This window comes from Thamnophis sirtalis, unplaced genomic scaffold (assembly GCF_051295495.1).
Source record: "Thamnophis sirtalis isolate CommonGarterSnake01/CBP01778 unplaced genomic scaffold, rThaSir2_p1.2 scaffold_6, whole genome shotgun sequence".
NCBI lineage: Eukaryota > Metazoa > Chordata > Lepidosauria > Squamata > Natricidae > Thamnophis > Thamnophis sirtalis.
In genome coordinates, this window is record NW_028261386.1 from 73,136,694 (window position 1) to 73,241,208 (window position 104,515).

The 104,515-nt window shown below is 38.8% G+C and overlaps 3 protein-coding genes across 6 annotated transcripts; 1 reads left to right on the top strand and 2 right to left on the bottom strand.

The window, feature by feature from the left end:
- Positions 1 to 12,117: 12,117 nt before the first annotated feature.
- On the bottom strand, positions 12,118 to 28,953 carry LOC148045021 (monocarboxylate transporter 10-like). The gene is made up of 10 exons (XM_087719008.1): positions 28,722 to 28,953; positions 28,269 to 28,484; positions 26,108 to 26,317; positions 22,886 to 23,040; positions 21,633 to 21,783; positions 21,584 to 21,598; positions 20,269 to 20,469; positions 18,021 to 18,223; positions 16,240 to 16,634; positions 12,118 to 12,358 (listed from the first exon to the last, which is right to left on the bottom strand). Exons 1-10 carry the CDS (start codon positions 28,951 to 28,953, stop codon positions 12,118 to 12,120), a joined length of 2,019 nt encoding a protein of 672 aa, XP_087575134.1.
- A 13,232-nt stretch (positions 28,954 to 42,185) lies between these two features.
- On the bottom strand, positions 42,186 to 71,053 carry CEP43 (centrosomal protein 43). Of its 3 annotated transcripts, XM_087718190.1 has the most exons (13): positions 70,893 to 71,053; positions 66,541 to 66,594; positions 65,208 to 65,262; positions 62,947 to 63,035; positions 61,293 to 61,430; positions 60,792 to 60,875; positions 54,771 to 54,827; positions 50,973 to 51,187; positions 49,478 to 49,587; positions 47,697 to 47,759; positions 46,787 to 46,820; positions 45,658 to 45,751; positions 42,186 to 43,033 (listed from the first exon to the last, which is right to left on the bottom strand). In XM_087718190.1, exons 1-13 carry the CDS (start codon positions 70,980 to 70,982, stop codon positions 42,959 to 42,961), a joined length of 1,158 nt encoding a protein of 385 aa, XP_087574316.1. In that variant the 5' UTR covers positions 70,983 to 71,053; the 3' UTR covers positions 42,186 to 42,958. The 3 variants fall into 3 exon arrangements, with proteins under 3 accessions (XP_087574316.1, XP_087574314.1, XP_087574315.1); XM_087718188.1 differs by lacking the exon at positions 54,771 to 54,827 and having other exon boundaries at positions 70,893 to 71,042; XM_087718189.1 differs by lacking the exon at positions 46,787 to 46,820 and having other exon boundaries at positions 70,893 to 71,042.
- Positions 71,054 to 74,994: 3,941 nt separating this feature from the next.
- On the top strand, positions 74,995 to 99,720 carry RNASET2 (ribonuclease T2). Of its 2 annotated transcripts, none has more exons than XM_087718191.1 (10): positions 74,995 to 75,129; positions 82,391 to 82,496; positions 84,556 to 84,616; positions 91,499 to 91,554; positions 92,118 to 92,175; positions 92,767 to 92,831; positions 96,146 to 96,259; positions 97,641 to 97,686; positions 98,042 to 98,116; positions 99,310 to 99,720. In XM_087718191.1, the coding sequence occupies exons 2-10, from the start codon at positions 82,408 to 82,410 to the stop codon at positions 99,520 to 99,522; spliced, it is 777 nt and encodes a 258-aa protein (XP_087574317.1). In that variant the 5' UTR covers positions 74,995 to 75,129; positions 82,391 to 82,407; the 3' UTR covers positions 99,523 to 99,720. The 2 variants fall into 2 exon arrangements, with proteins under 2 accessions (XP_087574317.1, XP_087574318.1); XM_087718192.1 differs by lacking the exon at positions 74,995 to 75,129 and adding an exon at positions 75,177 to 75,478.
- Positions 99,721 to 104,515: the final 4,795 nt, after the last annotated feature.

The window sequence follows — 104,515 nt, forward strand, 5'->3', positions numbered from 1 at the left end:
GGATGGCTGAGAATCACCATAGACAGTTGAATTATAGATATTTCTTTACTTCTTTCATTGTCTCCTGTCTCTAACCCAACTACTTTGGTCACCACATTACAAAAAAGATGTTGAGACTTGGGGGGGGGGGGGGCAGTGCAAACGAGCAACTGATGATTATGATCCTGGAGATAAAAACATATGAAGAACAATTGCAGGATTTGGGTTTGGCTAATCTAAAGAAAAGAAGGTCTCCTACTTGAGTGGGGGGGTTGGACTAGATGACCTCTAAGGTCTCTTCCAGCTCTATTCTGATTGGTTGTGATATGCTAATATTCAGATCCATTCTGTTATATCATATAAGCTAACATTCACTGCAGACCATTTCAGTTCTTAGGCAACAAACTGGCATCATCTGAACACATCGATGCCACAAATACATCATTATCAAAAGCATTATTGACGCATATATCCAAAAATACAGAATATTAAATGAAGGGATAGTATACTCTTCAAAGTATATTCCATTAATTCCTGTACATGTCTTATTTCCCTCATTTACTCTTACAGTATTAACAGCCAACAATTCAGTTTTATAATTGTCAAAAATGATCAATTTGAATCCATTAACATTTATGTGTTTTCCTAAATTAAGAAAGATGAATTAACTTTTTCAATGATCAGTAAAAAAAAAAAAATCCCCAGTCTGTATAATCTCTGCCTAACATAAAGCCAAGTCCGCTTCCCAATGTTACTCATTGTCACCTCTTATTCCCTTTCATTCAGAATTGCCTCCCCCAGTACTTTTTGAATCCCGTATTTAATAGGATGGATACATTCTTCCAATCATCAGGAATGCTCTATACATTAAAAAGTTGCTCTCTCACTCCATAAGCAAACCACATCCATCAGTAACATTTCTCCAACTACACTGGCTACATGTGCAGCCTTAACATTTTTCAACATTTTCACAGCATGTAGAACTTTTCATCTCCCCCCCCCCCCAATATTTCTTCATTTCAATTGTATTCTATGATATATCATTTGTTTCCTTGACTACTCAATCCCATGTTCCATCATCTCAGCTTCATCCTTAATCTTTTCATCCTTTATTGATTTCAGTTACTCTGCTGCAGCCTCATCATTTAGCCTTTTATCCCTTCCAAAATAATTTTATTTTAATCAAAATGGCTGTTTTTATCTTTTCCTCTTTTGTTAATGTTCTTTGCTTCTTTTAATACAATTCTTTTCAATTAATTTTCTTTTAATCTGCATGTTATACTCTCCGTCCCTCCCTCTCCTCCACTCTCCAATATTCTTTTGTTGTTTCCCCTCATCCGCAACTTCTTCCATTTCATAATTCCACCAAATGTTCCTCATTCTTATTAGCAGAACTTCATGCACTTCAGTGATCCTTTTCAGCACAATTAACTCACCCTTTATTCTCTTCCAGACAGCTTCTACATCCTTTTTTAAACATCTACTTTCCATGCATTTGTTAGGAACTAATGTGTTGAGCACGGGAAAATCAGGAGATTGAGCTCTCTACAAGAATCTGGGCTACTAAAGGGCCAAGAGAAATTCACAAGAGATAAGAATAGAAAGGAATTCAAGGTGGGCTGGGTTTATATTTCTTGTGGATGCACAGGAACTCATGACTGACTATGTGTTTGCCCCCTCCCTTGGGTTCAGCCTTGTCAACTCTTACACAATCTTTTTAATACTTTTGCAAATAAAATTCATGCTTTCCCTTTCTGTAATCATTCTGCTTTCACCTTGTGTTTTGCATCTGTATTTCTTCTCCCAACACCCATTCTTGACTGCTGAAAAATAGACTATCCCACATTCAAAAGCTTTTGCTATTTATTAATTTGTACCCCATCTTTATTATAAGAAATTTAGGCAGTGGATACACCTAATACTCTTTCCCTCTCCTCTTTTTCCCTACAACCATGTGAGGTCAGTTTTTATGAGAGTGTCTGGCTTTCATGCTTAAAGCAGGACTAGAACGCAGTGTCTTGGTTGCTATCCAGCACCTTAGCCATTACATCAAACTGGTACACCTTCAATATTTCTAACATTCATTATAATCAAACCATTCAGGTCTTTAGTTTCATTTTTCTACCACAAATACTTAATGCTCATATTTGAAATAATCTGATGTATTTCCAAGCAGATGCTCATTATGCTCATTCTGTTTCCAAAGTGCCCAGTCCTTTTTTCTATATTCATCTCATTCCCATCTTACCTGTTCATATAATCTAACAGAGTAATTTTTACTTCTAGACTGCATTCACAAAAGCCCCACCACCCACCTCCTCTACATACGGGATCCCAAAGCAATATTCAATAGAATTGCATTTAAAAGTAAAGATATTTGAATGACATGATCTGTATATAAAGCTAATATCAGAACCCATATATTTTTTCTAGTTCCTTCCAGGATATATATGCTATTTCTACACTACACTTGATCTTAGCCAAAAGGCCAAGAAGCGATATATTCTCCCCTTATTAGAGAGATTGCCAGGGAGGGCAGACAATTTTTATCTAGGCTTTCTCCTCCAGGACACTAACCCGGCTACCACGTATGCAGTGGCAAAGTTCTGTGCTGCTGCAATGTCCATAAGAAAAAAATTGGCTACAGTATAGTACCATCTTGTACCAATTATCTGGACATACCTTTAACAATCTTTGGACCATAATGTTATTATCCACTTTTAATGTAAATACTTTTAATTATATTTTAATGTTAGTATTTTTAATATAGTGTAAAGACAAATGTATATTGCTGGTCTTTGACCGTAATAAAGATCTTACTTACTTACTATATGCTATTTCTATCGTGTGTCTGTACACATACACACATTGGACAGAAATAGCAATATTTTATTTATTTCCACAACCACTTTCTTAAGATAACCTTGTTAGTAATCAAATTTAATAGACAGGAAACAAATGACTAGTTCGCATTAGAAACGATCACATATAGGACTCAATATTTTAAGACCTTTCTCAAACATTTTAAAGAACCCTTTATGAGAAGTATTATATTTCAGAATATTATCAAAATATGAGATCAGCAGTCACAATTAAAGCTTTCCATAGCTTGGTCACTTGCCATAGCAGCTTTTATTGCAAAAATAATAACTAGATTGAGAACTTTCTCCAACTCTGTGGTTCATGGGAACAGAAAAAGATAGTGACCCCAAATTTGCCAATTCTCATCAAGAACAAAAGCATCTAACAGTAGAACAGAGATCAAGATTAGAATTGGAAGGGACTTTGGAGCTCTTCTAGTCCAATCCCCTGCCTATGGCAGGAGATCCTGTACCACTCCGGATAAAGGGCTGCCCAGTTTCTTCTTTAAAACCTCAAGTGACAGAGTTTGAAAATCACACATGTACCTCATTGAAGTGAATAGATCTTTTCAGAATAGACACAGTTTATTAGTGGTAAAAGGGAAATATTGGTAAATGTTATTAGACTATGTTAAGGTTTTGATATTTCCCTTCCTTCTCTTAAATCATGTCCAATACTAAAGAGCCTGCCTTTTAGTCTTATAATCCCTGCAGTTTTCTTAGCAAGGTTTATCACAAGTGGTTTGTCCTTGCCTCCTTCCTAGGACTGATAGAAAGTGACTAGTCGAAGGCAGGGCTTTTTTTTTTTTAAGTAATCTTATTAATTATACATTTTTTAAAGAGTAAAGCAAATACAAATACAAATACAAATACAATTTTAAACATACAACCCCCCCCCCCCCGTGGTGACGGTCATTCACAGCCCAACTTTTTTTTCCTTCCTCATTGTTAGGTCTCTAAGCCACATCTTCTCATTATAAAGTTCAGGGATCTATTACAATACCCATGTTCACTTTTAACTTTCCCCGTTTTAAGTCCCTGCTGTTCTCCTTGTCGCCCACATATACCATAAGTTCCAGCTAAGGTAATGTTCCGTTTCTCCTTTGTCCCTCAGCCAACCCGTCATTCTGTCCATTTCTGCACATTCATAGATCTTTTTAATTATAGCATCTTCCGACGGTATGGTAGTGGATTTCCAAAATTGTGCATAAGTTATTCTTGTGGCCACAATTATATGTAGGCTCAAATGCCATATTGAATTGGTCATGTTTTCTGGTTTAATGCTTAGTAGAAGGTTCTCGGGTCTCCATTCCATGCATGCCCCGGTAACCTCTTTTAGCCATTTTTTAATCCTTCTCCAATATTTCGTGACCTCAGTACAGGACCACCAAATATGGTAGAATGTGCCATCCTTTCTTCCACATTTCCAACACAGTGGAGATAACCCAGGAAACATTTTGGCTAACCTCATTGGGGGGAAGTGCCACCTATAAACCATCTTGTATATGTTTTCTTTGAATGCTGTAGATATTGTAAGTTTAATGGTCTTACTCCATAGCTCCCACCATTTCCCCATTTCAATCTCATAGCCAAAGTTTCTCTCCCATGCTATTAGAAGGCTTTTATCCATCTCTTCATTAGCATCTTGGCAGGTCAAAAATTGATAAATCTTCGATAACATTTTCTTGTCTCTGCCAAACAAAATCTTATCTAGCCCCTGAGGGTTTGGGTAGATCCCAAACCGTACCTTATTGCTTTTAAACCTGTTTCTAACCTGTAAATATTCCCACCATTCCAGATTCCTGCCCTGCTGCTCTAATTCCATCTTTGTTTTCATGTTGCCATCTTCTGTCATAATGTCTTTATATGTTATGTTTCTTGTCCAATTAAATACACTGGGATGCGTTAAGGCCTCTAACGGTGCCAACCAGCACGGAACCCTAAGATAGTATTTTTTCCTCATCTTTTCCCAGACCCCCATCAAAATCTTCCGAATAGAATGTCCCATGAAGTACCTATGGGGGGTGTCTCTTTCTTGCCAGAGGGAGGCATGCCATCCCTGAGGTCATGTCCCTCTATAGCCAATAGGCGCCTTCTACTCAACATCACCCAATCCTTCACCCATGTCATAATTGCTGCATTATAATATGCTTCCCAGTTGGGTACTCCGAAGCCTCCCAGTTCTCTACGTTTTTGCAATATTTGGGCTTTAATTCGTGCTTTCTTGCCTTGCCATATAAATCGAGCCACTATTGTCTCCAAAGAGGGCGGGCTTGACGTCGCTATGACACGACGTGCAATCTCCAGGATTGCTGTCGATATCTCTGCTGCTGGACAATCCTTTTTAGAGCCAAACTGTTCTGAAGGAACTGTGATAGAGAAGGGCATGTCCTGCTGATCTCAGGGGTATCACAAAGCCTCTGATTGATCCAGGAAAAAGTTTTTTACCAACTACAAGAGAAGCAGCCATGGCTGCAGAAGGTTGGGACAAGCCCCTGAAATGGAAGCAGTACAGGAGAGACAGTGTGTCGAAATGATGAGAAAAATCTTTATTATTAGAGAAGAAAAAACCCAAAAGACTTAGAGTTAAAATAAAATTGAAGACAGGAGGAAGTAAGTGGCAAATTAATCCTGGTTTAAAACTACCGTGTTATCTTTTCCACTTTAATTTTGTTTGTTCTCTATGGATGGACTTTTTACAAATGCCTTTTACTTTTAAATTGGACTGGTCTTTTTTTCCTTCTTCTTCTATACTTTTCCCATTTTTTTGTGGATTAAAAGACTCTTTCCTCGCAAGGCTTGGTTGGATCGTAATCTATAAACAATTCTTTTCCTCACTTATGGAGTTCAGAGCTTAGAAAGAGAGGCAAAAACAGAGGGAAAAGAGGTAACACTGCCATCTAGAGGCTAGAGGCTTGGCAACATCTGATACAAAACTATTGGCTTTGTTTACTGAAAGGGTCAGGGGAAAACATTCTGTTTATACAGGTGTTCCTTTGAAGGAAAGAGAAAGATTTGAACTGAAAAACTTCACTGAATTTGTTTGAAACCTAGCAAAAGCCTTGGATGTTTTAGTGGCAGTGTTTATAACCTGGAAAATGGCACGCTATGAAGAAGAAAAGGAATTAACATTGCAAAGAACTATTCTAGAAATTCAAAAAGTCTTAATAATCACAGAGAAAATTGAAAATAGACTTGAAATTATAGATCAAAATACAGAAAGTACAGAGGGAAGAGTTGAGAATACTTATAAAACAATGATGAAATTTGAGGACAGAATTCAAAAATCCACAAAGATATATGAAAGTGATAAGAAAATTGTTGACATTGACAGCAAATAGTGTGTGGAGGGAAATGATAAGTGCGAAATACGGAAAGGAGAGATCGATGAACTGGAACTCTATCTCAGATGTCAAAACATAGATGAAGAAAGGGAAGAAAATTTGGCAGCAATAATGAGAGTAATCTCGGCAGAAGCACCAGTGATAACAAAAGTCAAGGTGTTGAAAGGAAGAGATGGAGGGTTTCGAATCTTTATAAGATATGCAATGAACAACAAGTTGTAAGAGAAGTCCACATAAGACTTATCAAGAAAACACTTAGAATACAGATTCTACAAATGGCAAGAGATATTGGACTGCACTATTTCTGGAAGGATACAGGATGATGAAATGAAATGTCACAATAAAATTTAGTTAAATGTAGTTAAATTTTGAGTACTATGTATAAGACAAAGTAATAATAGATATAAATGATAATAATGATAATAAAGCATTTATATATACTAGATTGATAATATGAAATGTTATACAAACACTTGCAGGTGAGGATGATGGAGATGATGTTGAAAAGCCTTTTTATAAATGATAAATAATTCCATATAGAAGAGAATATAAAGATGTAATATCATGGGATGATTTCAGGATGATGTAATGAAACGCCATAATATAAATTTACTTCAAATTTAATATGCCTTATATAAAAAGGATGTAATAATAGTTATGCTTAATGGATGTTTAACAATTATAACAATTTGTATACATGTATATTAGATTGATGATACTAATAATGGGAAAAGCATGGAATTGAAAATTATTAGTGTTATCAATGCTAAAATAGAATGATTTAGAATAGGATATAAAAAAATTCTTTATTATTAGATATATAGAAGATATAATGAATTATTATAATATGAATGGATACATATTTAGAATACCTTGTTTAAAATGGAGAAACAATAGTGATAATCAAACAAATGAAGTATAATAATAAATACAAAGATATTTGATTGATAATATGCAATTTTTGATAAAGCTGGAAAGGATGCAGAAAGATCTTGTGACCAATCGACACACTGTATGCAGTTGAAGAGGTTTTTATGTTGTATGTTTTGTGCGTTTGTGCTTGTTTGAAAATAAAAAAATTATTTAAAAAAAGAAAAAAAGTGACGAATCCAAGGTCACCTAGATGGCTAGGTGCTTAAGGTGGGACTAAAACTCACACTCTAGCCTGTTTCTAGCCTGATGCCTTAACCACCACATGAAACTGGTTCTCAAAGGTTTTGAATACAATAGTATTAAAATGGCTCAATGGTTAGTGCCACATGTTTGTCAAACCCCTTGAATTAAAGCTGAAAACCTTCAGTTTGCTCACTTCTTGAGTGGTTTATTTCAAATTCAATGTGGTGGTGTGCAAAGACCAAATGCCCCCCAAAATTATCATTGTCAACAATATTTATTAACCTGACTGTATGTATATTTTCAGGTGGTTAATCAAATGAACCAGATTAGAAAAATATACAGAATTCTAAATAGTATTCTGCTATGCATTACTATTTTACTACTCTTTACATTGCTCTTTCCCTATATTGATCATGAAAACAATAAAATATTGGATTATCTAATTTCTCAGCATTAAGAACAGTTAGTTTAAGGTGACCAGATTTTCAGATTGGTAAAGAGGGACACCATTGACCGGGGGGATCGGGGGGCTTGATTAAAAAATGTATATTTTGTCAAAAGCTCACAAAAGGCGATTAATGACCCCAGGACTGAAACCATCATAAATACGAATCTGTTGCCAAACAAAATTTAGATCACATGACCATGAGGATGCTGTAATGGTCGCTAAGTGTGCAAAAATGGTCGCAACGGTCGCTAAGGGTGAAAAATGGTCATCAGTCACTTTTTTCAATGCCATTGTAACTTTGGTCACTAAACATTTTCCCCATCCTCGAGACACCTCACTTCTTCCTTCCTTCATTCCTCTTGCTTATCTACCTTCACCTTATCCGTCTTCTGCTCTTTCCCTCTCTTCCTTCCTTTCTCCTTCCATCCTCTCTTTCCTCACTCACTCCCTTCCTCTTTTTCTCTTCCTTCCTCCTTCCATTCTTTCATCTTCCTTTCTTTTGCCTATCTACCTTCTCTGTCTTTCTGCTCTTTCTATCTCTCTCTTCCCCTTCGCTTCTGTTCCTTCCTCCTTCCATCCTTTCTCCTTCCCTCCTTCCTATTTATTCCTTCTTCCTTCCTTCTGCCTATCTACCTTCACCTTCTCTGTCTTTCTGCTCTTTCCCTGTCTTCCCCTTTCCTCCCTCCCTTCTTTCCTTTCTAGTTCCATCTTTTCTTCTTTCCTCTCTCTCCCTTTTTCTTTCTTCCTTCCTTCCTCCTTCCTCTTGCCTCTCTCTCCCTTTTTCTTTCTTCCTTCCTTCCTTCATCCTTCCTCTTGCCTATCAACTTCATTCTCTTTACCTTTCTGCTCTTTCCCTCTTCCCCTTCTCTTCCTACCTCCTTCCCTCTTTTCTCTCTCCCTTCTTCTTTTTCTTCCTTCCTTTCTTCTTCCATCTTCCTCCTTCTCCTTCCTCCTTCTATTCTTTCTCCTTCCTTCCATATTTTCTCCTTCCATCTTCTCCCCCCCTCCCTTCTTCTTTTCCTTCCCCCCTCCCTCCTTCCTTCCTCTCCTTCCCACTCTCTCCTTGGGAGGGGACAAAACCCAAGGGCTAAGGGGGTGGGGTGGGGGGCAGCAGAGACCAAATAAAGTCAGTAGATCTTATTAAAACTTTCCTATTTGTTGGATCGCATTGCTGCGAACTATAAACCAAATCAGGGGAACATTTTGCAACCGAGGGTGCTGCAAGGAAAGTGGGGAGGGAGGCAGCTCTGCCATTTTGCAAGGAATGAGAAACGGTGCTTTAATCCGAAGGAACTGCAATCGGAACCACAGACAGAGAAAGAAAGAAAGATCCTTGTAGCACAAAACCCACCTTTGCATAGTTGTGAGAACATAGGTAAAACAAAACAAAAAAGCACAGCGCCCCTCCACCCTCTGAATGGGACTCAGCATGACTCTGATTTGAATAGAAGGACACGGGCGGGGAGATAAACACCTTCATTTGCATTCTCTGCGACCATGATGCTTTGCGAGGAACAATCCCAGGGGCTACCTGTGACTTTTTGCAGATTTTTCCTTTTTTTGCTAAAAAAAAAAAACAGGACTTTTTAAAAACGCCACAGAATGAGCTGTCCTCCTCCTCCATCACTAACAGCTGGGGGCTCAGAAATCAGAGCGAAAAGCCAATCTTCCATCTCTTCCTTCTTCTTGGATTCACTCTGAAGTTTCTTAAAACCCCCCCCTCTCTCTCTGTATCTGTTTCTCTCTCACTCTGTGTGGCTCTTTGTCTCTATCTCCCTCCGTCTCTCTCTCTCTCTCTCTGTCATTCTCTCTGTGTATCTGTCTCTCTGTGTCTCTCTCTCTCTCTGTGTCTCTCCTCCCTCCCGCCCTGTGTGTGTGTGTGTGTGTTTCCCACTCTGTGTGTGTGTCGCGCCTGTCATCCTGGATCAGGCTGAGCTGCCTGTCTTTCTTCAGCACCTCCCAGGGGTGCACATCCATCGTAAAATCCATAGGGTCGTCCAAAGTTGCGGGGCTCAGCAGGACCTTGGCTGAATGTGTGCAAATGCTCAAGTCCACTGCTCACCACTCCTTAGCTAGTTGCAAAGTTCTCTCCAGAGATTCTGGCAGGCGGAGGCAGCGCTTGCCTCTCGAGCTTTGGCAAAGGGGATTTTCTCTGCGGGATGGAGCCTGGGCAGCAGGGAATTTCCCCACCGAAATAGAAGGCGAGGCTTTCAAACTAGTCTGATCCTGCTTGAAAAGGTTGCTGTGGCGGAGCAAAGGGTGCCCTGGCTGAAGATTCCCTCTTTCAGTCGGTCTCTGGAATTTCCCCCTCTTTTCTTTTCTACAGAAGGAAAGGGTTTTTTGACTGGGCAGCTCGACATGATTAAGGCCGTTCTGCTCCTCCTTTGCGCTGCCCTCCTCTCTCTGATAGCCACCTGGTTAAAAAGGAGGAGGAGCCCATCGAGGAAGATGAGGAATGCGAGGGGGATCCCTGCCCCCGCAGATGTGCTCTGGACTAGCGGAGCCTCCTCTTCCTCCTTTTTAACCAGGTGATCTTTGGCTGCTGCATAAGCCCATGGGCACAAGCTGCCCTCTTCTCTCTGATAGCCGCCTGGTTAAAAAGGAGGAGGAGGCTCCGCTGGTCTAGAGCCCATCTGCGGGGGGAGGGATCCCCCTTGCATTCCTCATCTTCCTGGATGGGCTCCAACCCAGCAGAGTTGCCTCCTCCTTTTTAACCAGGTGGCTATCAGAGAGAAGAGGATAGGGCGTGCCCGTGGTCTTGTGCAGCACCCGAATTCTTGCCTCCTGTTCTTCGGCTGTGGCACAATCCCAAGGGCACGCGCTGCCCAGTTTGCTGAATCCAGCATGGCTTCAGAGAAAGAAGGCATGCGAGAAAGCCCCCCCCTCATCCCCGCTCCTGAACATTTGAATGAAGGAGGCTGCAGGCTCCTTTGTTCTCGGCTATGCTATTTTCTTTCATTTTCTGCTGCCTGAACAAGTGAATGAGGCAGAGGGAGAATGAAAGGAGATTGCGTCCCTTCTGTCTCCCCGTTGCTCAGAAAAGCAACTCTGGGAAGGTCCTTTGGTGGCTGCAGGCATTCTAGAACCTGCCTGCTAGCAAAGGACCTTCCCGAAGTTGCTTTTCTGAGAAACGGGGAAAGAGAAGGAACAAAATACCAGCCGGCTGGGATGGGTATACAGGGCTGGGGGCGGGGCAGGCTTACTTCCGGGTCCGGTCACAAAAATCGGGGAGTTTTTAAGAATGTCCCGGGACGCGGGACAAATTGGGCAAAAGCGTGATTGTCCCGTGAAAATCGGGACGTCTGGTCACTTTAAATTAGCTGAATATGTGCACCATATGATGAACAAAATTTGACACTTAGAATAGTCCTATTGCGCAGTAGCAAAAAATGAAGATAAAGGTTAGAGCTACATATTTCGTCTTGCATAGGAAGATGGTCTCAACTCAATTTAGCTACAAAGCATAAATAATTTAAACGCTTGTTTATTTTCCAAAAATAGGCAAATGACAAAATGGTTTTAATATCTGCTGGGAATTCAGTTCTTTTCAAATTGTTTGTATATCTAAGTTATAAAATAATGAAAAATAAACAATTATTTTAGAAACAATTATTTGTAAAAGCTAGGTAAACAAGCATGAAAAAGTATACAGAATAACACAAAGAAATTGCTACTAGGAAGTCATGCAGATGTGCTAGATCAAATGCTGTTAATACTACTACTAATAATAATGTTAATAATGCTAATAATGCTAAAACTGTTGTTTTTTTGTTTTGTTTTTTTGTTGTTGTTTTTTTTTGTTTTGTTTTTTGTTTTCCCCCCCCTATATTTTCCTATATTGATCATGAAAACAATAAAATATTGGATTATCTAATTTCTCAGCATTAAGAAGAGTTAGCTGAATATGTGCACCATATGATGAACAAAATTTGACACTTAGAATAGTCCTATTGTGCAGTAGCAAAAAATGAAGATAAAGGTTAGAGCTACATATTTCGTCTTGCATAGGAAGATGGTCTCAACTCAATTTAGCTACAAAGCATAAATAATTTAAAATTCAGTTCTTTTCAAATTGTTTGTACATCTAAGTTATAAAATAATGAAAAATAAACAATTATTTCAGAAACATTTGTAAAAGCTAGGTAAACAAGCATGAAAAAGTATACAGAATAACACAAAGAAATTGCTACTAGGAAGTCATGCAGATGTGCTAGATCAAATGCTGTTAATACTACTACTAATAATAATGTTAATAATGCTAATGCTAATAATGCTAATGTTACTTAATCCTAAATACTAATAGTACTACTATTGCTATTTCCTCTCTTATGACGGTAAATTCCTAACTTCATCTTTAGCAAATACCACATCATTGCTCTTTCTGTGGGGAAGTCTTTCCAGAGTCTTTCAATGATGTAGAAGTTTTATTTTCTTCAGTTGGATTCAGTGTAGCTGTGCTCTTAAGCTGCTCTTGATAATCATAAGGGTCATCCTCTATATCCTCCACCACCAACTCATCTTCTTTTTTGTGAGAGGCAGAAGGCACATATCTCAACTGCTCTTCCTCATCACCAATAAAGTCATCTAAAAAAGCCACGCCATCTTCTTTTCTATGAGGAAAACGCTCCAACTGTTTAGAGTCTGACCTTTCCCTTTTCATGAATAGTTTTGGCACAGTTAGCTCTTGTCCAGGCTTTACCCCAGTTGCAAGTTCAGCTTCTTCTTCATCTCCTTCATACTCATCTAAGAAAGCCACCCCATCTTGTTTTCTGTGAGGAAAACACTCCAATTGTTTAGAGTCTGACCTTTCCCTTTTCATGAATAATTTTGGCACGGTTAGCTCTTGTCCAGGCTTTACCCCAGTTGCAATTTCAGCTTCTTCTTCATCTCCTTCATACTCATCTAAGAAAGCCACCCCATCTTGTTTTCTATGAGGAAAACGCTCCAACTGTTTAGAGTCTGACCTTTCCCTTTTCATGAATAGTTTTGGCACAGTTAGCTCTTGTCCAGGCTTTACCCCAGTTGCAAGTTCAGCTTCTTCTTCATCTTCTTCATACTCATCTAAGAAAACCACCCCATCTTGTTTATCATTTTATCATTTTTTATCATTTTATTGAGATTTATAGGCCGCCCTTCTCCCTGAGGGGACTCAGGGCAGCTTACAATCACAAGGGGAGGGGGTGCAGTACCAAGAGACAAACAATAGTGAACAAAATAAAATGGTAAACCACAACATGCATTCAACAGTCAACACTCGGGCGGGTAAATTGGAAACCTATCCCCAGGCCTGCTGGGAGAGCCAGGTCTTGAGGGCTGTGCGGAAGGTCTGGATGGTGGTGAGGGTACGAATCTCAACGGGGAGCTCGTTCCACAGGGTCGGAGCTGCAACAGAAAAGGCTCTCCTCCGTGTAGTCGCCAGTCGACATTGACTGGCGGATGGAATTCGGAGGAGGCCCAGCCTGTGCGATCTAATCGGTCGGAGGGAGGTGATCGGCAGAAGGCGGTCTCTCAAATATCCAGATCCACTACCATGGAGTGCTTTAAAGGTGGTCATCAATACCCTGAAGCGCACCCGGAGACCGACAGGTAGCCAGTGCAGCTCGCGGAGGATGGGTATAATGTGGGCGAACCGCGGTCGCCCACTATCACTCGCGCGGCTGCATTCTGGACTAACTGCAGTCGCCGGATGCTCTTCAAGGGCAACCCCATGTAGAGCCCATTGCAGTATTCCAGCCTAGAGATCACAAGGGCTCGAGTGACTGTTGCGAGAGCCTCCCGGTTCAGGTAGGGCCGTAACTGGCGGACCAGGCGAACCTGGGCAAATGCCCCCCTGGTCACAGCCAACAGCTGATGGTCGAAAGTCATCTGTGAATCCAGGAGGACTCCTAAGTTACGGACCCTGTCTGAGGGGTATAAAATTTGACCCCCCAGCCTGAGTGTTGGAATGTCAGCCAAATTATTGGGAGGGAAGCACAACAGCCACTCGGTCTTGTCCGGGTTGAGTACCAGTTTGTTAGCGCTCATCCAGTTCTTAACGGCCTCAAGACCCTGGCTCATCACGTCCACCGCTTCATTGAGTTGGCACGGGGCGGACAGATACAATTGTGTATCGTCCGCATATTGGTGGTATTTTATCCCGTGCCTCCGAATGATCTCGCCCAGCGGTTTCATGTATATGTTAAAAAGTAGGGGGGATAAGACCGAACCCTGCGGCACCCCACATGTTAGGGGCCTCAGGGACGATCTCTGCCCCCCGACCAACACCAACTGCGACCTGTCCGAGAGGTAAGAGGAGAACCACTGCAAAACAGTGCCTCCCACCCCCACCTCCCGCAGTCGTCGCAGAAGGATACCATGGTCGATGGTATCGAAAGCCGCTGAGAGGTCAAGGAGAACCAGGATGGACGCATGGCCTCCATCTCTGGCCCTCCAGAGATCATCGGTCAATGCGACCAAAGCGGTTTCTGTGCTGTAACCAGGTCTGAAGCCGGACTGGAAGGGGTCAAGATAACTAGCTTCCTCCAAGGTCCATTGAAGCTGAAAGGCCACCACCTTCTCAACAACCTTCCCAATAAAGGGGAGGTTGGAGACAGGACGATAGTTGTTTAAAATGGCTGGATCCAAAGATGGTTTCTTCAGGAGGGGTCTCACCACCGCCGCTTTAAGTGTGGCAGGGAAGTGCCCCTCCCGAAGGGAGGCGGTCACGACCGCCTGGATCCAGCCATGTGTCACCTCACTGCTGTTGGCAACCAGCCAGGAGGGACACGGGTCCAAAATACAGGTGGAGGCACTTACAGCTCGAATGGCCTTGTCCACATCCCCGGAGGCAACATCCTGGAACTCAACCCAGAGATGGCTTGCCAAGTAATCCCCCTGTGTCTCGGCTGGATCTACTGTGGTGGAGTCCAAGTCCGACCGAAACCGAGCAACTTTGTCCGCCAAGAACTGGGCATAGTCCTCAGCCCTACCCTGCAAGGGATCTCCCAGATCCCTCCTATTAAGGAGGGAACGGGTGATCCTAAACAGGGCGGCTGGGCGTGACTCGGCGGACGCAACCAAGGCAGAGATATGCGTTCTTTTGGCATCTCTTAATGCCCGGATGTAGTCTTTGGTGCAGGTGGTCAGAAGTGCTCGATTCGCCTCGGACTTATCGGACCTCCACAGGTGCTCTAGGCGTCTCCTCCGGCGCTTCTTCTCCCGGAGTTCCTCGGTAAACCAAGGAGGTCTCCGGGATCCACTGGCCCGGAGGGGGCGTAGTGGCGCAAACCGGTCAAGAGACCCCGATGCCGCCGAATACCAGGCGGCAACCAGAGCCTCCACCGAACTGTGGGCGAGAGCGTCAGGAATTACCCCAAGCTCCGTCTGGAACCTCAAAGGGTCCATGAGTCGCCTGGGGCGGAACCACCTGGTCGGTTCCTCCTCCCTACGGTGGGGTTTTGGCCTCCGGAAGTCAAGCCTCAGTAGGCAGTGGTCTGACCACGACAGGGGTATGATCTCATTACCCCTCAGACCAAGATCACACATCCACTGCTCCGAGAGAAATACGAGGTCGAGCATGTGACCCGCTGTATGGGTTGGGCCTCGAATTACCTGGGTCAAGCCCATGGCTGTCATGGAAGCCATGAACTCCTGAGCCCCATCAGAGCATTCACCGAGCGATGGCAAGTTAAAGTCCCCCAGAACTATAAGCCTGGGGAGCTCAACTGCCAGCTCGGCTACTGACTCGAGGAGCGAGGGGAGGGATGCTGCAACGCAGTTGGGAGGCAGGTACGTTAGCAGCAAACCCACTTGACCCCTGAAGTCCAACTTTATCAGCAGGGACTCACACCCGACAAGCTCCGGAGCAGGGACCCTACGAGGTAACAGAGACTCCCGGATAACAATAGCCACACCGCCACCCCTTCCCTGGGCTCTCGGCTGATGAAGCACCTGAAATCCCTCTGGGCACATCTCTACAAGGGGGACTCCTCCTTCTGTGCCCAGCCAGGTTTCAGTAATACATGCCAGGTCTGCCCTCTCGTCAACAATTAAGTCCCGGACGAGGGGAGCCTTGTGAATAACAGACCTGGCATTTAGCAACAGCAGTTTTCTGTGAGGAAAACGCTCCAATTGTTTAGAGTCTGACCTTTCCCTTTTCATGAATAGTTTTGGCACGGTTAGCTCTTGTCCAGGCTTTACCCCAGTTGCAAGTTCAGCTTCTTCTTCATCTCCTTCATACTCATCTAAGAAAGCCACCCCATCTTGTTTTCTGTGAGGAAAACACTCCAATTGTTTAGAGTCTGACCTTTCCCTTTTCATGAATAGTTTTGGCACGGTTAGCTCTTGTCCAGGCTTTACCCCAGTTGCAAGTTCAGCTTCTTCTTCATCTCCTTCATACTCATCTAAGAAAACCACCCCATCTTGTTTTCTGTGAGGAAAACGCTCCAATTGTTTAGAGTCTGACCTTTCCCTTTTCATGAATAGTTTTGGCACGGTTAGCTCTTGTCCATACCTTTCCTTTTTCATGAGTTGTTCTGGCACGGTTAACTCCTGTCCAGGCCTTACCCCAATTGTAATTTCAGCTTCCTCGTCACCCTCATACTCATGCAAGACCACTACATCTTCTGTTTTACAAGGTATGGGTAGGTCCTGGGTCATGGAGATTGAAGTTTGACTTTGAACAGATGCTAATTCTGATTTCCCCTCAGCTGTATCGTTCTCTTGATCCGGGAAAGCCTTCATATATTCCATAGTACCCATAGAGGTCCTAGGTTCTGACGTCATCTTAACAGATGTTGTATCTGACTTTAGTATGCTTTGAAAGTATTTCATGCTGAGTCCTTCTGAATGGAGTGAGGTACTTGCTGCAGGAGGTATCATAGATATTGTGAATGAGGAAGTAATACTCTGTAACAAAAAATGTATTATGAAAGACAGTATTAATGATGGCAGTTCAACAGCATTCTTCCATTTCCTCTCATAATCTGAATACACACTATGTATCTTAGATAAAGACAGTGTACATCTGATTTTAAAAGTCTTATCATCTATTATCATGATCACTCATATTCCTTTTGAAATCTATAATTTAAATAATCTTTGGATTCATTAGCTATAAACCATCCTTCCACATAGCCTTCAAACTCTGCTTTGGGACAATTTTAAAATATATAGAGAGATTATTATAATTCCCAACATCCTAAATCAGCTTGTAAGAATTGTGATCCCAAACCAAAACTCAAGCCTTACTGTCTTGTAATCACTTCCTCTCTAAAGATTGTAAATATCTAAAGCATCTGTTCATTTCCTCCTCCTAATTATTGCAGCATGAAGACAAGCATTCCAGAGGGCACTGGAGTGAGGGAAAGGGACTATAAGATCCAACCTTTTACCCAGCTTCCTCAAGTATCAAATTTGGGGACCTTCCCAACCATACAACTGGAGTTGTATTCTTCTGATACTGTAAGCAGGAAGGCTCAAGTAAAATCATATGCAAAAACCGTCACATAATTCTCCATTTAGCAACTACTTCACTTAATGCCTGAGTTGCTGGTCCTAACTGTGGTCACTAAACAAGAACTAAGTATACAGTTTTTGAGACAGATGGGGACTGAGGCCTCAATCTAGACATTCAGCTGCTATGGGTTCAACAGCTTTAGTACTGTATCCAATGAATTTCTGACAGAAAGAGTAATTATATCAGGTCTCCTTTATGAACATCTGATATTTTTTAACAGCCTGTGTAATGCAGCCTTTTCCCAGACAAAAGGGGTATAAGGTATTTCAGAGTGGGTTACTCCCTACTATTGGAATTTATTAAAAGGGCCTTAAGTATCTTAAAGGCAAACGGCAATGAAACTGTACTTTTTATACTTTGCATTTGTCTAGGAATGAATGAAATGAAGAAAATAACAGAATTGGGGGGGGAATCTCCAGAGAAATTAGCCAAATATGTTGCTTGTGATGCATTTTTTCTAAAAAATAGCTGGAACCACACAAAGGACAAGGGTTCATGCCAAAACCTCTAAACTCTGAGAGTTTTAAATGAGTCTTCATGTAGCTGGCACATCCTGTTTGAGCAAATCACGAAGACCGTGATGAAGATTCTATATTAATTTCTCTACCACCTGTCAATAGAAATGCTAATAACTGAAAGGGTCATTGTGATAAAATGCCTATCAAAGATCAGGTTAGTACAGAACACATACTACCAAAGGAGGAGGAGGAGGAAGAAAAAGAAGACGAAAGAAATTTTCTTGTTTAGAGAAAGAAATGTCATCAAATACTCCTTACCCCTAATGAAATACTTGGAGATTGCCAAGGCACGATGGTATTGGTTATTACACGTACAGAAGCATTAATGTAGTTTTTTGTTGCCTGGACTGATGATGTTTGCAAGAAGGGTATTAAAGCAAGTATGAGAACTGCTCCAATATTGCAAACCCCAGTTACTAGCAAGGCAATGGTATAATTGCCATATGCATCATACATTACACCTGAAACAAAAATATGTTGTTTACTTTTGTGCTTCCTTTCCCAAAACAGAATTTTCTTTCAAATGATACCATACATTCCAGTATCAAAAAGATTTAAGTAATCACAGCATATACCTTCCTGATCCCAAAAGCTATTCAGCTGGTCCTTGCTTAACTGCTAATTGGAATTGAAAACGCCATAATTTAGCAACATAGTTTTATATAAAAAAATAGCGACCATACCACTTAGCTGCAACAGTTCTTGCAATCCCCAGTTACCAATGTTAAGTGAGAACTGTGCAGTTCGTTAAGCGAGAACCTCTTATGAGCATAGCTTCTGACTTCCTGCTGGCTTCCCCACTGACTTTGTGAGCAGCCAGCCAGAGAAATTCTTATCACATGACTGCAAGATGCTACAATGGTTGTAGGTACGAAGTCCCATTGTAACTACCCTTGTTCAGTGCTGTCATAAGTTCAAATGGTTGCTAAATGAGTAGTCATTAAACAAGGAGTACCTATATAGGCATACATAGAAAAGAAAGAGGAAAAAAGACCTAACTAGTGGTGGTAAGTATGGCAAAGCATCATTAAGTCTCTGTTCTTATTATGTGCAGACCTTATTGTGTCCTGCCACTCTGTTCTGGGTGGGCATGTGTCCTTCTGGGCTCCTGAGCAGCTAAGAGGAGTTAAGAGGGGCTCAGAGAACCAAGTGGACGCTGGCCTTGTTGCAGAACCAGTGGAAATAGCTAGCAAGGAATATTGCCGTTATCTGAACAGGAATGGACCTGTCTGACCAGAGGAAACGGACAGGGTCTTTGGGGCTGTAAGCTCAGCCCCGTTCTTTAGATCCATGTCCCTCTTTGCTGATTAAACTGGTTCATGGGATTATGTGAGTAGGTTTTAGCGATGGTCAGTTTGCCTCACCTGCTCCTCAAGAAGCCAGGCAAGCGTGAGATGGGGGTGAGGCATCCATCCTTGCCCTGTTTGACCTCTCTGCAGTTTTTGATACCATTGACCATGGAGTCCTTCTGGATTGAGTTTGATTGAGGGTGAGCGATAAGAGTGCTGCTCCAGTTCACTTCCTTTCTCTGGGGCTGATTCCAGGTGAGAGTAGTTGGGGAAGAGAGATCTGAGGGACTGCTTCTTCCTCATTATATGTGCTTGTCCTAGCAGAGAAAGCAGGCTGCATGTCCCAACTATTAGGGAATTAAACTTGGGTCTCAGAAGGCAGACTGTCTTTGGTGTGGCCCTCCCATTTTGAGATATTTTACCCCCAGAAGTGAGGCAAAGTCCATCCTGTTCAATATTCAAGTCCCTCAGGACCTGGCTGTACCATCAGACCTGGGGGTCCTAGCAGACTGGGGAAATCCTGTGATGCTATTGTCAGGCCTGCAGCCGATTCCTTTTAGGATCTTTGGCCTGCCACACTAATATTCTTTTCTACTATGCTGTTTCATTAGTAGGGAATTGGGAGGGGGAATAGTTAGAAGTAGAATGTATTGTTATCAAAATAAAATTCCTTTCTAGGAAGCCAAGGTCATCTTTTGTTCTCTACCTCTCTGAGCCTGACCGGAACTGGATGGGTGAAACTGCCAGCATGGCAGTGGAATATTGGACCATGTGATGGACTTGTGGGTGTGGAGGCAAGATTGTGAACTTTCAACTGGGTGCGGAAACCCAGGAAGCTTTCAGATTCAGGTTTCTACATATGTGCCAACATGTCTCTCTTAATAAATTGGAACTTTGAGGAATATTCTGCCTTGGACTCTGATTTAATTTTGGATGATATTTGGAACGCTGACAGCTATCTTACTGTGGCTCATATCATTCCCCTTGCTTGGGTGCCATTTTATTGTTTTGAAACATGACTGTTTTTAAATATTTATTGGTTTTTCTTTTTAATTCACTGCTGTATGCCATATTTGTGAGATTTGCAGGCATACAAATATAATAAGCAAATAAATACTCAGGCAGGCCTTGGGAAGAGTCAGTTCTTGGACACATTAGCAGTATAGTTTTCTCCAGGCTCAGTGTTTTTTACAGACAAATCGCATTAACTGGTTTACCTGCAAAGAGTGGACCAAAACAGCTAATTGCATTGACAGCCATCATAAATCCCCATGCAACAGGCATTCTTTTTCCCACCAAATCAAATGTAAGGATAGGTAGGAGAACATAGTTTCCTGCGTCGAAAAATCCCAAAAAGGAGCAAATGGCTACAAGATGTGTAAAAGATGTGCAATGAGGAATAATAAAGTAGGCCACACCTGAAAAATAAAACATGAAGGACACAGATTTCAATATGAACCAAATGTATTTATTTACTCTATAATGTAAACTAAGATAAAACAGCACTCATCAGGCTTTGCCACTGCTAATTTCCAATATTTTAGTTCTGCTTACCAAAAATTTTGTTTCTCAAGTATGATAGTAATGCATCTTCTGTGCCTCATATTAAGGAACCTATGCATTGGCTCCAAGTGCCCAAGTGTCTTCTGCTAGAGTGCCATAAAGAAATTACTGTATTTTTCAGAGTATAAGACGCACCAAAGTATAAGACGCACCAAGGTTTTGAAGAGGCAAATTTTAAAAAAAAGTTTTTGCACTCTGCAAACCTCCCAAAAATGGCCCATTTTTCACAAAAACAGGCCTGTTTTTTAAAAAAAGGTCATGAATAGCCCTTATGAGGCTTGTAGAGTGTTCCTGGGGAGTGGGTCGGGGGCAAAAAATGAGCAAAAAACAGCCCATTTCTTGTGAAAACAGGCCCTTTTTGTCAAAAAAAGGGCATTAGAAAGCTTATAGAGTGCTCCTGGGGGCTGGGAGGACAAAAATGAGCATAAAATGGCTCATTTTTTGCTCATTTCTGCCTTCCCCAGCCCTCAGGAGCTCTCTGAAAGCCTCCTACAAGCTATACACGACCATTTTGGTGAAAGGGGTGGGGTTTCAGGTGGCAAAAAATGCTGTATTCAGTGTATAAGACACACCCAGATTTTCAGCCTCTTTTTTGAGGGAAAAGGGTGCATCTTATACTCCAAAAAATACAGTAGGTTCTCCCATGAGAACCCACCTCATGTGTCAGATTCCATTCTCCTAATTCCTAATTTCTACTCATCATGTTCCAGTGAGAACTGGAATTCAAGCCATCACACGAATGGCCTCAAGAAGATTTGGCAATAATTAACTTAAGGCACAGTGTTAACTTGTAGTTGTGCTGATATAACTCATATGTGCAAGAAATGACACTCTAGATGTTTCTAGGTCTAAAACCATAATTTCTCAGGCAAAAAACATTCAGAAGCTTACTGTGAAACTTACCAACACATGATAGGTAAGTGGTCACTGAGAACAAGTGTACATTTATTTCAATAGTGTCAGATACACCAACTGCAGTCTTGACTGTACTAACTTTCAAAACTTTCAAAAGTATGACTGAATTTGCGGCTAACAAAAAGTCGGTCGACACTTTTAATATCACAAATTTTTACAAACAGAAGACAACCAATCATGCTGCTTACTCCAAGTCCCACCATAATGTAGGATGCTTTTTCCACAGGAATACCCAAATCATCTGCAAGTTTTATCTGCAAAAAAGAAAATGAAGCATAATTTTTAACATGTCAGGTTTAAAGTATTCTGTTTAGTGAACACTAGTCATAATTAAGCTAACCTAGTAATTAAATATAGCCGCAAATTCAGTCATACTTGTTTAAAGATTTATGCAAATAGTTAGCAAAAAAAAAATAGATGTAACTGACTGACAATTCAAACATTTCATACTCCTCTCCTGATAAGTCTATCTTCATTGGATACATTAGTGTTCTCCAATTTGGTGCCTCCATAATGCATTGCCAAAAATCAAACTGACAGAGGACTATGGGATTTAATCCAATATATGAAGGCGGCACCAAATTTAGATCCTTTGGCAATGACACGATGTTTTCTTCAAAAATTATTCCTCAAAAGTAATTGACCAAGTATTATTCAAGTTTTGAAAGTTAGTACAGTCAAGACTGCCGTTGGTGTATCTGACACTATTGAAATAAATGTACACTTGTTCTCAGTGACCACTTACCTATTATGGACAAACGACAATCTTACAGCTACTAAAAATAAATCAACTTGGCCCAAATTGATGTAGCCCTTCTCCAAAATTGAGTTAAGGATTAAAACTGGTAAAAATTGAATGTTTAGCCACATGTCTTAAAATAGTTAGAATTAGCTGATAAATCGGGGTAGTCTGGGTATGGATTTATCCCAATCCTGTATTGGAGGGAGCCCCTTGTGGAGTACTGTGAAGCCATTACCATGGCAACTCCACTGTGCTGTACAGTAGAAGCCATTTTAAGGCACAACATCTTTACAGAACTTGAATCCAAAAGGCATACATTCACTGTCAAAAGTACTGTGACTTGACACTATAGATATAATATAACACACTCCATTTGTGCAAGTACCATGCACACATACCTACTGCTCATTTAAAGGGAGCGTGTGTATGTGCTTGGCTGGTGCTCATGCAAGTGAAGATATGCATGGACACACACACACACGAGCCGGCCATTACCATGGCCTGGTTGCAAAACCCTCAAAGCCCACTAGTGGGTCATGGCCCACAGGTTGGGGACTCTCGTTCCAAGCTATAACAGAAAAGCCAAAAAAAAAAAAAAGATAATGGCAACTTACCATATGCACAAAAGGTATGTAGAATCCAAATTTTGCTAATCCAAGAGAACCGACCCATATCTCAAAAATGCGATCTTTCCATAAATCTAAATCGACTATAAACCCTCTTAGAGGCGATGTGTTAAATTTTTCAACTACACTTGGATGAGTTCTATCTGTAAAATACAAAGTAAAAAAAAAAGAGAAATTATTACTGTGTACGCAATACTGATTAATTTCACCAGAAAGCAATAAATACAACAGTTATGTGCAACCCGGATAACATAAAAAGTGCATCACAAATGAGCACAGGACGGATTTGTGTGATGTTTAAGCAATTATTTTGAGGATGATTACAAAAAATGATTTTATATACCACAAGAACCTCTGTTAACATGTCTTGCTGGACACAGCTGGAGCAGGTATAGGCATTAGAGAGAATGAGTTCCTTGTACACAAAAAGTTTACTTTTATCATGAATAGGAATCACACTGGGATTTTTTTTCCTACCCTGGTGCCTACAATTTCCGAAATGCAGCCAGTATGTTCGGTGGGAAAGGCATAAGGGAATGGCCTAGAAAAACATGAGGAAAAGCCATTACCAAGGCAACCATCAAACAAGCGTGGCTTAAGTCCATTCCAAGAAACTAATTTCAGTAATCATCTCAGACACATCCCTCTCTACGTCACACAAAGATAAAATGAGAGCAAAACGAAGAATATTGGGAATTGCAAGAATTTTTTACTATAGCTCTTTGAATAAAAGTAATTTTAGACCTAAAGTATGTGGCATTGATTTCTAAGTCTAGTCTACTTGGCAAGGCTGACTGGATAACAGGAGCTGCAATTTACCGTATTTTTCAGAGTATAAGACGCATCGGAGTACAAGACACATCAGGTAAATTTTAAAAAAAGTTTTTGCACTCTGAAGACCTCCCAAACCTCCTGCATGCCTCATTTGTGAAAAACGGGGCATGCAGAGAGCTTCAGAGGCCTGCAAAATGCTCCTGGGGGCTGGGGGGGATGAGGAAAAAGTGGTCTGTATTTCGCCAAAAGAAAGGGCATGCATAGCCTTTAGGTACTCCTGGGGTCTGGTGGGGTGTAACAAGCAAAAAAGGGCTGTTTTTTTCCAAAACAGGCCCTTTTGCCACAAAAAGGGCACACATAGCCTTTAGGAGGCCTGCAAAGTGTTCTTGGGGGCTGGGGGGGGATGAGCAAAAAACAGTCTGTTTTTTGCTCATTTTTGCCCACCCCAGCCTCCATTAGCACTTTGCAGGCCTCCCAAACCCTCTGCACGTCCATTTTTGTGAAGGGGCGGGGTTTCAGAGGCCAAAAATGCTGTATTCAGTGTATAAGACACACCCAGATTTTCCCCTTTTTTCGGGGGGGGGGGGGAGGGAAGGTGCATCTTATATTCTGAAAAATACGGTAACTCAATTTTCCCTAGGTTAAGGAAATTTGTTCTAGATACTTGACACAACTACTTAGTTGCTTTCATTTGCAATTTGCATTCCTGGAAGCAAACAGCATGGGTGATTTAAGAAATGAATTGAGTTGCTTTAGTGCAGTCCTATGCCTCAAGTTCTGGGGTGTTAAACTGAAAACAGTCTTTTTTCCAAGCATGTGTTTACCCAAATCTTAACAGGTTTTACTGAAATGAAAAAGACAAGAAACATGAATTTCAGGAATTAAACTATAATATTTCCCAGAAGAACGGATTTGTCTTTTCCTATAAGGCATACTGATAGGGTCTCTCCTAATTAATATGTCCCAGCTTTTCTGTTCCCCAAAGCTGCCCTATAAATTTATTAAATAAAATAAGCAGTCAGTGACAGGTCTCTTTACTGACAATAACTGAGCTAGCCCTTTCCTGAATTCTTATCATCTGAAAACCCAAATTAGATTGGAGACAGAATGATAAATGAGAGGGATGATAAAAGTAATTTTGGACGAATAGAAGTTAACAAAAAATCTACAGTGGAATACCTGAGATCTGGGGGTAGGGGTGGGATAAGGATCAAACACGCTGACTTCCTTAAGTTCTAGCTATTGCCAGGCCATCTGGGTCTGATCTTGCAGTTATATTCAGCTTCTTCAAATAGCTTTATCCTAAAGGAAATCAACCCTGACTGTCCTTTAGAAGGACAGATACTGAAGCTGAACCATAAATATTTTAGCCATCAAATAAGAAGAGAGGACCCTGATGCTGGGAAAGACTGAAGGCAAGAGAGAAGGAGACGGCAGAGGATGAGTGTCATTGATGCAGTGGGCATGGTTAGACTCTGGGAGACAGTGGAGAACAGGGGAAGACAGGGAGGTGCGAAATAATCTCTGATAGACAAATGTCACTACAATCATTAATAACCAGAATCTGAATTTAATAAATACATGGGTGTGAAACTTACTTTTACAGAACACTTAAGATGTGTCAAGTTCTTATCTACTCACATGTCCAATGAATTTATGACTTACAAGACATACATTTTCTGCTCTGTTCCATATTATTAGCTGCTACATCACATCCACATCCAGATGCAGAAAATTTGAATTAGATATTACAAGACGAGGGAAACTAAACGTATAAACTACCTTTTCAAAACAGTCCTAGGATGCATTTGTAATCCATCCTTCCGAGGTTGGTAAAATGAAGACCCAGATTGCTGGGGGGCAATATGCTGACTCTGCCAACCGCTAAGAGAGGCTTTTAAAGCACTGTGAAGAGGTATATAAGCCTGGGTGCTAGTGCTATGATTCCATCTATAGTCAATGGTTACATATTACCTTATTAAAGACTTGCCCCAATTTAAATAAAATTAGAAAGGGTCTTTGGAAAACAGTCCATGAAAGGAAGCTGAGATAATGGAGGGTCACGTTTTAATTTAAGCAATGCACCATTTGTTGTACCACTCATATAATTTCCATTTGCTGTATGACACTGTCCATTGGGGCATTCAGTCTACAACCTGCATCCCAGATTGAGGTCAAATTGCAAACATGGTTGCAATAGTTGTTCTAAATGTTGGATTTACTTTCTTTTTATTCCCGTGTTGCTACTTATTTATTGGGGGGGGCAGGGATGTATAGTTGTGTTTTGTCTGAGTAATTGTGTAGGAAAATTCAGAAACCTGAAAAGAACTCTTTGTGTTACTTTGTATCCTTATTTTACCCAATATGGATTCTCTTCCCCCCCACACACAGGAAAAAGGAGATATTTAATTTAAAATGCCCAAAGCAGATACATACGTTTTTGAAGGGGCCTGTAGGCAAATCCAGCAAAAACACATATGCTTAGAATTGCACTATAATAACGCAAACTATCTCTCCATCCCAAATTCTGAATAAGAAAATACTGAAGTCTATTCTGTACGAAAGTTCCTGCAGCCCCTCCAGCCATCACCAATCCAGTGGCAAATGAACGCTTTGTAGTGAAATAAAGGCTAACCATTATCAGACCTATCAAGAAACAAACAGAAATTTAAAGTAGTTGTTTTATATTGAAGTCCAGTCACATCACCCTCTGTTTTATTTAACATGAAAAAGGTATCTGGGAAAGGAGAAAGCTTAAACATTGCTTTTCATCTGACACAATTAAAAACCATGCTACTATTTCTAATGAGTTTTGTTAGGAATTTAATCTAACAGTTGGGTTGGCAATATATAAATCATGTAGCAATGTTGTAATTGTTTCTTTAAATCATACGGTAAAATGTGATTGGTTGCTGTTTTTCCTCAATCGGCCATACGAGAGAGCCAGAATGACTGCTAGCTCTCTGTTTGTTAGATGCTGGGCTGATCTGATCTGAGTGTCGTGAGCTATTGTAAGTTTTGCAACAGTTAGCAAACGGACTGTTTGAATGATTATGGACTATGTTATTTGGATTATCCCTTAACTGAAAGACATTGATGACGGACTGTCTTATCTGTTTATGACTTGGACTGTTTGATGGACTCTGATACCTCTATTTCCACGAAAGGAAAAGCCTATTTAAACTGCAGCGTGTCTGTATCAGGGGTGGGTTCCTACCGGTCCTTGCGGACCAGTTGGTCGGTGAACCTGGAAGCAATTAACTTCCGGGAACACCCCCTCTAAGGTGCGGCTAGAACTGGCCACCCGCAAAGGACCTCCCCAGACTTGTTTTGTTGAGCACTGGGCGACTGACGGTAGTTTGCGTCGGCCGCTCAAACTAGCACCAGTCGCCCCGTTTTCAGCAAAGCAAGCCCGGGGAGGTCCTTTGTGGGCGGCCAGTCCTAGCCGCTTGCGCCCAGCACTGCAGCTGAGGTGAAGCCCCAAAGCCCCCGCTGCCACCAGAATATCTTCTGCCGCCACCTCCTCCTCCTCCAACAGCACTGCCAGATTTGCCGTCCGACACTGCGGCTGAGGTGAAGCTGCCAAAGCTCCCGCCACCACCCCTGCCCATGGCAGTGACACATCCCCCTCCGCTCGGAACACCTGAACTGGGCACTGCGTTATCCCTCTCCCCTCCTCCTTCGCCGTGCTTTTGAGGAGCCATGAGGCTGCGGGAGCCAGTAAGAAGGCGGCGGAGGTGGTGGGAGCAGGAAAAAAAGGCCTCATGGCTTCTCAAAAGCACGGTGGAGGAGGAGGAGGCGGCAGCAGGGGTAACGCGGGGCCCAGCTCAGGTGCTCCAAGTAGAGGGGGAGGCGTCGCTGCCACAGGTGGGGGTGCTGGCAGGAGCTTTGGCGGCTTCACCTCAGCCACAGCATCGGGCGGCAAATCTGGCAGTGCTGTTGGAGGAGGAGGAGGAGGCGGCAGCAGATATTCTGGTGGTGGCGGGGGCTTTGGGGCTTCACTTCAACCGCAGCACCGGGCGCAAGCGGCTAGGAATGGCCACCCACAAAAGGGGCTTACCAAGTTTACCCACCTTCTCCATGAAACAACTACATTTCTCTCTTTCTTTATCCCCTACGTTACTTCTTTTTCAGTTTGTACATGTTCCTGGGTGGTGTCTTTTTGCCCACTTCTACTTAAGGATGGAAGTCCTCCCTAGGAAAATGATTGCACCTGACATACTATCTCTTCTTAGTTGGTTAGTTGAAACCCACCACTGCTCTGTATGCTGGTTTGTGTGTTCTGCAACACAACTCTCACAATGCTTCGCTGAACGTACTCGCTCTCCCAATGGAAAGCTTACCTAACAAGTTTTCTCATGAAAAAGTGCTGCAAAGCAAAGCAAAGCAAAGCAAAGCAAAGCAAAGCAAAGCAAAGCAAAGCAAAGCAAAGCAAAGCAAAGCAAAGCAAAGCAAAGCAAAAGCAAAGCAAAAGCAAAAGCAAAAGCAAAAACAAAAACAAAAGCAAAAACAAAAGCAAAAACAAAAGAAAGCAAAAATATGTTTTCAAAAACAGAAGAAATGTGTGACAAAATTTGATTTTAATGTAAAGCATTACCTGGAGTGTAGGCCAGACTTGATCCCACACCAACAACGATTCCATGTGTGAAAAACAGCATTTTAAACTTTTCAGTATATGATGACCACACTAGACCACCTATGGTCACTAGATCTCCAACTACTGCCACTTTTATAGCTCCATACTTCACCAGAAGTTTTCCAGAAACAGGACCAAACATCATAATGAAAGCATAGCTGATAGATCCAATCCAAGCTTAAAAAGACAAATGCATTTAATTAAACATATAAAAAAATATCATAAAAATATTATCAACTCACTTGTATGTTTTACTGATGTAAATGACACTAATTCGTGTGGATTTCAAGAGCACTGACATATAGTTTAAACCATTTGCTTAAAGACTGTTAATAAGCAAGACATAATTATAAACAAAACTGCAGTACAATATATCAAAGCTATGCTGGAAACCTTAATGTAACAATGACCTACCTATCTGCCAGTTACTTGATTCAAAAGTATCAAGAAGGGGCAGCATGTAAACACCAAAGGCACTGTGAAATCCACCGACAAGCAGGCAGTGTGTAGCAGCCGCTGCCACTACAACCCAGCCCCAACCTCCATCCGGAGGGGGTTGTAAAAAAGAGGCATCCAAGCTGATATCCTCCAAAGTACATGTTCTTCTTAATCTCCGTTTATTGACGAAATCACGGACTTTCTTCATGACTGGGAACCAAGAATTGTAGAGAAGAAAAAAAGGCATTATTAATCTCTCCAATAGAAAAGATTCAGCACACCTGTCCAATAATCAGAATTTTCTTACTAAAGCAGCAGGCACATAGGAGCAGTGTTTGCATTACACCATGTCAGCAAACATTTCAAACTTGTGGCAGTGCTCAACAAGGGGCACTTGCAATTGGTCTGCAGAGTTCTGGCCATCGCACCGTCTCTGCAGTTACACAATTGAGATCTGGGTTCTTGGCACTTGGTTTGCAATTGCAATGTTGCAGCAAGCTGCTATGGTGCTAGTGCAATTTCTGAAGCTTCCTGCTGACTTTCCAATAGGAAAGTCAATGGGGAAGCGAGCAGGAAGTTGGAAGTCACTGTCATGTAAGGTCGGTGTTTAATGATCCACACAATGGTCTCTTAATGATGAAAACTGGGATCGCCATCCCTAAGCAGCACAGTCACAGGAAAATGCACCACTGCATTGCTTACCAATGGCAATTCCAGTCCCAATTGTCTTTATAACCCGAAAAACTACCTGTACTGCCTGCTGGCAAAGCTGACTTGACAATTTATTTACAACTTTTCATAAGTTATCTAAAAGATGTTACAAGTGTCAATTCCTAGAAGCATAATTTCACAATTAATTTTATAAGACTATAAAAGCTATTATATTCATCAGTGAACATTTCACTATCAGAGAAATGCTAGGTATAAGAGGATTTTTTTTAACACATGCCTTGTTTTTGCTGATATGGTCAAGTGGAAATCAAGACATTCAGAAAGTTCACACGAGTAATAAAGATTTATTGCAAGCTTAAGCTCTCTACAAATCTGACCCACTAACAGTCAAGGGAAATGAGTAGAAGAGAAGCATTCCAGGTGGGCTGGACTTGCATGTCTTGTGAACATGCAGGGACTCGTAACTTATAACGCATTTGACCCTTCCCTCGGGCTCAGCCTGGTTATCTCCTGCAAATATTTCTGATACCAGACAAATGTTCTTAAATCATCCATCGAATCTAACTAAAATATCTTCTACTTCAATTTGCTAACTTTAAATATTTTTAAACTGTAAATTGGTTTTTGATAAAAATAGAGAATATAGTTCTGAGAGAAATCTGTCCCTTAAGAAATCTTCTTTCTGATATTTTTCCCCTGAAACTATGGATCAATATACTTTTAAATATTTTGTACACATATACTCAAGTTAAAGACTGTTGGTTTACCTGAACGGTCGTTCTCAGGGCGCTGCGAGGAGAGTCCAAATGTGGGTTAACACAGACTATCTGCTCTAGGACTGAGTGAGTTTTTTCTCTTGGCCACGCCTCCCTTTGCCTCCATTATTCAGTTTAAAAAACGAGGAACCACCGAGCAGGAAGCCCGTACAGTCATGTCCAGTCATCACCCTCGCATCCGCAAAGACCAGGAGTGGGATTGGACTCTCCTCACAGCGCCCTGAGAATGACCATTCAGATAAGCCAACAGTCTTTCTTCAGTGTGCTGCTTGGAGAGTCCAAGTGTAGGACATGCCCAAGCTATAGTGTCCCCGGGTGGGAAGAAACTTGAGTCTCCGGAACATCCATAACCTTCTGTAGAACTCTTCGCCCAAAGGAGGCTTTGGCTGAGGCAAAGGTGTCAATCTTATAGTTCCTGATAAATGCAGTGGGAGAAGCCCACATGGCCGCTCTGCATACGTCAAGAATGGATGCCTGGGTTGCCCAAGCCGCAGAAGTGGCAGCGCTCCTCATCGAACGCGCAGTCACCCGGCTAAGCACAGACCTGCCCTGATGTTCGTAGGCAAGCTTGATGCAGGCCTGCAACCAACGCCCAATGGTGTGGGAAGATGCTTTGTGACCAAGTGACCCCAGATGAATGGCAGGTCCCAGGACGGGTAACGGTGAACAGCTCGGGGGCAGATGTTTGTCGCTTCCTTCAGGAAACTCTTGACCTGCGGGTGTTGGCTCAAGGGCCAGGAGGACCCCTTGATCAGGATGGTAGAAAGGGCCACAACCTGATGCTGGAGAGTGCTGGGGGCCAGACCCCTGTCCAAACCCTCCTGCAGAAAGTCCAGCAGCTGGGGAACAGACACGGACACATCCCTTATGCCTTGTTTCTGGCACCAGGAAGAAAACGCAACCCAGGTCAGCTTGTATATCCTGGTGGTCAAAGGCCTCCTGGAAGCCTGGATAGTGTGAATGACCATGTCCAAGATCTTCTGTCTCCTCAGGAGCTTCCCCTCAAGTGCCAGACGGCTAGTTGCAGCCACTGGGGATCCAGGTGGCGAACCGCCCCCTGGCAGAGGGAGATCTGCTCCTGAGGAATCCTCCACAGTCTCTGCATCGAGAGACCCACTAGATCCGAATACCAAGACCTCCTGGGCCAATGGGGGGTGACCAGGAGGATCTCCGCACCTTCTGCAATGAGCTTGGATACCATGTGCGGAATGAGAGGTAGAGGAGGGAATGCGTACAATAGTCCTGGAGGCCACTTGCACTTCAGTGCATCTGTCCCCTCCATCCACTGAGAACGGTATTGGGAGAAGAATCATGGCAGATGTGTGTTGGCATGTGTGGCAAAGAGGTCCACTTGTGGTTTGCCGAATCTCCTCACAATCTGTTGGAACAGGTCTGGATGCAGCTGCCATTCGGAGTGGTCTATCTGCTGCCTGCTCAACCAATCTGCCTCCTGATTGCTGGACCCTGAGATGTGGTCCGCTCTGATGTATGCCAGGTGGTGCTCTGCCCACCTGCCCAGAGATTCCACCTCTGACATGAGCTTTTTGGAGTGGGTACTGCCCTGCCTGTTTATGTGAGCCTTTGTGGCCATGTTGTCCATCAGCAAGAGTACATGGTGCCCTGCAACCAGGCTCGAGAACTGCCTTAGGGCGAGGCTGGCGGCCCTCAGCTCCAACCAGTTTATGCTTTGGGAGGCTTCCCTCTGGGTCCACAGTCCTTGTGTGAGTTGGCCCTGACAGTGAGCCCCCCACCCGAGGAGGCTGGCGTCGGAAGTCACCACAATCCACTTGGGTTCCTTGAAGAGGCACCCCTTCTCGACCATTGCCATCCTCCACCAGGCAAGGGACCAGATCACCTTGGGGGAAGGCATCACCCATCTTGAAGAGTTGCTGGTCTTGGCTCTCTGCATCAGCAGGAGAAACCATTGCCGCTCCCTGGCATGGAGATGTGCCCAGGGAACCACCTTCAAACAGGAGATCATGATCCTGAGGAGCTGTGACAGCATGACAATCGGCACCAACTTGGATCTCCGACACTGCTGTACTCTGTGTCTGAGGTTCTGCAGGTAGTCTGGAGTGAGAAATACCTGACAGGTGAGAGAATCTATGACCGTGCCTAGATTTTGGATGCGCGTGGTCGGCTCCAGCTGGCTTTTGGCCAGATTCACTGAGAAGCCATGTAGACGCAACGTGCGAATGGTCAGCTGGACGTCTCGCCTGGCCTGCTCCCAACTTGCGGAGTGAATGATGATGTCATCCAGGTAGCATTCTAGATGAATCGAGTGGTTCCTGAGTTGAGCCGCCACCACCGCTAGGATCTTTGTGAAGGTCCTGGGCATGGACGAGAGGCCGAACAGCAAGGCCCGGTTCTGGTAGTGCCTCCCATTGTAGAAGAACCTCAGGAACTGTCTGTGAGTTGCGTGTATTGGTATGTGCAGGTAGGGCTCCTTTAGATCTATTGACGTGAGAAGATCTCCCCGCCTGACGCAGTCCAGGATGGAGTGGAGTGACTGCATCTTGAACCTCTTGTACGCCAGATGCTGATTTAGGTGTTTTAGATGCAAGATGGCTCTCCACCACTGTTCCCTCTAAGGTGCGTGGCTGCGCGGCCACGCACGTGGCAAGAAAACCCCGCACAGTTGTTTTAACTGCCGCGCAGTGATTTCTGCCAAAGCAAACGTGGGGAAATCCTTTGCGGGCAGCTAGAACTGGCCGTTCGCAAAGGACCTCCACAGACTTGTTTTGATGAGCACGGAGCGACTGATGGTAGTTTGTGCTGGCCGTGGCCGCTCAAACTAGCATCAGTCGCCCCTGTGTTCAGCAAAGCAAGCCCGGGGAGGTCCTTTGTGGGCCACTAATCCTAGCTGCTTGTGCCCGCGCTGCGGCTGAAGTAACCCCTCAAAGCCCCTGCCGCCACCAGAATATCTGCTGCCTCCTCCTCCTCCTCTAACAGCACCGGATTTGCCACCCAACGCCGCGGCTGAGATGAAGCCGCCAAAGCTCCCGTCAGCAGCACCCCCGCCTCCCCCTCCACGCGGAGCACCTGAGCTGGCCCGCACGTTATCCCTCCCCCTTCTTCCTCTGCCGTGCTTTTGAGGAGCCATGAGACCACGGGAGTTAGTAGAAAGGCAACGGAGGGGGTGGAAGCAGGAAAAAAGGCCTCCTGGCTTCTGAAAAGCACTGTGGAGGTGGAGGCGGCGGCAGGGGTAACCCAGAGCCCAGCTGAGGTGCTCCGAGCAGAGGGGGAGGCACCGCCATCGCTGCCATGGGCAGGGGCGCCTGCGGGAGCTTTGGAGGCTTCACCTCGGCTGCAGCACCGGGCAGCAAATGTGGTGGTCCTCTTGGAGGAGGAGGGGGAGGCAGCAGCAGTTATTCTGGTGGTGGTGGGGCTCGTTGGCATCTTCAGCGGCAGCCCTGCCCCCTGTGAAAAAAAACCGAAGATGGAGCAGATCCACGCAGATGACATCGCCGCAACATGACTGGAGGAGGAATTCTGGGAATTGAAGTCCACAAGTCTTAAGCTGTCAGGTTTGAAGATCCCTGTGTTTTTTTTCCCTAAAGGGTTATGGGTGCAAGGATCTTGTAACTTGACAGCTTTAAGACTTGCATGCTTCACTGCCAGAGTTTCTGAGCCAACATGACTGGAGGAGGAATTCTGGGAGTTGAAGACCACAAATCTTAAAGCTGTCAGGTTTGAAGACCCCTGGGTTTTTTTTTCTAAAGGGCTAGGGGTGTGAGGGTGTTGTAACAACAGCTTTAAGATTTGCGTGCTTCAAAAGCCAGACTTTCTGAGCCAACATTTTGGTTGCTAAGCAGTAGCGTTGTTAAGTGATACTGATATTATATAACACTTTTAATTAAGCGGGTGCCTTGAATAAACATAACTTTGAGTTTCAAATAATACTGATTTCGTTGTTGTCTTAGGTGACATCTGTTAAAAAAATTCAGGTGCTCAGGCATGAAAATATGCCGCTCAAACACTATACTTTTCTGCTCACACTGAAAAAAAATTAGAGGGAACATTGCTCTCCACCCCCCTGAGCTCTTGGGGACTAAGAACAGTATGGAATAGAACCCCTGCCTCTCCTGTTCTTGGGGAACGGGTTCTATGGCCCTGATCTGGAGAAGATGAGCAATTTCCTCCTGCATAAGGGACCTCTTCAGGGGAAACTTTGGGGTCGGGCACCGGATGAATGTCCTTTGTGGAAAAGAGAGAAATTCTAACACCAGGCCCTTCCTGATCGTGTTGAGGACCCAAGAGTCTGTGGTGATCTCCTCCCACATATCGGCGTATAACTGTAGCCTACCCCCTATGCGAGGACCCCTGTGATGGTCACTTGCCCTTACGGAACTGGCGGGAGTTGTTCCCACCACAGTACGGCTTCCGAAAGGAATGTTGCTGCTGCTGCCTGCCGTGTGACCCAAAGGAACCCCTGTTCTGATTCCTATCCCCACCCTGGGAATAGGGTCTCTGGTAGGTGGAAGAAGTGGACGGCTGGTTGGCGTCTGGAGCCCGAAAGGACTGCTTCCGAAGGGAACCAGAACCCTTGCGCTCGCCCTTCTTCAAGGTGGCCGGGAGAATCTTACATTTGTCTTTCGTCTCGATGACAAACTTCTCCAGGAGCTTCCCAAAAAGCAAGCTTCCATTTGGCCTTCATGTCGGCTTGCCAGTGACGAAGCCACAGCAGCCGCCGTGAAGTGACATTGATGCCAATGCTCTAGAGGCAAATTTTGTGGTGTTCAATGAGGCATCTGCCGAGTATTCCACAGCCGTAATGATCTTGCTGAGGTCATGCTTCCACCGGGATCCCCCGGCGGGAGGCCTAGCCCTCAGCTGTCTGAGCCAAAGAAGGGACGCCATGATGAAGAAAGAGGCCGAGGTGGATGCCCTGATAGTCCAGGTGGCCGCCTGGCGCGTCTTATGGCAGGCCTTCTCAGAACATTTATCCTCCGCCTTTAGACCTTCCAGGAGGTCTGCTGGCAGGTTCAGTTTCAGCACATCCTCCATTTTACCCTCCATGGAATAAAGGGATTTATCCGCTCCACTAGGATTGGTCAAGGTACCAGGCTGAAGCCACTGTCTCTGGACTATGTCCCAAAACAGATCTGGAACTGGAATTAGCTCCTGAGTGGGAGCAGTCTCCTTGAACAGACCTTCTTTGGGATCCTTGGTAGAGGAGGATGCAGCAGCTGTAACCTTAGGGGTAGAACCTAAGTCAGTAGCCGCCTTGGCCTTATGCAATATGGACCTAAACAATGTTGGTTTGAACAATCCTGTAAAGGTTGGCTTGTCAGGAGGCAAATCATCATCCTCAAATTCAAAACTTCCAGCCTCCCCCCATCCTAAGACTGACTCCTCTGTGGCGACCGAAGTGCCCGGAGAGGCTGGAGCCTGAGCCTGAGCGGAACTCGAGGTTCACTTAGACCTGGGGGTCCCAGATGCCCCCATTTCCCTGTGCTTAATGCCTTCAACGATCCCTTGGGATATGGCAATGGAGATGACCTCCTTCATCTCTGCAGACAAGGCCGAACCTTTGTCCTCCCTAGGCCGAGGCCTAGCTGGACCAGGCCCGCCATGATGCCTCTCTGAGCTGGACCTCTCCTCAGCAGGGAGGAGACCTTGTAAGGGCCCCAGCTCCTCCCTGACATAGGAGCTAGGGGAATCGGGGTAACCCCAGGATGCCTCTGGGTAATCACCCCCAGATCTTTCATTTATCAGGGAAGGGACCTGCTGCCCTGGAAGGAGTGGGAGTCCTGCATTTCCCCATGCCACGTGGGCGAGCCCACCTCGTGGCTCATGTTCACCAGAGACCCTTGTGGTTATGGGGCCTTAACCTCAACAGCCCCCTCCCTGGTTGGGAACCTTCCCTGGCCCTGTCACCAGTCCCAGAAGTCCCCAGGGAGGCTTCTCTCCTTTACTTCCTACAGGCGCCCTTCCCTCCTTTACTTCCCTTGGTTTGAGGGGATAGCTTGCTGCGTTTAGCGGAGGGCCCTGCCTGCACCTCCTGTGCCTCCTTGCCATCGTCTGCCATGATGTTCTACACAGACAGGAACTTTCACTGCAGCAGCTGGGCACTGGGCACCCTGCCAGCCGGCAAAGGTGTGCCCGCAGACCAAACGGGGAGGATAGGGCCACCCAAAGGCCGGATTCTCTCCTCCTGCCTCCCTCGGAGACTCGGAGCAGTGGGGAACAGGAAGGCAGGCCTGGCCGGTGCCCTGGACAAGGCCCGCTTTCCTGGTGGTGGTCTGCAGCTGAGGGGCTTAACAAGGTCCTCTTCCTTGGTCCGACGGCACACAACTGCTCCCTCCGTCCACGAAGCTCAACCAAAATGGCGGCCGATATGTGCGTAGCCGCAAGCAAAAGCATGCAAACTACAAAAATGGCCGCCGCCTTTCCCAGGCAAGAGGAACACCGCCGCTCTCGCCGGAGTGCTCAAGCTCACTGTGCGAGCTCACGAAGGCCCAGTGGGGATCAGCGCCATTCAGGAAGCTTCCCAATGTCCCCTTGCTGACCAGCCCTCGCCGGACAAGCGACCTCTTGTTCCTGCCTGCGTGCGACCAGCAGGTGAAGAAACGGCCCGGAGCCCTCTCAGCACATAAACTACCTGTAAGTCAATCTTCCGATCCTCATAGAACACCTGAAACAAAAAACTAAAGCAAAACTTTAATCTCAACTAAATGCAACCAATTTAGACTATATAGCTAACGTGGGGAGTCCAGTTATCTGTTCTAGGACTGGAGCGCTCCCCAGAACAGTCCAAACGGGCGGACTGAGTTTCTTAAACTGAATAATGGAGGCAAAGGGAGGCATGGCCAAGAGCAAAAACTCACTCAGTCCTAGGGCAGATAGACTGTGTTAACCCATGCTTGGACTCTCCAAGCAGCGCACTGGAGAAAAAATAGGGTTATTGTTTTAGTATATCAAGGCACTTACCTGGCTCAGCTTATTTACATAAAAAAATATTTAACTATTTTATATAGAAAATCTGTACAAGGTGGAAAAATACAAAAATTATGAAATCATTCTAGTGTAAATATTGGTTCCTGCTTTTTCTTAAAATTCTTCTTGCCTAAAAGCAGATATGAAAAATTATTGAGGGAATAGATTTTATTAAAAACACACAAACACATTCATTATCATGTTGTCTTACAATTTAGAAAGATGCAGCAATTTTATGCCCATTTAAAGTGGAAAAAGTATGACTGTGCAGGCTTCTGAAAATAAAGAAATTTTCTAGAATAAATATGCCAAGGATTAAAGGGGCACTAATGCTGCATTGGTTTGCAAGTCCTTAAAACAGCTACACTTTATTCTGGAATCAATCATACAGCTTCTGCACAAAAATGCATTTCATTTGAAGAAGTGCAGAGTTGCCTGCCTTCAAAAATCTGCGTAGTATTTTTAAAAGAAACATTGTAGCAGTTTGCTGTTTATTTAAAACCAAAATGGGCAACCATCTGAACATAAACTACATTTAACACGTGGTCTAATTTTATACAACCCCCAACATGTGTTATTTTCCTTTCTCTCCTTTTCCAAGGGATTCATGGAAAACAAAGAGTACCAGCAGGTTGAAACTAGGATGCCTGTCACAGATTGTGGTGTTTATATTGTTCACTGTTTCATGTCCTGCACAGCTTAGTCTTTCCAAAGAGGTATTCAAATTCTTTTCTCTACCCATATTCCTCACCCACACAATATTCATAATTTCAGGCATGTCCCTATACAAGCCTGCAAGCAATCATTATTACTAAAAAGCAAATTGACAGTCCTACCACCTTTACACCAAAGTTAGCATTTGAATTTTTGAACATTCCAACTGCTGTTGAACAATAAAATCATAGTCACATTCTCTGATTTAATACATAGAATAATAAGGTTGGAAACGACCTTGAATATCTTTTAGCCCAACCTCCCGTTCAAGGCAGAACTTAATTTACCTAATTAATACATTTTGTAGGTGCTCAAAAGCATCTTGTTTCAGTTTTTTGAATATGCTACCAGTTTAAAAGTATCATGGAAATCATCAATTGAACCAATTTCTTTCCCTTTCTAATCAAAGTGTAGAAATATCTAATAATCGTTAACAATGTTAACAAACCGAAGGTCCTTTTACAAAAGGCATTTGGACTTCGCTTTTCATATCTCATCCAAGAGGCTTCTTCAGTTCGGACCATGGATGAGAAGCGAAAGATCTTCAAGGGAAAAACCAAATGCAGCTGCCTTTTGAAAAAGCCCCTTTGGGCTAACCATGACCTGGATGGCCGAGAATCTCCAAAGCCATTAAGCGTTAACAACAGGATTTCTTAAATAACACATGCTTAAATAATGCCAAAAGTTCTGTGGCCAATCAGTTCAAAGTTGAGTTTCTCAATAAATGTGCTTCGGCAGGATGAATCCAGTGGTCGTACGAAGTCCAATTCAGTTCAGTTCCTGTTCCTGTTCCCATATATCTATTGTGTGCCTATCTTAATACCTCTTTCTTTTCGTTATACCCTACGATAACACCACCGCTAGTCTCCTCCTTTTGCGCTATTCCATATCTCTCCTTGTCCCAACAGTTAGGCTAGACGACGGAAGGTGTCCCCGTTATTGTGGGATACACAGCCCTCCAGCGCCTCCTTTGAAGAAGCTCGGGTCTCCCACCGTTCAATTTTACACTCCCTTCTCCGAGCCCAGCCTTCAAATGCCGCAGCGGAGGACGCTTAAGAAAAAAACAAAACCACGGCTCCTGTTTTTATTCAAAAGCAACTTTTAGAACGCTCGCTAGAAAAGTTGGTTGGAGGGGCGGGGGCGGAGGGCAGGAGAGCGTTGAACTTAAGCCGCGCCGCAGTTCCATAACGGAGGCGGAAAGAAGAAAAAACGACCACCGTCCATAACAGTATTTCTCAACCGTGGCAACTTGAAGATGTCTGGACTTTAACTCCCAGAATTCCCCAGCCAGCCAGCTGATGGTGTAGACAGCTGGCTGGCTGGGGAATTCTGGGAGTTAAAGTCCAGACATCTTCAAGTTGCCAAGGTTGGGAAACACAGATCTATATGGAGATTCTCAGTCATGGTTGTCCCAAAGGAGCTTTTTTTCAACTGGATTTTCTGGGGTTTTTTTCTCCTTTCCTTTGAAGACTTTCACTTCTCATCCAAGAAATGAGCTGAAGGAACTTCTTGGATGAGAATCAAAATGTCTTCAAAGAAAATAACAACAACCAGAAAGTCCAGTTGCCTCTTGAAAAGCAGCCACCATTCTCCAATGAGGGTTTTGGGGAGGCAGCTTATAATTCACTAGCTTGGCTTCAGTGGCATCCCAGGCGTGAAAAGCTGTTGGAAGGGCGAAATAACTGTGAATGGGAAATAGCCGGAGGTTTTGAAAGCTGCCTTTCAATGTTGAGCCTGAGTGAAATTGCAAGGTCGGAGTGAACTCGGTTGTAAAATCCATCTTTCTAGGCGTTGCTGCTGCTAGTACCATATCAAGCCTGTCATAAGAATGATGGTGTAGACACCCAGGCGGAGGGTAGCACGAACCTGACAAATGGTCAAAGTGGGAGATAAAATAAAGTTCTTACTAGCAATAATATTCCACAAGAGTAATTTTTAGTTCCATTTCTGGAGAGCCACCAAGATATTTAAAGTCATAAACAGTCATCAACTACTATTTCTCAGTCTCCCCCACATTTCTATTCTTGCAGTGGGGATAATCATGAACTATATTGCAAAGCTGTGGGTAAACTGTTTACTTTTATCTGGAGCTTTTTGGGACGATAGAAATAGACGACAAAGCAATTTCTTAAGTGCACACACTGCCTTTATAAAAAGCCCAACAAAATCTTTTTGAGAGGCTGCTTTGTACAGTCACAGTTGTGCTGAATGCCTCTTTCCCTTTCACCACCATGTAAGCAGTCAAATGCTGCAGGTATACAGACGGTTCTCAACTTACAACAGTTCATTTAGTGACCGAAGTTACAGTGGCATGCAAAAAAGTGACATGACCATTTTCCACACTTACGACTTGCAGCATCAACATGGTCATTTGATTTACATAGATACTTGACAGCTGGTTCAGATTTATGACAGTTGCTGTGTCCCAGCATCATGCGATCCATCCTTTTGCGACCTTCTGACAAGCAAAATCAATGGGGAAGCCAGCTTCACTTAACAACCATGTTACTAATTTAACAACTGCAGTGATTTACTGCAGGAAAAGTAGTAAAATCAGGCAAAACTCACTTAACAGATTTTTCACTTCACAAACACAGTTGAGCCCCGAATTTATGTTGCTAAGTTTAGGGTTACCTATACATGTGTAGCCAAGAAGCCCCCTCTGTAGATAATCAGCTTGTCAATTGAGAAATATGTCCTAATTACGTGCAAGTATTTGGTAGCACTTGTGGCAGATTGGCCGAAATGTGCTCAAACTGATCCAATCTTATCATTTACAGAAAACACTGCATGTGACATGGTGGGCAGGGTGGACTCAATTCTACATTTTCTCTGTATTACTGAAAAGGTGTTATGTGAGTGTCTTTGTTCACCAAAGCCATGATGGGCAACTGAGATCAATATCTGTAGGCCCAACTGTGATATACAATATGGGATGTAGAAAGAGTAAATGATAAATGGCATGGATTAACATATGGAATGGAAAAAAGAAGGGGGAAGGGTGTAATGTTTCTGATTGAAAGTGGTCTGATCTTGTGGAGCAGAGTTGATGTGGTGGCATGGTGGTTAGAATGCAGTATTTGCAGGCTCTACTTCTGCTGATTGCCGGCTGCCAACAGTTCGGCAGTTTGATCCTGACCGGCTCAAGGTTGACTCAGCCTTCCATCCTTCCGTGGTCAGTAAAATGAGGACCCAGATTGTTGGGGGCAATATGCTGACTCTGTAAAGTGCTTAGAGAGGGCTGTAAAGCATTGTATATAAGTCTAAACGCTATTGCTATTATTAAACTGATTCCCTGACAGCTTACAGAATGCGGTAATAATTTAACAACAGTTAAAGCATCTACAGTAACCTATAATCCATACACTTGAAAATTCTAATGAAGATATAGACTTAATATATAAAAGTGTGTGCTTTGCGCAAAAGTAACCAATGATGATCTTTATACTACAGGTGTCAAACTTGCAGCATCACATGGTCATCATGTGACATTTTGCGATGTTTCCCTCTTCTTGGAGCTGGGTGGGCGTGGCCTGTGTGTGATGCATCTGTCCTGCAGGCCGCCAGTTTGACACCCATCTTATACATATATGTAGTTGCATTATAAGTCACATTGTCTCATACTCGAGATGCAATCCTGTGTTGTGTGCAGTACTCAAAATATGTCCCACTGAACTAAGTAGGACATTTTATCAGGTGAATTGATATAATACAACTTTAGTATTCCCTAGGAATATAACTTAATATAACTAAATCACAGATAATATATTGCTGAGTATCAATTAAAACTCTTGTACAAAGCTTATTAGTAAACACTGTATTTCTATATGTATTTAAACATAAGCATAGCCATATATGATATACAGACCACTTAGGTTTTATAACTTAAGGTGTCTAGAAGCAGGCTAAAGAAGGTTCATACTCAGCATTAAAAGACAAGGATGTATGTGTTCCTTGTGCATTGATTTTACATCCTTTTTCGAGCCAGTTATACCACCTATTCCATATCTTGTGGTACTGTTTCCTCTCTATCTCTTAGTTCCATCGTAAACATAATGAAAAGAGATGGCATATACTTAGAAAGCAATAGAAATGGAAATATTGTATATAGATGTATATATTGTAAAAATGAGAAAGTATGAAACAAAGAATATGTATAAGATAATAGAATGGAAAATGGTAAACCCGAAATCAGAAAAAAGAAATACCGATAACGGAAAGCTGTAAAAGTATAATTGTGATTTTAATGTTTAGAAAATGTCAAATAATACTTAAAAAAAAATAAAAGACAAGGATCACAAAGAGAATTATTTTAAATAAAGGATTGTTATCACAGAACTTTTAAGTTTTTTGGAAATATTTTTATTTTGCATTCACCTGTGTTTCAAAGAAAAAAAACATGCTAATAATCATTTATAATTTTCATTAAATTAAACAAAATGGTAACAATGTTTTAATATATATAAAAATAGGTTTAAAGTTAAGGCTCATATTTCAGCGGCAATATTCAGAAGTACTTAGCAATCTTGGCCACAAAACTAAACACTTAAAGCTGCAAAAAAGGTCAACTTGCTAGAAATCCTGAGGGATTCATAATTCAGAACATGTAATATACCTCAAGTTAGGTATTCTATTGCCATTTTGAGAATTTTGAAAATTATGCCCTGTCAACTAAAATAACTTCAGTAGCTAAAAGATAAATTATACTGAAAACTGAGTCAACAAAATAGCAACCTTGCTGAATTTTCTTACTTTGTTCAGCTAAAAAAACCTAGATAGTTGCCATAACATCAAACCATGTCTGCCATTCTTCATATACTTTATGGATTTCTTCCCTTATGAATGTTTATAAATCAAATGGTGGTGTGTCTGTCACCTGCAACAGACATCTCTCTGGGACCTAACTACTACCTTAGTTGAACTACTCAGCAGTATTGAACTCCATTCTTTGCGAGCTTAAAATCTTTCCCCTCTCCAGCTTTGTTGGGTTGTTTTATTTTTTCTCTTGAAACAAAAGGCACGATTTGTGAGGGGTATTTCAGAAGATTGATTGTCTTAAAATACAGTCTACAAAGGTCGACAGTCCCACCATTTAAGATTTCTGCTCTCTACTCATGCAACATCCTCTAGGTAATCTGCTTCAATGCTTAACTGAGAAACAGTGAAGTCTTGTGTGAGGTCTTCAAGCTAGAAAGAAAAAAAATAGGGAAATATTACTAATATTAAAATTTAGATTAATGTATGTTGTCTGTTAAATACATTATTTTTGTTTAAAAAAGGCTGTATCAGAGACTTTAGGAAACATACAGTGCAATATATATATATGCAATAATACAATAGCAGAGTTGGAAGGGACCTTGGAGGTCTTCTAGTCCAACCCTCTGCCTAGGCAGGAAACCTTATACCATTTCAGACAAATGGCTATCCAACATCTTCTTAAAGACTTCCAGAATAGGGGCATTCACAACTTCTGGAGGCAAGCTGTTCCACTCATTAATTGTTCTAACTTGTTAGGAAATTTTTCCTCGGTTCTAAATTGCTTCTCTCCTTGATTACTTTCCACCCATTGCTTCTTGTTCTACACTCAGGCGCCCTGGAGAACAGCTTGACTCCCTCTTCTTTGCGGCAACCCTTGAGATATTGTAACACTGGTATCTGTTATTAAAGAAAGGTCCCGTTCAGAATGTGGCATAATCCAATCTTGATTCAAAGTTTCAGATTAGCTTCAATTTTGCTTTCGAATTGGCAGCGAGAAATAAACTAAACTAAAAGGCTCATACCTATTAGCATCCATGGTGGTGCAATGGTCAGAGTGCAGTATTGCAAGCTAATTCTGCCCACATTCTGGTTTTGATCCTGACCGGCTCAGGTTGACTCATCCTTCCATCCCCCCCGAGGTTGGTAAAATGAGGCCCAGATTGTTGGGACAATATGCTGACTCTGTGAACTGCTTAGAGAGGGCTGTAAAGCACTGTAAAGCAGTATATAAGTCTAAGCGTTATTGTTATTCTTCAGGTAAGATTATCGTACCCTGCATATCTTGAATATCTGGCCATCAACCACTTCAAATATTGTATTCTGGGACTGGGTTAACTAAATGAAATTCTGTCACTTGTAGCCAGGTTTTTCGGTGCAGGTTTTTCCTACTTTGTCAATGGAAGAAGTATGACTAGATTTTGTATTTGTCCCCCATTTTGCCATGCCTTCTAAAGCAGCAGGGCTTCTTTTTCAAGCACAATATTAGAGCCGTGATGGTGAACACGGGTGGCACATGGAGCCATTTGTCAGGGCACACAAGTCATTGCCCTGTCAGCTGGCCAGCCTTCTTTTGAGGCCATTTTTCGCCCTCCGGAGCATGCGAAAACTGGCCCTACGGGCAAACCAGAAATCACTTCCAGTTTGCTCGTAGGGCCGTTTTTCGCCCTCCGGAGCCTTCAGGGAAGCCTCCTGAAAGCTCCTGAAGCCTCCGGAGGGTGAAAAACGGACCTATGGGGAACCCGAAGTTCGACTTCCAGGGCCTTCAGGCTTCTCTGAAGGCTCCGGAGGGCAAAAACGGGCCCTATGAGCAAACCAGAATGACTTCTGGTTTGTCCGTAGGTCCATTTTTTGCTCAAGGAAGCCTCCTGAAGATTCAGGAGGTCGAAAATCGCTTCTACGGACAAATCGGAAGTCACCATTCCCAAACTTCCGGGTTCCCTGTAGGTCCATTTTTTGCCCCCCGGAGCCTTCAGGGAAGCTCCTGAGGCCTCCAGAGGGCGTTGGGGAGAAAGCTGTTTTCACCCTCCCCAGGCTCCTAGAAAGCCTCAGGAACCTGGGAAGTCCAAAAAAGTCATGGCAAATGTGGGGTGGGGGTGTTGCTGGTCGTGCACATGTGTGCAGGTGGTGGGGGTGTTGCACGCATAGCATTATGGGTGTGGCACGCCGGCGCACGACCCCCCTTGTGCTCCCCCCACTTTTGGCACGGCAGCCAAAAAAGGTTCGCTATCACTGTATTAGAGTATACAGATGATACTTTCGTGGTCATTGTTCTCATTAGTTTTCCCCCTATTGCTCATTTTGTTATTTGTGAGCTTTATTAAAAGCTGCAATCGTATAGATGACTGCAAAAAACAGTGCATGCATTGTGTTCCCTTTTTCTCTAGCTCTTCCCATTCATGCCAACAGTTATACTAATCAAAGATGAAAAACATATGGTGGTGTTCAAACTGGAGTTTATTACATTTAAGATCCTAAATGAGGATTTGCTTTTTGCTTATAAATTGTGGACTGAAAGAAGTAAAATCAGCTAGGATCTTAGACCTGTGCATCATATTAATATTTGAGTTTCTGATCATTTAGCACTGCTTACACTAATGCAAAAAGCCACACAGAAGCAAACAAATGCAGTCCATATGCATTTGTAACAATTAGTATTTCTGCAATTCCTCCTTTATATTTTTGTACAAACTGGGGACCTGCACAAACAAGTATGGGAACTGCTCACTTATCTTGGAGTAATATTCTCAATTCAGCTACAAAAATATCATCTTCCTTCCCTTTTCTTTACCATATGATTGTCTCAAACCTTTGTTGTTTTAAAACAATATCCTATATTGAAATCTGCTAATATTCAATAGCCACCTCATTTATATTTTATTGGGAACAGTTCTGGATCAAAAGCAATATATTGACTCTGTGTGTGTGTGTGTGTGTGTGTGTGTGTGTATCAATTTGTAATATTAATTCCTTTGCAAGTAATGGTTTATTTTGCTATATACTACATAGATATATCATCAACCCCAATTAGAGTGTTAAATTAAAGCAAATCATACCTTTTCACTAGTAATGAAGTCTTCTATTTCCATAGAAATATCATCTATTTCTTCACCAATGCTGACTTCACTTTTCTCTGACCGATGACTGGTGCTATAAAAAAAAGTTAAAATATGAAAATTAAATGATCATATTACATAAATATTACTGCACTGAAATTTGTCTTGAAACAGTACAATATATGATTTATAACATTACAATAAACATGGAGGCAAAGAACATTTAATCCCATTTATTCTTTTTTGAAACCTCTACAAGAAAAATCTGAAATCCAGAGATATAAGAAGCCAGAAGCATTTATTACACAATAACATAATTCCTGATTTCCTTTTGAAATGATTTAGTACTTGTGCAATGAAATTTATTATAAAGGATTTATTCCTACATATAATATTGTGCATATAAAATGATACATAGACTACTTCAAACAAAGTTCATAACTTGGCATCAAATCCAATTTGATATTGATTTACAAATAATTTGCTCCTAAAAACTCATCTAAGCATTTAATCAGATGCAATGTCAACTGACTTTACAGTTAATGACATATGAATTGCCAGGTATCAAAGAATTTATAAAATTAACCAAACTTAAAATTTTATAAAATGTTTAAAATATTAAATATAAAACAAATTTTCAAGCCCCGCTTTTTAAAGCACTTGAGTAAATTAAATAGTGCTACTGCAGAAAACAATTATAACAATGAAGAGATTTAGGTGAGTTTTCCTGAAAAAAATGATCTCCATTTTGTATTCCTGTGCATAGCATGGCCAAGCAAGATTAGATTTCTAAAAGCAAGCTTTTCCTCCAGCTGCTTCTCTTAATTAGCTATTTCCCCATCCAATTTATCTCAAGTGTTATCTCTCTCCTTTGGAAATACTCAATCATAGCAGGCCTGAAAGGACCAGATAGGTAAAAGGTACTGTTTCACATAACATTTTTGATCATTTCTAGGGAGGAAAATATAAACAATGTAAGCTTAATTAGAAATATGTGAAATTATAAATAGAGTATATCTACTATAGCGTATAAGCTGGGAAAGTCCTCCTAGGAGTGACCTATCCTTGAATGATGCTATTTATATCCATCTTCCTGAAAATTAATAGTTTTAAATATTTTTCCTCTTACCTGTTGAAATCATCAATATATTCATTTTCCTCTCCTGTTTGTAAACAATTGAATGAAGAATTAGAAGACTTGAAATTGAATCTTTCAATATACATTGATATTTGACATCAATAGTTAAGTGTGATTGGAAGATATGGCTCTTTGTCCAGGCTTTGGCTGAGGAACACCCCTGTCTACTTTTTCCTTGTTCCTCTGCGGGATTTTTGTTCTTTTTTTATGTTGCTGCAGTTTGTATTGTTCTGTTTTAAAATGTTTTTAACAATTGTGAATCGCCCATAGTCATGGAGAGTCAGGCAGCATATAAATGTAATATTTTAATATATATTATTATAAAATACAAGTATTTTTTGAGAAAAATAATGAAGTTTGAGAATAACATGTTTAATGTATAACGCTTACAGGTAATCCTTGATTTATAACCAGTTGCTTAGCAACCATTAAAAGTTAGGATAGACTCCCAGAAGGCATTTATAACCTAATTTTAAAGTTCCAATGGCTGGCTCTCAGTCATGTGGTTGCACCAGCCTGCATTTACAATCATCTGCAGTATCTCATGACATCTATGACATTTTTGCCAAAATCTTACATTTATTTCCAGTTTTTGGCAAAAATGCTCCATAGAAAATAATGGGTTTGCTTAACACCTGCAGCATTTCCTTAACACCTGCAGAATCAGTTAACAACTATGATTATTTGCTTAATAACCACCTCAAAAAAGGTAATAAAATCAAGTCTGCCACACGGTGACCCATTTTATGAACATCATTATTTAACAACCATAATGAGCAGTATCCATTACATCTGTTAATCGAGGACTATCTGTAAGGGCAAACCATACTAATTCCTAGAAAAAACATTCTGCAACTACATATATAAATGTTAACTGTACTTCTGCAGACAAGCTACTTGCCTAGTTCAAGTGATACGAGTTTAGAATTCACCATCTTTACATCTTTCAAAACTGAATTTGCATCTGAAAAATAAAAATTAGATTAAAATGATGCTTGCATTTTACGTAAACCTGTTAATCAAAGTAAGAGTTTGAAAACATTATTAATATTAAATCCTATTTTAGGTTAATATATTGCTATTATGACTGGTAATGGGAACAGAAATCAATCTTTTACTTCCCTTTTCTCTACATTTGTAAAAATCTATTCCAGAAGGGGTTTGTGAATCTTTTTAAACAATGGGAATTGTTCAAACTGGACAGTGATCTTTGCTTGCTCTTTACCACCTGCACTGTTTGGGTGTGGAGAGCTGTAGTGATAGAAAAAGAGAACCTACAAAAGGACTTTTCAAACATTTCAGGCTGCACAATGTGTTAAATCAAAAATAATAATCCTGGAACCTTTAATCTAGGCAAAGCGCTAATGACAGAGCTGCATGAACTTTTTTCCTCTTTAAGTTTATCACAGAATCCTATCAAGTTCTCATGGAACCCTAAGGTTCTGCAGAACGCAATCTGAAAAACCTGGCCTAGAAAAGGGACTTTTTATGCGTACAAAGACTTGTGAAAAAGAGTTTATATGTGAATGGAAATTGGAGAATTGGCACCAGAGAAACAGAAGGGAAATTATATTGGATGAACTTTTACCCATTGGGATTTCTTTTCTGACTGGTGGTATAAGGCGTCAAACCTGCTTGCTTAGGACTATCCATTCCTGCTTTTGGAAGGGAAGTATGCAGTGGGAATGGGAAAGAAGAAGGAATCCTAATGCATAAGTCAAAATCCACTCATGTCTTTGGGTACATCTAAAGGACAAATAGTACATTTTTGCTATCCCATTTTTAACACTTAACTTGGCTTTTGGAGGAAAGCTACTGTATTTTTCGGAGTATAAGATGCTCCAAAGTATAAGACGCACCTAGATTTTGGGGAGGAAAACAAGGGAAAAATATCTGCCTCTCAGCAATTTGCCTGCTTGCAACAAACAGTACAGACAATATACACTGTTTGTAGTGTTATATTTCAGACTATACTTGTACAGATGCTGTTAAAATAGTTATTCTCTGCTATTTAAAAGAATAGCACTTTTTAAAACAATAGCATGGGGCCTCTTCAGATCAAGCATTTATTTTGTTAAGTTGTGTAGAATAATAATAAATCAGTCTTTAAAAATAAGTCTAATAATTTGAACATTCTATAAGCATTTATAGTTGTTGACTTACCTCCTTGCAGCAAACAACCTGATAAGCACAAGAAAAAAAATCTGCTGTGGAGCAAACAGCAAGTTTCACTTTCAATTTCTCCCGATCATCAGCTGTTACAGGCTGCAGGGATTGCTATAGCTTATTCAAACCTCCGCAAGCCCGTTTGCTACAGAGGTAAATTGGAGGCAGAGACCAAAGGGTTGGGGCCAGTGAGTGGGGCTACATTCAGTGTATAAGACACACCCAAATTTTCACCCTCTTTTAGGGGGCGGGGAAGGTGCGTCTTATACTCTGAAAAATAGGGTACTTCAGTTCATCAATGAAACAATACATCTTGTTGCCAGCTATCAGTTCTGTATTTTTGGAATGCATTAGCTATCACAGGTCATGTGTATCCCATTCTCTCACTTTTCTTATAAAATAGGAATGACAAATGGTTTAACATCTGATCATGTAACACAAGCTAACCATGAAACTTAGGCCAATTCTGATTGTATTGTGTTTAGTACAGCCAAGATATCTATGTAAAATACTTACTTTCAGACTCCTTTAATGGAGGTACTTCACTCAAAGAATTCAGACCACTCTTTATGGGTAATGAATCAGAAAGAGATGCAACATTTGCTGCTTTGTTGTAATCATTTTTCCTTTAATAAAAAGAGATGGCGAATGCAATCATCAGCCAACTACTTCAGCATTCACTTACTAATACAATATGACAACTAGCAAAATGAATAATGATTTTTGCTACAAAGTGAGGAATGCAAAGTTCTGTATTTATTTCTTACTTAATCTCAGAAGATTCTTTAAAACAGTTATGTTACAGAATTATTGATCACCAATATCAATAATTCTATGAAAAAAGAAATTATATTGTAATATAATCTGCATACAACTAAGCTAGAATTCTGGATTGATTTAGTTAAACATTTTCTTAACACAAAAGGCAATTCTGAGGGAACATAGTTTATGTTAATTCTCTGAACTTGTAAAAAGTTTTCATTAACAGCATTTTGACTGTTTCAATCTTTAGCTGAAATTGAAAAAACTGCATATACAAAATGGAATCACCACAATAAAACTACAAAATGAGAGGGCAATTTAGTGTATTTAAAGGTTTAAGTATGTTTCATGGCGTATCATTCTGAACATATATTTTACCCCGTGTACACAGCTGTTCCTAGTGCCAAACCAAATTTCTAGAAAAGTTTAAATAGTCAGGTTTATATAGAGGTAGTCCTTCACTTACAACTGCAATTTTATCTGACAAATTCATTGTTAAGCTGTGCGGTCATTAAGCAAGAAATCACGTGACTTTGTTTTATGACCTTTCCTGCCAGCTTTCCTCTTTACTTGTCAGAAGCCAGCTGTGAAGTTTGGAAATGGTGATCATGTGACTTCAGGATGCTACAAGTATTATAAGTGTGAGCCAGTTGCCAAGAGTCTGGATCATGAGCATGTGACCATGAATACTCTGACTGTCTTAACTGTAAGGACTGATCATAAGTAGCTTTTTTCAGTACCATTATAACTTTGTAAAATCACTAAATAAATCATCCTAAATCAAAGACAATCTATATAACATATTCTGAAGATGCCTTACAAATATACAGCTTATTACAGGATCCTCCAAGCTGGAATACTAATGTGGCATCTTTTGTAGCCATATGTATGAAGAAATCATAGCTTCACTATGATCAAATGTATTTCCACATATAATGTAAATATTTCCAAGTCAAAAGATTTTACTGCAAATAGAAAATAAATTTTCTATTCCTTTAAAAAATGGGTTCAGTACTTTATTCAGGCAGGAAAACACTAGAAAGGTTTTAGCAGTATAACCTATAGGTTGGTTAATTTAAGAAAAGATTTTGCAGTGCAAAATAGGCAGTAGAACAAGCTACTCATCATTTGTTTTGGGCAGAAGAAAAGGTTCTAAAAAGCCTATCCTTTATTTACTGTAAAAGTAAATTCAGTATCTTTCAAATAAAAATATTCTAATAAATACATTAGATCAGTATATTTAACTTACCAACTATATGACTGTTCTGGTTTTGGTAATGGATCGTCAAAGAAAGAATCACCCTCTGCATCCTCTTCTGTTGCTAGATTATTTTTTTCTTTGGTATCTATTTCTTTGTTTGGTTCAGAAATTATTTTTATTTCATTTGGTAGGAAGTGAATGCTGCCTTTGCTCTTTGCTTCTCCAGACAAGATGCTTGTATCACTATGACTGGTTTCAATAACCTTAAAGAAATTACGCATTCTCTTAAATAATGCCACATAATGTGTTTCCTTTGAATTGTTTACAATTTTTGATAATAGAATAACACAGATGTAACAATAGATCAATAATTTATATAGTTATTAGGACTATGGTGTCATATTAATTTAGATAGATAGATAGATAGATAGATAGATAGATAGAGATAGAGATATAGAGGAGATAATTTTTTGCTGATAAATAAATGAAGGGAGACTAGTATAGATCTATTTCAAGCTATTTAACTCTCATCAGCTAGCCATACCCTTACTGGTATTTGAACTTGGGCTATTTTACATGTTAGGCAGTTATAATAACCTCTACGCCACAAGCTCTCCTCCCCTATCAGCTGAATCAGGGAAATGATTAGATGTTTTGTCAAGGTACCTGGTATGCCCCAAATATGGGAAGGAGCATGCTTCCCTCCAATATTTGGGGTATACCAGGTGCCTTGACAAAACATCTAATAATTTCCCTGACTCAGCTGATAAGGAAGGAGAGCTTGTATATGTGTGTGTGTGTGTACACACACACACATGCACACATATACATACATACAACACACACACACACACACACACACACACACACACTCAATACATTGCAGGTGTAAGAAGTGATCCCAATTCCAGAGTCTTAAAAATAGTTTTCTACTTATTGCTATTATTAAGGTATCCAATACTGCCACAATGAATATAAACAATAATTTGTAATACTAAACAAATTGACATGTAAAATAAAAAACCAAATTAGAAGTACGAGAATAAAAAGTAGAAGAGATTAAGCATTCTTTCCCACTCCCTTGTTAATTTTTCTCCACTATGATGATACTTCAATGGTAAACATAATGTCTTAAAATGTACAATTCTGCTTTACTAGCAAATAGAAAAAACTATTTCTAGATAAGGGGAAAAACCAACCACTGAGCACCCATTGCTACATAATCACTTCATAAATAACCTTAAAAAGATCTAAATTTCCAAAAAAAACCTTCAAAAAAGTTAGTCTTACTTTTTCTTTGAAAAGGGTATTATAAATTAGAAATATATTGCTTGAATATATTCCCTATTTTTGCTCAAGAATACCAAAGACATAAAATTATTGTTGACTATAATCAGGCTTAGCAGCACTAAACACCATGTTCAATTATTTCTACAAGTTCTCACATCTTCATTGTTAAATTAAATTCAGCAAATATGTAATTTGCTCCAAGGAAAAAAGGAGGACAATATTAATTTTATATACCACCAAGAATTGTGTGAGAGTGAGATGATTACAATATGGAAAATGTAAATAAATAATAAAGATTAGAAATCTCTCCTTCAAATTACAAGTTCAATGATAAAAGGTATTTATTTTATATAATATGGAGTATAAAAATGAAAAAAAAATATTACTGTTAAGACATTCTTATCATATATAATGATGCATATCCACCATAACTGAGATTCTTCAACTATTGGTAGCCCTTTACTTTCAGCCACAATTGGAACTGGAATTTTCATTGCTAGGCAAGTGGGTTGTTAAATGAATAATCAATTTTAACACTTTTGCTGAGGTTGTTAAGCAAATCACTGTGGTCATTAAGTGAATCACATGGTTGTTAAGTGAATCAGGCTTCCTCCATTAATTTGCTTGTTGGAAGCTTGTTGGAAGGTCACCAATGACAATCATGTGACCCCAGGACTCTGAAATTGTCATAAATCTATACTAATTGCCAAGTGTCCAAAGTTTGAATATGTGGCTGTGGGTACGCCGCAATGGTCATAAGTGTGAGGACCAACTGTAAGTCATTTTTTTCAGTGACATTATAACTTCAAACAGCCACTAAACAAATGATCCTAAGTCAAGGACTTTCACTTGTTGTGAAAAATGGTCAGTGAAAATATTCAGGTTCATTAGCTGGATGGATGTTTTAGTTCCATCCAGTCACCCTGACTCTACTCCAAATTAAGGGATTACAGGATGATAAATAGGGAGTAAAAATTCAGTTTTAACATCTGAGAACAAGAACAGCATGAAGTTCAGTTAACCATCTGTGTTCATTTCTTCAGGTTATTACATCTAGATTCAAGGAATTGATTGGATAAATAAGAAAGTAAGATTTGTTTTATGGTCTTAAGGAGATGGTATTATAAGTATTTTTGATTAAATGTCTTTTGGGAAGAAGCAAAAATTAGAACAGGTTAATTGCCCACATTCTCTTCTTGAGCTTGCGTAGCCTCTCACTGTAGGAAAAAGTTTGTATTACAGGTTCATTCCTTCAAGAGATAAGCCTGGTTTTGATACTACATTTCATCTTTGTTATTGGTAAGATCAAGTAACGCTTAACCGTACTTTCCCAGGTTGATGAACTAAGAAGGAAACAATCCTGATACACAATCCCTGATAGCTACTACCTGCAAAAATGTCTGAGGCTACATTTTGCATATTGGCTATTTGAGCAATTTTTGAAATATCAGAGGATACAATACAATTTAAAAACACCCACACAACAGAAGAAAAACAACCCAAATTGCATGCCAGATCTTTCTGGGTGAGTGTTATCCCATCCAGAGTCAGAGATAGCAACTGTCTTGACACTAGGGAGCCAAAAACTCATAAGCAATCCATCTTGATAGAGTTGAAACACAGTCAGTTTTCCCCATCCAGGCTTTTTCAGCTTCTGGGCACAGAGCCAGCAACTGAACAGCACTATTTGTCCAACATGGATTAAAGATGTGTAACTGGTAAAATCAGGGTACTGAGGATCTCCCCTAGCAACTTTGATGTTAAACATGGAGGGACAGAACCTTGATCTCTGAGGTACCCTTGGTAACCTAGGGGTGCATATCACTTCCCACATCACAACTGACTGGTACAAGCCACAGAGAAAGGAGAATCACCACAAAATAGTGCCTCCCAATTTGCAAAGCCAGTCCAAAAAGTTATCATGGTCAGTGATATCAGAAGCTGCCAAGAGCCTCAGGACAGACACACAACCTCTATCCCAGGTTTTCCAAAGGTTACTGACAAGGGCAACCAATGCTGTCCCACTACTATAGCTGCTTTATTCAAGGCCCTTCGCAATTTGGAGCTTTCCTATCTCATTTCTAAGCCAACCTGCAAACAAGATTGGGAAGGTATATCAAGCTTTTCCAGGTTTCTCTGCATTTGTTCATAGTAAACTTCATACATGAATTAGTTTACAAAAATCAAGACCTGATATTATCCCTAAACAATATCAATTAAATTATATAAATATAGGTGTATGTTAAGGATTCAGATGTTAAACGGAACCTGAAGCACCAGCATGTGGAAACACTTAACTTATTAAGTTATTAGGGAGCCAGACAAATGGGCACTTCGTAAGTATTTGTCACCCTAATTTAATTATAGACATTTCATTAAATTTTATATAATTGTGATTATTGTGTGTTTCAAAGTACATGTTACACCTGAATATATATGGAGTTAGTTTACCAGAATGCAATTGAGCCAGTTGCATTTACTTTTTAGTGCAAGCTGCTCTTTTATTCAAGTTAGAAATAGAGACACTTGCCAGGTTCTTCTGCTCATGCATTTTACCTGCTCAGTTGTGTTCAAGCACCTTTTCTGTTTACGATGTCCTTTATACCTTGGTATCTGAACATAAGAATAAAATAATGGCATAAAAATGAAAATAAATTGTATCTGGGGTATATCATGTAAAACTAAATACTAATATAACAAAATTATATTGTGTTTACTAAGAAAAACCTTTAAAATCCATGTATTAAAAATATTGTGGGTTTTGTGGAATAGCACATGAACTTTAAATGAAAAGTGCCATTTCCAATTCTCTTTCACTTGCAAAAACAATTGACTTCTTTAGTTTCAGTTTATTAGATATGGAATGAAACACGCATTCTGTTTGGGCTGGTGAATAGTCTCTTATCTAGTCAAATTTCTAATTTATTTTACTGTCCATAGCACTTCAGTATTCTATTAGACAGTGTCATGTTTATCTAGGATGTCCTTCTGTAAGCAAAAATGAAGTTAAATCCAGTATTACTAAAAGATAATTGACCATTCCCCATTTCTTTTTACATTTCATTATGGTATGCTGCTCAGAGTCAGTTTATATGAGATGGATGGCCATATAAATTTGATTAATAAAGTAAATAAAATAAAATAAATCCATTATTCAAGCTGGATCTTACTTTTAATTAAATATTTTAAAAATGATATTGATAATTTATCTTCTATATAAAGTAGAATGTCACTCTGATCTCTACTCTTTTATTACCCCAAACCTTTATAATATTGCTGCCATTTCTGGAAAAACACTATAACACTAGTTTGAGAGGGTTTTAAATATATGATGTTTTGTTAGGGATTTTTTAACTGTTTAAAATATTGTCCTGGGTCCACCACTTTTTTATCTGACTTTACTTTTCTACCCTGACTGTACCCTTTTTTGAATAGAATTTTCAATGTGCAACTCTATAATAAACTTGAGGAGAAAAGTTTCAACCCTGAAATAGAGAATATTGTAATTTTTCTGCCACAAAAAACATACTGCTTCATGTTGCATTATATTAAATGTCTTTGATTATACAGCTTCTATTACAATTTACGAAGTTATCCTTAAAATTAACATAACCTATACAACTGAGTTGAAAATTCAAACAGAACATCCCTGCTAATCAAACATGATTTGAATAAAACTTATTCATAATTCATTATGTAATGATACTGTACATACATTAAAAGCACCATTTATCTGCTTAAGGTAAGCATAGGTAAGGTTAGCTTAATTTAGCTGTGTTATAGTTATATTTCTTAAATACAAACATCCTTGATCATCACTGATTGTTTAGATCAGTTCAAGTAGACGTCATTTTTAAAGTGTTCACTATCTTTCAATAAGTTATCAACCAAAGAAAGTAGGAAAAACTGAGTCACAAAATCTGAAATCCAAAGCTCCCTGTCAACCAGCATTGCGAATGTTGCTGTCACCAAGCATTTTATATGTAGAAAAAACATTACAACCAAGCTAGGCAATACAAGTGTCGCTACATAACTCTTCAATCAATGAAACAGACTTCTGCATTATGAAAACATTTCACATTAAAATATATAGATCTTCTTGAAAACTGAAACAAGCGGCTGATAAAAAAAATCTGGCTGAATTTCATGATGCAATTTTATAGTGTATAAGTGCCATCTTGCTTTCTTCTCTGCCAACATTTGGCTGATTGGAAAATGGAAACAGGTACTATCATTTTTAACTGATTCTGATTGCTCAAGGCTTCTTTGCAGAAAATATGTTTTTCATGTAGACTGAAGGAATAAAAAAAATATCTCCAATGAATTTCTCTTTCCTTTCTGCGTTACAGAAAAGTGCTTAAAACTACGAGTTAAGTCTGGGAAATGAGGAAAATATAAAAAAGAAACTCAAATTGGCTCCATCTTAAGTATTTGGAATGTAAGTTGGAGGGAAGGGAATACACATTCAGGCTGTCATGTAGTATTAGGGTTTCTTTCCTTTTTATTCCATGCTACAGAGTATTGTTGGATTTGCAATTACAGGTAGTTTTTGACTTACAATCACAATTGCGCCCAGAATTTTCAGTTGTTAGTTGCAGTTCTTGCAGTTGTAACTTGAGTCACCACATGACCAAATTCATTTTTATGACTATTTTTATGGTGATTATAAAGCAAGTTATCATGGTTGTTAAGCGAATCGAGTAAATATAAATCCAACTTACTCAATGGACATTTTTTCCCGAAACATTAAAAAAAAAAAACCTAGCTGGTTGATAAATGCCCAAAATGCAATCAAATGACTATATGTGGTAAAAGGCTGGTTCAGCAGTTGTAATTTCAAGGACAAGTAGCATTTTTCAACTCTACCATAACTTCAAACAGTCTTTAAGTGACTAGTTGTAAGTCAGGGACTACCTATATACAGCTCAATCATACTTAACATATTAGTGGCAAATTCTGATCTATGATATTGATTCTAAACAGTCACTGGGATCTATGTTCTCCATTCCCAAGCAAAAACAAGGAATATTTGTTACCCCTTCTCTCTTCAGAGATTATCTCTGTTTTACATACAGAAAAATGCTTCTTGTGTATCCATCAAACAATGAAAGTTCAGTTATCTGCAATGAGATTCCTTGTGTCGAATTTAAGTTTCTCTATAGATTCATAGTAAGTCCCTCAGATAAAAAGGCCCTAAACCATTTTTATGCATGGAATAAAATCAACAGCTTGAACAGCAACTAAATCTGGTCCTTCAGTACAAGCATGACTTCTGTTATTATGCACTACTAGTGAGCAGCTCAGCTATCATATACTGCACTAACTGAAGCTTCAAGGTACTCTTATATACAGCCCATTGGATTAGTCTGATATAACCAAGTTTATATAACTGTCAACAGCTGGAAATATTCCTGGTCTGCTTTTCTAGGAGGAATGCAATCCCACATGTAAAACTATTTGTGACTATTTATCTCTTGTCAAGATTTCATTCGAACTTATTTTCTCTTATATACATCATCCCTGAACATGACAATAGTGATTACATCCTTAGAGCCAGATGGTAAACATTAGTAAACCTAACTGTTAGTTATACACTTGTATTTTATTTTGTGTGTGTGTGTGTGTGTATTTTTGAAAAAAACCCTGTATTTTCTATATTCTTTTAAACCTATATTTGAATCAACATTAGGTTCCCCCCCCTTTTTTTCCCTTTAATATAAATAAAGAATGACTTGTTGTCAAGTTCTTTTATTCTAGATCATTTCACTTTGCAATTTAAGCAGATACAGTACAAGGGCAAGATAAAATCTTGCAGGATACTAAAGGCCAATATATACATAAAACAGCAGGCTCACAGCAGCCACCATCGTATGAATATGGCCTGACCTAGAAAACTACACCTCAAAATAATATTCTCAAATTTCAGAAAATATTATCAAAACCCCCAAATACATACAGTCGTTTAGCTAACAAAATTGTGACCAGCAATTCGGTCATTAAGGGAAGTGGTACCGAAGTAGGAAATCACATGACAGAGACTGTGCTTTCCTTTTCCTTACTACCCACCCTTTGGAGCTAGCAGCACTGGGATAGCTGGCTCAAATCTGACAAAACTAATCAGTCTGACACTTCGACTTTTGTTTGCCTTGTAACTACTCCTTGTCATTTAGAATGTTCCCCTGCACTGTGATAATGAACAAGAATTGGATTAATGTTTGTATTTACATTTATTGGAAAGGAAGCCGGCATACAATGTAGAATCATTTGTTTTTGCTAGTACAGTTTTCAAAATGTATTCTCCATTATGTGCCTGCTTACAACAGGTCAAGCCCAGGGCAACAAGCAACGAGTACAATGGTGATCATGTTTCTGTGAGATGCTGCAAGGGTCACAACTGTGAGCATTAGTCATAAAGTTATTTTTTTCAGCACCATTGTAACCTCAAATGGTTGCTGAATAAGGCAGTTAATAAGCAAGGACTGACTATACTGAAGAAAATTAAAAGATAGACTTCCTCTCATATAGATTCTGGTATATATCCCCCACCAAGGCAACCAAAACAAACTCAATCCAATATCCTGGCTAAAAGGCAGACTGCAATGGATTCAGATACTGGTAGTCAGTATCTTCTAAATACTATACATCTGGGCTTGTAACTCTTTTTTTTAAACACTGTAACTAGAATTGTACACTTGAGAAAGCAACCTCTTCATGATTAAAAGAAGGGTTATTTAAAAAATAAATTCCAACCCAATAGAATCATGGAAAATGAAATTACATGAACAAGGTTGGAATTTTTCTGTCTTGTGTGTCTATCTATACTCTAGCAGTATAGGTTTCTGAAAATAAAACAGAATGGGGCAAACATTTGGTGGGAAAAACTGTGAAAAGAAAGATTGAGCTTTAAATAGCCCAAATTGGATGGGGGTTGTGGAAAAAGCATTCCAGAAAAAAAACTCTTCCATACATCCCTATGGAACGAACAGAAAACTTCAAAAGAATTCCAGGAGCCTCATCTTCACATTTGCCCCATCTTCCTTTAACAGTTTCACTGCTTTTTATTTAAAGGGAAGCATTAATTATCTCTTAATCATATAATTAAGTATCCATAGCTAATTTAATATTTATTCAATATTTATTTTATTTTAATGTTATACATTACTGGCATATTTTCCCTTTGAAAATCCTGTACTTGTTTTTTTAGTAAACCCAGTAAACATATAACACCATTAATTACTTGCACAGACATCACTATCAAAATCTGCCCCACTAAGTTTCTATGTATAATGCAAAACAGTATGCCCTAGAACTTCATCTGTATAATTAAACAGTTTCTGAATATGAGCATTGGAAATTAAAAAAAGGTCAAGAATGGTTCAACAAGAATTAAATTGGAGAGAAATTTGAAATACAGGTAGTCTTCGACTTACAGCCACAATTTAACCTACAAGTTACTAAACGAGATATTTGTTAAGTGAATTTTGCTCCATTTTATGACCTTTCTTGCCACAGTTAAGTGAATCACTGCACTTGTTAGATTAATAACACAGCTGTTTAGTGAATCTGGATTCCCAATTGACTTTGCTTGTCAGAAGTTATAAAAGGTGAGAAATATGTGTCAGTTGCCTAGCATCTGCACTTTGATCATGTAAGCATAGGGATGCTGCAATGGTTGTAAGTGTGACAATCAGTCACTTTTTTCGGTACCATCACAATATGAATTGTTGTAAGTCAAGGACTACCTGTAGAGTGAACTTGGATTGTTAAGACAATAAAATTACTGAACAATTCTTCCAATAACATGGTACTTGAGAATCAGAAATAATTCTAAATTAGGGTATTTTTATTCATGGTTTATTGAACAATCCATATCTGTTTGGTTCAGATTTAATAGGAAGCTGTAATAGGTGCTTTCTACCATCAGTTCTAATATTTGATTGTATAAAAACCCATTCATATGTTTTTTGTTAACTATACATTAGTTTGTTTTGCTTTAAAATAACAAGTTGACCCAGAAATATTTTCCAAATCAAACCCATTAAGCAATTTCTGGCAAAACTGTCTTACAACTTCATCCTTAAAAGAAATGTACAGAACCAAAAGCTTTAGGCAGAATAATTTTAACTTTTTAGAAGAATCAACCAGGATAGTTTCTGATTAAGATGGGTAGGAGGTATTCAAGAAAAGACGGAGCTGCAATTACAACTATGAAAATCTCTATAAGCTGCCAGTGATTAGGCCTCAAAACATCTTTAAGCAGTAGGGTAGTTCAAATAATTTAAAAATAAAGATTTGCTAGGCTAAAAAGCCTCGCAAAGCCCTTCTCATCTCCAATTTTGGCAACCACAAGTTGCCAAAAACAGTGAAAGATCCACCAACAATTGCTCTATATGTGCATATATAAAGTTCCATAATTATTTCTATAAAACCATGTTTCTAGCTTTAATATATGTATATATTTGTGGTATTGCTATTATGGTAATATATATTTTCCCATTACAAAGAATGCGTAGACTAGCATTAGATTCTAGAAATATCACTTTTAAAGATATGCTTTATTTTACTATTCCAGCTTACCTTACTTGGCACTGAAAGTATGTTAGACCTTTCATCTGATGATTTTGGAGGTGAATGTACATTTTCAGATATTACTGGAGCTACCTAAATAGAAATGTAGAAAACAAGTCAATATAAAATATGATTTTATTAGAATACAATTAAGCAGTAGTCTAATGGCCAGTATAGTCTAATGGTTAAGATGTGTAAACAGGACTAAGGAAATCGAGTCCTGCCAGATAGGCAATTTGGAGCCAGTCATTCTTAGCCCTAGGAAGAAGGCAAAGGCAAATCACTTCTGAAAATGTTGTCAAGAAAACTTAAGGAACTTGTTTGCTTAATCAATAGGAATCAAGATTGACTTGGACATGCACACAAAAACGGTACTGACATACTCTCTCCAAAGGAAACACTACAAAACATTTTAAATCAACATCACTAGTTCAACAATAATTTGCTCTTCAAAGTACCTACATCAAAATGAAGAATTCATTAACATGGTTAGGATGTTAACAGTCTTACGTCTCCACTGTTAGAAAAGCCTTTTTTCTGCTGACATCTTCTGACCACTTCCAGTAGCAAGGGCCCATCTACTGGAGCTTTAGGTTCTAAAATGCCCAAGTCTTGAGCTAAACTTTCTCGAGGTTCAAGTCCATTTGACTGCAAAAACACAACAAAGATACACACATACATACAACTCTAAGCCAAAAGGTAATTCAATAGTTCTCTTATTTTTTTATAGCAAACTAAATATAAAACATTTTCATGTCAAAATTCATGGCCATATATTCCTTTTTACAATATGCAGGTGTGTGCCACAAATATCCTCTTTTTCTTTTAGCTTCCCCATTTTTCATTGGTCTTGTAAAATTATTTAATTCTATAGCTTTATATACAAATAAACTTTACATATAACAGGGATTATGTTCTTTCACCTTCCAAGTTCTTCTCCATCTTAAGTTTTAAGCTAAGTAAATGAGCTCTCTACCAGATACTACAAACCAAATTCATTATATGAACTAATATAGAGATATCAACATAGCCAACCACGGTTGGACTGGAAAAAAATTTCATTTGTGCTGTGACTTTATTGTGGTTATTGTGGCAACTTCCAATTATAGTAAGTAAATAAACATACTGTATTATATTTTATATTTTACTACACTACACGTTATGTTACCTAGAACCATTCAAAAGTGGACTAAATATATATTTGTAAAATACATATATAAATAAAAGGTTTTAGTTTTAATGTATGGAGACTTCCATAATTAAGGTTAAAATTTATTTTAATATTAAAATTATGGAAGAAAATAATTGAGAAACTAACCCAGAGGTAGAGAAACTTTTGATAAACTTAAACATGGAAGATGTAAATGTTCAGGGGAACTGGAGGTTCTTCATGTTTCACATAGTTAAGCCATCAAATATACAAGTGGTTTGGTCAATATCAAGGCATAAAACCTATTTTTTATCCTATATAAAGTTGCTTGTAAGCTAAATCTATTTTAAATTCTTTGCTTCAGAAGTATAAAACTAAGTTTTGAATGCATACAGAAAATAAAAGCAAGATCCATTCAGTGTTGTTATTCAATTATTAAACCAATTAAGCCATCCCAAATCTGAAATTCTATCATGCATATTAGCAAATAATACAAATGACAAAAAGGTATCCATAGTAAATATGATGTTGGTCTTTCTACAACAACCCTAAATGATACCGAAAATCTAAATTGTTTTCTAAACCTAAATGCTTGTTTTTGAATTATCCAATGTTGTCAAGTTTAAAGATATGTTATGATTTAAATCTTGTGTTAAATCTTGGGACTCTGTGGCCACAAAAGATATATCAAGGGGGTCCATAGTGAAGAAAACACTGAGAACCACTGTGTTATAGGTTGAATATTCTTTACTTGTATCCTGGTCTAAGTGAAATAAGCAAAAACTCAGAAAATTGTAATTTAATAATATCATTCCAGCATAAATAAGACACTGGAATATTAGATTAAACATCTCCTGCATTTAATCTGTAGTGAGCATGACTATATTCCCGTTCAGGGTATGCCAGTATAGCAATACAAAGCATACTAATTTTGTTTAAAAATAAATTCAGGTTCCATTAAACCAGAACAATGTCAGAGTATAATGTTGAAATAAAAATATTTAAAATGCTTACTGTGCTTGATTCAGGTTGAAACACAGCTAAAGTAAAATCAAGATTGAAGAACTGAAGAAATTCAGCAACAAGATTAGCCACCAATCGGCCTTTTAAAGAAATCATATTAAATATCTTTTAATTACAATTGTTAACTATTAAGACACATAATTTAACCTAACAAATTCATTTTGGAATAAAAAACAAAAGATTTTAAATTCAAAAGTTACTTGGGATTTTTAATATAAAAGAAAAGCATTTTGAATTTCAGTAATGCTCTACAGTACAGATAGAAGTGGATTGGAATTTTGAGAATACAAATATGGGCATGTTCATCAAATGACTGCCTTGGGACACTTGCCTATTTGACATGATGGGGCATGGGCATTAAAAATTACCCATTTAAACTCCATGATATAATTCCAATGGAAATTAGGTGGGGTGGGGGTTCTAGGCATTCCAATAAATATGATGCAACAGCCTAGAATTTTGCTTTATAACAGGGGTGGGGAGTGATGACCCTTTTATGAATGTGTCAGCCATTCTGGGAGTTGAAGTCCACATGTTTTAAAGGAGCCATTGTTCCTCACCTCTGCTTTATAATGACATCTTCCTAATTAATTTTTAATTAAATCTATTTTAAAAAGTCAGGATGGGAAATATAATAAGCACCAATAGTGGATCCCTCGGGCACCCTGGTGCCTAGTCTGATCTAGATCTAAGTATCTCCAAGATGCATTAAGTAATAAATACTTAATTCAAAGTTATTATTTGCAAAGCCCTGCATTTGCATACTGCCAGATTATTTGCATGACTGCATTTTCTTAACATTTTCTATCCATTTACATGCTCCAAATGAGATGATGCTCTGGGTCCCATTTTTGAAACAATGTTACCTTGAGAGGCCCAGGAAGTGTTCCTTCTTGGAGATGGCTTTTAGCCTTTGGAACAACCTCCTGCTATATGCTGAGTTTAAAAAAGAAATTGAGACCTGGCTCTTTCCCCTGGAACCTGGGTTGAGATGAGATGAGTTCCCATTTTGTGGGGTACAACAAATCTTAGTTTCTGATCACCAGTTAACTGTTTTGTTTTAGGCTCATGTTCCATTTTACTTTTTTATTTTGGTGAGAGATTTTTGTAAGCTACACAAAGTCATTTATTGCTTGAGTTAAGCATTGTTTATTACATATACATGTTCTAAATAAATAAATAACTTTGCAAGGCTACATTTTCTTATTGACCTAGGTATTCTTAAACTGATGCATCTTAGCATTTAAGAGAATGATTTCACAATTCCAACTGAACTCAATGGCTATTATTTGGCAAGTGGAAAAAGACTGTAGCCTAAATTTTGAAGTAGGAGTTCTCACTTTGAATGTCACTTTATCATGAACTATAGTATGTTATATATTCCCTTGGATGATTCAGGTAAACTTGATTTCCTTTTTCAGCAATAGCACACGCGCGCGCGCGCGCGCGCACACACACACACACACACACACACACACACACACACACACACACACACACATATATATATATATATATATATATATATATATATTGATTTTCATATCTTCATTAAACTCCTTTCTTCCCAAATTGTTTTTCAATGATAAAGCCTATAAAGATTACCAGCAGACTTGTTTTTGGAAATTGATTTTTAATACCAAGTATTGGCATTTCAAGTTTAAATTAAATTAAATTAAATTAAAACTATTAGTTGTTTATGAAAAAAATCTTCTCAAATAATAACATTATATACATTATTACAATGACCCACATGGTTTCTACTGAATATCTATGGATATATTATAATTTTCATTTGCCATGTGGAAGGAATGTAAATAATAGCTTTTTCAAGGAGCCATAAAAGGTTAATTTCTTTTTTGAGCTCATACAAGAAAAAATGAAATAATTCTGCTAAGTCAGTACAACAGTAATTCATTCATAAACATTCATTCAATCCATGTCAGTTCCACTATATAAACCACACCAGAAATATATTCTGCAGAAAGGCAAAAGCATCTTTACCTGAGATTGCCTATAACAGAATTCCGCTTCTCATATTCCAGTGAATTAGAGAAGGAACCTGAATTCTTTTCAATTGCTATCTAATTTTTCTAGACTTCAAAAAATGTTTCAGCTCTTTTTGCCTAGAAAATGGTTGCTGCAATATTTTGTCAATGTTGTTTCTTTGTTAGTTACAGTCTCCCTTTCGTCACATGATCATTATTTGTAAAGCACATATTGTAACTTTAATGAACAGAAAAGAGGCTTACCATCTTTTGTGCTTAAAAACTTTTTCAAACTTTCATTAACCAGAGGAGTTTTATTCTGCTCAAAAAAAGTAAAAAGAAAACAGTTTAGGTGATTTTCCTAGACTGCAAAATAATCAGTACTTCAAAGCAATATAATAAAAGCAGTAAAGTCCTCAGAGTTGCTTTATCAATGAGATAGACAGCATATGAATTTAATAAATATGTAATGATGGGATTTATGCTGAAGAGACACATAACAGGTATTGATATTTCTGTTAACTTAAATGAACCTCTTTTTGGTCCATCATCAGAATCAGAGAGCAGCAGTCAATGGTTTAGTAGAAATACTAAGCTGATCTAAGTGTTCAATAACCATTAGAAATAGATAAATAATAGTGAATACTATACAGATAGTCCTCAACTTATAACTTAGAAAGCATTCGAAGTTACAACAGATCACTCCCCCAAAGGTAGTTGAAATCTAATTATGATGCTCCTACAGCTACTTAATTACAATGTAATTATGATGCTCTCTGTGGTCATGTGAATACAATTCAGGCCCTTGACAATTGGCCCACAAGCATTTGCAATGTCCTTTGGTCACATGACTGTGATTTGCATTTTTTGTTGCCAAAAACTGCCATTTACTTAGTGATTTTTGGCAAACATGCCTTATTAATGAACAATTAGTTTATTTAATGATCATGGCATTCACTTATTGACTGTGGATTCATTTAATGACCATGATGATTTGCTGATGACTGCTGAAAAAAGTCATAAAATTGGGTCAATCATGTAACGATTCACTTTACAATTATCTCAACATGACTATAATGGGCTGGCTCCATTAAGGTTGTAAGTTGAGGATGACCTGTATATGGTGGAATTGCCAGCTAAAGAGAGGGGAGTAAAAAGGCATTCTGGCATGGAGTTGCTATAAAAGGTACTGTAACATCCTTAAAGATAAAACCAGCGCAAGTTTTATTTCTGCAATGATGGTCCCACAGCAAATGCAGGTGGGGTTAATATTGCTGACATCCTGGGACCCCCCCCCTCCCTTTACGAGTTAGCTGAGGACTTTCCTGTTTTTCTTGAAGACGTTTCGCTTCTCATCCAAGAAGCAAAACATCTTCAAAGAAAAACAAGGACGTCCAGTTGCCTCTTGAAAAAAGCACCTTTGGGGGAACCATGACCTGGATGACTCAGAATCTCCATAGACATTATCTGAGGATCAGAAATAGCTAAAGTTAAGCATACTCAAACAGCTAAGGTTCCTTTACTTAAAAGTGTCAACAAAGAGAGATAATGTATACCATTAAAACTAATTTAAACATTTATGACTTTGGTGCCTTACCTCAACTTTTTCTTGCTCTTCAAGTGCTAAAAATACAGCTGCCCGCAATTCTGCCTGTAATAAAAGTTTTGTGTAAGATGATGTATTGTACATTAAGTATATTAAGAAAATTAGTTAATAAACAAGCCACATGTGAAGTGACAGAGGGACAAAAAAGTTGGATTTCCACCTGCTCGTTCACAATTCAGTTGCTCATGGTTTATGTTCAACTATAATCATTAGTTTCTCCACTGCATGTCCTAATCTATTGTCATCTCAACTACTTGAGATATGAAGTGAAACTTTAAGAACTAACATATTTCCACTAGCTTTTTATGCCTTACTTTGTGAAATTATAAGCCTATGGGCAGGAATGAGCCTGCTAATCTTACTTATAAAGTGTCCAAGAAACCCTTTGGCTGAAGAATAAAATTAAATGTTTTAAACACATACAGGTCTCACCTAAACAAAAGTATCATACCAGTGGTGGGTTCTGAATCCCGGTGCAACCAGTACGGTGCAACGGGCCCGGCGCCCACCACATGAACATGTGCAGTGTGCGCATGCACACTTACCGCCCATGATGCTCCAGCTGCTCAGCGGAGTGTTGCACAGGTGCCGTACGCATGCATGGAAGCCCCCAAAACCTCAAATGCCAATAAGGAGTGCGGGTGGGCAGGCCCTCCAAGGCACCAGACCGGAACAGTATCTGGTGCTCCTGGCAGGCACCAGTATCATATTATACAAAGTATAGCTCTCTGGAGAAAGTTCTAATGCTAGGAAAGGTGGAATGAAAGAGAAGAAAAGGATCACCAGCAGCAAGGTGGGAGGCCTAAATTGTGGTACATATGGATGCATCATTGGAAGACCTGAAGGATCAGGATAGGGACAGATCATCATGGAAAGTCTATGCCAGTGATAGCGACCCTTTTCAGCACTGAGTGCCCAAACCAGAACGCGGGTGCATGTGCGTATGCTGGAGCGCCGGAAACCTGAAGACCAGCTGGCCAGCATGTGCATACCTGGTTTTTGGCCGGTTTTTTGGGCTGCAACTGTCAGGCCATTTTCCGGTGTTCTGGCACCCACGAAGACCAGCTGGCTGGCATACATGTCAGAAATCAGAAGAGCAACTGGTGACAGCCCATGTGCCTACAGAAAGGGCTCTACATGCCACCTCTGACATGTGTGCCATAGGTTCGCCATCATGGGTCTATGTTGTCACTCAGAGTTGAAGCCAACTTAATACTACACAATCAATCAACTTTGAGCAAGAAGTCAAATAATTACAACTCCTGCTTGAGCACTAGAAGACTTCCAAGGTCCCTTCCAGATTACATTAGATTAGATTTTACTCTACCTTTACCAAAGTCACTTCGATTTACTCTAATTGAACTCAGGCTATATAAATTATTTGCAGCTGATTGAGGCAGAGTCTAAATGGTTACCCAGGAAGAGTTTAAAATTGGATAGTACTGAAGAAATGCACAGGGTCCTTCAGACTATGGATGCAATCCACGGTAATTAAGATCTATATTACCCCCTTTTTAAGGCCTCCAAGTAGATCTGTTGTTGGATTGTGCTGGTGTTAAATCATCCATGAGGAATGGGATAGTTAAAGAGGCAGTGACCTATCCTCCTGATGACATTGTCCCTGATCCAAAAATACTATACAATTTTTATCTGATCTAAAAATCTCCCATTTTAGGGAAAGTGCTGAGAAGGTAGTCAGTTTGGAGCTCCAGAATGTCTTAGAGAATAGAGATTATCTGGACCCCTCAGTTGGGTTTCAGAGTGGGTCACACAATGCTGAGATGGTATTGATTGACTTGTAGATAAACTTTGGCAGAGCTGGGATGGGTGGTGCATTATGCAATCTCTTAGAAGTTGTCAATACCATTGATCCTGGTATCCTTCTAGATCAGCTCTGAGGCTTAGATATATTGCTGAATAGGTTCTTTATTCCCTGGGGCGAATTCAAATCAATGTTGATGGGAGAAGAGAGATCAGCCTAAGATCCTGCTTTGTGGTGCTACTCAAGTTCAAGTTTAAACAGAAATTGGGGACCCCCTTGAACTCTCACAATTTGGGGACCCCCTTGAACTCTCAATTTCTACTTTATAAGCAGTTGGTAGCTAAGAGTGCATATGTACAAATTCATCTTATGCACCAATAGTGCTCATTTCTGATTGGAAGACTCCACTCATGAACATTATGGAATTTATTTTGGAGTAGAAGTGATCTGGCATAATATAGATTAGGCATGTCAAAAACATTTTGTTTTGACAAAGCTCTTCAACTAAACACAAGTAAACTTAGACAAGAGAAAACAGATCAGTTTAGGACTGGGAAGGAGTTAAAGAATATGAAATGAGAATGAAACTAAATGGAAAGGAATTATGTTTGAGATATGTAATAAATAGGATCACTTACAGAAACCCTATAAAACTTTTAAAGTTACAATATAACAATGCAAGTCATATTAAATGTGAAATGGTACATAATGAAAAAGAGGAGTAATTTCCTGTGTAGAAGAGAAACAGAGAAAGAATTTTGCTAAAGTCAAAAGCCTCTTTATTTCAGTATTATATCACACAGTGGTGATTTAGATTCATCTGGGAAGCCCGAAAGCAATTCATAAAGGTGATGAATATCTTCTGTGGCTGTCTTTTGCAGCTTTATTCAGCATATTGTGCCTTCAATTCTGGCAATAGTATAACTATTAAGACTAGTTACCAATGATAATCCTGTCCTCCATGTAGGTATCAAATCCCCTTACTAATGGGTGAACATTAATAGAATTGTTTGCCATGAATGAAATGATTAAATATGTACACTACTGTATAAAGAATTTTATAGTGATCCTGGATCGCCTTACATCTAGATTTAATCAAACCACATTCTTATGAAAGTAATTTTTTTTTAACTTTTCCACAGCAAACAGGATGTAATATGTTCCCATTCTAATTATCAAATCTTTTATAAAGGGTATTTCAGAGTTGTCCAAGAGTAAGAAGATACAAGATCCAGTTCTTTTTAATGTAAGAACACAAAAGTTAGCTAAAATAAAAAATCGCATTGGACTCAGATTCAATTCCTGATGGCTTCATATTACTTATCCATGCAACACTGTCACAAGTTACAGGTCTTTTCATGAAACATTTTCTTCTTTGGATTTTTTTAAAAATTACCCAGCAGGCATGGTATTTCCTGGAATATAACAATTACAACGCTGGGACACAGTGGCAGAAAAGAAACACCTGTATTTTAATATCCTCTGTGACACAAGGTGTAGCAGATAATCTGGTGGCAGTTGCTATTTTTCAGCTTAATTTACACTATGAGATTGTTTTGAGAACAGAGGTAGCAGGGGGAGAAGCATAATCAAGTATACTACCTTGGGTTCCTTGGAAGAATAATTGGTTACCGTATATATGTGAGATGTAGGATGAATCTTTTTTTTCATTCTGAACCTGAGGCAGAATTTCTTATCTCAATACTGTGGAAAATATGGGGGGGGGGGGGTTTCCAGCTCCCATATAATTTCAACCAGCCTAGTATTGTCCAACAAGGGCCAGGGCTAGGATAGAGAAGACTGACCTCTCATATCCCCAAAACTTTTAACCTTAAACTGTCTACTATTGACCTCACCCCATTCCTAAGAGGTCTGTAAGGGGTGTGCATAATAAGCACACCATCGTGCCTACAGTCCCTCTCATACTGTACCCATTTCATTCGCTCATGTTTGTTCTTATACCTATTATCTTGTAAACGATTGAAAAATCAAATAAATAAATAAAATGAAACGAAACTGGACAGCCAAAGTGACAAGAGGCAGACAAAGGGAAGCTCTTTCTCGCGTTAACCCCACAGGAACGAGTCGTTCTTACGGCGTGATGCCACCCACTTCACAACTTTAAAAGACGTTTCTTTAAAGCGTCCTGGAGTTGCCATTCTCTACCCTATGACCATGGGCGATTTGAGGGAGCAGAAGTAGCGGCCTAGTGCTGCCAATGACAGTGGAAACAGAATGCTGGGGCTTCAGAGGCCTTTATCTATTCCAGTCCAGTTTTCTGAACGGCCATTCACACCTTCCACCTCTCGACCCCCTAGAAAAAGTTCGACGCATGCGCCTTTAATAGAGAGAGGTGCAAAGCGTCGTTGCCTCGCTCGCCTCCCTTGAAAGCGGGAATGGTCGCGGCAGGCAGCTTGGTGCGGTTGACGTCTCCGCGACCTCCTCTGCGGCTCGCTCAACCGGCAGCTTCGCTCTAGAGCGCGCCCGTTCTCTCTCGAGTGTTGCAACCGGGGCGCTTTGCCCGTCTCTTCTCTCCGCCCCTTTAAACCCATAGCTTAGTCCCGCCCTTCGCCCCCTTCACCTTGATTTTGTTAAGCACTCCAGTCGTCTCCAGCGTTTGCACGAGAAGATCTCTCAGCTCTGTATCTTCCTCCGTCGTCGCCGCCGCCATCTTGCTTCTCCCTGACAACCGCCTAAACGCTAAGCCGCGATCTGCCCAGCCTCGCAGATTCGTTCCTCTATTAGGAAGGGGACGGACTTCGCCGTAGCACGTGACCAACCGGCCTCCCGCCCATCCACCCGATTTTTGGCGCCTCAAGCGTGCGGACGGGCAATTTGGGGACCCAGCTCTGCGATTGGCTGGAGAGGCTCGGAGGCGGAAGTTTATACAAAGCGGCAAGTTTATACAAAGCTGGAAGAAGTGGAATATTGATATTCAGCCCAGGATGGCTGGGCATCAAAATGACAATCCCTTCCCTAGAAAAAAGAGGTTGTGGGGGGGCTAACATTTTCCCTCCTCTTGTCCTGGGTAGCCTCCTTCAGATGGAATTGTCGTTCAAACACACACACACACACACACACACACACACACACGGTAACATTTCCTAGATATAATCTTGTGATCTCAAAACTAAAGTAAAATAAAATAAATGGGGGGTAGAGAAGCAAGGCTGGACCTGGACTTTGGAAGGTAACCCAGGAAATCACACTAGCCATCAGAATAGAACTTGGAGATCTTCTAGTTTGCACCCCCGCCCTGCTCAAGCAGTAGATCCTATACCATTTCAGACAAATGACTGTCCAGTCGCTTCTTAAAATCCTCCAGTGATGAAGCACCCACAACCCACAAGCTGTCCCACTGATTAATTGTCATCCTTGTTAGGAAGTTTCTCCTTAATTCCAGATTGCTTTTTTCTTTGATTAGTTTCCATCCATTGTTTCTTGTCCTGCCCTCTGGTGCTTTGGAAAATAAATCAACCCCCTGCTCTTTGCAGCAGTCTCTCAAATACTGCAGCATTGCTATCATGTCCGCACCCCAAGTCCTTCCTTTATTTAGACTACTCAAACTCAAATCCTGCAACTGTTCTTCATGTGTCCAGGTCTTTAATCATCTTAGTTGCTTTTCTTTGCACTTTTTCTAAAGCCAAGTGTGGGAATCAAAGGGAAAAAAGATACCAGCAAACAATTTTCTTGGCAATGATACAAAAGTAATGGCAATGTGGTCAATATGTGTAGAAAACTTTTACCTTTTCTAAATATTACTTAGGAAGTACAGAACGCAGATGAGTAAGTTGTTTTCCATCCCTGTTTCTTGGTTGTATAAGTCTTCAAAGTTTATGTCACTATCAGTGCTGGAGCAGGAATTATGGTACCCAGTAAATGAAATCAACTATTTTTTTCTAGAGTGAAGTACTTTGACTAGCTGCTATTTGGAATTGCTGTCCATGGTAGTTGCTATAACAATACAAGTAGTCCAAAATTTACAATCAGAATTGGGACCAGAATTTTCACTGCTAATCAAGGCATTTGTTTTTATGACTTTGCAATCTCTGACCTTTTTTTTGTCACAGTTGTTAAGCGAATCAATATGGTTCTTAAGTGAATCATGTGTTGTTAAATAAATCTGGCTTTCTCCATTGATTTTGCTTGTTGGAACCAAATGGCAATCATATGATATCAGGACACTACAGCCAACCTAAATACATGCCAGTTGCTAAAGGCTTAAATTTTGATCCATGTGATCATGGAGATGCTGCTATAATTTTAAATGTGAAGACTGGTTTAAGTCGTTTAAGTAATTTTTTCAGTGCTGTTGTAACTTTGAAGCATTACTAAATGAATGATTGTAAGTTGACCTGTACCTGTACAATATAAAAAAAACTTTCCCTAAATAAATAAATTGCTGAAGTATTAAATATAAATCAACACATATTTTCAGCCCTCTTTTATCTGCTATCAGGAGAATTATACTTTGATGTAATCAACAAATAATTCAATTGGACCTGTTCTCAAGTAAGTAGCATTCCAACCTCTAATATGTATTTAATTGTACTATTTGTGATTTTCATTTTTAAAAAAGCTAATTAAATATTGAAAAATAATTACTTATAAGCTTATCTTAAAAGTATAGATGACAATGATTTGACCTTTCAGATAAGTATGTTCAGAGACTTTTATGTTGAAATGTGCACTATAATGGATGTAATATGTGAGCATTTTTAATATACTTTCAAATATGCATAGGGTTGGCTGTGTGTCTAGCACCTATATCTATTGTTACAATTTGAAAGTAGCTGAAGACCTAAGGGAAAAATGTGGCATCACAAAACAATAGTTTAAATTAAAGATCCATAAATGAAATTTCTAATTGCAAAGAGAAGAATTGTTCCAGTAAATAAATGCATAATAGAAACTTAATTGAATATGAATATTATTTATCAGCTTGATCAACTGCCTTTATTTCCCAAATGTTCGAATTCCTTTGGATTTAGCTGCTCCTGAAGTGTACAGTCTAAGGATTTTCATCAGTACAAACAAGCTTGAACAAACTTTTCTAAAAGATCCAACTTTTGTTAGCACTGTAAGCTCCAAGTCTTTAACAAAAGCTGAAATATTTTGTGTTAAACTGTGTCTCTCAATACAATGTTGAAATGCCTCCTCCAAAGGCAGTAGTGCAGATTAACTCTATGCTACTGGGATATGTCTAATTTTTCTGCATGATACTGGGTAATGAAAGTTAAATCTTTTAATGTGTTTTTAATCTTTCTGATAAAAATGTGGCATTTATTACTTCTAGAATCATGCTGCAGGTGGCACTAAAAATACATGTCCTAATCTTTAAAAGCAACAATATTCAAAGAAATCTGTCAAAGAAATCTGACTGCAAAGATTATTTACTAGCTGAAACTTTCTGTGACAATTTATCTTGTATTATTTTTTATCTGAACTCTATGAGGTAGTAATGAGGTATTGCTTATTTATATTTTTCATTTTTCCAAACTAGATTGTAGATTGTTTGTAATTATACTAATTCTGTGTGTATGTTCTAGTGGCATTTCCTGCCAATTTCCTCAGAGATTTCACTAAATTTATCATGATCTATTAGATGCCTAAGTAGTTTAAATATTACACAATAAAAGAAAATAATGAAACATTAAGGCCTATAAAGACTGTGGAGATGCCTTAGAGCGGGCCATGGCCATACCCGGTTTAGCGAAGGGGAAAAAATGTCCCGATACGTCTCGTGACAATGTGAGTTTGACACTCCTGCCTTAGAGGTAATAGGTACTTGGCTGTTTCATGTTTGTAACAGTAATCTCTTAAAAAATAAAAGTTGAATACATTTCTCAAAATATTTGGAAAACATCTGAAAAATCAAAAATATTGCTGAACAAACTCAGCATTTCTGTGTCAAAAAGATCTCCATTATAAAATATGAATTAAACTTCCTTATAATTCATTCTGATTCTGCGAGCTTGCAAATAATCAGATACAGTTTGTATCTACACAATATACTTATGTTTAAGCCGAGTTTGTTCAATAATCAAACTGGCTAGGATTGAGTAGTACATTTGGATACAAGACATTTGTCTTCCTTTGGTTATTTAAATATTTGAAAATATTTATAGAATTTATAGAATGTGTCCAATACTTCGTTCTATAGATTAAACATATAGCCTTTAACGGTTTCACAAAAAATACCAAAATGCACATTTATGATGTCAGACTTGGCAAAGCCCATTGGTTAGAGTTGATGTGTGATAATTAATTACATATAATCAGACTGTTTCATTGTATGCTTGCTTGAAACTGCCACCAATTTTAAAGGAGACATTTTCTAGCATACACTCACTTTAGAGTTAAAAATATCCTTAGACTGATATTTTTTTAAAAAAAAACCTAGACTGATTTAATAAACTTAAGTTATCAATAGTTTAAAAATGACAATCGCTTATGGTATTACTGTGTTTCATAGTCTACTTTCTACAGCAGGGATATAGGACATCTTAAAAAGTACATAGATTTAGTCTTACAAATAGGTATGTACATATGTTTAATATCAATCAAACAGAAGACAAGCGATTATTAACAATGTTAAGAGGCAGTGTATAGCACAAATCCCTTTTGTCCTCCACCCAGCACGCAAAGAAAGTTAAATGGGCGGGGTTTAATTCCGCAGCGGAAGTGCTGGCCCCTATAGGGAAGCGAAAGTTAACACGGGAGCGAGCTTTCCTGATTGGTTTTCGCAAGCCAGACAAAACAAAGTCTCGAGGCTTTTGACTTTAATTAAAACCTTCAGCTCCTGAAGTGTGCATCTTGTAAGTCTTTCTGTTTTGAAGTGGATTTTTAATTAGGGATAATTTAAGTTCTTTGATTAGCGTGCGGCTTTGTTTAAAAAAAATCGGAATTCGGATTGGTTAATTGTAAAGCACCTAAAGCTGACTTTGTATCGAAACATTTTATGACGATACTTTGCCCTAGAATATATCCGTCGAGAAATACGGCGAACTATCCGGAAGAAGTTATAAGAAATGGATCCTTGAAGATTTGTATTTTGGTTTTTCTTGAACTCATTTCGGACGGAAGAGAAATCAGTGCTTTATTTATCAGAGATGACTTCTGAATAACCTTCGATAAGTCTCGGTAAAAAGAAACAGGGTTTCTCAGGTTTGTGCGTTTAGAATCTGTGAAGTAGCCTTTGTTTAGCGTATAGCCCAGTTGCTTCAGCATAACACCATATTTCTTTCATTTGAAGCAAAAAAAAACCTTTGGATAATGTTTGAGAATTTGCTGCTTCAATCTGTTTTTATGTTTTTAGGAAATTAATTTCCATGACGTGTTCTTAAAATATGCAGGATATTCTTCTGAATGCCTTGAATTTTCGTTTTGTATAATTTGACAGAACTCTTTTGTATTGTTTAGCTGAAACTTGGATAAGAACTAGTGCATAATTGCATGTTTAAGTTAAGTTATTAGATAAATGGCAATGATAGACATACTTCCATAAAATATATGGTACACTCTACGAGATCTCTGCTTGCCTTATCAAGGCACTAAGTAGAGCTAGACCAAGTTAGCTTTGAAAGATTGTTTTACCATTTGTGCACATGAAGCAATAAATAACCTTTCAAAACAAACTTGGTCTAACTACATTAACCTCAGAATCTTGAAAGGCATCCATATCAAAAGTTAAATCATAGCACTTGCCCATAGCTAAAGTAGCATGATTTACTTAACCTAATATGAGGAGGGGGGGGTTATACAAAGAACTGAACCATAAAGTAATCATACCAAGTGGGTTTGTATGATACGCTGATCTAAAATTTGGCTGGCTAGTTTATTTCTCTGTGTGACCTGCAGGTACAGGTAATCCTCAACTTATAACCATATGTTTACTGATTGTTCAAAATTACAACAGTGCTGAAAAAAGTGACAACTAATCCTCACACTTAAAACCATCATAGCATCCCTATAGTTACATGATCAAAATTTGGGCTCTTGGCAATAGGCATATACTTACAATAGTGGTAGTGTCCTGGGGTCATGTAATAACCATTTGCAACCTTCCTAGCAAAGTCCACAGGTGAAGCTTAACACCCACACAATTCATTTCACAACTGCAGGGATTGCTTAACAATCATGACAAAAAGTCATAAAATTAGGCATGAAAAACTGCCTTAAGCAGAAATTCTGATCTCAATTGTGGTTGTAAGTTGAGGACTACCTGTACAGCCAATGTAACAGACTATCTGCACTGATTTATTATGCTTGAGAGGGCTCCGTAATCCACTTTATCATGGCTTAGTGGCTCATGGACTGATGGGGGGGTGTGTATCTTGCCTATTGATTGATACAAAACAAAATTTCTTTCAGCAGGGCAGTTTAGAATTGATCATTGCAACAATGGACATCTGATAGTACCTTGCTGATGCTGACTCAATGCCACAATGTATAATGTTTCTATATGGAGTATTCAAGCTACTCAGGAGTAGAATAAAGCCAAGAGTTTTCCTTTGTTTCTGCAACAGAATGATGAGATTGGCTTTTCCATTTATTGGAACACCTTGGGCAACAAGTAGCAATACAAATCAAGCCTCCCCTTGATTAACTCCAAAGCTGGAGCTGAAAAGTAATGATTTGGTTCAAACATAACATTTTTATTTATATGTTATCCTTACAGTCAATGAACCAAGCTATTTTATGTTATAAAGCATATCTGATAACAGATGGAGTTAGAGACCTTGCAGGTTATCTAGTCCAAGCCCCTGCCCAAGCAGGAGACCCTTCGTAATCTCTTTTGTCCTTTTAATCTATACCACTAAGATCTGCAAAAAATAAAATAAAAGGGACACTATACCACTCTGTATCAGTTCTGTCATTTTCCAGACCTCATCATTCCATTTACTTTTGTTCCTAGTTTTCTGGCTCTATCCTAGCTTCTTCCAATAAGCAGTTGGTATTCTATACAATGAGCTTTTTAGTTTTTCTTAATTAGTTTGAGGCTTCCTCCCAATCGGGGAGGTACTTGTTCCATTCAGCCTGATGAATTTTGTAAATATTTCTCTACAATATTTTGTTCTGTTTATATATTGCTGAATCAAAAGAATTCATAGTGGTTTAAAGCAAATCAGATAAAAATACTGTAGAATTAAAATGCAGTGGCAAACATCATTGAAATCAAAACAGTAAATAATTTAGAACAAAAAGAATATAAAAGGTGAAAAAGAAACAATGCAGGCAAAATTAAAAAAAAACAAAACAAAGTATTATAATGAACAGGTATTGTATAGAAGCAAAATGAACAGATGGGTGACCTTAAATAATTATTGAGCTTCTTGACAAATTAAGAAATGACTGAATATCCTTTAAAGATATTAAGTCTGTAGCATTTATTTGATGAACCTATCCAAAACAGTGCATTAATAATTGCACTCTTATTAATGTTTGTCTTTTTTACCACTTAAGACATAAACTATATTGTTACATGCAACTCAAGGAAAAAGAGGAAACTGAATGCTAAAAGTATCAGGATGAACTTCTTTGCACAAGAAAGGGGAAGTTGAAACTTTCCTATTTTTTTAAGGAATCAGCAAAACAATAGTGAATGCATGCCTCAGCATTCCAGTACTACTTATAGAACAGTACTAGAAATACAGATTAAGAATAAAGTCTCCTCCTCTCTTCAACCCATAAAAGTAACTTGTGCTCTTCTATCTGTGAAAGGCTATTTGCAAGATCAAGTCAATAACGTTAATATTTTGAGGAAACTACTTTTAGTATAGTCAATGCACTAAAGGTCTGTCCAATTAGTGTAGTCAGAATAATTGAGAACACAAGAATATAAAAAAAACTATGCAAACAGCACCGAAATAAATGATGAATAAGAGGAATTGTTTCTGCCCTAATATGTTTCATTGTGTTTGAAAATAATTCTGTTCTAGCATATGTTCTGATCAGAGGTTGACTGCTAAACAAAACAAACAGAACATCTGTTATAATTGGTATCTGTGTTTGCATGCTTACAGTGCTATTTAAGTGAAGTCTGCCAATACCCAGGAGACTTAACATTTTTCTCTACATCCTTTCCATTAAACCTTTATTTATTCTAACCACAAACAGATATGTTACAATCTGTTCCATGTACACCACGCATAGATAAAAGTTCCTGTTTTCTGAGCAGTCCGCTGTCCATAACAGCAGTTGAACCCTAATCAGTTCTCTGCAATTCATCTGAAAGTCATATAGTTACAAGTATTGTACACAAACCAGATTATTGTTTGGGCCATACAGGTGTGACATCTGATGTGTGTAAGAATGCTTTCTCCTTTCTCACTATTGGTTTGGGATATCTTCCCAGAATATGTCAAATGATAAGAGTCCTTATAGCATTATCCAACCCTGCCAATCACATCTTCAATGCCTATTCAAACACTGCAATACTATATTGTCATATCATTTTCAGGACCTGTCTGAGCAAAGGAATCAGAGATGTTTGCATTTTTTTTCATGTAGTACTCCATAACCTGCAAAATGAAGGAAAACTAGAAACCTAATATATTCCATGATATCACTCTGCATGTAAATTTGCATATCTGCAGTAGGATTGGAATGTTTACCAATACAATGATGCTGAAATAACATTTCTGAGTGTCTAAATAGCCAAGAAAACTTATAAAGGGCATTGCTATTCTTTAATATATTTCTAATAAACATTCTTAAGTAGATATTACTATTAATGTATTTTATGAGGAAAAACTTGCTGTTTGATTTACTGTCCAGAAGAACCTTTATGATAAGTTGTAAGAAGTAGTGATGTAAATTATTCTTTTCCTTATTTATCAGTGTTTTTTTTAAAAACACTGGCATTCGGCGGCGTCGGAGTCCCTTGATCGGATTGCGCCACTACGGCCCCTCCGGGTCAGTGGATCCCGGAGGCCTCCTTGGTTCACCGAGGAGCTCCGGGAGAAGAAACGCCGGAGGAGATGCCTAGAGCACCTGTGGAGGTCCGATAAGTCCGAGGCGAACCGAGCACTTCTGACTACCTGCACCAAGGACTACGTTCGGGCATTAAGAACTGCCAAAAGATCATACATCTCTGCCTTGGTTGCGTCCACCGAGTCACGCCCAGCCGCCCTGTTTAGGATAACCCGCTCCCTCCTTAATAGGAGGGATGCGGGAGACCCCTTGCAGGGTAGGGCTGAGGACTATGCTCAATTCTTGGCGGACAAAATAGCTCGGTTTCGGTCGGACTTGGACTCCACCGCAGTAGATCCAGCCGAGACACAGGAGGACTACTTGGCAAATCACCTCTGGGTTGAGTTCCAGGATGTTGCCTCTGGGGATGTGGACAAGGCCATTCGAGCTGTAAGTGCCTCCACCTGCATTCTGGACCCGTGTCCCTCCTGGCTGGTTGCCAACAGCAGGGAGGTGACACATGGCTGGATCCAGGCGGTCGTGACCGCCTCCCTTCGGGAGGGGCACTTCCCCGCCGTACTTAAAACGGCGGTGGTGAGACCCCTCCTGAAGAAACCATCCTTGGATCCAGCCATTTTAAACAACTTTCGTCCTGTCTCCAACCTCCCCTTTATCGGGAAGGTTGTTGAGAAGGTGGTGGCCTTCCAGCTTCAACGGGCCTTGGAGGAAGCTAGTTATCTTGACCACTTCCAGTCTGGCTTCAGACCTGGTTACAGCACAGAAACCGCTTTGGTCGCATTGACCGATGATCTCTGGAGGGCCAGAGATGGAGGCTATGCGTCCATCCTGGTTCTCCTTGACCTCTCAGCGGCTTTCGATACCATCGACCATGGTATCCTTCTGCGACGACTGCGGGAGGTGGGAGTGGGAGGCACTGTTCTGCAGTGGTTCTCCTCCTACCTCTCGGACAGGTCGCAGTCGGTGTTGGTCGGGGGGCAGAGATCGTCCCTGAGGCCCCTAACATGTGGGGTGCCCCAGGGTTCGGTCTTATCCCCCCTACTATTTAACATATACATGAAACCGCTGGGCGAGATCATTCGGAGGCACGGGATAAAATACCACCAATATGCGGACGATACGCAACTGTATCTGTCTGCCCCGTGCCAACTCAATGAAGCGGTGGACGTGATGAACCAGGGTCTTGAGGCCGTTAAGAACTGGATGAGCGCTAACAAACTGGTACTCAACCCGGACAAGACCGAGTGGCTGTTGTGTTTCCCTCCCAACAATTTGGCTAATGTACCAACTCTTAGGCTGGGGGGTCAAATTTTATACCCCTCAGATAGGGTCCGCAACTTAGGAGTCCTCCTGGACCCACAGCTGACTTTTGACTACCAGCTGTCAGCTGTGACCAGGGGGGCATTTGCCCAGGTTCGCCTGGTCCGCCAGTTGCGGCCCTACCTAGATCGGGAGGCTCTCGCAACAGTCACTCGAGCCCTTGTGGTCTCTAGGCTGGAATACTGCAATGGGCTCTACATGGGGTTGCCCTTGAAGTGCATCCGGCGACTACAGTTAGTCCAGAATGCAGCCGCGCGAGTGATAGTGGGCGCACCGCGGTTCGCCCACGTTACACCCATCCTCCGCGAGCTGCACTGGCTACCTGTCGGTCTCCGGGTGCGCTTCAGGGTACTGATGACCACCTTTAAAGCACTCCATGGTAGTGGATCTGGGTACTTGAGAGACCGCCTCCTGCCGATTACCTCCCTTCGACCAATTAGATCGCACAGACTGGGCCTCCTCCGAATTCCATCTGCCAGTCAATGTCGACTGGCGACTACACGGAGGAGAGCCTTTTCTGTTGCAGCTCCGACCCTGTGGAACGATCTCCCCGTTGAGATTCGTACCCTCACCACCATCCAGACCTTCCGCGCAGCCCTCAAGATCTGGCTCTCCCAGCAGGCCTGGGGATAGGTTTCCAAGTTACCCGCCTGAGTGTTGATTGTTGAACGAAAGTTGTGTTTTATTATTTTTTCTTTGTTCACATTTTGTTTTGTCTTTTGATACTGCACCCCCCTCCCTTGTGATTGTAAGCCGCCCTGAGTCCCCTCAGGGAAAAGGGCGGCCTATAAATTTTAATAAATGAAAAAAAAATGAAATGAAATACTTATGTACTCAGATAACTATGGTAAAGTGTTAAAATGTTCTTGCATAAATTGACATTCTAATTCTGCGTTAGCAGAGATTATTCATTGTAGCAGTACAATTATCTTAATCTATGGCAGCAAAAAAATCAGCAGTCATCTGACTGTACATTTCCGACTAACATACCTTATTAAAAAGCAAAATTTTTCCCAGGTTACAGCTTACTTCATCAGATACCTATTTTGCCCCAACATCTACACCAACAGCACTGTTACAGACCTTTATTTAATCTGTATCCACATAACCAAGCTATCTTCACCTCTACCTCACTCCAATTTAAATTTGCATCTGATAAAATGTTGCTCCTGAATGTTTAAACAGATGGTATTTGTTTAACAACAAATCTAACTCTTCAAACTTGTAATAGCACTGAAGGAGTGGTAGTTATGACCAGTTCTTGAACAATCACAGCACTTCTGCAGTCAGTCACATGATTATGATTTTTGATTATCAGTGTCCCATAGTCAAATGATCACCATTTGCAACCTTTCCTGATGGATTCCCACAAGCAAAGTCAATGGAGAAACTTTCAGGAAATCAGAAGTTGTGATTATGTAAAGTCCTTACTTAATGATCTGCATGACCTTTGCTTAATGATGATAACTAGGAACTGCTATCATTAAGTGGGACAATCACATCACACTTTATTACATTACTTTATGATCGCATGACTTAACTATCAAGATTACAGTCCACTTACTATCTGTACCTTTTAATAAAATCTGTTAGTTGGAAAATATGCTACCAGACTCCTTCAGATTTGTAAAGTTATAATCATAATCATTGTTTCTAATTAGAAACTTAAAACATGTATACTTTATATAACTTTTTATCTTTTTTAGATATTTTATTTAAAGGGTAATAATATAGATTTTGTTGATGGAAAACAAGCTACTTGCTTTCCATCTTCTGAATGAATGAGAAAATAATTATCAGTATTACATTTTTTTCTTTCCTTCATAGATATATTGCAAATAAACATGAAATCAGTGACTACTTATGGTTTGCTTGTTGAATGTTTTTGGTTTGCTCTGTTTTGTGGATCTGCTACACATTTATTGGCTGATAGGTAAGTAACATGAAATGAAAATTTTAAAGACAATGACGTTTAATTTTACAAGAAGTCCTGAAAATGTTTATCCAGTAACCAAACAGATTAACATCCAGTTAGTTTGCCCATTTTTGGAAATTAGCTCTCCTTTCCCTCTGCCTTTTTCTTAAATATAGTTTAGGGATTTATCAATCTTCCATTGTAATTTTGAGACATGGAAAAAGGCACCTTCCTGTTTGACTAATGGAAGTGATTCTTTTGACAGGAATCAACTGTTAGCAGTTCTGTGCTTCTGCCTGCTATTTCAACTAAGTATGTCTGCATCATGAACTTAGGAAAAGATTAAAGTTAGCTCCTATACTCCAGGATCAGAAAACAAGGTTTATTGTCAAAAGAAAATAATAATAATAAAATGTTAAAAGGTAGCCTCTAAAGACTCTGAAGTCAGTAAAACGATTCACTCCTCTATCAGTCTCATCAAATGAACCTGGGACTATACAACACAATTGGCTGATTAGACATTATAGGACTAAACTAATATTATGTTCTTAGATATGTTAGATGCTAGAGTTCAACAATATCTGAAGGCTATATGTTTGGTATTCCTTGTTTTCAAAAGGCCTTGAAGGAGGAAATAATTGCTTTTTGTGGTTAAAAAAATTGGCTGTAAATTAAAATATATGTATCCAGTTTACATTTTCTGATACAATGCTCATGGTTTCTCCAATAAGGGTATTTGCAATTGTATAATGGATTATTATTAAAGTTGTTTTAACACCATAGAACAAATGTAATTATACTTTGTTTAAAAGTACAGTATTAATTTCACCAAAAACTATCAGCACATAATTATTGTTTTATGAATAAGGCTCATGTAGAATTGAAAAAATGTGTTTATTGAATTGCATTATGTTTTTTCCATTCTAAAATGAAATACCTCAGGTTTTTTTCAGTATGAATATGACAAATGCTTGTGACATGATCGGACAACATTAGTCTATGTTCATACAACATGATAATTCACTGTGTAGTTTTCTTAATCTCACTTTTATTAACAAACTACAGTAAGATCACTCATACAACATGAAAACAATTAAACATGGTTCATAAGACACTAGGGAGGGTTTACCTACAAGCTAAGCCAAAGGTAAATATGTCAAACTCATTCTGGCTTAGCATATTGAGTAAATTCAATTCTATCGATCCATATAGAGCTAACTGCATCTTCATCTATATGTTTGTGGTTTCCACTGTAAATGTTGTCATTGTTGGAAACTGAATATGAAGACATGTGTAAATAGTCCTTGATTTACAATTCTTCATTTAACAACGGTTCAAAATTATGCCCCACTGAAAAAAATGACTTATACCCAGTTCTCAAACTTATAGCTGTCCTAAGATCCCTGTGGCATGTGATCAAAATTAGGCTACTTGGCCACTGGCATGTATTTACAGCAGTTGTAGTGTTCTGGGTTATGTGATCATGATTTACACTTTTCCCAAGGGGCATTTGACAAGCAAAGTCAATGGGGGAGCTGGAGTCACTTAATCACCATGTGATTCACTTAATGGCCACAGTGATTCAGTTATGAACACAGCAAAAAAGGTTGTAAAACTGAGATGAATACAATTTAAAATACTATTGCCAGAAAGAATGTAGTAGTTTGGAGAGAAATTGTTGGGTTTCTGTATTTTATGTTGCACCTCAGAGGTTATGGCAGATTATAGAAACAAAAAGGAGTGGAGTATATCAGCATTTTGGGTTCAGACAAAAGCCGTTATTTAAATAAGCTAGTCATTGTAAACCAATTTGAAATATGACTTTAATTTGAAGTGTACTGCTAAACTTCACAGTTTGTAGTTACCTTCATAGTTTACAGTTAGCCAAAAAAAAAATCCTTGATAAAGCATTATGTGTGAACTATACCAGGAAAATGTTACTACTGAAGTGTTATGCCTTTGGAATGTTAAGTATCTAAAAAAATAATTTTAATGTATGTCAATTAGTGTACATTTAAAGTGACAATAAAGTTAGAATAACTTTCTAAATATTCTTTCTAAATATTTTATGTTTCAGTATTCATCATAAATGGGAAAAATTATACTTAGTTCATCACTGGCCAGTGACTGTATGCATGGTAAGATCTTCTTAAATGGCTGTAGTTACTTTGCTATCTGTATGCCTATATTAAAATATTTATTTTGCTGTATCATGAAGAAGATGCAAGAGATGAGAAGAATTATTGAGATCTTAAACTTTTGGCTGCTGCACATGGCTAAAATATCTATATTTAACCATGAGGAATTGTTCTGAATTTTCAAATAATTTTAAAAATCAGACCTTGCAAAGAAGGTAATGTTTAGAAGAATTAAGGTATTATTTATTGAAACTAGATGCCAATCTCAAAGTGACATGTACACCTTTAAAAAATAGTTTCCTGTCACTGACTTACACAAATTCAAATAAGATTATCCACATTGAAACAATGTGAGAAGAGGTGGATCTCAGAATATCATCTTCTGAAGTTGGAGAAATATGTCATGTTTTCATTTTTTAATTCAGTTGTTTCAGATGTAATAAAAAGCAATGTCCAATATCACAGCACAAACAATATTACATTTTATTATAATAACAGTAATAATGGTAATGTGTCCATAGGAAGGGATCACAAAATGTTAATAAGTCACATTAATATTTATAGCATATGAGATTCTTGGATGTTATACAAATCAAAAAAACAAACCCAATAAAACTTATACCCATATCAGCATAATAAACCTCCTAAAAACTCATAAAACTGGAAACAGCAACCGCCTAAGCATTACTTTTTCAATCCCCATCTTTTATTGCTACACGTGAAAGCAGATTGTTCACAGATATAATCAAAACAAAACAAACAGTAAATCCATACAACTCCTTTACTATGCTCCCATTCCAGAGCCATCAGGAAATCATCCAGACTAAATCTTGCTAACCCCAAGAATATCCTTACTGCAATCCCAAAAAGGTCCATACTGCACTGCTGTCCATACAGGTGTAAGGCATATGATATTTTAAAGGCTGTGATTTGTGATTCCCTTGGCTGAAATTCCAGGCCTACAAATATCATCTATTACATGGCAGCTTCCTTAGTACACAAGATGCAGTTTACTGTAATTGTTAAGGCACAAGGGTAGTAATTAGGAGGCTGTGAGTTCTCGTCTCGTCTTAGGTACAAAGTGAGCTAAGTGACCTTGGGCCAATCACTTTCTCTCAGCCTTAGGAAGGAAGCAGTCACAAACCACTTCTGAAATATTGCCAAGAAAACTGCAATTGCCAGGACTCAAAACTGATCTGAAGACACACACGCGCGTGCATATAAACAATGTGCATGTGTGTGTGCATGTGAACAGTTTATATGTCCTGCAGTTTTCCCCCTTTTTCACTGCTGTCATAGTGTTGACCAATTGAATTCTTTTTATTCCTTATAACTTTGGGTAAACCCAGTTGATGTTTGACCTGTAGACCACTAAGGGAGAGCAGAAAATTATAGTTTTTATATTGTGATTGCTATGTAGTGGTTTTCTAGATTTTCACTGGGTAAGAAATTTTCGTATCATCAGGTGACAGAAGCATAACAGATGAGTCCTTTTTATTATGCTTTCAGTTACATATGTTAAGTGGAGGATAGATTCATCCATTTCAGGGTTTTTATAACAGCTTAACTCAACCTATGTAGAAAAAGGAAAAAGGGGACTCAGAAATTGGAACTCCAGTCACTCTTGCAACTAAATCCATACTGCAGAATAGGCACTGAATAGACCCCATTACCTGGAAGAAAGTGGTCCTACAATAGACGTATCAGATAAATTGGGGCTGAGCATATTGCCACTATTTACTGCATCACTTCATGCTACCTCCATGGGTTATCTGGATGGAAGTTCTTGTGCTCAGACTCAGGATTTAAGACATCTTTTGAATTCTTCAGTTGTGTGTTGACAAAATATGCGTACTGGCCTGAAGATATATCTAGTGGAAATAATGGGGCATCTTGTGGATGCAGCCTAAATAGTTTCATTCCATGAATACATCTATTGTCTGTGCAGAAAGCGCCTTTATTTCTTGCTTGTAGCTTTTGACATGGGGAGTCTAATGTCTTTCAAATTACCTCTTTCTTAGGAAAGTCTAGTTTTCAGGCTCAAACAAATCCAACTATAAACAGCTTTGATATCCTGCAGTGAAACCTACTTATTTTATTGGTGGGTGAAATTAAAAAAAGAAGGGCTGTTAGAAACTTCTTGGTTTCTTTACATCATAAAAGGAGAAGCATATACTGTACAGGAAAATCCTGTCATCTTATATTAAGAAGTTAAGATTCAATCATCTTGTGTTTCCTTTTGTTCTTGCTATAAGATTTGAAGCAATTAAAAATATGTGAATTTCAGGTGAGCAGAAAATAATCTTGGGAATTGCTAATATTAAGGAGCTGAAACACTCATTGAGTATTTCAATGGGGAATTTACCAGAACCTCCATTATAAAGATACATATACCACCTAACCTAATACAAAAGCTGGAATAAAAGTAGAGTCTTCACATTCTTTTGGAATAGACCTCCTGCTGTACTTTGACATTTGCCCTGCTGCATTGTTCAGCACTGATAGACATTGAGATCCCCAACACCTACAAGGTACCACGTGATAATATTGGTTACTTTGTAGAAAAGCCAAGCTATATCTCCATTCACTGACTATTGTGAGCATATCTTTTCCATTAGACTTTTTGTTAAGCTTCAGAACTGCTTCTCTGAACTGTACTGTTGATCAGAATACTTGGAAATATTTTCTGCTTTTAAGTGTCTCTGATGCCATAGTCAAGGACTGAGCTCTTGAAAGCAATGAATTTCCCCACTTATTTTCTACCACAAAATTGGCTGAATTCCTGCTCTTCTCTTGCCAAAATAAATGTAACACTTACTGTTGACTGCAAATGGATTTGAGTTTGTTTTTAATGAAGGGTATTCTGCTAGTTCAATGAAATATTGGTGAATATGAAAAAATGGCAAGTATTTTATGACTCATATTTAAAGTAGCCTAAAAAATGTTTTGAGGAAAAAACAGTTGTGATAGGATTTACAACTTTCTTTTTATCATATGAAAAATTGCCTGCCAGAGTGTTTTGTTAAACAATTACTACTTTTTACAGCACTCTGCAATTCTAACATGGGAGTATTGCCTTCCTTAAAACCAGGTAACAAGATTGTTTACTTTTAAACCACAGTTTTTACTTAAATATTGCCATATTCTAAACCAACTTAAATCATAATGCAAAAGTAGGATTTTGGTAGCTAGATGGTGCACTGCATGCTCTGAAAGGTAGGGGCTGCAATGGGTAGTGAGATGGAGTTGAAAGGGGGGGGACTTTTTAAAAATGACATAGTTTTTATATACTAGACCTAGATGGGGTTCTAATTCACTCCTCCCTACCAAAATGGTTTGGATCTATATGTTCTCCATTTCTGGATTTCAATTAAATTGTCTTACGTGATAGTCTTCCACATAAGAGCCAGCTACAGCCATTTTTAAAAATAAGAAAGCATTTATATTTAGAAATTAACTTTTTAAAAGAAATTTAATAATTTCATAGAAAAAAGGATTCAATTTCAAAGCATTTATTTGCTATATCTGTATGTTATATCAGAAAGTTTTGCAAAGCTAGCAGTCAATATTAACATAAAATACAAGCAACCATTTCAAAACTAATAATTACCTTTCCAATATTATAAATAAAATTGACAACTTCAGAATAATGTGAAATAATATTCAGAGACATGCACATGTCCAATTCCAACCTTCATTCAGAACAAACATTGTAAGGGTGGTTAATTTTTATTTGGTCCCAGATGTCATCTTACATGCATGGTGACCATTGCAGTGAATGTGGTCAGAAAAGGTTTGCAAGGCTAAAAGGGTTGTTTTTAATATAAGGAGTAAGTAGAATATTTTACTTATCTTAGTAGTAAGCTAAATGCTTCTAAAAAGCGCTAAAGAAAAAAAAAGCCTTGACAAATAGGGAACATGTCAGAATAACACAGAGTTAGTTTTTTTTTAATTAAAAGTTTTAAAAAAGGTTTTACAAATATTTACCTCCCCTCTCTGACCCAAACCCACCTTCCCCTCCAACCCCCCCCCCCCCGACCTCCCAGAGCAAATACAGGGTATAAATCTTTAAGAACCATATTCTAAAATAAACTAACAGACTTTAGCATCATCCCCCACTTGTACTTTAACTCGCCTTTTGTTAAGCTAACTCTAAACAGGTTATGTCATTCCTTGCTGATTCAATCATAGGCTATCTGGAGTTTCTTAGTCCCATATTTATTTTGAATATAATCAATCCATCTTCTCCACTCCTGCTTATATTTCTCGTCTGAATGATCCTTGAGTTATGCTGATATTTTAGCCATCTCTGCTAAATTTGTTACTTTTAATCTCCAGTCTTGAATAGTAGGCAGATCTTCCTTCTTCCAGTATTGTGCCACCAATAGTCTTGCTGCCATTGTTAGGTTCAAAATCAAATTAGTCTCTATAACAGTACAATCAGTAGTTATACCTAACAAGAATAACTGAGGGGTAAACTTTATCCCCTTTTTAAAGATATTTTGCATAATCCACCATATTTTTATCCAAAATGCTTTGACCTTTTTACAAGTCCACCATATATGATAATACGTAGCATCAGCACAATCACATCTCCAGCATTTAGGTTGTAGGTTCGGATACATATAAGCCAATTTTTAAGAATCTAAATGCCATTTTTAAAACATCTTGTAGAAATTCTCCCTCAGATTTTGGGCTTGCGTAAATTTTACATTTCTTACCCAGGGTTGTTTTCTTAAAACCAGAAATATACAACTGGTTTCAAACACCCATGGTTTATCAGTCCATTTTGTCATTAAATGGAATACTTCATATGACAAAGTATTAATTCAAAATGAAGATAATTTTAGATAAATTGTATATTAATAAATTTTAGATAAATTTCAAATTACTCTGATTTTATCAACTTTTTTTTTCTAATACTAGGTATTCTGAAGAGGCTATTTTCAAATAGTTTACCAGTGTTTTTATTTTTATGAAAATGGGACCAACTTTCCGGGGTTTCCAGTATTAGCACTTCTTGATGAAATAAAGCTTGCTAATAGTATCTCCGTATTTATCGGTGTATAACACGCACCGGCGTATAACACGCATTCCCCATTTTAACCCAAAAATTTGAGTAAAAATTTTTTTCATTAAAAATAAATGACTTGGAAGCTCGGAACTTAATGTTGGATTAAAATTTATAACATTAGAACATGAATTATAACATTAACTCCTCTTAAAAGGCAAATATGAAATGAAAAAACACCTCTTTGAGCAAAAAAACTTAATCAGAATCACTGCTTTTTGGAAAACCAAAAAGTTTTCGGAGGGTCCTGAGGAGCAGCCTTTAAAACAGCAGCGCGGGCGGCTGCGGACTCACAGCTGATTGGGAGAATGCCGGCGCGTACACTTGGGACCAGAGAGCAGGCGGGCGGGAAGGTAAGCACCCGCAATGATGGAGAAAAAATACAGGCAGCGGGCGGCTCTCTGGCCGCTGCGAGCCGCTGCTGCTAGGATGGGGTTAAATCAGGCAGCGGGCGGCTCTCTGGCCGCTGCGAGCCGCTGCTGCTAGGATGGGGTTAAATCAGGCAGCGGGCGGCTCTCTGGCCGCTGCGAGCCGCTGCTGCTAGGATGGGGTTAAATCAGGCAGCGGGCGGCTCTCCAGCCGCCGCTTGTTCAATGATGGGGTTAAAGCGAACAGCAGGTGGCTGGAGAGCTGCCGCCACTGCTGCAAGGTAGGGGTTATATCAGGCAGGGTAGCTGGAGAGCCGCCGCCGCTGCCATGAAATGGATGCTGCACTTCTATGAGTATCATGGGCGCCGGTGAATCAGCTGGAGCAGGCAGTTTGGGACCCGGCGTATAACACGCAGTATCGGCGTATAACACGCAGGCAGGGTTTAAGCTTGCAATTTTAGTTTTAAAACTGCGTGTTATACGCCGATAAATACGGTAATTTTACTGGTTTGAGATTATAGCACAGCAGATGTAGAACCAAATCCTTCACCACTCAGTCTTCATACACATTCAGTGTAACATTCCAGAAAGAATGGTAGCTGGAGAAATTGCATCAAACTGTATTGTTGGTTTTTTCTCCCAGTTACAATATGGCCTATGAATAATTATAAATGAGATGAATACTATTTATCAGCTTCAACTATTAGGCCATTTATGGGAAGGTATTTTCTAAAATAATCCACAAAGGCCTGCACAGTCTAAGTCCAGGTTATTTAAAAGAGGTATCTTTGGGATACCTCCTTGGTTGACTGTCACATTCAATGTCTCACTAAAGTTAATTAAGTGTCTTTTAAATTAATAAGTAAAAAAAGGACTGCTGTGTTCCAAAATAAAACATTATTCTTCCACACCATCTTTATTTACTTGAGCACTGTTGAACTACATCAAGACTCTGTAAGTATTATTGTAGATAAAAAAATATAATGATGGATAAGAACATTCCAGGAAGAAACTGTTCCTCTTTCTAATTCATCAGGAAACGATTAGCTTAAATTACTTTCTGCTTTTTCTTCTGGACAATGTGTTGGAATACTCAGTTTGAGATTGCCCACCATCATATTTATCTTGTGAACAGGAACCTCTGCTATATTTTGCAGATGTTGTGAGGTTGTCTGTCAGCCCAATTGGATATTGATGATTTCTGTTTTTTTTCCTTAAAACACTCACCTTCTAGGGTTGTACAAAAGTTTGACTCCCAAGGTCTAAATCAAAACAAATAGATTGAATTCATGCTGAATCATTACATCAGATGCCTCAATCAAATTTGAGACAAATTGAAACAACAATCAGAATTAATAATTTGAATCACAGCTGAATTAGACGCTATTTTTCCCATTCTGCATAAAAATGGTTTTCCTTTAATAGCCCATTATTTTCTCTAGATGAACGAAAATGAATGCAAAGAACCACCAATGTACTGGACAATCCATGGATTCTGGTAAGGTATAAATTTGGGAGAAAAAAATCTTGTATTGCTAGTCTTTCTAAGTTCATAGTATCTTATATTTGAAATATTCTGGTCTGATGCCCATAGAAGGTGAAAGTTTTTATTATATGATAAATGATTTTTTTAAATAAATGATTTGTTATTATAAATAATCTATGGTAATCCATGAATCAAAACACTTATATAAAAATACCAGGATTTCTAGGTAAATTAAAATTTAATATTCCTTTTATATTTATAAATAGTTTGGTTTATTTACTGGGATTTGTTTGTCTCCCAAAAAAGGAAGTTATGGAATCACTAATTGTACATCTCTATGCTAAATTGCTATGAGATTACATTATATAATTTTTTTTTATGTTCTCAATTTTTTTAACCTTTATGATATCGAATAAGGTACGTACTATATCATCTGTCCTTAACTCTTCTCAAGACAATCCTGTGATGTCTCCCATTTCACAAGATGTATGTTAGAGAAGGAGAATGCATTCCACTACCATTTAGAACAGTTGGTTTTTCACCCTTTGCACTCTTTTGTTCTGCTTCTTCCCCAGGCCTGATAAAGCTGCAGAATGTAATAGAAGTTGGCACTTCAATATATCTGAACTTAAGGTATGAATCAAATAAATTGTAGGTACTGAGTACTTGAAGAAAAACTATAATAATAATTAAGTCAAGAATTTGACTGGACTCAGAAAAGCTTTAGGGTACTCTGCCAAAGTGGTATTATTTATTAATACATTTCAATCAGCAAACGTTTATTACCAAACCAGGAACTAGAAAAAGAGGATGAGTCATTCATTTTTGAGTCCCTTTTTAAATAATTTGCAGAGTTGCTTTACAAGTTCCAATATTACCATAATCACATGTTAACTAAAGCTGTTGTGTGAAGTATTTTATAGATACGAGGCTATTTTATACAGCCAGTTGGATGTAGTGGTTAAAGTTCTGGTTAAAAATCAAGAGATTATGAGTTCTAGTCCTACTTTATACATGAAAGGGGGGCAGTCACTCTCTCTCATTCCAGCTCACCTCACAGGGCTGTTGTGGAGAAAAGGTTATGTTCGCCATCTTCAATTATTTATAAAACAATAAAGAGATTAAAATCTAATAAAATAAAATGAAACATTCATTGAAAAAATCTAGATGGAGTTTGCATCATATCCTTGCTTTTTAATTTTATAGGTTTTTTTATATTGCTAGGATTTTATGGAAGACATGAACGAATATTGGCCAGATGTACTACATACAAACCATACTTATTTATGGTGAGTTGTGTCACATTTAACCCTATTGATGGCTTTGTATAAATGCTTAATTTTAGTTGCCTTTCTAAATGAAACACCCTAGGTAACAATAGGAGTCAGATATGCAGATAATACAAACTATGGATTTCTGACGATTAGTTTGTTTCAGCATTCATGCTTTCTCAAATAACATACTGTATTTAGACATATAGATGGTATTTTTGACCCTCACGAGAGTTCAACTATAAAATTCAGTTTTAATGTTTTCAGTCAAACTCATCTTTAAGAACATTTAGTTAAAATTTATGGCACTAATTATGTCCTGTTACATTATTTTGTAAAGTATCCAGTATATTGATTATGAAAAGAAATCCATTAAGCTTGTATTATGTTTAATACACTGTACTGTGAGTACTTTGGCTCCAATTCTATAAAGCTAATTTGGAGCATGACAAATACTGTCTTGGCACATGAACATAAATGTATCTTTAACTAGGATTATTAACTGCCCTTTGCAGCTACTGCACAAATCCAGAAAAAGATACAACTCACATGTTTCAGAAAAAGCTGCTGTGTTCATATCTCTGTACTCTTCAAAGCAACTTTTTGGAATCAAATCTGAATAATTTCAGAGCTCTAGTATGTAATATCCATTGATTCCCAGTAAAGAAAGGTAAAAGCTTCCCCAAGCTCTACCTGATTTTAGGAGACTACATGAACATATCCATGTAAGATTTCTAAGACTTCTAAGTACAATTTTGACTGCACCTTTTTGTGCTTATTTTTAAAAGATGAACAGATATATTGTACCAATGACAAGTAATTTTTAAGCACTTGGGAAAGTGCTTAAAAAGTATGAAGAAGTAATCTGACTGCATCATCGTTCAGATCCTTAACCTTAATTTGCTGCATCATTATGACTGCCTTTAGCTTTTCTGTTTAAAATAGAAGTACATATAACAAAAGCCCAAACTAGACATTAAAGGAAAATGAGTTAATACTTTATTATAATCTCTCTACTATACAAAAATAACTCCAGACTGCTTGCCTTTTCATGGAAACAGATAAATAAGGTTCTCTGGCACTTAAAAAGGGGGGTGGGGAAAAATCTCTTGGACCTGTGGAGCAATTCAAGGCTAATCCCCCATTTGAGACTCCGCTCTGCCTGGCTAGACGTTTCCCAATAATATATAGCCTATTAGTATGTAACTCTTTAAAGAGCCACAACTTTCCCAGAATCAGAGTCACTATAGAGTACAGTCACACAATCCCTGGAGCATGTGCTTTGTTGAGCACAGGAGTGTAAATGTAACACCTATTTCCAATTTACTGAAGCTGCTTTAAACACTGCAAACAGGTACTATATTCATACTCCTGTAAACTGCAAAGCTCATTTTCCAAATCATTTCTAAAATACTACATAGCCCTAACATGAAATAGCAATTAAGCGAAGATTTTTTTGAGAAATGGCTGTTTATGTATTATCCTCATTTATACAGTTGCATATCGTTCAGTTGAAATTAAGTAATCATTTTAATATTATTTGTTTATGGAACATGCACACTACCTTAGTTTGAGTGGGTTCTAAGCAGATTGTAAGTAACCACATTGCAGCAATGTGGCCCACATGCAGGGCAAATGCAATTCCACATTGGTAGTAACCACAATACCATAAAGCAAAAATATATGAACACAGCATTAAAAGTAAGGAATTATGAATGAAAAATGCAGACTACATTATAAGATGCCATATATTTTGTTTAAGTCTGCCTCATGAATACAGCCCACCAGGAAAAAAAATGAATGCTTTAAGACTTGAACAGATAAACTGATTTGTCTTCTATTTTATACTAGAACTGCTTTTATTTTTCTGATTTGTAACCTTGATGGGAAATAAAGTTTCCGTACTGACATTTTTTCACTGAAAAAATGTATTCAACAATTAACCTTTGTTATTCTGTGTGTCCATCAAGTTGGTAGCAATGTCCTTGATATGCTACAAAATGACTATTTGTTAGGCACAAGGACAAGATTGTTTTCTTTTCATTTGATAAAGTAAAAACAAAGCTTTTCTTTACACTTTGTGGTTTCCATAGTTTCCAGTTCCACATGAAAAATGACTGCAGCATGTCTTCTCTCAAATGCTAAGTTTTCTTGCTTTTGAAAAGCAAATTCAGAAGACTCCAAACTGTTTCTGGTGTCCAGAAACTTAACCATCACACCTTCACTTCTCTTGTCATTTAATTTAAATTATTCATAAAAAGAAATCCTTTTCTCAGCAGAAAGAGACCTATCCAAGACATTCATATATACTAAGGAGATAATTTTATATATACAAAGGAGTTTGGAAAATACACATTTAGAGTACCATTTACAGCAGGGGTGTCAAACTCAATTTCATTGTGGGCCGTATCAGGGTTGTGTTTGACCTTGGGGGGATGGGCGGACATGGCCAGGATGGGCATGACCAACGTTTGACATTGCTCATGCTGGTGGCCTGGGCGGGGCTGAGGGGACCCATTGCCTCCAGTGAAGGAAGGCGTGACCAGGGAGAGCGCCAAACTCTTGTCCTCCAGAGGACCCTTGCCGTCTCCTGGTGGCCAAGTGCTAAGGCAGGAATTCCTCCTTCCTTCCCTCTTTGTTCTTTCTTCTTCCTTCCCCTCTTTCCTTTTGCCTTCCTTTCTCTCTTTCCATCTTCCCATCTTTTTCCTTGTCTTTCCTCTTTCCTTTCTCCTTTCCTGTCCATTCTTGGATGCTTAAATGCAAAAGGGGAAACATTTCTCCTTTTGTTTTGTTTGGCCTTCGGGTCCCATATTTGGCATGGATGGCCTTCTGAAACCTTCTGCCAGCCAAAACGGAGCCCGGGGGCCATACACATTTTCACTGGCAGAGGCACTGCGGGATGGTCCTTCACCGTTTCCATTTAATTCTTCCCCTACGGGCCAGAATTAAGCACCCCTGATTTAGAGCATCCCTAAGGAATAATAGTTGCGCTGAGTTCATTGGAGTTGAGCAGTCAAAATATTTAAATAAATAATAAATAAGCTATAAAAGATATTACAGTTGCAAAACATGCATTATCATACATTACCTATCATTAGATCTGTTGTATCTAACTGTATCTCTTAAGAAGAACAATTACTAAAGCTGGCTTTATGCTTGAATTTTCTAGCTTTCCAATGCAATGAGCAAAGTGGTAGAATCTTGACTAGACTCACAATTGAGATTTTCTTCTCAAATAAATATTAGAAGATTACAGAATTTTTGTATAGTTTTCCAAATACATTGGTGTTTCAAGATACTAGTTATTTTTTAACCTTTTTTTCTTTACATAGGAGACATGAATGGGAAAAACATGGGACATGTGCAGCTGAGTTAGAGGCTCTTAACTCACAAAAAAAGTATTTTCAGAAGACACTGGAACTCTATAGAAAAATTGACCTTAACAGGTGGGGAAAATTATTTTCTCAGAGTCACTACTACTCTTACTATGTAAGACTCTCTGTTAAGGAGTATGCAGTATTTCATTTATTTACAGAAATAAAAGTGGTTATTATATCCTGAGTCTGCCAGGTATGTAGGGCTTAGTCTAATGCTTCCTTAAAGGTTAGAAGTTGAAAAATATTTGTTCAGGGAAGTTGCTGATGCATAACAAAAACATTATACCATCACTTAGTCTTGAATCTATTGGTATTGCTGAGATCTCTCATGAGTCTCTGTGTTGGTGGGAAGATCCCAACTCTAGGTATTATAGCAGTGATTCAACCTGTGATAACAACCAGTTCGCTGAGCTTGCACTTTGCACGCTCATGCAGTAGGTTAAAACAAAGCTAAAAAACCTACCTTCTACTGCAGCTGAGGCGTGCCAAAACAGCTGAGGTGCAGCAATCTGTTTGCTGCGCCTTTCAGCTGGGCTAAAAAACAAGTAAGTATAGGTGAGTACAGACATCACTAAGTGCCAGTCCAAGACAATTCTGGCTGTAAGCATTTGTTCTGTATGTGATTATCAAATATAAATATTAAATGAACATGAGAAATTTAGATATTGTGGATCAATAAATGAAATGCAATTCCTCAAATTAGTCATAAATATCAAACAAGAAACCATTATATGTGTGCATATACAGTATCCTTGAGACAGATAATGAAGAAGACTGGAGATAACACAGCATTTTGGAAAAATAGTCTCAGTTGGCATAATTTGAAATATTTTGTAAATACTCAATTCTTGTAGGTTGCTAGCTATTTCTTTTCAATTTCCTCTCTGATGGGACATCGTAAAATATGCACAATTACTGTACTACTGTATTACTGCATTTGGTCAAACTACATAAACTAGAAGCTTTGTCTAGAAACCTGTCTGCCATAACACATTTTCCTAATAAAGAGCTTTCAGGGCTCCAAGCATTCCCTGAAAGATACAGCAGGAATTTTCAATCTGTTTTTAGAAAATTGATGTCATGTAATGTTTGTCAGTGTACAATGTATAAGTAGCCCTAAAATGAGTGGGTTACTTTATGAACATTGTAAGGTTTCACTTATTCTATGGATTATCAATTCAGCATTATTACCCCAATGTTCCAGATATATACAATAGGCCTTATAACAATTTTAAGAGAAAGTGAGCAGCAAAATGTAATACTAGTCAAACAATGTTGGACATACTGTGTAGACATAGAAGATTTCAAGAATTTGACTTCTTGAAGTCTTATATGTGTTTTCTATGTAATCTTTTACATGTGGGAAAATAATGATGAATCTCTCTGTTGTTTAATTGTATATAGTGAATTCTGTCTTTTTAATGCTTGATAAGAGTTCTTTCTCTTTCAGTGTTCTCTCGAAAGTTGGGATAACGCCAGGCTCTACTTACTATCAGGTGAGAGAAAAGGTCACTCTGCATTGCATTCTGCAAAACTGTAGCCTTTAATTGTCGTTGTATAATACTTAGTGGTGACGAGAATCTAATTAAGTCTTTCCACTGAAGAATTCCATTAGAAGAACAAACATATCTAATTAAAATTCATTTCAGGAAATTTAAGAGTTAACTTTGGGAAGAAGTATGAAAAGAGACAATTCTATTACAAATGCAGACTTTCATCTCACAACTTGTATATTATTATTTTTCTTATTTTCATACAGAGTTTTCATAATTCTAGACTATGAAAACACATCTTTTGTTAAACAGATGCTTGATTCTTTTTATATTATTTATTTCATGCTTAAATCTTCAGCTGACAGTCATCAAAGAAGCTCTTGAAAAATTTTACAATATAATGCCAAAGATTCAGTGTATTCCTCCTGAAGAGGTACATATTTCTCTTAATGCCTGTCTAGTTAATATTTAATCATTCTTTTTTTAAAAAACATTGTTTTAATATTTGGAAGTTGAAGATTAAATACATTAGTTATTTAATCATTCTTTCAGATATTTTTCAATACAGACTCATCAGTCTGCCCTCAATAATGATGAAAATCCCTCCCTCCTTCCCTCCCTCTGCCTTTCTTTCTTTCCATCTGTCCAGATTTAGACTTTAAATGGGAAGTAAAAATGAAAGAAAGTTAAAACTGCACGTAGCTAGCTTTCATATGATTTAGGTTTATGGCAATATGTAGATTAAATATTTCTTTTCAAATGTGCCTTTGTAGGTTTATATTTCAGATCACTTAGTTTAAAATAACTTTTAGATGATATAGAAAATATGAATGCTGAGGTGCTTTTTTTGGACTTCACCTAGTGACATTTTTGGTTACTTTGTTTGCCTGTTTCATTGATGAGGTGGCAGCCAATGCCATTTGGAAAACTGATTCTGTCAGTTCTCATTTGTGGTATATTTGATGAAGGGGCCCTACTTGAGAAAACATTTTCTAAAGTTCTGCCTAAGTAGAAAATGCATTGCCTTTTGCATCTGTTGACAGAAACTATATTGAGGTCTATTTTAGGTATATGGTTTTTAAAATATTTTCAAGGAACAGCTTCATTCTGAATACTTTTAATGCCATTTAACAGCAATAAAATACAATTAAGAAATCAATATGCATTTCTAAGTACAGTTTGTTTATGTAGAAGGTTGCTGACTTCAAATTGTGCTCTTTTTTTTCTATTGCTGGGAGTTCTGTTTTGAGCAAAATAGTTCATAAAATTTACTGCAGTATGTCAAAATAGACTTAATTTATATCTTGGCCATCTATTTCTGATCTGAAAAAAATCAGCATTATTCCAAGTAGTAGATATTAAGTGGTGTAGGGTTTCCTGCCTAGGCAGGGGGTTGGATTAGAAGACCTCCAAGGTCCCTTCCAACTCTGCTATTCTATTCTATTCTATTCTAAGTTTATTGTGTTCTTTGGTAACTATAAATGTAGAGTATCATGCAGCTGTAACTGTTGGCTTCTGAAGATTAAATTCATTCTGCTGAACTCTCAACCACTGAAATATCAATAATTTCTTTATAAACTTTCCTATATACTTTTTCTACAGTGTTGTTTTGTTTTCCTTCTTCAGGGACGGCTACAAGTAATAGGCCAGATTAAATTCTGCTTTACCAAGGAGTTTACTCTGAGAAATTGTACAGAGGAACAATCTGGTTTATCTTCTGCACTTGAAGACAACTTTTACAGATCAGAGGATCTGTCAGTTTGTAATGATACTCTGACTTATTACCCTTCACATATGAAAACCTACAAACATTTTGATGCAAATGTTGTTGTAATTTAGGAAAGTTGAACTTTTTAAAATTCTGGTGGGGAACAATTATGCATTAGATTTATATAGCAGGGCATCTGTGAAGCTAGTATTAAGAACTTTCTTTGTGTTTTGATTGATGACTGTGTTGACTGCTTGTTTCGCTAAAATTGCTGTCCATAGTATATGATGTATTCTTTCTTCAATAAAATTGGCTTATTTTTCACTTTTCTCAATTTTATTGGGTGTTGTTTTTAAATCAATATCAATTTCAAAATAATTGCAATCTTTTAGTGATCTGCAGTGTTTGTGTCAAATTTATTTATCTGCCAATTTTTTTTGTTTTTTGCATAAATGTGTACCAAATACAAGATTGTAGGAATTCATTAAGAAAAAGTCAAAGAACCAGAACAGTAAATGGCCATCCTTTGGAGCCGTATATTATATATTTAAAAAACCCAAAACAAATGGTAAGCATATAACTGCCTGGCTTGGTACAACAACCAAACAGGACAGTTAGGATTTCAGAAAAAAACAATTGCAACCAGCCTGCCTTCCATTGAAGACCTGTATCCTTCACTAGCCAGAAAAAGGACTGAGAAAATATCTACAGACTCCTCACATCCTGGATATAAACTGCTTCAACACCTCCCCGCAGGATGCTGCTATAGAGCATTGCAAGCCAAAACAACTAGACACAAAGATAGTTTTTTCCCTTGTGCCATCTGCTAAATGCCTTATAACCACAATACTGCCTTATGTCTAAGGATATTTATCCATGGCTATGGGTATAGCTATATTATTATTATGCTTCTCATCTTTTCTACTATTTTCTATTCATATCTTATGATTATATTACTTTGCTGTTTCTATGTACACTGAGAACTTATGTACCAGAGACAAATTCCTTATGTGTCAATCACATAATCATACTTGGCCAATAAAGTCTTCTCTTCTTCCTATTTCTATTATTTCTATTCAACATCAACATTCAGCATCAAAAAACTGCTATGCTATAATGTGTATGTAAGAGTAAAATACTCTAGAAGGAACAGAGTGGTGGAACCTTATCCTTTCATTTTTTTCCTAGAAGTACCTTTCCTAAAAATTGCTCATGATTATATATCATTAAAAATATTCATTGATGCAATGATTCAAGCTTTGTACTTTCCTATTGAGTTGATAATTAATCAGCCACATACTATTCAGTTTTCTTTCTATTCATATTAAATTATTTGGCGTTACATAATTTAACTGAAGGCCATGTCATTTTCCAGAGAGAGAGAAAAACTGGTCCCTATAGCAATAATTTTCTTAAATGTCAAGCTTCTCTGAAATCGAAAACTTTTAAAGTAGACCCGTTTATCTCTCAGTTTGATAGGGCACTCTTGAGGGGGAGCTCATTCCTGGTTTTATCCAATCTGACTGATCAATAAAACAAATGGATAAAAGTTTATTATTTAGAGTTACAGGTAGAACTTAACTTACAACCATATGTTTACCCACTGTTCAAAATTACAATGGTATTGAAAAAAGTATCTTATAACCTACACTTGCACTTACAACTATTGCAGCATCCCCAGTCATGTGATCAAAATTTGGGCACTTGTCACGATGGTTCAGTGTCCCAGGTCACAAGATTATCTTTTGCAACTTTCTCAGCTGACTTCCAACATGCAAAGTCAATGGGGGAAGCTGGATTTAGTTAACTGCTGCTGCAGTGATTCACTTAACAACTGTGGCAAAAAGCTCATAAAATCGAATACCACCTTGTTTAGCAATAGAAATTTTGGTCCAAACTGTGGTCATAAGTCGAAGACTACATGTATTTGTTATACCTAATTATTCTTTGGAGGAATCCAGAAGAAAATATACAATCTCACTTTACATTTAATCAACACATCAGTTTAGTAGGGCAGATTAGTATGAGAAATCATCAAAATACTGCAATTCCTATGTATCAGTAATCAAAATTTAAAAAAATTACTCTCAGAAAAACAGGTAAATGGTCCTCAGAATAAAATGTATGCAAAGCATTCTAATAATAACAAATAGATAATTCAGAGCCTAAAATAATGACTTAATTATTTAGGCTTTTTCTTCCCATCATCCCGAGTGAAAAATATTTTGCCATTTCTTGTAAGTCTTGGGAAATAATCAGATCTCTGTTGACCTAATGGTGCTCTTTAGCCTGCGAATTGCTGGTTCCTTACTTGCATATTCATCTGCTCTCTTCCAAAAATAGGTGTAATTTCAAAAATAGATATTATGTTTTAATTTGTTGCAATATTGCAGGGTAATTTTGCTTACCTTGTAGGAGTGAAAAAATTTCTTTTAGCTACTATTTAGAAAATGGCAAATGAAACAGTCTTAATATCAATGTGCTTTTAAAACTTGATTTTGTGTGGTGGTAAAGAAACCTATTTAAGCACACAAGATGCACTACATAAATGGGGTTCTTGTCACTAAGATGAGTGAATAAATATATATTAAGATTTATGTGCAGCTTTCTACTACCTTATTTTTTTTAGGTTTCTTGTGTGACCTACTAATCACCTATCTCTGTTATTAATACTTTTTCCTGTTTGCACACCAGTGGTGGGATTCAAATTTTTTTACGATCGGTTCTGTGGGCGTGGCTTGGCGGGCATGGCATGGCTTGGTGGGCATGGCAGGGGAAGGATACTGTAAAATCTCCATTTCCTCCTGATCAGCTGGGACTCCGGAAGCAGAGAATAAATGGGGCAGTCAAAGGTGGTATTTACAGATTCTCTGAACTACTCAAAGTTTCCGCTACTGGTTCTCCAGAATTGGTCAGAACCTCCTGAATACCACCTCTGTTGCACATGTATTCATATACACAAGGACTTATATTAGGGATTTACAAACATAAAATACATGATTGGCAACATCACACTAGGAATTTCTCCATTTCTATTCTTTAAAAAGCAGCTGTTCACAGCATGGTAAACCATCACATAGTGAGTACAATATGCTACCAATTCTTACTCTGTTTTGCAGAGACCTTGAGAAAATTACAGGGTCTGGATGTTTTACTACCTATGGCATTTCTTAAATGGTATAATTTAAACAATCGGATCAATTGTTTGTTACCCCATTTTTCCACACAAGCAAGTGCTTGGGATTCAAATAATGTTAAGTGTTCAGATTCCAGGGGAAACATATTATTGTTGAAATCTGGCCCATTATCAGATTCCTAAACATTTTCAAAAAGAACAGGTGAAGTAAGGGTCTGTTTGATAGGATTTTTCCAGGTAAGTTATTTTTTCTTGAGATCTACATCCAGGAGAATTCTTAAATATTATGTCTGCAAGGCCCTACCTAATTCCATTAGTCATTGTTCATTAATTGTGAAATGCAGTGACATGATTGGAAAATGTAAATATCTTAAAATAATCTTCCCACAGTTTTTCCTTTACTCCTTTATATAGGTATATAAGTTTTACCAAACCTGACTTTCAACATTTAAAAATTAGAATAAATGCTTAGCAAGGTTGGCACCAGTGGAAGACCAGAATGACCTGATTACATACAGCACTTGAAAGAAATCTTTCAGACTAATCGCTGCACTGGCGTTACGTACTTAAACATGTCAATGAAAATTCAAGTAATCCAAAATTGAAAACCCAAGGTTTAGATTTTGGATATATTAGCTTACTACAGGTAGTCCTCAAGTTATGACCACAATAGAGCCCAACATTTATGTTGTTAAATGAAACATAGGTGAGTTTTGCCCCATTTTACGATCTTTCTTGCCCAAGTTATTGAGTGAATACTGCAGTTAAGTTAGTAACACAGTTGTTAAGTGAATCTGGCTTCCCCCATTGATTTTGCTTGTCAGAAGGTCACAAAAGCTGATCAAGTGACACTGGGACACTGCAACTGTCATAAATATGAGCCAAGCATCTGAATTTTGATAATGTAACCATGAGGGTGCTGCAATGGTCATAAATGTGAATATTGGTCATAAGTCACTTTTTTCAGCAGTGTCGCTAAATACGTGATGGTGAACTATGGCACGCGTGCCACAGATGGCAAATGGAGCCCTCTCTGTGGGCACATGAGCCTCCGCCCAGTTCAGCTCCACCATGCATGTACATGCGCCTCCTGCCGGCCATCTGTTTTTTGGGTCTCTGCAGTGCATGCAGGGTCACGCGTGTGCATGCAGGGGGATTGTGCATGCATGTGCAGGGGTCGCGTGAGCATGGGGCAAGGGGGTGCAGAGGAGCCTTCATGGAGGGCCTCTGGAGCCTGTGGGGTGGCAGTTTTTACTCTCCCGGAGGATCGAAGAAAGCCTCTGGAGCCTGGGGAGAATGAAAACTCCCCCCCCTTCACATGCACAATTTAGGCATGCGAGGACAAAAAGGTTAGTCATCACTGGATTAAATGAACTGTTGTAAATTGAGGATTACCTGTATTCCCACTTTAATATTCCAATTTCATATTATATAAATCTGTATATAATATTTCTTAGAGTTTAATCATCTGGGAATTCATCTGTGATGGCCAATTAAAGCATCTGTCAAAGAAGTTTCTCCAACCCATCACTTACAAAAGAAAGAAAAAAATTTGTAAGTGAAGAAAAGTGCCATCACTTTTCTACACTTACAAATCCAACTTTGGACACACTGAGTATGAAACTTACGAACCAAAAGGGAATGGGCAAAGGTGACATTTGTCTCCATCTTTTTTATGCGGGCTCTGACCAACTACAGGTAGTCCTCGACTTATAACAGCTTATTTAAGGAACATTCAAATTACAATGGGACTGAAAAAAGTGACTTATGGCCATTTATCACACTTATGACCATCGCAGCATCTCCAGGGTCATATGATCAAAATTCAGATGTTAAGCAAATGACTCATATTTATGACTGTTACTGTGTCCTGGGATCATGTGATCAGCTTTTGTGATCTTCTGACAAGTCAAGTCAATGGGGGAGCCAAATTCACTTAATAACCATATCACTACCTTAACAACTACAGCAATTCACTTAACAATTGT

Excerpts from the sequence above, each read along its gene's own strand:
- LOC148045021 (XM_087719008.1), bottom strand. The coding sequence starts at position 28,953 with ATGAAGAAAGTCCGTGATTTCGTCAATAAACGGAGATTAAGAAGAACA. Across the intron at positions 18,224-20,268 it reads TTTTGGTCCACTCTTTGCAG|GTGTAATGTATGATGCATAT; the intron begins GTAAACCAGTTA and ends TTTTTGTTTCAG. Across the intron at positions 16,635-18,020 it reads CTCCAAGTATTTCATTAGGG|AGTATTACTTCCTCATTCAC; the intron begins GTAAGGAGTATT and ends TTTTTGTTACAG.
- CEP43 (XM_087718190.1), bottom strand. The coding sequence starts at position 70,982 with ATGGCGGCGGCGACGACGGAGGAAGATACAGAGCTGAGAGATCTTCTC. Across the intron at positions 51,188-54,770 it reads GCTTGAACACAACTGAGCAG|GTTATTGAAACCAGTCATAG; the intron begins GTAAAATGCATG and ends AATTTCTTTAAG. Across the intron at positions 49,588-50,972 it reads CCAGAACAGTCATATAGTTG|GAAAAATGATTACAACAAAG; the intron begins GTAAGTTAAATA and ends TTTTTATTAAAG.
- RNASET2 (XM_087718191.1), top strand. The coding sequence starts at position 82,408 with ATGAAATCAGTGACTACTTATGGTTTGCTTGTTGAATGTTTTTGGTTT. Across the intron at positions 96,260-97,640 it reads AGAAAAATTGACCTTAACAG|TGTTCTCTCGAAAGTTGGGA; the intron begins GTGGGGAAAATT and ends TTTCTCTTTCAG. Across the intron at positions 97,687-98,041 it reads CAGGCTCTACTTACTATCAG|CTGACAGTCATCAAAGAAGC; the intron begins GTGAGAGAAAAG and ends TTAAATCTTCAG.